Source organism: Thamnophis elegans, chromosome 2 (genome assembly GCF_009769535.1).
Source record: "Thamnophis elegans isolate rThaEle1 chromosome 2, rThaEle1.pri, whole genome shotgun sequence".
NCBI classification, from domain to species: Eukaryota; Metazoa; Chordata; class Lepidosauria; order Squamata; family Colubridae; genus Thamnophis; species Thamnophis elegans.
In genome coordinates, this window is record NC_045542.1 from 62,570,795 (window position 1) to 62,675,918 (window position 105,124).

At 39.9% G+C, this 105,124-nt stretch overlaps 3 protein-coding genes across 3 annotated transcripts in view; 1 reads left to right on the forward strand and 2 right to left on the reverse strand.

Annotated features, from left to right (window-relative positions):
* Window positions 1-2,447: 2,447 nt before the first annotated feature.
* Window positions 2,448-37,267, reverse strand: CFAP52 (cilia and flagella associated protein 52). Its single transcript, XM_032212194.1, has 14 exons — window positions 37,160-37,267; window positions 35,545-35,744; window positions 32,707-32,843; window positions 29,815-29,943; window positions 28,146-28,245; window positions 26,212-26,328; window positions 14,473-14,573; window positions 13,187-13,357; window positions 9,452-9,600; window positions 8,811-8,956; window positions 8,293-8,444; window positions 7,686-7,788; window positions 7,377-7,488; window positions 2,448-7,129 (listed from the first exon to the last, which is right to left on the reverse strand). Exons 1-14 carry the CDS (start codon window positions 37,254-37,256, stop codon window positions 6,948-6,950), a joined length of 1,896 nt encoding a protein of 631 aa, XP_032068085.1. The 5' UTR covers window positions 37,257-37,267; the 3' UTR covers window positions 2,448-6,947.
* Window positions 37,268-55,034: 17,767 nt separating this feature from the next.
* Window positions 55,035-84,316, reverse strand: LOC116523931 (TBC1 domain family member 24-like). The gene is made up of 7 exons (XM_032239024.1): window positions 84,277-84,316; window positions 71,066-72,098; window positions 68,941-69,099; window positions 63,291-63,354; window positions 61,364-61,456; window positions 58,045-58,309; window positions 55,035-55,180 (listed from the first exon to the last, which is right to left on the reverse strand). The coding sequence occupies exons 1-7, from the start codon at window positions 84,314-84,316 to the stop codon at window positions 55,035-55,037; spliced, it is 1,800 nt and encodes a 599-aa protein (XP_032094915.1).
* Window positions 84,317-95,359: 11,043 nt separating this feature from the next.
* STX8 (syntaxin 8) overlaps window positions 95,360-105,124 on the forward strand; it is a 72,143-nt gene continuing 62,378 nt past the window's right edge. The window contains exons 1-4 of the mRNA XM_032212320.1: window positions 95,360-95,467; window positions 98,996-99,095; window positions 101,415-101,509; window positions 102,347-102,457. Of these exons, the coding sequence (XP_032068211.1) occupies window positions 95,451-95,467; window positions 98,996-99,095; window positions 101,415-101,509; window positions 102,347-102,457 (323 nt within the window). The 5' untranslated portion in view covers window positions 95,360-95,450. The remainder of the gene's footprint in view (window positions 95,468-98,995; window positions 99,096-101,414; window positions 101,510-102,346; window positions 102,458-105,124) is intronic.

The window sequence follows — 105,124 nt, forward strand, 5'->3', positions numbered from 1 at the left end:
TCCGGAAGCCTTGCCTGGCACGTTACAGGCTGAATAGAGCTTCTGAGGGGTGGATCCACCTTTCAGAAGCTCCATTGTAGCTTGCAAGTGATGAGTGAGGCCTCTGGAGGCCTGAACATAGCTTCCAAGGGGTTGATCTGCCCCTCAGAAGCTCCATTTTGGCTGGCAACAATGTCGCAGAGCCTCTGCAGTTGTTCCTAAAGGTGAACAACGGCTGTGCTGCTGAAAAATTCATAGTTTCAGGACTTGTTTATCAACATTAGGGGGAGCTTATCACACAACTTTGAACATTCACTAAGGGAAGTCTCATAACCCAGGATTACCTGTATTTCTACTGGGATTGCCAATGAAGCAAAGCAGCTCTGCATGTGTGTAAATATGGAACCGACTTAGGAAAGTTTCCTCAAGTGTAGCTGCTTCTGTGGTTTAAGAATTTACTGCCATGTATTTGCTATGCAGTTGTGAAGCACCCTTTCAAATGCAGTGCATAATATTAGTACATACTTTGCATATATAACACTCCAGATTCAATACCCAGAAAGAATAGCAAAACTCATTCATAATTCAGGGAGCCAATCAGTTCCAACAATAGGGGAGCAGATGGCCATAGTCATGATCTAATGTAATAGCTTCCTACAAACTACCTGCCTTTCATTTATATTTCAGCCATATCTTCTCCCAATTCTCATGTGTATGTCTAGTGCATGTTTGCCCATGGCACAACTCAACGAACTTAACAAAAGTTAGTAACAATAGTTTTTGTTTTAAAAAAAGTTGCAACTGCAATATTTTATTTATAGTGATTATGAATCTTAAAACTCGTTTTAATCATATTTCCCACCAAAAAATGCAAAAAAGAAAAAAGAAAAATCAAAATACCAAAACATTGGAAATTTACTAATAATATAACTATGGGGCTGGCAATCCATATACTATATGATCCAGGGGTTACTCAGTCTAGTTGTAATAATTAGACTATTTGTTCTTTTGCCGATACTGTATCTGAGCATCTTCACTAGAAGACAAATGGATAAATCTTGTCGTATAAATAACATATATGAGTATCAAAATACTGTATATCTTTTCTATTTTTATGCCTCTTTCTAATGTTCCAAAGAATGTTCTTGGTAAACTATTATGCAGCTCACTAGAATTATTATATAATTCAAATATATGCAAATATGTGACTTTTGAAAAGAGATCAAATTTCATTAACGTTTTTTCCTTTTAATTCTTTGTTTTAATATGAATTGTTGTTTGCTTCCAGAATATAAAATATACTTTGAAGTTAGAGTATTTTTATCAAATATCATCTCTCATTTAGTCTTGGGTCTTTAACCTATTGTATGTATGGTCTATTTTGTTATTAGAAATGCTTTAGGCATATGCAGTAATAGAAACCATTTTCAGGTCAGTTTTTAAGTACCTAATTGAAGGTCATTTTGTCCTTCTCATACAATTTATACAAGTATTATTTTACACTACAATCCTTTTTGCAACATGCAAGGCCATCGGAAATGAAGGAAACTACTGCTTTGGTTGGCTTTTAAATGGAGAATAGATCTATCCAAGACCGCAATAAACTATATACAACATTAGTAGGTATCAGTAGTGGAATCATAAGCAAGGGAGGAATATTATCTTTTAGTCTCAGCATGTAATATTCCTAGGTATATCCAGCTAGCACTGTTGTCAAAAGATTGGTACATCAAATGAAACTTTGAACTGATCCATTGGGCTTTGCTTATGTTCTGAGAATTGTGGTTCTTAGTGCATAAATAATAGTTTTCTATCTGAAGGAAGCCTTAAATTTTTATGGAGGAAGAGAAAATCTCTTTAGAGGAAGAAGCAGTGGTAGAAAATAAAATAAAACAAAAATATTGGGGGAAAGTGATATTAACACCAGGCAGTAAACTATTCTGATCAAATACTTTTATCTTTGTGGAATAAAATACAAATGTTAATGTAATTTAATGAACAACTTCCAAAATGACTGAGACAAAAAAGTGTATTTTTAATGTTCTGGATAGTGATACAAACCAGCCAGCAGCTTAAAGCACCCAGCTTTCTATTTTGACACTTTCCTTTTTTTGCCTGTGGGCAAAAAGCTCTGTCCATAGGGGTTAGACCTCATCAGGCAGTATAGCGGACATAGTGAATCATTCTTGTCTTTCCTAGAGATTCCTATCAGATGCATATTAATATCTATGTCTACATTCCTAAGATACAGAATTTTCATTAATATCTCAAAATCAGCAGAAACATTTTCATTAATACCCAGGTTAAAACAATGGAAATAATGCAGATATTCTTCAAGTTCTTTTCGAAGATTCCGAGTAATATATTTTAAAAATATAAGACAATATAAGTGGCGATTTGTAGTCAAGCATGATTTTTATAAGTATAATCTTTTTTGTCATTTTACTTAAATACAACATTGGTTTTGACGGACATTTAAAAATAAATTGTCATTCCATTTTTCCTTCACAAAACATCTAGCATCATAACCTCTATAAATCTTTTGTCATTTGCTTTTTTTCTTTTAGCTATGTATTTATGGATAGCAGAACTGGACCTTCTCACAAAGGGTTAAGTGATATAGTCTGAGGCTTCTTTGGAATATGGAGCAGGGTTTAAGGTTTTTGGTGGGGGTTATTTTTTCCCACATATGCAATCAGTGAAAGTTAACATTTGCTTCCTGCTCATCTCAGCCCACTAAATTGCCCATTTACTGTTTCTGACTTTGAAGTTAAAGATGACGTTCAGCATAAAACAACCGGACCACTTTCTTGATTTTGATGAATCGCCACTAATTATGGTATCCCATACATGACCTATCAAGCCATACAGGAAGGTTGAAGACTCCCTTCCCAATTCCTTTGTAGTGTCTGACACAATTCCTCTATCTGCTTAGAATATACCAGAGATGCTCTCTCTCTGTTACTATGTCTGTCTGTAAATTTTAAATAGTCAACCTTGAACATTAGAACAAGTTGATCTGTATTGCAGAAGCTGAGTTTTAGTGAACATGTTTTGTTCTTTTCTTCCACCCTTATTTTAAGTATCATTTTGATTACTGATTTATGAAAGATCCTTTCACATCTCTTAGCAGCATCTCAAATTTCTAATTTAGCAGGGATACACTGAATAGGTCTCATCCACAGGGTTCTTTTACAACAGGTGCAATCCAGCTTCATTCTAATCAGTCCCAGTAGCTTTCTTGATAATCCACCATATGAGCAGAGTATCCCACTTCATTATACAGGTGAGCCAAGTATAACAGGATTAACCTGTGTCTTTGTTCAAGCCAGGAATGGGGGAAGGAAGGGAACTTAGGGTATATTAATCAATTATGTCTGGAAGAGTACTCTTAAAATCACATTCTCTGCAGCTATGTGCAAATGGAATTTACATTTATCACATTCTTAAGAGAGTTGTTGGCCCAAAGGCAGCAACAGCAGAACTTGCAGCAGCCTGCTAATAATTCAGACCCATATCTGAACAGAGAGGAATCGCCTGAATCGAAGCAAATACTGTACTTGCAGGACTCTCTCTCCTTCCTCTTAAAGCTTTCTGAGGTGGTTAAATTATATACAATAAAGGAGGCTATTTAGTAATTCCCTTTAAAAATGGCTTTGATAGAAGTAGGAATGGTAGAGAGAGACAGGCAAGCACTGTTTTTGTCAATTCACCAAACTGCCATGGACAGGCTCCACTGATTTTTCAACATGAAAGGTCAGCTGCTTGCACAGTTACTCTCTCTGCTGTGGTAACATATGCATTATGTTTAGGGTGATTTTCTTTGCCTGTGATGAATATGGATGGGACCCAGCTGTTCAGCTCTACAGAGCATGCATTTTCTAGCGTAGTTCTGTGCTCACCCCTTCAGAAGCAAGGAGCTAGAATCCATATATGAGGTGCTGCCCTATAATGCACAGATGAAAAAACACAGGGAATACCAATTCAATGGGATGGATTTGCCCTAGTAGCTCTTCCCCCAACTCATTGAGCTTCCCCAAATGCCATTATATGACATTATAGCTCTGCCTTCATTGTAGACAATAATCCTGCAGCTAGATGTATCCTAGTCAATTCATCCCATGCTGCCTGCACTGTTAATGCCATGGGGGAGCCCAAGGCTGACCAACGCATTATGAGAAAAAGACTAATAGTTTTCTTTAACAGCAAGCTGTTATTGTCATTTCTTTCCTGTTAGAATTCATGTGTTTTCAGGGGTTGGAACATGAACAGTTTGTGTATAAATGCCAAGCATTCATCAGAATAACATCAACTGAACATATTCTGGAGATGGCAAGAATTTGAAAAAGCCAAATGGCAGATTGGCGTTTTCCTAAAGATGTCAGTAAGTAAAATTAATGTTATATGACACAGTGGATTTAAAGTTGTGGAAATTATATCAAGATCCAAATTGGAGGGTTTTCCCCACATGGACTAAAAAAGTGTTTGGCTGCCCTCTAGTGGATGCCTTGGCTGGTATTAGAAACAGCATGGCTGGTGCTCCTCCCTCCACATTTTCATGCTTTCAAGGTTCCATCCTGCTATTTGGTTAACACAAGGAAAACTTGTTGAACTGCATACTCTCCTAGTCAAAAATATAATGGGCATCTGAAGAGGCAACAGATGCTTTTTGTCACCTGATCAATTTCATCATCTGATTTTCACAGCCCATTCCCCCCAGCCCTTTAAATCACATTTTAAATCTTCTAGAATATAAAATTGGGCTCTTATAGGGTAATAACTTTTGCACCTAGGCTACCTCTGGGCAGCCCACTTTACCACACAGATAGTTGAAAATTAATCCCAAATTAGTTAGAAAGAACATAAACTGAAAGTTATTTATATTCCCTCCCAATCAAGCCAATCCCATTTCCCTGAAATATAATGACAGGGAGGGGAAAGGATTACAAAGATATTCCTTGATAAAAGAAGGCAGAGCCAAATCTAAGGGCTTTGGGATTTGTATACACATGTAGCAACTGAGCAAATGCAGCTGCCACTGGAATTTTGCTTGACTTGATCAGAGATGATCTGAAAAGTGCAGCTGCCAACTTGCCACAGGACTAGGTGTTTTCATCAAACTATGAAACTCGAATGCATAAAACTTATCCTCTGACCTTTAAGCAGAAATATAAATTAACTAACTAAGATAGCATTAATACTTTGTAGGGACATTCACGTTTAATTAATATTTTTGCCCCTGAGGCACAGCATCAGAATAACTGACCAATGCATGCTGGGAACTCATCTGTAAAGTCACCACACAAATAAAGGTGGTTGTAAGGAAAATCACACCCTTTATGAAATTTGCCATTCAAGCAGACTGCTTATGACTCTGAATGAAGAAGTTTCTATCCGCAAGCCATTAAAATTATAGGAAAACCTCACTAAATTGCAGAATTTCTTATCGCACTTCAGTGAGAGTTTAAACCTTCTTTTAAATGGCAAAGTAGCCCATCAAAAGAAGGAGGTTAGCTTTCTTTCCCTTGACATCAACTGTCAGGATGTCAAGAAGACTGTCAAGATGTTGAGAAGAGGAAGTCAAAAATGTCTAGATGTCAAGAAGAGGATTCAAACGTGCTCACCTATATCCCCACATCTTTCTTAGAAGACTTTAGTGCCTTGCCTAAGGCCTAGATCATTTTTCATATGATGAAAAATAAAAGTGCTTCCTCCCTCCTGATGGTCATTAATCCATCCATTATATCAATGATCCAAGAGTTGCAGAAGGCAGAATAAAACATATCAAGGCAAACACCGGCTTATGTCTGTAAAGAACTTATTTTAGAACACTGCCTTCGGAATCAAGAGAAAGTTTTCAGGGACATCTTTTGTTTTAAAGAAACTACATAACAACTGATTCTTATACTTTAAGTGGGATCAGAATGATTAACTTGCAACTCCCCCTCTATGGCATTTAATGGGTGTGGTAGATTATCCAGAAGAACTCTTCAGAAACATCCTACTGTATGTCATATAGATGCTCCTTTGTAACTGGAAATGGCACAGCAAGCAGGCAAAGTATTATATGTAAAAATGACAGGTTCATAGTCTTTCACCCCATGTAAAATAGCAAGACCTTTCAGAGCTTTGCTTATTTAATTATACCACCGAAGACAAAACCTTTGAATTAGTTAAGCTTAAATCATATTTGTAGGCAAATTTAACCACCTCATAGAGAGTATTTGGCAGTTAACTGAGGAAATGTCAAAAATTTTCCCCATAAGGGCATGTTGCTATTTGTTTCCAGCACTTCGTCTTGCAATGTTTCCCAGTATTCTTTCTATTTTGAGTGGGAGAATGAAATAACAATTGAACAGGTGTATCCTGCTACTTTATTCCTATTTATTGGAGATGAGGGAAAATACAGAATAGGGATTCACCTGGGGAAAGAATTGTATAATACAATACAGGCAGTGCATGCAAGAGGCTGGTTGTAGGGTCTGTAAAAGACTCCTGACTGAACTACAACTGGAGGAACTGAAGACCTAACTCACTATAAGGATTTTTTAAATATTCCTCTCTGGACAGAAACCGCTTGGATTCACAATCATTGAAGCTCTGAATCAGTATATATTCAAACCTGCTCCAAATGTAAAGTTTTTATGGTCTTTTGCCTTTTTAATGAAAGAGATTTAAGGATGCTTACACAATAGATTTGTACAACTTCTAATTCACTGTGAAGGAGGGAGCATGACAATATATATTAACTAACATTTCAGACATCATAGATTACAAACATAGTACAAATATACCAAAATGCCATATAATTAAATAATTGAAACCAATAAAAACAATGGTAATAATAAACAGGTGCCTTTTTCAGACTAATTCACTTCTGAACTAATGACGACTTTTAAAAAACAATACCAAGTTGAACAATTATTTAAAGGCCACCTTAAAAAACCCCAATAGAAGTAGCAAATGTTTTAAGGATTACAAATGTAAGGATATTTCCAACGAAGGATAGCACCGTCAGCACTCACACTCACAACTAATTTATTGTTAGGACAGATCTTCAGGCGGGTGATGCTGCCGCTATGACCAATCCCAACAGAAAGCACTTCACCTTCATTATAATCCCACACTTTTACTAGATGGTCATCACCTCCTGTGGTATAAAGAAGAGAGAAGACTATGTAAAACTGTCACCACTCTGCTTAGTGGCAGGCATAGAACTATAGTTAGCAGCAAGATACGGTAGAGAAAGTTTCAGTTTTGGTCTCCTATCAGCCAATGGTGTTTCCTTTGGATGGTCTCCATTCCATGTTCTATTTGCTGTGAGAAGGAGAGACTCTATCAGTAGGGGGAGAAATAAAATATATTCAAAATGATTTTAAAAAAACCCAAAAACTTACCAGTCACAAAATACAATCCATCCGTTGTAATATCCATTCCGTTAATAGAACCAGAAAGGGAGCCCTCTAATTCTCTAATTGGTGCTCCATCAAACACTTCCCAGTAACCAATCTAGAATCCAGAATAAAAATGAATAAAGGAAGGTCATGCAACACTACTTTTCTACCGTTATGAATTACAGTAAATGGTGTCATGCAACTAGGTGTGATTTATTGTTATGTATTCAAATTTATTATAGCCACCCAACTTGGATTGCAGCAGTATACAAAATGAATGAATGAATGAATCCTTTAGTCTCATGTTCTTACCTTTCTATCTGTGCCACTTGTGATAAGCTGATGTTCATCAGGGTGATAGCATACACATTTGAATAAAGTATTGGCCAATATCATCTGCCTTCTCATGAAGTGGCTAGGGGGGAAAAATCAGCTTCTGAAATTACATTTAACTAAATACCCTGGCCTTAGGAGCTGCTCTACTATTTTTCCCTCAGCCCAAGAGAAAAAATCCCCAAACAACTCCTAATATAAAAATGACTAATCTAGAAGCCAAATAGAGTTAGCCTTCATTAGTATTTGAATGGGGAGGACCCTTTGGAGAGCCACAGCTGTCCCCTAATATAAGAAGTTGAACAAATATTTAGGAACACAGCAAAAACATGCTGCTTCTCTATCTGCATGGAAACATTCAGGAATCAATTTTAACCCAAAGCAACTTTGTATTTACTACTGATCTGTGATAAAGGAAATAATCAAGTTTCTAAATTTCTAATACATATGAAAGCATAAGGACTGTCTGTTTTTGTCACACCATATAAGTCTGGCCTCTGTCTATGATCCAATTATCCATTCTATGGAAAAGGAATTTAACTCAGTAGTATAACTGAGCCAGACTTCTATGCAAAAGTGATCTTACACAAGATCCCAGATAATGCATGTCCCATCAGTGCTGGCTGTGACACACTCCTGATTATTCTTCTTTATCTTGATGCAAGAAATAGCAGATATGTGTTCTTTCATTACTTCTTCTAGCTTGCGTGTTTCCTTCCCAACTTCCCATACTCTCACCTAATAGAAACATTATTTAGCATTCATAGCCAAAATGAAATTGAAGGATCTTGTAATTCATAGATTTTGATATTTGTGGATTATAACTTGTGGTACATAAATATAAATCAATTATTGTCATAACATTAATATATATCTCTCACCCCCTTTTAACAAAAATGCTATACTTGGTTTTTATTCATGTGACCAACCCATTGCTGTTTTTTAATTGTAGCGGAAATATGAAACATAGAAATATGTTTAATAATAGTCCCTACCCAGGTTGTATCTAGCATGGCTGAATTATCATTTAATATTATATTCAAAGCAGAAAGACATACATGTTGATGAAGTCTGCAAGGCTCATCATGTTTGGGGATTCTTTACCTGACCCTCACCACCTCCACTGATTATTCTTTTGCAGTCACTTGTGGTAGCCACAGCTGTCACACCCATACTATGAGCATGCTCGATCACGTATATCAACCGCCCAGTTTCTGGGGTGAAGGCACGGATTTTTCCATCATTCCAAGCTAACACAAAATAAAAGGAGTTTACTCAGAGCAATATCTCTCTTCTTTTTCTCCTTCCTAAAGTAAGATCTCTGTATCTCAGTGGTCAGTAGAGCTGATTGTTCAATCTCAAGAGCAGGTAACTTGAAGAACCTACTCCTTTTAAGAAAAATATGTAGATGACGGATAAAGCATATTTTATCTCTTATCATAGGGTGAGCCTCAGCAATTTCTATTTAAGTGAACAAGGCTGCATAGTATAAGCCAGCAGGAATTAAGCAGTTCATGATGCCAAATTATAAAATTGAGAATTACAGTTCAATTTAGTAGTTCATCCCTATCCTGCAACCTTACCTTCTCCTAATGCAGCCAAACTATTTTGCAGTACTCTAAGAACTTAGCAAATGCTGGATTGGCCTTAATAATTTTCTTTAGCGACAGAATGACTACTTAAAACAGAAGAATTCATGATTGATACAATCCTTCAATAAGCCAGACATTCTAAAATGTTTTCACCTGAAATGATGCTTTTGCCATCCCGCATGAAATCTATGGCATGACAAGTCATGTTGGGGACAGTAATCCGTAGCAGCTCCTTATTTTCAGGTGTATACCATACACGGATATCATTCTTGGAACATGTGGCAAACAAGTCAGATGTACCACTATAGGGTGAAAATAATAAAACAGATCTGACTATTGCTGCTTTTACACTTAGCAATTTACTATTGAATCTCAATAACTAAATTACAACAGACCAAAATTACAACTAACTGTTATAACAGAGCCACTGGATTTTTACCTGATTTTTACCCAGAATTTTTGAAACTTCAAGAAACTTGAAAGGTTTGATTCTAGCTAAAATATGAGTTTCAAAATCATACATAAAGCAATTGAGAACTGTATATTAGCTACTTTAAAACTGCTTTAATTTGAAGAATGAAATCTGGTTCCTTTTAGCATATTAAAAACCAAAGAATACTCTCATAATTTAGAAATTAATAACAAGGCAAATGTCACAAATTTTGATCCTTACCCCTGGAAGGCAAAGGATACGGTACTGTTTGCTTTTTGAAGTTGTCCTGATCAGGAAACAGCTAGAACTGTACTTTAATGAGTTAGAATACAATAATGTTGCAAATTAAACACACATTTCTCCTTCCTCTTATTCCATAGGAAGCCAGTGAGAAGCCAGTCTGAGTCTCTGCCTAATACTTTCTCTTGTCCAGGATTCAAGGCACCCTTCTGCATATTTTCTGAATAGTTTCACCCATGTCACTTCAGGGCTCCCTCCAGGAAATGCAGCAGTAACGACCGGTGAGGTTTATGCCTGGTGAGGCACTGACAAAGTGGTGGGTTTCAAATTTTTTTAGACTTCCACAGACAGGCATGCTCAGTTCCCAATTTAAAGCAACAGCATTTGTTTTTCTCCTTTGCAAAAGAAGTTTCCTTCTTTCTTTTTCTTCTTCCTTCCCCTCCTTCCTCTCACTCTCCCTCCCTCCCCCTCTCTCAAACACACACACACACAGAAGTTGGATTGGACTATCTCTCCTACCCCCTTCCCTCTCTCACTCACTCTCTCTCAAACAAACAAAACACACACAGAGACAAAGTTGGATTGGAGGGAGAGCACCAGTGAGAGCACTTTCCCCCTGCCCCGGAAGGATCCAGCCCAGCTTCACTGATTACAGGTTTGAAAAGGCAACGTGGCTCTGCCTGCAATCAAACTACACTTGGGGAGGGAGAGCACAAGTGAGCCAGAGTCCTTCCCTCCAGCCTTTGCCCAAAGCCCCACACCAGGAGGATAAAGTTTGAATTCCTCCCCCTCCCTCCAACCCACACATATCTTTTCCAGCTGCTTCAAAGAGGACTTTTGATCCTTACCCCTGGAAGGCAAAGGGGTAAGAAGCCCCACCCAAATGAGTGTCCTCTACTATGAGGCAGGAGAACTGTGTGCCTCACCTATGTCAGGAATTTTTAGGCTTTTAACCCTTGTTTAACTCTGCTCGAGTAATCATAAAACACTTAAAGTCAGACTAGATGAGGCACACAATTCTCCTGCCTCATAGTAGAGGGAGCTTTTTTAGAGGCTTTTTTAAACAGTTAAGCAGAGTCATCCACGGTGAGGCAGCAACTAGTTCAGCCTGACCTCAGCTCTCGCCTTTTTCCTTTTACATTTGTTTTCTTTTCATGATGACAGGGGTGAGGCTGTGCCTCCCCTGCCTCACCTGACTGTACGTCACTGAAATGCAGTAGTATCTGCCTTTACTGAAATACAGCTTTGAAGTTGGTTGCAGAACAGACAATCCCTTTGAAGTTGGTTCAAAGACAATCCCTCTAATTCTAATAAGTTCATGGACTGAAAGCCTCTTTCAGTTTCAGTATTACTAGGAAATCCAGGTTTGAAGGCACAGTAATTCTTTCTTCATCACAGTTATCTGATCGATCTTCCTAACTCCTTTTAGTTTAATAAATGTTTTCAATCTTAGCTTTGAATCAAGCAGCCTTCATTGGTATATAGTATATACCAATTCATACATTCATACTTACCGTGCCATTCACTTTTGGTCTGGGGCCCATCCCAGAACCGAGATTTCCAGTCTAATGAAGGATTTCCCCTCCCTTCCATCCAGTGGGAGAAAATACTTCATTTGGCAGTAGGGACAGAGTCAAAATCCTGAAGAGTGGGGAAAGTGGAGGGGAAATCCTTTGCTAGGCTGCAGAAACAAACCCTCCCTGGGCCTTCCCTATTCTCCAAGGCATACCCTGCTCTTTACCTGGGACTCCATCTTCTTAACAACCCAGGAGATCACTTAATGACACCTATGGAAGTGCTGGGATTGCAGTTGTTGAGTGAAGTGGCCACATGGGTGTCTTGCTTAATGATCACTTCACCAAATGACTTGAGATTCTAGTCCTAATTGTGGCCATAAGTTGATGACTACTTGTATCAATAAATAAATGACAGCCAATGGAGCAGATTTCAGCTATTTGTGAGCTTTTTTTTTTTTTTTTTTGTCAACTGATCCAATCTGGCTCAAGAATGATTTAATCAAGATGATTTAATCAATGGCAAGCAGAACTTATCTATAAAATAGTGCAGTTCTACCTGTTCTACCTTATTTATTTATTTATTTATTTACTTATTTACTTACTTACTTATTTATTTACTTATTTATTTACTTATTTATTTACTTATTTATTTACTTATTTATTTATTTGCAATTTCTATAGCCACCAAACTCCACCAAGGACTCTGGGCGGCTTACAATTCTAAAAATATATAACAATTAAAACAAATCAGAAACATTAAAACAATAAAAGCATCCACATAATAAGTAAGTCCAAACTACAGCTGTAAGAATCATCCACATCCTTTTTTAAAAAATTAGGAAATTTAATATTTTGATCTAAATGATAATTTGGAAAGATACATCCCAAATTATTTTGGGGAACATGCCAGACAAAAAAAAATATTGACACATAATTGTGAATAGAATCTATAATCGTGTGAAGTATATGTCAAATTTTACATAAAGTAAGAAAACAGAAGCATACTGATGATTCAAAATGTTTGAAATCAAGAAGTAAGTAAGACAGATTTAAAGGGAGTTTTATCAAATAAGACCAGCAAAATGTGTCTTTTTTACACTCAAGTTATTTTTCCATTTCTTCATCATCCACTATATTTCTTTTTATATCACCTTACTTTTTAATAAAACATACTTAGGGTTCTGAGCTCCTACTTGATTCCACGAATATCAGGAGGGATTGGGGAGAAATCACCAATCGTATATGTGAAGACTATTTCTGGATTTTTAAGTAAATATACTTATATTTCTCCTGGGAAAATGATTTTATTTTCTTTCTTACACACATCAGTTCAAATATCATCAAAATAAATGTGGAATATTAGTTCTGAATATTTTACTGGCAGAATTTATGTGAATAGATACAAAAAGCAGAATACTGTAACCATTGAAAAAATGGAAAAACTACAAAAGCATCAGACAATATAACAAATTCTATAGTTTGCTCTGCTTCTTGCATCTTCCAAATAGCTAGAGTCTCCAAATGACTAAAGTTCACTAACTAGTTAATTCCAATTATTATTATTTATTATTTTTCTTATAAATTAGGGGAAGGATTAATTAACACATGCTTACCCTCCTAAATAGAAAACAATTACAACCACTATACAAAGTCTTTTCCATTTGAATGGGAGAGAAAAATTATTTGACTTATACTTACTATGGGAAAATTATATCATTGATAGCATCATTATGGCAAGTGGCTATGAGCTCATCCTTAAAGTCAGAATATGAGAATCGGTAAATCTGTGATTCATTTGTGCCCACAAAAAATTGGTGGCCCTGGCCTCGTGGTGTGATGGACGTAATAGCACCTTCCAACTGAACTTTTCTGTAAAACAAAATGAAAGATTTGCACAAAAGGTAAATGGGTTTCTGACAGCTCAATCTTCCTTAGCTTTAGGTTTTTTTTAATTTTCCCAACTTTTCTCCCTTCAATGATAGCGAATTTTAGCAATCTCAGTAATCCAGAAATATTTTAGCAATAGCAATAACACTTAGTCTTATATACTGCTTCATAGTGCTTTTACACACAGTGCTCTCTAAGCAGTTTACATAGTCAGCATATCCAACAATCTGGATCCTCATTTTACCGACTTCAGAAGGATGGAAGATTGAGTCAACCTTGAACCAGTCAGGAACGAACTGCTGGAAGTGGGCAGAGTTAGCTGCAATCCTGCATTCTAACCACTGCACCAAAAACGCTCTTACTTTTAAATCTAAAGGTTAGAGTATAATTATCGTGTGGATTTTTTCCTGTTTTATTAATATTATTTCATGAATTAAAAAAGAATTTTGACTTCTCAGGAAAGAACTGCTAATATTTTAAATAATCTATTCACGGAGATTGCTTTATTTATTGCACAATTAGCATCCGTGCATGTTAAATTGGTACTTCAGCGATGAATTTTTGAGCTGAAAGACATCACATTAAATTAGCAATTATAGCATGCTGTGCTCTTTGGCATATTTTTTGCCCTGCATGTCTCCAAAATTGCAGTCTTCTGTTGTTGAAGAATGTCCCAGGTACCCTGGGAATGATCAAGCTTTCCTTTCCCCCAGATAGATACATCTAAAGTATTTCATCTTAGACCCTATGGCACCCATACCTTACCGTTCCAACATCAACAAAAGCATAAAGGAAGTGGAACTAAAATGTGCTTTAGATCCCACACATCTCTGACTTGGAGCACGGAAAGAGAATGTATGTTATCCCTGAAGCTACTGTGCACAATTTCCCTAGAAGGGACTTTAAAAAAAAAATCGAGAAGAAAGCAGAATGCCATTCTTCTCTCTGTTTGTATGTCAGCATAAGCCTATCAAGGGTTTGGATAAGGTGGCTCATACACCTAGAGATCTCTCCATGGACTCGAAACAACCCGTTCTCTTCACTGTATGAACCTTGTACATAATGATATCCTCGTCCAAGAAAATTCAGAAACTCACTTGATTATTTTATATTTGGATCCTGAGCAAAGGGCTAAGATTCCAGCTCCAGTGCCAATGACCAAGTCACCCACTTTCAGCAAAAGCAAAGCTGTAACTCCCTAAGAAAAGGCAAGATGAAGACCTTATTTAGATGCTAAACAAATCACCGAATTTATATATATTGATAGCTTAATTCAATATAGTATTCCTCTTGCTCACCAAGATGGCATGTAAGCAAATGAGTTTATATTTGATCAGTAATCCTCTATCAAATCTATTGAGATCAGCTGTTTTGTTATCTTGCTATACAAATATGTCATACAAAAGATCAGTCATTCCCTAAAGCTAAGCATGTATATACTTCATGTCAAATGTTATGCATCTGTGGCTATTCTCTAAGACAAATTTAATTTAACAGTCCTGAACAGTAATCATCTTACTTAGTTACAAACTGAGGCTGAAGCACAGTGACCGAATGGATAGTCAATAAGGAGTGCATTTTCATGAGTACCAATCTAGTTTATCCTTCAGATGGATGAATAGACATATTTCTGCAATATTTATGTCACCTTCAATTATGTTCAAGCTTATGTACAGAAATCACTTAAAATAAACATTTATAAACCAAGAGTGAATAAGCACACACATAATAGCATTAAGTCATCTTACAAGGAGATAAAGATATCAAATAGAGAAAGATGTTTAGAACTTTATTTTTAATGCACTATTAACTTTTATGACACATAGATTCACACAACCTATAAAAACCTAATAAATACAATGGATTCTTTCAAATGGCAATTTTACACTAGTGGAAAGCATTTTACTTGTGCATAATGAAACATTTGCTTTTTATCAATGCCACACTCCTCCAAAGTTCTGTGGAGGGTCAGGTATCAGGAAATTTTTGAAAGCTATAATAGACAAAAGTATTAAGTATAAGTATAATCTTTATTGTCATTGTACTTAAATACAACAAAATTGGTTAACATTAACATTCTGTTTTAAGCTTTCTGATGTCACCACAATCACTATAGAATAAAACTTTCTATCAATTCATACAAATACAAAACTTAGTTCAAACAAAATAAAAATTGGAGCCAATAAATGTTTTTAGGAGAGGAAATAGTCCATAAGTGATGCTAAAATTATGGAGGCCCTATTCCCGTTTCCCATTGAATTTCCCATGGATGGCAAAAGCCCATGGAGAGAAACTACTGGGAAACCAATGTACAGCCAGGCTGAGAAAACATGTGGATTTTTAAATGTCTAGATTTCAAATTGTATGAACAGGTAAGTTTTCAATCTAGACCTGGCAAGATTGTTCTAATCAGTTGCCCCAACTAGGTCAGAAGTTTCTGGACAATTGTCCAAAAAGGAGTCCTAACTTTAACTTGCATAAAATATCTTAACAGAAGTTAGCTGTAGCCAGTCTATATCCAGAAGAGGCTGTAGCTGGCAAAAGATACTTTGCTGGATCTTCAGTACCATCTAAATTTTCGAGGGCTCACAGTTTGCAGAATTTTAAAGGGAGCATGATTGATTCAAAAGAAGTTGAACTTCAATCTCTTGAATGGCCCTCTTACCCAAATACTTCCATCTTATTTTAGCTTCGATTTAATGGCCGCAGTTCTAGCCACTGATTCAACCATTTCACTAAATTAGATGTATAAATGTGACAGAGTGCATAAAGAAAATAACAAAGGAGAGGTAAAGTTCATGGAATACTCCTGCATGTGTCCATTAGTTCTTGTAAAAATGGCTTTATTAGTCTTTCTCAAACTAGTATGCTTCAAATGTGAATTATATGTCCACCAAGCCCAAACACTTTGTCCCTACTAGCTTTAGAGTGGCGAAAATTACAAGCCAATAGAATGTAAGTTTGAACATGACTGATTTCATATTGTGACTTGCATCTCCAAACAGGCATTGCACAGGTTCTAGAAGTTTGTGAGTATTATCATTTGTCTGTGCACAATTTCAGATGTAGCATTTTTATTTGATAACATATGTACAAGTTGCAACAAGACACTAACAGCATTATCTTTTATTACCTTTTGGAAATGAATTTGTGAATCATGAAAAAAGGCAGACAATAATGACAGAAGTCCATTATAGCTATTTACATAAAGATTGTTGTCATTATATGCTTTTAAAAATAATTTCCCAAATCAGTTTAATCAATTTATCTCAGTACTTGTGTCTGAGTTGCATCCAATTATCCTTTCCAGAGCTGTCTTAGCAAATAGCACTACAATGAGCTTCCTTCCTTCCTGATGTCTTGATTTTTTTTGATAGATACTATTTTCAGCGACAGAATTCCTTCACTATCCACAAATTTAGCAAACTACATAAACCTATATCAGTAAAGCTCCATGCTTCTAGCTGAACTGAATAGCTTTCAGTTTTTTACAACTACATTTAACACTTTTACCCAGCCTATTTCATCATCATCTACTCCGTTATATTGCAAGGGACCACCTATAACGGCACTGCATCATCAATAGGATGCCTGTAAAGGATGATCTCTTTAAAATTCTGCTATGGAAATGCCCTTTTAAAATGAACAGATGTTCATGTTCATATGAGGTTACACTCATTAGGGTGGAAGTCAGCTTTTGTGCTAATTGTCTGATGAGGAATGCTCTTTTCCTTCAGCAATTATCCAGCAGCAGGATTATCTTTGAACACAAAGTTTTCTTAGGGGGATCAAGCATACTTTAGAAATCTCTAAGCTATCAACTGCCCATCCACCCTGTCTCAATTCACTGCAGCACAGGAGTCAGATGAGTTTGAAATATCTTCACAGCTTTGCCATGTAACAGGTGATAAACTAAGAAGATCTCTATTGACAGATTTTGACTACATTTCTAGATACAGCCTTAACTGCCCTAGGCACACCAATTTTAAATAACTTGGATTCAAGGTTTTTTTTTATTCCATCAAAAAGTGATCATTTTTTCCAATAAAATCTACTGCCAAAAGATTAATTTCAAGGTTGTTCTATACATCACTGCTAATAGATAGGCAGCTATATAGTCTATAATGCTGAGAATGCTCAGCAACTTATAGCAATGATGCAGTGCTTTGCTTTCTACTTTATTATGTCCCTTGTGAGTTAAATATAAAGGCTGCTGGAAGGTTTAACATTTATTTTATTATTTACCTGTTACACAAAGAAATCCTAGTTTTGATTGCAAAGGACATCTTCCAAGGCAAAATGAAACTCACTTATTTCCCTACAGGAAATATAAGCTCTGCATCCCATATTCTAATTACTTTCACTCAAGTGGTTTAACATAATGTAAACATCTCCATAAACCTCTTTTCATAGCAAACAATCATTTCCCTTCTGTGGGAATAACTAAGGTAAGTAATCAGTATTTAAAGGAGCTTTATTTTACTGATTTCAAGAAGATTTTAATGATCACAAGATTTACAGTACACTGAAAAGTAATTTAAAGGGTGTAATTTCAAGAGATGTATTACATGTCTCTACATTCTGCATTTACCCTTTGAACTAAGCTATGTTTCCTTAACCATGCTTTGTTGAATAAGGCAAAAGCTTATTATCAGTGTTTGTTTGGCCAATTCTTCATTTGTCTTTTTTTTCTTTTTAGCTGTTACTGTTTCAGAGTTCTATAAAAGCTTGACATAAAACCAGACCAGGAATAAGTCAAGAAATTATAAGTAAACCATATGTCTCTCAACACTAAGCCACAATTATACTCTATAAACCCAAAACAATCTTGATTCTATCTTCCACTAATGTAATGACAGAATCCCAATGATTTTAATAAAAGTGGATTATATTGAGTATTAGGGGTGCAAAAGAAATCCATTATGCATTTGAATGGCTTTTTTTATCTCACATGTGTTCTTTCAATAATAGAGGAAAATGTGCAGCTCACAGTCAAATGTCTATAATTTTTAGGCATTTGGAATTTATATAATGAACTCTGCCAACTCTAGAAGTGTATAGTTTGAAATAACCAATTACATTAATTCCTTAGTGATATTTCTCCATGTCTAAACCAGCAGCTGAACATTATATAATATATTCCACACCTTTACAAAAATTCACTTATTTATATCAATGTTGTGTTATGTAATACTGCATATGAGTTCATGGATTGATTTGCATCACTTTTCACACCTTCAAATCTTTTCCTGTTGCTTCTTATAAAAATTGCAGATAAAATTCAACATTCATCTCCTACCAATGGTTTTTTAGATCCACTGAAACATAATATTATCTGAGTAGAGGATAATGAATGACCACTAATTTGTCCATCTCTTTGCAGAGATCAAAACATCCATATAAGAATTATGATTGAGCAATTTCAATCATTTTTTGCATTGAAAACATAGCCTTTGGGGAAACAAAGTCACTTATTTTCCTTTCATTTGTTTCTTTCAGTGTATATTGGTGCCGTTCCTCATACTAAAAATAAGTTGGAACAGCTATGAAAATAACACGGAATAGATGAATAACAAATTTAAAAAGCCAATTTAAATTTCTCCTCATCTAGTGCTTGTTATTTTGATAGAAGGAGGGTCAGTTATACAGTAAAGCTGAAGAGTTTTTTTTAGTATTTCATTCCCTGATTTACTTCTTTAAAATAGGTCTTCTGTCTGTAATGATTTGAACTAATGTGTCTTGGGTTTTTAATTCTGTGGAAACCAGGCAAGAAACATTAAAAAATAATTTGAAAGTTGTGTGTAGAGAATTGTGTTTTCTCATGGAGCTCAGCTGTGATGTTCTGTTCTTTTTCTCTTCTATACTTCAATAAGCTATATTAATCAATCTCAAATATACATGAATTGACTCCAGAGGATACTCTGTACTATCCATGTGCTGTATATATTCATAGGTTGCATATGCTGGACTATTCAGAAAATATGTTAATGACTCACCCTATTACAAACATGTATTACAGTTGTACTTGCATCCTTAATGATTAGCTTCTAAGGTCAAGAATCATCATCTGCCTTCATAATTAAGATACTGTCCAAGGGTTAAAGTTTGTACAAATTATATAAAGATTTAACAGTAAATACAAGATCTAATCTATCATCATTAGCCAGTTGTATTAATGATGGAAATCGCAATATGAAGTTTCACGCAACAGCCTCTTACTCATCTGCTAGCTTGGATATCACCAAGACTAGTTCGCTATTTCTTCCCATTTCCCATTTTTTTATGGCAGGAGGATTCATAAGATGCATGCACAGGTAGTCCTCAACTTGTGACCATAATGGAGTCCCAAATTTATGTTGCTAAGTGATTTGTCAAGTGAGTTTTGCCCCATGTTATGACTTTTCTTGCTACATTTGTTAAATGAATCACTGCAGTTATTAACTTAGTAAAATGGTCTTTAAGTGAGTCTTGTTTCCTCATTCACTTTGCTTGCCAGAAGGTCACAAAAAGGTGATCACATGACCCCGGGATGCTGCAATTGTCATAAATGTGAGTCAGTTGTTAAGCATCCAAATATAAATCACATGACCATGGGGAAGCTGCAATGGTCATAAGTGTAAAAATGGTCATAAGTCATGTTTTTCAGTGCCATTGTAACTTTGAATGGTCACTAAGTGAACTGTTGTAAGTTGAATCTCTGAACTAATGCATATTCCTTTATCCCACAGGTGTCAAACTTGCTGGGTTACGTTGATGTCACCTGACCTATCACAACTTTTTTGGCTTCACGGAGCTGGGGTGAGTGTGGCTTGTGTATGACACATCCGGCCCATGGCTTGACAGTTTGACACTCCTGCTTTATCCATTGCTTTATACTAATGGACATTGTATGTCAATAATGGAGCACACCTGGATGCAAACAATGAGTAAAATAGCTTTTTTCATGAAAGGGCTATATATTCCATTCCATGTATGGAATTTTATTCTTCTTCTTGCATCAATTGCATTTACTTTTAATTTTCAAGCTCTGTCTTTTTCCAAGGTCAGGCTGTCTGAAGTATCCAGAACAGTGCTACAAGTCATTTATACCTTCATTACATCCTGGGCTGCTTGGGAAATTCTGAGTTTTTTTTCTAGTAGTGAGCTACTTACAATTTCTGAAATTGGAAATACATTTCTAAATTATTTTTGCTTTCTCCTTGTCTTCCAGAACATGGAAGACATTTCTGAGAATGTCTGCAGGTTAGAATAATACAAGCAAAACTGTTGTAGAACAATAACCTAAGCTTCTTTAAATAAAACTTTTAAAAGTATGACTTGTTTCCCTGCTGCATTTTTAAAATGAGGATGAAGTTACTGAAATGGGAAAATCAAGTGAAATCAGACAAGTTGCTGGCCATATCATTCCCTTGAGTATATGGTACATCACCAGGACAAAACCTTTGATTTGTATTGGCCAAAGTGGACCTGCTGGTGAGCAGGAATATCTTCATTAGGAAATGAAAACACCTCTATACAAGTTACCATATGCTCTTCTGTGGGATGAAAACAGCTTCTGTTTGAATTATGTATTCAGACAGAATTATCTTTGATTATTTGAATTGTTCCAGTGACTTAATTTTTCTTATCTCTCTGAACACACAAGACTTTCCTAGAGTGCAGGCCCCCATCTCAATTTTTGGATATTTTTTTTAAAGTTAAAAAGTGAACTACAGCGCATCTAACAAAGGATTTTATTTCTCCCTCTGAATTGTTGAAAATGAATTATGTTGCTATTATTACGTTTATAGTCTAAGGACAGAGTGAATACATAGCAGTGAGTGAAATGTCAATTAAGTAAGACTTAGGTAAGTCAGGATCCGTTTTTGATAAAGAAGCTAGATGTCAGGAAGAACAACTGAAACAACTGACAGAACAGAATACAAAATGCACAAATGGGAGACTTCCGGTTTGAGGAGGCTTGCTGGTGGGAGCTGGTTGTTACAGCTCCAGAATCCTGGTCGCGTTTACTGTCGGATGAGCAATCCATCAGCCATCTGACAACTTGTTTACCTTTTCTTTGGGCCAAGAAGATAAGGTGAGCTGATTGTGCTGGGCAACGTGCCCACTAACTCTCATAGATTGTCTCTGGGGGGGGGGGGGGGGGAGGCCAGCCGACGGCAGAATTGTCTCCGTGCCAGGAATTCCTACTGTGATTAGCAGCACAAAGCAAACCTCAAATCCTCAGAACAAAATTTGATTTATTGAAATCAAGATGAGCGGACCCTGTACATGTGAACCTTTAATTGTTTGTATTAATCCTTAGCTTCATTTTTTACAAGAATTCCTTCTGATAGCTTACTTGCTAAAGAGACATTCAAAATGGTGCCGAGCAGCTTCGTAACACTGTTTGAGCTTTGAATTTCTACGGAGTTTAAAACTTCAAAGGGAAGGAGTGATTTAATACTAAATTAGACAGTAACAGCTGCACAATCGACCAGCACAGACTTATTAATTGGTTGAAGAAGATTAAAACTTGGAATGGCTTCTAAGCAAAACCCTATTCAAAAGGTCCCCCCCCCCCGGCTTCCAAGAGCTCGCCTGCCCCTGGCACAAAACTACAGTCATTATTTCCTCCCCCCCATAGGAGAGCCATTAACTAAAGAAATTTTTCAGAAGGAATTGGCTGAAGCATTTAAAAATCATGTAGTTACGATGGAAACAAAATTTAAGGAGGAGATATCCGTTGCGCATAAAGAACTGTCTGATAACCTTGAGACCCAGGTTCAGAAGATCAGGGATGATATGTGGGGGGTTGTTAATTTGTTAACAGAATACGTCTCTGGAATTGAAGACAGATTAAAAGATCTTAATGACGCCAACACTAATTTGGTATCGAAAATCGACGTGGTGCAACAAAAAGTTGGAAATTCTGAAAAAGAAATTATTGTGTTACAGTATAGACAAATGGAACTTGCACTAAGAATAAGAGGGTTGTGTGAAAACAATCAGGAGAATTTGAAACAGATTCTTTCAGAAGCTTTCGATAGTCTGATGGGAAGGCCAGGGGGAAATTTTGATTGGCAAATTGACAAGGTTTATCGTGCTAACTCTTGGCTGGCGAGACAGAAGCAGCTTTCACTGGATATTGTGAACTACTTTACTACAAGAGACATGAGGAATATGATATTGCAAGAGTCCTATAAAACCAAGCTTCAAATTGGGGATCAGAAAGTGACGGTTCTGAAAGAGATACCACCTCAAATGTTAAGATCCAGGAAAGACTATGCCTTTTTAGTCGAAGAGCTTAAAAATCGTCAGCTACAGTTCAGATGGGAGGCACCAGTTGGGCTATCACTCATTTTTGAGGGGCAAAGATACCGTCTTAAATCAGTATGGAAAGCTCGAGATTTTTTACCATAATATCTTGAAGGCCGGACATCCCGCCCCACCTGGACCTGAGAACAAGAAGGACAAGACAGATAGCAAACTACGCAATTATCAACAAGGATGGATCATCTTTCTCTCTCAGAAGTACAAGGAGCCAAGGAACTAAGACAAAACCATGTGATTACCAGACGAATGGATCAACAATTAAAAAAACAACAGAAAATTTGTTTTCTAGGGTGAAGAAGACAAAGATATGTGCCAGAGTTTTATCAGATCATAATCCAGTTTGGATGGAGTTGGGAGGGGTGATGCAAGCAAGAAGGTCTTGGAGATTGAATGAAAATTTATTTAGATATGAGAAATATACTAATGAATGTAAAAACTTGTTAGCAGAATACTTTGTTTTTAATATGAATAAGGGTACATCTATGGAAATTGTATGAGTTGCAAGTAAAGCGTATATGAGAGGAGCTTTGATAAATTTAAATAGATTACATAGACGTAAACAAGGGGGAAAGTCAACAGAACTGGAAGATGAAATTAGGATTATGCAAAATGTTCTTTAAAAAAGGATAAAGTTTACTCCTCAGTTATTTTTGTTAGGTATAATTACTGATTGTACAGCTATAGAGATTAATTTGATTTTGCACTTAATAACTGCAGTTAGATTGTTGGTGGTGCAATACTGGAAGAAGGAAGACTTGCCTACAATTCAAGAATGAAATAAATATGGGACTAAGAAATTTCAGATAGCTTATGATTAAGATCAGGAATGCTATAAATTGTTTAAAGTTAGATTAGTAAGGAGGAGCTAAATTCAATGTAAAGATGTTATCAATTTTCTATTCTTTTTTCCAATATATTTTAGACTGTTTTTGTTAAAGATTTATACCGTGTATAGGTTCTGGGAAGTCGGGGGAGGGAAGGCTAGGGGGGTTGGGGGGAAGGGGGGGAGGGAGGGATGTATATTAGGTTTGACGAGGGATTTTAGTTTTTAATGTAATATGATTGCACGTGTATACTGTTTTCTCTTATTTTTTCTTTAAAACTAAGATATGTTAAGTATATTGATATGGAAGCATAAATACCATCAACATAGATTGGAGTTTGCTCAGAAGCAGAAATACACCAATGAGAGGAAGAGTGGAAAACAGAAGGGAGAAGAAAGATGGGAAGAGAGGGATAGGAGAGGGTAAGGGGGGGGAGATGAGGAGGATAAGGAGGAGTGGAATGTAGAGAGAGGCGAAAGAGAAAGGAAGGGGAAGTAGAGTAGGAAAGGATGATGGAGGGAAGAAAGGAGGCAGGAGAGAGGTAGAAGAAAGAGGTGTATGGAGAGCAGAAGAGCTAATAATGGGTTTTTATCTTTTTGGGCGTTGATGACAAGAGGAACTGATGTAATTACTACTTAATACAATAGGATACTGGCTATGTATAGTATACATGTGATTGTATGTTATGAAAATGGAAAATAAAAAAAGTATATTTAAAAAAATGCACAAATGGGAGAATGTTTAAGGAGATATTTAAAAGATTAAAAAAGTAAAAGTAAAAAATAATTTATAAAAAATACCCTTTAGAATCTGGATTACAATCCAGAGGTTGGGTAAAATATATTCAAAAGCAAAAAAAAAAAGGATTATGGTGACTGTAAAAAATATAAATGAATTGCCATTACCCAATATTGAGCAAGATAAAAAGAACTGTTTATAGCCAGCAAGTATGAGCTAATTGGATATGGGGCCATGAAAACCATGACAAGATTTCCCATATTGTTGCTAAGAAGAGCCATATGGTGTGGATTAAGAAAGTGTTTGTTCTGTCTCCAGTGTTATTCTTCCAGTCCAGTACATACATCTGTACTCCAAAATAATATTTGTCCTATATAGACTTCTGGTATAGATGACAGAGATAATATATTATTGGCATTGGTATGTTTTCCCTTCCCCTCCAAAATCTAAGCTTAGCCCTTGCTGCTGATTTTAACATCCAATAAAAAGTCCCACTACTTGTGGACTTTTAATGTCATATTAAGAAGTGACCATTAGCACACTGAGATATTGAATGTTAGGCTATTAGCCTTAATTAGAATAATCTGACACTATTTTCTTCCTCGTTTTCTTTTTCTCATTGAAATGTTGTGTTTTCTGTTCATGCCAGTTATGCAAAGTCCGCATTTTAACCTGGTTGATATAGTTTTTATGAGTGGTTTGGTTTCCATTTGAATGCATTTGCTAGGGATGTTTCAGCGTTATCAATGCTGATTATGTTTTTACTTTGGTGTGAACTGCTATGGTTTCAATTAGATTGCAGAAGTAGTACAAACTGGAATAAATAAATGAACAAATAAATAAATTTTGCCAACAATGGGGAGAAATTTCCCAATGGGATTGCAGCCAGTGGAAGTACATTAACTTGCAACCGTTGGAAGAAAATGACAATACATGTACTTTCTGAATTCCTTACCAGCTCAATGAATGCTTGTAAGGAAACCAAGACCAATATGAAAAATGACACAAAATCTATCCAGTTTGCTAGGTTTTTTTAATCATTTGTTCACATATGCTAATGAGCATAATACTTTACATCCCCCCTGCTGTAAATTGCTACAAGTGTTCTGCAATATCATTTTACTGGCAGATCACCTGTTCTGCATATAAAAATCTCAGCTTGGGCCCCTGGCACTTCCAATTAAAAGAAGGAAGAATAACAATGTTCGCAGCCCTTGGGCAAAATGTTATTTATTAGATTTATCCTTCATGCAAAAGCTCAAGGCAGCATACATAAGTACTTCTTCCTCCCATGGTTTCCCACAACATCCCTCAGTATATTGAACTGAGAATGTGCGAATGGGCCAAATTCACCCAATAAGCCTCTGTGGATGAGGTAAACCACAGCCTTGGTCTCCTAGCTAAATAATTTAATCACTACACCACGCTGGCCTCAAAATTATCAGAAAAATGTTGTCAGTCAGAACTGACAGTAAGGAATTAGATGGGCAAGCGATCTCCTTGAAGGTTGAAAGTAGCCCCTTGATAGCTCCAATTGTTAGTATTTCTGTTTTATTATGCAACACTATGATTGAAGGAGACTTGTTCAAACATCTCGGATTTCATCAAGAATATCCTTCTATTACAGTAAGTGGTCGAGAAGGAAAGAAAAAACAAACTGAACTTCCATTAGGTAGTTCGAAAACAGCTACATCAGAAAGTAGCTCATCCCAAGGGCTACTAACATTGTTATTCTTCCTTCTTTTACTTGGAAGCTCACTCTGTGATCCAGTAAAAAAATAGCTCATAAAAAAGAGTGATAAGCTTTGCCAATAGCTAGATGGCTACAATTTTATCAGCCTTTCCATATAACTGACCTCTGCTGAAATGTAGCTGCTGTTGTTAACTTATGATACTTACAATATTGTCTGCATGACTTTGCTCTCTTTCAGCAAAAGGTGGAAAACAGCAACCACTTACCAAGCTGTGTTTATCCTTTATTGGGCCAAAATTACTCATCAGTGTGCTTTTTGTATTGATTTTGAGGATATCACCAGTGGATGTGCCAACATAGAAGTAGCTGTCATCCTCTGCCATCTAGGGAAGTTGAGGAAATGGGTTAAAAACCATGCTTCACACTGTTCATTAGGGTGAGTTAACAGCTTTGATATTCTATAATGTAAATTCCCTGCCTTATTTATACTTGACTTACAGGAATAAAAATAGGATGTCATTGCATATAAAAAGACCTAGATACCTATATATTAACTATCTGATGTTATGTGTCTATTTCCTTGCTTTATACTTGTCTGCTGTATGCTTCACCTTCCACAAATCTTTTATTGATGATTTTTGAAAATTTACTAATCATCGTTTAAGGAAAAAGCAACCATTCATTTAAAATAAAGGTGTTCTGGATACCATTGCAGACACACACAAAATGAATAAAATTTCACAAGATTGCTTGGCCATTCTTGCTTGAAATCTCAAATCCCAGGATTTCAGATGAGAAAGCCAAACCCTTATAAAATGGGATGAGGCCACAAGATGATGGCCTTGAAAGTTTTTCTAAATAAAATTGAATTAATGTTGGGATCTCATAAGACTAGTACCAAAATCCTCACAGCATCTCACTGCCAACTTGTTTATACAATAGTACTCAAAAGCATTAAATGACAATGTAAGGATCCACATAAAGAAAAAAAGCTGGGAACTATTCATTTAATATAAGCTTGGCAATAAAAGCAATTGCAACATTGAATAAAACACAATAAAATTAAATTAAAAGGTCTACACACACACAAAGGTCATTGCTTTCACAAATACGACACTTCCAAAGTAGGGAACCATTGTAAAAGACTAGGTCCTTCTATAACTTCAAAATATAGCAAGACCCAGCAGTAGTGTTTCATTCTAATTATGATTTAACATACAGGCAGAACAAAAAGGAAAAGGCACTGGTGGCTTTGATTAGACTTTTCATAGACAAGGCGGGGGCCTCATCCAGAATAAACAAACAAACAAACAAACAAAGTTCAGGTCCTTTAAGATCACTGAAGCAAGACAGAATTAGGAAATACTTTTAGTATTTCATTGTTGAAATACTTTTACAATAGTGAGGCAAAAACAACGTTTGGCCTTGCTTCCAGCTTCCTGCACTACAGATAGGATTCTGGTTTGGAACAGACTTTACAGTATGATTTTTCCTCCTGTTAAAGATTCGGCAATGAAAAGTTTCATGTGGGTGGCCATAGGCTGTATTTTTGAGTTTGGGTCTTAGTTACACCATTTATTACTCTGTTTCTGGGAAGATGGTTCAGAACAGAGGCATAGAATTTAAATGTATCTCCTAGGATACTCCAAGCTGCTTGACTCTGCAGTTATATCTTCCATCATTTCAAAATGTATTTGTAATAATCATTTCAAAACGGAATCATGTTGGTTCAGTGGTTAGAATGCAGAATTGCAGGGTGACTCTGCCCATAGCCAGGAATTCAATCCTGGCCAGCTCAAGGTTGACTCAGCTGTCCATCCTTCCTAGGTAAATAAAATGAGGATCCAGATTGTTGAGGGCAATATGCTGACTCTGTACCCCACACAGCAAGGAATGTAAATCACTGTAGGGTTATATCGAAATCTAAGTTATATTACTATTGCTGACTCTGTTACTTTTGTTGGTTCTTATTGGTGCTATGGTTAGTTACGGCATCTCCCTCCAAAGATTTGAATTGTATCTAAGAGGGAGGTGACAGCAAATGACTTTGGATACATTTCATCCTACTGAATTAGATGTTTAAAGTCAAATGCACTTCTCCAAAACTAAGTAGATCTTCTATAAATTGTTCTTTTTTTCTTTTGTTTACTTGACTCAATTTTTACACATACTATAAATCACAGATCAGTAGATATCTTACCATGGCACAAGCAACTATTCTTTTCAGCTGCCCTGTTTGACATTCAATTGGTCGGATTTTTCTGTTGGGTAAATCCAGTTCCCATACTCGAATAGTTCCACTGAAGCCAAAGCATGTATTTCATTATTAACTCAAGATAGATTTATATCATACAAAACACTTCGCTGCAGAACTAAAAGAGGCATTTACTGTTTCTCTTCTGGACTACCAAAGTCAGTTATCCTAACTTCAAGAAAGTAGGTGACAACTTAATATATGCCAAGAGATTGTGTTGGGAGTCTAAATATTTTCTATTTCTGTGAGTGAAATAGCTTCATTACAGATTGATTAAAGCAGTTTGGAAAAGAGTGAAATATCTCCTGACTACAGCACTGGTAGTTCTCATTTAGTGACCACAATTGGGGCCAGCAACTCAGTCGTTTAGCAAAGCGGATGCTAAGTGAAACCATGATTATGTTTATAATCTTACTTCAGCTTTCCTTCATTTTACAGAATCCTGAAGGTCATAAAAGTGAGCAAGTTGAACTCATGAGGTTTTTTTTAACAAGGGGATTCACTGGACAAAAGGACGAGGAACGCGCCTCGCTTCTCCCCCCCCCCCCCCCCGCCACCCCTCGCTAAAGGGACGGTGTGGAAGGGAATCAGGCAAGCTGCCTTTACCATTGGGATGGGGTGGGCGGTGTTTTTTTGTGTGAGAAGGAACAGGCGGAAGGGGATGATCGCATTGCTGGCCTGCCATCTTTTTGTGGTCGGCTCTATTTTCGCATGGGAGGGAAGGGCGGGGGATGGAAGCATTTTGCTTCACCTGCTGCTGTTTTTGTGGCGTGCCCTCTTTTTGCCCCGCAAGCTGTACCGGTAGGTGGTACAGTGGTAATGGCGGGGACCAGTTGTGCATATGCTTAAATAGTTAGGGCGGGCTTATTTTGGGGGAAGGCTTATTATGGCATATGCTCTGAAAAGCCCGATTGGGCTTATTAGCAGGGCATGTCTTATTTTTGGGGAAATACGGTCAGTGCTACAATCATACCAACCCTCCCCTGCCCCCCACCTTCTGAAGCACTTTCCCTTCAGAACTGCATGCTCATAGAGTCCACTTAAGTGTCCTGCAGGACATTCAGAAACCTTTTTCACTGTCTAGCAATAGTAAAGAAAAAAGCATTGATATCTTTGGTTTCATATATTTTCCATTGTAGGTAGTCCTCAACTTATGACAATAATGGAGCCTGCTCATTACAGTTGTAAGTCATGATAGTCATAAAGTTGAGTAATCACATGACCAACTCAATTTTATAATCTTTCTTTCAGTGGTTGTTAAGCAAATTAGCAGTTATTAAGCAAACCCATTGTTTGCTATGGAATGTTCTTACAGAAGACCAGAAATTCTGGTTTTGGGCAAAAATGTTGTAAACCATGGTCATTAATTGTGGCCCAGTTACTGAGTGCCCAAAATGTGGTCATGTGACCCTGGGGGAAGTCCATCCACTGGAACTTTGGAACCAGATTACAAGGACCTCTTGGGAGGTGTGCATCATAACTTCAAAGAGTTGCTAAGTGACGGGTCATAAATCAAGGGCTACCTCTGAGGAACTTGGGGACAATGCAATTAACAGCAAAAGTACATATTTAAAGAAATGAATTTGATAGCCTTTCCTCAAAAACAAAGCCATACTTTCCCGCACTGATGAACATCTCATCCTTGCAGTTGGAATATACCAGTGTGGTTGGGTTACCAGCACTACGAGCAGAAGCAGGACTACCACAGATGGCTTCTTTCTTTTGGACACTCCACACCACAATGCTGTCAGAAGAGCAAGAGATTTGTTTGTCTTCAGGGAATAGTTATTTTGAACTTGATATGATTGTGCTTCGAGGAACATTTCTCCCAAATAAACACAGTTGTAGCTATATTGGGTTTAGTTACTATGCAGACATTCCTTAGTGGAATCCAATTGCCTCAGAGTTTTGCTTGCTATGGATTTATTACTTGGAATCCTGAAACATTAAGGAGGTCTAGAAGTGCTCTGTGGGGTTTTATTTTAACCCATTTTACAGTCCCACTTTTTATGAACATTTATGAAGTTTTCCAAATCAAATGAATTGCCTCACTTACCAGATAAGAGGCGAGAAAACAGACTGAACAGAAAAAGAAGAAGGGAGTAGAAAATATTGTAACACTTTGATTGCTCATTCATTTCAGGCCAATCTAATGACTTATTCATACAACATGGTAAGCCTTAATTGCTTAGTTAACAGTGTGGTGAAAGGTGGACATCTCACACTAGCTAAACTGTAGAAATAAAACAGCATTTATAGTGGGTTTCAAGAACCAATTAGTAGCTTATCATACATATCACATGAATTTTGGCTACAAAATAAATTCCCAATTTATGTGAGAAGAAAAAGAGATGGTCGAAAAGAGTACTGGGATGTGGATTTCTTTTGATTGCCATCTGTCACGCAGTTCCTCATTTAACTTTTCAAGTAGTTGAGGCAGGGAGAAAATTAGGTCTCTTCCATCCAATATAGATTGGTTGTCAATGCAATTAAATCCTTTGCAGAAAAGAAGCCAATCACAATTTCACACTGCTTCCAGTTGCCCCTGAAAAAGCAACTGGGATATCTATTCCTGGCAAACAAAAGTTGGGTACCACAAACAGGTGCAGAAGACTTCAAGGAAAAATTTATATCATCATCAACAGAGCACCCCAGGAGAACCTCTCATCTATGCTCTATAATAAAGATGGGGCTTTGTGAGGCCACATCCAATATTTGGCTGAACTGATTCGTTGATAGGCATGTAGTTGATTTAAAGTAACTGACATGTATACTGAAATACAATGCAGCATTTCCCCCAAGTTAAATCTTGTTCTTATAAATTTATTGGATGAGAATAAATCTCATCTGCCCTGTTCACTGGCATGTCATGCAGTAACAATCTTTTGTTCATAGAATTTATAACCCAGTTCAAAAATTTATATATGCCAGCCAAAAATGGAGAATATTGACAACATATTGATGTTTTTGAATAAGCACACTGCAAATAAAAAAGTACTTCCCATTATTAAATTGAAGCCAATGCAGGACATACATTTTCATTATCTCACTTCACTATATCCAAACTGAAATAATGCAATATGCTATTTATTTGCTTTTTGTTTCAAATGACATGCATCTTCTATACAGAAATACTGTTCTTGGTAATAAGCATAATGTACAAAATAAGCATCTACCAAGTCCATGTAACTCATAACCCAACAAGCCAGACATAGTGTTAACAATCTTCTCATTTTCACAGTTCAGGTTACAGAACATCTAGTATAGCACAAAATATAGCTGGTAAGTTGCATTCAGCTAAGTAAGCTTGCCTGGACAATTATATTGTGTTTAATCCTTGATGAATGATATTCTCATTTCCTCTTTCAAAAATTCACAAATTTTCCTTATGAATTGCAAACTTAGTGGGAAAGGGAGACTAGGCAAAAGATATACAGAGAAAAATAAATTATGCTTCTGAAAGTCTGCAAAAACCAGGCAAAAATCATTAAAAGATGCATCATGCTGTTCCTAAACGATGGATTCACACTTCAAACTTGCTTCCATCATTCTACAGTTACAAATCAACTATCTTGTCAATTTGCTTCAAATGATCAGATTTAATAGTGGTTTTTAAAAATCATTTCAAGTAGTTCTCACTTTATCAACCACAGTTAGAACTGGCAACTGTCACTAAGTGTTGTGGTCACCAAGTGGAAAGACTGTGCCAGACTTACAGTGTCATGTCCACATCCATTGTTAAGCAACTTACCACAGTTGTTAAAAAAAACATTACATGACCATGACTTGCTATTTCACTTGCAAATTCTCCGTTAATTTTGCTAATTGAAAGTTTGCAGATAGTGATTATATGACCAAGAGACACCATGATGGCCCTAAATGCAAGAATTGGTTGCAAAGCTGGCTTTTTAAAAACTCTCATAACGTTGAATGGTTGCTAACCAGAACAGTCAGTAAGCAAGGACTACCTGTAATCCTATTATTTTGCACATTCCCTTGGAATACGTAGGGAGAGACAGAAAGCTGCAAATGATCCTGGCAATGGAAATGTCTGCTACTGTATATGCAATAAGAAACCTACAAATGGCACAATGCCATTTTCTTTCATTTTCATATTGGGATTGCATTAAAATTGGTTTTATTTTGACCATAATGTCCTATTATCTCTGCAAAATTGCTGTTTCAAGTGCAAAGTAAGCTATATTGGCCTTCTGAAGTTTTTTTCCTCCAGAACATTTTGGAAATTGAGCATAAAATAAAATGTTTTGCATAGCTCTGCTACATTGAACTTTAGAAAAAGACATGATTTGGGAAAGATGTTAATATTATCCTCAACAAAATTTGAGGGGTGAAACTCCAAAGCAAAGGAATCATGACGGAGAGAGAGAAAAGTAACTAGATCTTACTTTCATTCAAGACAGGACAATGGTCTTCTCTATATCTGACGTCTGAATTTTGTAGAAAAAATAAGAAAAGAGAAGGCAACATACTTTTAAAGGAGTCTTACCTCCCATCATCTTGGCCTCCCAGTGAAATCAGGTAAAGATCATTTGGAGAAAATGCCAGATGTTCGATTTTACCCTTGTGAAGTGACAGTCGAGACAACATCTCCTTTTTGCTGTAGTCCCATAAAATGATATCAGCCTGGGGTAAAAATATAGATATGTAGTCTAACAGCATTACTTGGGGAAAAAACCCAAGTTTGTTACAGAAAAGCTATTTGGATCCCAAATTCCAAGTTTTTTTCCCCATATATCATTTCAGGCAGTCTTTTGAACGGTTGCAGTTTTATTGAGACAGAAAAGCTCAAATGGAAGTATAACTTAGCCAAGCATATCCCATTTCTGAGACAAATAGCAGGCTCAAAAATAATGTATTAATACAAGGCAATCGAAGGGCCTGATGTGATCTACCCACGTTATTTAATACTGCAGTACTAGCTATTCTTCTATCCAGATGGGTACACAAAAATGACAAAGCATTATTGGCTACTAAATCAAAACCTCTTAAATGATTTGCTCAACGTCATACCGATCCTATGCTATGAAGCAATTCAGAAATTAGTATTGAACTAAACCTGCCTTTCCACCTAACAGATCCATAAAAGACTTTGTTTAGAAGGCAGTAATTTCTCCTTTTCTAAACTGGAGGTGGGAGAGCAAGAGGTAAAATTCAATTTCCCGGGAAAGGTGTTCCAGAATTTGGTTAGCTATACTGTACGGAAAAAGGGCCATTCTTGCAGGTTTCATAAAACAGAATAATTTTAAGGAAAATCTCTGTTGTTGAACGTATTGTTGTATAAAGGTAAAGGTTCCCCTCACACGTATGTGCTAATTGTTCCTAAATCTATGGGGCGGTGCTCATCTCTGTTTCAAAGCCGAAGAGCCAGCGCCCTCCGAAGACATCTCCGTGGTCATGTGGCCGGCATGATTAAACGCCGAAGGTGAACAGAATACTGTTACCTCCTCCCCAAAGGCGATCCCTATTTTTCTACTTGCATTTTTTACGTGCTTTTGAACTACTAGGTTGGCAGAAGCTGGGACAAGTAATGGGAGCTTACTCTGTTACGCGGTGCTAGGGATTCGAACCGCTGAACTGCTGACCTTTCTGATCGACAAGCTCAGTGTCTTAGGCACTGAGACACTGCACCCTTTTTTTGTTGTTGTATTGTATAGCTTTACATAAAAGAGATGCTGTTTCTCAGTCAGTCAGAGCCAAGTTGCTTCAAGTTTTAAGAAGTAAAAACAATATCTTGAACTGTGTCCAGAAAGTAACTATAGATACAGACTATCTGTATCATTCTGGTGTTGTATACAAATAAACAACTGGCTGCAACATTTTGCATCAATTGGACCTTTTAGATACCCTTCAGGAATAACCATCTATCAAATACTTTATAATAATCTATTAAAAAGTAGTCCTCAACTTACAGCTAGAACCAGACTTTCCATTGCTAAGCAAGGTGGTTGTTAAGTGAGTTATACCCAATTTTAGCTTTCTTTCCCAAAGTTGTGGAATTGCTGCAATTGTTAAGTTAAATCATGGGGTTAAGTGAATCCAGTTTCCCACATTGACTTTGCCTGTTGGAAACTGGCTGGGAAGGCCACAAATGGTAATCACATGACACACACACCCCAATGCCACAACTATCATAAATATATTCCAGTGAGAAAGGACTAAAAATTTTGATCGTGTAACCATGGGGATGCTGCAAAAATCATAAGTGGGAGGACTGGTCGTAAATCACATTTTTCCAGGTCTGTTGCAACTTTGAAAAGTACTAAATGAATGATTGTAAGATAAGAACTTCCTTTAGTAATTACCTACTCAAGGCATGGATTAATTATAGGTGAATCTGACCAACCCAGGAACAATCACAGTTGTCACATTAACTGTAGCATGAAAAAATGCTTCTTCCCAGAGTTATCACTGGGCAGAAATAAGTGAAAATAAGGGAACAGCCCAATTTCAGGCCTACTTTTCAGTAAGACAAGTCAAAAAATGCTGAATTTGATGTTTTAAATCAGCCATTGGCTCTCTTCAACTGTTATGCTTTCTCTGCATTAGTTTCACTATTTGAAACTAATAACCTAGTTTATATTTAGACAATTAAAAAGTCATATCTAAAATCCAACACTAGATTGAACTTATCAGCTGATATATAGATAAAGCAGGAGGATTTTTCTGAAATATTCTGCAGGTGGTCCTTGTTTAATAACCACTTGTTCAGAACCCTTTCAAACACATGAAGGGCCTGAATGATTGGTAGTTTACAAGTGGTCCTTATAATAATGTTTGTCACAGTGTCATAATTGTCATTTCTGATTTTCTTTGCTGGCTTCCCACAAGCAAAGTCAATGGTAAAACTGGCAGGAGGATACAAATGTTGGCAACAATATGTTGTCCCTGCTTAATGACCAGCAGTGATTCGCTTAACGATGACAATCAAAAGTACCAGAATTTTCATAGCTAAGCAGCACAGTAACATGATTACACTTTATAATCACATGGTTTAGCCACAGACATGCCAACTCCAATTATCAGCTAAATGAGAACTAAGTGAACTTGTAATAGTATGAGACCTAACTTGAAGTCTAAATAGTTAATCAGAGTTGAAAGATCAGGCTTTAAAGCACAGGTGTCAAACTCACAATGTCACATTGTCATCACATGATGTATCGCAACTTTCCCTCCCTTTGCTAAACTGGCAGTGGAGGTGGCCAGCACATGACGCATCTGGAGTCGTGAGTTTGACACCCCTGCTTTAAAGGATCATATTTTTCCCCATTTAAACACTAGCATCCTTTAGGAATCAAATACATTTTTAAAGGAAGCTTTTATCCACCTTAAAGCCCATGAATGTGATCTGACCAGAAGCCACATAACTTCCACTTGGAGAAACACTGACACAGGAGACATTGTTCGTGTGGCCATGTAAAAAAGCTTGACCCGGAGTGTTTATGCTTTGAATAATTACTGTGCAACCCAGTGGATAGATAAGATGCTCTCGATCTGGATGGCAGATGAGACCAAAGGGAACATGTCCTGAAAACAAAAGAAATACAAAGATTATTATGTTACTAGAGGAAGAACATCTATATACTATTAAAACTCTGGTGACTGTAATTTTAACTGAGCAAAAGGGTGGATCAGTGGGCAAAACAATTCCAACCAAGGTACCTCAAACAGGCCAACTTACAGAATGCATCCAAAATCCGGAACCCATGATTCTTGTGGAATTGAAATTTGGCAAATTTTATAAAACATTTTATGATGTAAATATTATTATAAATTTTATGACATAATACAAAATGACTAAAAAAATTGGTGTGGTCAGCTTCTGATGTTTGACCATATTATACAGCTCGCAGAAGCAGCAAGAGATTTATTCATGCAATTCATCAAGATATTTTACTGCTTTCCATTTCTTTTATCAGTGCTCCTCCATTACTTGCTAATGCTTTCTGTTTGCTGATACTATGCTCTGATTCTAACCCATTCTGCTATATTTTATACAAACATTAGAGGATAGATAATGTTAACTTTTAAGGCAGAACTTTGTGTTCAGATCTTTTTATTCATATAGACTAGCTCAAAGTCTACTTCCTCTATGATAGAGATCTGGGAGTCAATAACATTTGGTTCTTAGCTGTTTCACATTTGTCAAAAACATTTTTACTATAAAATCAGTAGTAGTTCTCAGAAAGACTCAAGTCTTTAACCATAACAAAGTTTGCACAGGGTTGCAAAAGGAATTTGAATGAAAAGGCAGCAAGTTTAAATGACTTCTGCAGTACTATAAAGAACCCAAAATCCCAGATACACTATGTGGTTAGCAATCTACTAAGCTTAAAACTCTACAAAAGATCTGTACAAAAGGACCAACATAAATTTTCCTTTATAATTGTTATTTTTATATCACACCTTTCCTTTAACCTTCTGAAAGCAAGGTAATAACCATTAAAACAATTCATTTCTTAAGAATCAAATCACAGTGAGCATCAGAATAATCACAAGGAGGATGACCATTAATTGAAAGAGGCACTCAGATTTAACTTGTTTTGAACTATAGTCAAGGTAAACTTTACAGAACGGTTCTTTACAACCTCATATCAAATTGAAATTCTGATTTTTCAATCCTTCCTCTGCAACGGAATACAAACTACTTCATGCATAGATATTTATGTTTGATTCCGTCCATGAAGTCCTTCTCTGGTACAGCTTGAAAAAACAGTTTGGACAGCCCAGCAGTGCAACATATGAACACGGAAGAGGAAACACTTGAGCATGGGACAAAGTTATTATTATTATTTTTTTTTCGCTTTATGCCGGGCAATTACAGAGATCAACTTTCGGGGGAGTTCCTAGCGGGCAGGATGGGAGGGGGCTTTTCTCACAGCTAGGAAGTACCGTGACTTCCCTGGTTGCCATCCCGATCTTTCCCTCTTTGTCCCCGGTACCATTGAAGCCAATGATCGCCTGAAGCTGAAGGCCTTCCAACTCCTCCGCCGACTCCGCTTTCTCGTTTGGGACAGTCGTCATGTCGCCGCCGGCCATTGACACGGGCTCAGCTGTTGTATATACCGGTCGCTATGGAAACCGCGCAAGCGCGCAGGCCGCAAAGGAGGCTCGGGTCTCGGGGATGCTCTGGAAGCCGAGATGGAAGGGGCGGGGCTTTTCTCGTTTCTAGGCTACCGAAGGAGCGCAGAAGAGGTGGGAATGGGGTAGAGTTGGAGAGAGGCGTTCCTCCACTTTTCATGCTTGTTTGTAAATGAAATGAAGTAAATTACGAGATGCGCTATTTTAATAGCAGCAGTTAGACTTATATACCGCTTCATAGGGCTTTCAGCCCTCTCTAAGCGGTTTACAGAGTCAGCATATTGCCCCCAACAATCTGGGTCCTCATTTTACCCACCTCGGAAGGATGGAAGGCTGAGTCAACCTTGAGCCGGTGAGATTTGAACAGCTGAACTGCAGAACTGCAGTCAGCTGAAGGAGCCTGCAGTGCTGCATTTAACCACTGTGCCACCTTGGCTCTAAATTTTCACTGTAAAGACTGCCAAGCCCAGTCCCCAGATTCTTAGGATGGGTGGCCGATCCGCAGAAGTATTTAGAATAGAATGGAATGGAATGGCATGGCATGGCATGGCATAGAATTCTTTATTGACCAAGAGTGATTGGACACACAATGAATTTGTCTTTGGTGCATGTTATATTAGTGTACATAAAAAGACAAGATACATTCGTCAAAAATCATAATGTACAACACTTAAGGATAGTCATAGGGTACAAAAAAGCAATAAGGAAACAATATCAAAATAAATAGTAAGGATACAAGCAACAAAGTTTCCGTCATGGGACTCCCATAAATGGGAGGAGATGGGTGTTGGGAATAATGAGAAGATTAACAGTAATAGTAATGCAGCCTTAGTGAATAGTTTGACAGTGGTGACGGAATTATTACAATAATACAATAGCAGAATTGGAAGGGACCTTGGAGGTCTTCTAGTCCAACCCCCTGCCTAGGCAGGAAACTCTATACCGTTTCAGACAAAGCTATCCAACATCTTTTTAAAGGCTTCCAGTGTGGGGCATTCACAACTTCTGGAGGCAAGCTGTTCCACTGATTAATTGTTCTAACTGTCAGGAAATTTCTCCTCAGTTCTAAGTTGCTTCTCTCCTTGATTAGTCCCCACCCATTGCTTCTTGTTCTACCCTCAGGTGCCTTGGAAAATAGTTTGACTCCCTCTTCTTTGTGGCAACTCCTGAGATATTGGAACACTGCTATCATGTCTCCCCTAGTCCCTCTTTTCATTAAACTAGACATACCCAGTTCCTGCAACCGTTCTTCATATGTTTTAGTCTCCAGTCCCCTAATCATTTTTGTTGCTGTTCTCTGCATTCTTTCTAGAGTCTCCACATCTTTTCTACATTGTGGTGACCAAAACTGAATGCAATATTCCAAGTGTGGCCTTACCAAGGCATTATAAAGTGGTATTAATACTTCACACAATTTTGATTCTATCCCTCTGTTTATGCAGCCTAGAACTGTGTTGGCTTTTTTGGCAGCTGCTGCACACTGCTGGCTCATATTTAAATGGTTGTCCACTAGGAGTCCAAGATCCCTTTCACAGTTACTACTGTTGAGCAAGGTACCACCTATACTGTACCTGTGCATTTTGTTTTTGTTGCCTAAATGTAGAACCTTACTCTTTTCACCATTAAATTTCATTTTATTAGATAGTGCCCAATGTTCACGTTTGTCAAGATCCTTCTGTATCTTAAGCCTGTCTTCTGGAGTGTTGGCTATTCCTGCCAGCTTGGTGTCATCTGCAAATTTGATGAGTTCCCCATCTATTCCCTCATCCAAATCATTGATGAAGATGGTGAAGAGTACTGGGCCCAAAACAGAGCCTAAAACAGGGGTACTCCACTGCATACTTCCCTCCATGAAGATGCAGTTCCATTGAGGACTACACGTTGAGTGCAGTTGGTCAGCCAGTTACAAATCCATCTGGTGGTGATGCTGTCTAACCCACATTCTTCTACTTTATCTAGTGGTAGGTTATGGTCTACCTTATCAAATGCCTTACTGAAGTCCAAATAAACTATATTGATGGCATTCCTCTGGTCCACTAATTTTGTCACATTATCAAAGAATGCAGTAAGATTAGTCTCGCATGATCTGTTTTTGACAAACCCATGTTGGCTTTTGGCTATTACTTTGTTTGCTTCTAGGAGTTCACAAATTCATTGCTTGATTATCTTTTCCAGAATCTTTCCTGGTATTGAGGTCAGGCTGATAGGTCTATAGTTTCCTGGATCTGTTTTTTTTCCCCTTTTACTGGCTTCCAACCTGATTTTAAATTTGTGGTACTCTGGCAGCAGTGGAGAAAGCAGCATCAGATCATGGGGAGAGAAGTTATTACATTAAGTAGGAATGTATAAGGAGAGGGAGAAAAAAGGAGCAGAAAGTTGAATAAGAATGGAAAAAGAAGAAATTGGGGGTAAGGAGGAAAACAGCAGCAAAACAGCAGTGTGGCTAATGGCTGGCTGTACGCTGATTCGGAGGCAGCCGGCAACAGAGAATGATAAATCCAGCTCAGGAGCCCAACCAAGCAGCCCAATGCTTGAAACAGACTGAACGACGACAAAAAGGGAGGCTGTTGGAGGCAGCAATCTGGTGGAACAGAATATTTTAGTAATTTCCTAGACTCCCTGCTACTCCAACCTAGGCAGTCCGGCTCAAGGGGACAGTCAGACATCCTGGCCCAGGGCTCAGCGAACTTAGAGGCAGTTTGACTACAGCAGCCCTACCCAGGGGTGAGATTCAGCAGGTTATGACAGGTTCCGGAGAACCAATGGCAGAAATTTTGAGTAGTTCGGAGAACCAGCAAATACTCTGGCTGGCCCCAGAGTGGGGTGGGAATGGAGATTTTACAATATCCTTCCCCCAGGAGTGGGGAGGGAATGGAGATTTTGCAGTATCCTTTCCCACCAAGCCACGCCCACAGAACCAGTAGTACAAAAAAATTGAATTTCACCACTGGTCCTACCCCTGCGTCCTCCAGTGCCCTCCCCAGTTCCCTGCCCCAGGTGGAGGAGTTGCAGCAGCAGAGGTACACCGAGTTAAGAGAGCTCTGTTCTCTAAAGCTGAGTGAGTGGCCACCTGAGCAGAGCAGATCAGACAGTGGAATTGAGTCAACCAGAGAGCAGGCCAAGAGAGCTGGCCAGAGTGAGATGAGCCGAAAAGACCCAAGCACCGAAAGACAGAATGGAGAAAACAACAGGAGAAAATGACAAGAGGCCAGAGCAGCGAATGATGGAAGTGAAGGCAACAAATTAAGCCTTAGGTGCCGATAGGCAAGGAGGGAAGACCCCTGTAGAGAATAAAAATAAATATAGGACACAAAACAGAAGATAAAAGATAGATAAATAGGCAAATACTGAGGATAAGAGTGGAACATTAGAAATCAAGGAAGCACAGAATTAATAAGACCAATCAAATAAATAGAGCAAATCTTAATAAGGTAGGGAGGAATTGAAGCTCAAAAACTTTTTAAAAAAAATATAGGGAAGAAAAGGATAAATAAAACTAATACAATAGTATATTATCAACTGGGAGACAATCTCTGCAGCAAGTGGGACATCAAAGAGATTCCTAACCAACCTAGCCGACAACTTTGTTATCCAACAGGTAGAGAAGAGAACTAGAGAACAGTGAAGACAATTAACCAGTGGAACTGCTTGCCTTCAGAAATCATGGGTGCTTCATCAGTGGAGATTTTTAAGAAGACAGCCACTTGTCTGAAATAGTATAGGGCCGTGATGGCAAACCTAGGGCATGCATGCCACAGGTGGCACGCAGAGCCATTTGTTAGGGCACACGAGGCGTTGCCCTGTCAGCCGTCTTTTAAGGCCGTTTTTCGCCCTCTTCCTTGAAGCCTCCAGAGCATGAAAAACCAGCCTTATGGGCAAATTGGAAGTTTGGGAACGGACTTCCAGTTTGCTCGTAGGACCATTTTTCACCCCCCAGGAATGGACTTCTGGTTGGTCCATAGCGCTGGTTTTCACCCTTCAGAGCCTTCAAGGGACTTCAGGAGGTTTCCCTGAAGGTTCCAGAGAGCAAAAATCGCCCCTATGGACAAACCAGAAGTCACCATTCCTGAACTTCTAGGTTCCCTGTAGGTCTGTTTTTCACCCTCCAGAGGCTTCAGGGAAGCTCCTGAAGCCTCCGGAGGGGGGGGGGGAAGGCTGTTTTCGCCCTCCACAGGCTCCAAGAAAGCCTCTGGAGCCTGGGGAGGGTGAAAAAACTGCGCCAAAGTGCGGGGGCGTGCTTGTTGCGCATGTATGCACACAGTGGAGGGTCGCGTGCATAACATTATGGGTGTGGCATGCCCCTGCACAACCCCACTTTGCTCCCCACTTTTGGCACAGGAGCCAAAAAATGTTAGCTATCACTGGTGTAGGGCTTCCTGCCAGAGCAGGGGGCTGGACTAGAAGACCTCCAAGGTCCCTTCCAGCTCTGTTCTCTCAGCACCCTATGTCAACCCAGCCAACAGGCTGTTTCTAGGCTTTATGCACTGTGAGAGGTCCTTGGTGTTCTCTGAGTTTGTTTGCTTTCTTGCACTACCAAAACATCATTAGTGCTAGTTTTATAGACGTGATTTAGCTGTATGTTCATTGCCCTAAATTCCATTAAGCCATAGTTTACTTCAGGGACGTGCAGTCACTAGAGGCAGGGGAGGCGTGGCCTCACCAGTCATGAGGAAAAGGAAAGAATTTTAAAGAATTTTTAAAAAATAATTAAAGCCAAGGTAGTTGCTGCCAGATTCACAGTGACTTGGAACAGTGCTTTGTGTTAACCATAGGAGGAGGCCAGAGAACTAAGGGCCTCTTTTGCATAAGGAATTTTTCGCCTTTTAAGAGTTAAGCAAGGGTTAACAAGCAAAGAATTCCTTATGCAAATGAGGCACGTATTCTCTCACCTCCTGTAGAGGGCATTTTTAGAAGCTTTTTAGAGTTCTCTGTGAGCAACTAGCTCAGTCTGACAGAGCTCTGGCTTTTCAAGAGAGGAGGGCAGGACAGGGAGAAGCAGAGTTGAAATCGTCTCTGAAACAGCTGGAAAAGGTGCATGTGGGGAGGGGGCAGGAATTCAAAAAGTTTGATCGGAAGGCAGCAGGGGAAGGGGCGGTATGGCAGAGGAGCGGCTTTCAAGCCTTTGGAAAATATATCCAATCCAACTTCTGTGTTTGTGTTTGAGAGTGAGTGAATGAGAGAGGGATCCAAGTTCTCTGTGTGCGTGTGTCTGTTTGAGAGAGGGGGAGGGAGGGAGAGAGGGAGGAAGGAGGGGGAGGGAGAAGAAAAAAATGGGAAAACTTATTTTGCAAGGGGGAAAAATGTTGTCGCTTTAAATCAGAACTGAGCATGCCTGGCTGTGGAATTCTGGGAGTTGAAGTCCACAAGTCTAAAAAGTGCCTCACCAGCCCTAAAGCTGACCGCACGTCACTGGTTTACTTACTTTTGTTTCATTGGGTAAACCAAAATTAATTGGGATTATGTTAAAATGCTGAACCAGAATCATTTAACATTAAACCAGAATCAAACCAATCACTTAGGTGTTAAGGCAGATTGTGGACCATCTGTGGTACAAAACCAGTTTGCTTCCTTATGGTTTATTGCACACATTATGTATTTTATTGGATTTAGAGGTTGCCCAATTCCCAGCAAATCTGGCAGCTTATGTTTCACAAGTGGGAAACAATAAAATGAAAGAAAAGGGAATTTACTTCTGGAAAACAAAACTAACAGGCTCTTCAGTTAGCTTGACTTCAGCCCTAAGAGCTAAGCCAGGTTTTCAAATACTTGCACAGCAGCTGACAGGAGGAAACTCTTGATCTTCCAGGATGATACTGTTTTAGAAGGCAGATGCTACAATAGAGAAATTCCTGAATCCTAATATATGGCATGGTTTAATTGAAGCATGGCCACTTGGCCCAATCATATTGGTTGCACAGAATCTGATGAAGTTAGACAATCCCTTGAATAATGTTCTCTCTAGGTGAATTGCATCCTTAACCCACTAACAATCAGTGGGACTCATAAAGCAGCAGGTACTCATAGGCATAGCATGGCACACTCATTGCAGCCCATTCCTCTATATTTTGGACCATCTGTAGCTTCTCAATGGTCTTCAAGGGCAGTTGATATAGCACACCATGCAAAGATATAAACATGGTTTACAAACCACAGCAAAACCAGAACCATTATGTATGTATGTATGTATGTATGTATGTATGTATGTATGTATGTATGGATTGATTGATTGATTGATTGTGTTATATTTATTTTCTGCCCATCTCATTTAAAATGACTGAATGGTTTACAGCATAATAAATATTAAAAGCATTCAAATTATCAGATAAAAAATGACAAAACAGGCAAAATAAAACCATTACATGATAGTGTATAGTGAATGAAATCATTATAAAATAAAATCATTATATTATCATTACATTATAGCTTAGAAGAACCACTACCCAAGCATACAGAACATATTTTGTCTTGAAATAGGGATGGTAAATCTCTGGCTTCCTCTAGAAGCTATTCTCAAAAAAAACAGCAGCTGGAACATATATCTTCCAGAAGCAGGGGTGAAATTCAGCAGGTTCTGGAGATCCGGTAGCAGAAATTTTGAGTAGTTTGGAGAACCCGCAAATGCCACCTCTGACTGGCCTCAGAGTGGGATGGGAATGGGAATTTTGCAGTATCCTTCCCCTGCCACGCCCACCAAGCCACACCCACAGAACCAGTAGTAAAAAAAAAAGAATTTCACCATTGTCCAGAAGTACTAGGTCTACAGCTTCCAAAGCTCTAATTCATTGCTGGTCTTGGTTGTTTGTCTCTAAAAGGAATTTCTGTTCCGTTGCTTCCTTTTACTGTAAGTTTCCCCACCACCCCAAAATATATCTCTATATATATATACTTAGCGTAATATTTCAAAAGCTATTCTGTGCTTTTCTAGCTGGCTAGCCATAAAACCCTTTTACATGAATTCATCATTTTTCTCAGGCTCAGGAGGTCACCTGCAGAACCTCTGGAGCAGGATTCCCCAGATCAATGCCATGCGCTCCTACCTAATGCACCTTAGGACTTTGGGGCCTGCTGCAGCTTCTGAGGCTCGCCATATTGATCAAGCTCTAAATAGACCACCTTGGTCAAGCTGCTGTTTTCTCCATATTTTTAGCAATCTTCTCAAAGGGGAAGGTCAGCATGAAATGTTCATAGGAGCTGCACGGAGTTTTATCAGAGGGTTGCTAATGGGAACTTAGAAGGTAGCAAAGCACTTTGCTGGGCTCTTAACTATACTTAACGCTCAGGAAGAAGATACCCTTGGCTTTTTTCTATTCACATGACAATAAGCACTCATATGGAAGGAATGGTTTGCCCTGAATCGCTGTATGCTGTATCTTCCCGTCTTCGCTTGCTCTCTTTTTCTTTCTCTCCTGCTTCCATTCAGCTCCCCTCCCTCCCAGCAACAATGGGAGAGAGAATCAAGTCCTCCTTTTGATTTGACTGTCCTACTTTTGGGTAAACTGCCACTTCTTGCCTTTCCTAAGGCAGGGCAGGCATCCAATTGTGCTATCTTTGTTAAATGCTGGCATATGCCTGTGCCTGTGCCCTACTTTATGAAAGCATTTGGACCTGTTCAAATGAAGGGAACATTTTTGCCTCAGGAATCTCTGCATGCTTTGAAGAATCTGAATTTCTCATCTCTTCTCTGACCAGGCCTTGGAACTATTATTAGGAGTTGATGTCTTGATCAATTGATGATTCATTCAAAGTGACATTGGAGGCTGACTGGGCAGGACTCTGTTTCCCCTGTTTAGTTCCTCTGCTTGTCAAATGAGCATAAGAAGCCTTGGTTGCTTTGTCAGAGCAAATGGTTTTGAAATGCAACAGACCCAAGGAGAGCATAATATTGTTCCTTTCATCCATGATTTGTTTGTTAGCATTGATGCTAAGGAAAGAAAGTCATAAAAGAACAGCAGTGAGTGACAGCTGACAGCAACAGGTGGTTATATTTATGACAAAATGCAAATTGTAGAGGGCCATTTGGTACATGTTTTAAGATCCACTTTGGTCTAGTGGTGAAGGCACTAGGCTAGAAAACAGGAGGTTGTGAATTCTAGTCGTTTTGACAGGAATGAAGTCAGCTGGGTGATCTTGAGCCAGTCCTTCTCTCTCAGCCCTAGAAAGGAGGCAATGGCAAATGAAATTGTGCTGAGAAAAATTGCAGGAACTTCTCCAGGCAATTGTCAGGAGTGGAGAAGGAAAAGAAGAAAGAGAAGGAGAGATAAAGTGGTAAACATTACATGGAGGGAGAGAGATTAAAAATACCTCCTCCCCCCAATTGAGGCATTGGAGATGACATTGCTTAGATTTCTTTCCTATTCAGTTGTCCCAACCTGTCTGAGCTCAGTGCTCACTGAATTAAAAGAAGATGTTGCTGTTATCAACCAGGTGTTTTAATTTAGAAACTGTTTTCTGAACATTCCAACTGTACTTTTTTTTTAAATCACTCATCAGCCAGCCTACAGAAGGGCCCAATACTGTGCATTTAGAAAGATCCATATAGTATTCATTGTCAGGACTAAGGCTATTTAGGGTTTACCCCCTATCTCTGAGTTAAGGTGCCCACCCACATCCTTGTATCATCACAAAATGGACCCGATTAAATATGTTGTCCATGTTACCAATACCTAGCCTACTTCTATTGCCTCTATTTTAAGTCACTGAATATTCTTACCGTTATCTTGTTGCTTATTGCTACAGGCATGCTAATTGGGGGTTTTCCCCCTTCTGGTTTTGCTTTCATCTCTTTTTAGTATATTGACTGCAAGAACATCAATCTTCTAGTCATTGCCAGAGGAATGGAATGGGTCTCACTTCAAGACTCTGCCCTGGCTGGAGGCAGTTGATGGGGCGGGGGGGGGGTGCTGCCAAATTGGTCTGTGGATTCCAGCTGCTGCTCCCTGCTTGCTGATCAGGTGTTTGGAAGCCAGCAGCAGCAGAAAAGTGATGGAGGAAAAAAAAGTGCCTTCAAATCAGTTTTGACTCCTGACAATTGCCCCCTGCCCTTTTCTTGGCAGCTTTTTTCAGCAGTGGGTTACCAGCCCCTCCTTCCTGGGGATGAGAAAAGTGAAAAGCCCAGAAAGCTGGTTTTGTGACCAATGCCGGAACAGAATTCCATCTCCTAGACCAGTGATGGGCAACCTTTTTGGCGTGGTGTGTCAAAAATCGGCAAAAAATCGAGCATAACTCGCGTTGTGTGTCACTTCGACAAAAACATAATTTTGCGCAATTTATAGTTTAAACTACAAAAATGTATAATTGCAATATATAATTGTATTTAATAAACTAAAAACAAATTATTTAATATACCTGCTTAGTAACTTCTTTGTTCATCAGTCGATTTCATATGTTGCCCTTGATATTATTGAACTTGTTTGGGGTGCCGTGAACCAGGGCTGTGGAGTTGGCTGCTTCCAGCTCCACGTCCTCATCAACATGCCGCTCCAGCCCGCCCCAAGAGAACTCAGATATTCTCTTAATAATTGCATCTTTATTCTGCATATCGTGAAATAGAACTGGCGCACATCTTAGGAGAGTTTCTTTAATAAATTCTCCCTCATTAAGCGCTTTTGCATGCTGAGCTATGGAGTGAGCAATGCTCAAACTTGCAGAGTTTAAATTTGTACAGCCTTTCATAAATAAACAGCGCACTGTTCCCGCGCTCCTCTCCTGCGGGTCCTCCCTCGCCGCGCTGATGACGTGTGTGCGCACGGCATGCACGCCTTACCAGCAGCCCCTGCGCTCAGAAAGGGGCGGCGGCGATACAGTAAGTGAGTGTGGGTGGGGGAGATCACACGTCCCGCTCCCCCCGTTCCTCCAGCACAGATTCTTTCATCCTCGGCGGCCGTGCAGGAGCCGAGGATGAATCGCATGAAATCCTGTGCGTGTCACCCCAAATGGCTACGCGTGTCAGCACTGACACGCGTGTCATAGGTTCGCCATCACTGTCCTAGACCAAAGTAGCTCTCAGCAGTGAAAAGGTGTGTTTGCGAATGTGTTAAAAATGATCCCTCCCAAGTATCAAATGCATTAGACATGCCATTGATTCTACCTATGTTCCTTAGGTTAGTTTGTCTTCTCCTCTTCCCAGGCTCCATTTGGATAACTGCAAACCTAAAATAATGTGAAATCATGGAATACCAGGAAAGACACCTGAGTAGATCTGGCCTTAGAGAGGAAGGAGGCAGATCCTGCCATGCTTAATCAGTGAACTAGGTCTCTGACTAACTATTAGATAGCTAGTCCCTTCTTTCAAGGGATGGGGGCATGGGTGTGTTTCTGCCAGTTCTAACCTCTTCTATAGAAGAGATTCCACAAATCTACAATGCCATTTGGAACCGGCTCAAGCTCCCTCCCCCTGCCCATCTGCACATCATCAAGATGAAGAGCGAGAGGAGGAATTCTGGGAGTTGAAGTCCACAAGTCTCAAAGCTGTTAAGTTTAAACACCCCTGGGTTTCTTTCTAAAGGGTTAGGGGTGCAAGGGACTTGTAACTTGACAACTTTAAGACTTGCATGCTTCAAATGCCAGAGTTTCTGAGCCAACATTTTGGTTGCTAAGCAAAAGCATTGTTAAGTGAGTTTCACCACATTTTACAAGTTGGCCACGCCCACCCAATCACATGACTGCTAAGCCACTCCCACTAAGTCACATGGCTGGCAATCCACTCCTACCCGTTCACATGGCCGGCAAGCCACTCCCACCCGGTCACATGGCTGGCAAGCCACTCCCACAAAGCAGACCACACCTACAGAAGAGGTTCTAAAAAAAGTTTGGATTGAAACTGACAAATATAGAGAAAATGGCAAATATGCCTCAAACATTGTAATTGTTAATATGAGGGGAAGAACAATAATTAAATACATGGTAAAATTATAGGCATTAATGTCTTTATCTTTGTTTGGACCAGTACATATAAGGATACTCAAAAGGCCAAGTTAAAACTCTCAGGCCAAAATATTCCTGACTTAAATAGTAGCAGTGTTCCCACAGCACACTTAAAACAGTCACTTAAAGATTTATTGACTGCCTTTGCATAATATGCAAAAATTAGTAATGTTCATGTTGATGTCAGTGGAAACTCAGAAAATGAGTTCATTCAATAACTAAAATATGTCCATTATGTGAGCACATTAATGGAATTTCTGCTCAGTTGTTTCACAATATAAATGATTTTTGTAATCTTTCTGCTCAAGGATGACCATGTTGAGATCATGCCCACTTCTTAGAAAATGAACAGAAATGGATGCTTTATTTGCAGTGACGTGCGGTGAGCTTTATGGCTAGTGAGGCAGCAATTTTTTTAGATTTGTGGACTTCAACTCCAGAATTCCACAGCCAGACATGCTCAGTTCCGTTTTAAAGCGACAGCATTTTCCCCCCTTGCAAAATAAGCTTTCCCATTCTTTTTCTTCTCCCTCCCACCCTTCCTCCCTTTCTCCCTCCCTCCCCCCCTCTCTCAAACAGATGCACGCACACAGAGAAGTTGGATCCCTCTCTCACTCACTTACTCTCAAACAAACACAAACACAGAAGTTGGATTGGATATATTTTCCAATGGCTTGAAAGCAGCTCCTCTGCCATACCTCCCCCATTCCCCTGCTGCCTTCCGATCTGAGCCTTTAATTGCAGGCAAAGGGTGTCTCATTTTGTTTTGCTCGGTTGAGCTTTGGGTTCTTTTTCAGTGGCAGCTTTGCCTGCTCCGGCTCCAGGGTACACAGAAGAGGGCAGGAAGCGTGTTGCGCTCTTCGGCTGGCTGGCTGGTTTGTTTGTCTGGTGGGGTGGGGGAGAAGCGGGGCTCGGCTGGGTAGTAGAGAAAGCTGTTCCTTGCCTTGAGGCTCAGATGTTGCGAGCTGGAGCCTCAGGGACCCGCTGCCACTGGGAGATCTAGGGCGCGTGCTGCTTGGAGCAAGGGAAAGCCGGTGCCTTGTGCCCCAAGCGTGGTTGGCTGCATGGTGGCCTTTCCCTCCCTTTGATGTCCCCCACCAGGACCGCTCGGATGGGCTGAAAGGGACCTCCGCCGGTGACCGCCTCCCCCAGCTCTCATCCCTCAACCAGGCGGCGGCATACTCCTCGGTTCCCTCTCTGTGCCACATGCCGTCCTCAGACTTCCAGCCTCCTTACTTCCCACCCCCATGCCGTCGCGATCTCCTCCCAGCCCAGGTCAGAGCTGCGCCGAGCCCCCCCTCCCCAGCTCAGAAATGGAGAGGGGAATCGAGGCTGTGAATAGGACCTCTTCTCCTCCTTTCTGCTGCTGCCCGCCCACCGCCGAATAATTCTTCCTCACCGAGCATGTCCGGCTGCTGTGGGGAAGACTGCTGCTATGAGATCCTCAGCCGGAGGACCAAATTTGGGGAGTGCCAGCAGGCTCACTTGGGCACTCCGTGCAGAGGCTGCTGCCATTGAGGTGCTCCTTCCATACCCTCCGAAATAACCCACCCAACGTAAGCGTGCCTTCCTCATGGCTCCTCTTGACCAACAAACAATTTCTTTTTCCACAGTCGCTCAACTTCAAACCTGCAAGGCATGATTTGCTGCTCCCAGATCAGGAGGCGGGAGAATCACGTGCCTCCTTTGCATACGGATTTTTTCACCTTTTAACCCTTGCTTACCGTATATACTCGAGTATAAGCCGAGTTTTTCAGCCCACTTTTTGGGCTGAAAAAAGCCGCCTCGGCTTATACTCGAGTCTACAACTGGATCCGGCAGTGCTGTTGCCTGTTGGAGGAGGAGGAGGCGAACCATCCTGCCATCGCCGGCCACCGCTAGCCCCGCCGCTCTTCCCGACCCCTTCCAAGCCCCACAGTCCAGCGGATGGAGCAGCGAAGCCCCGGGGCTTCGCTGCTGCTCCCCGCATTTTCTGCACGGGGATCCCTTGGAGAGGGGATTCCAGTTGCCGGGCAGAGAAGAGCTCTTCTGATGGGACAGGTGAGCTCCGAGTCGGGGCGGCTGCGGAGGCTTCTCCCGCGCCTCGGCTTTGAGGGCTCCATCTCCGCCTACTACCCGTTCCTTTTTGGGGGCAGCCGCCGAAGAGGTCGAGGAAGGAGAGGCGGGCGGGTCGTCAGCCCCCCGGCCGTGCTGCTGTTGCTGCTGTCCCCTTGCCCTGAGGGTGGTGAAGGAGATGCTCGCGTAGGCGGCGCAGAGCAGAGCCGGCCTCAGCGCTCACGCCCTCCAGGGGCTCTGCCGAGGAGCAGCACAAGTTGGGCTGAGAGGACGAGAAGACGCGGTCCAGCACGTGTTTTCGACGCCTCAAGCCGCCCCACCTGGAACCGACGACGACGCCCCCTGCTAACAAGTCCGCCTTGGCCGGCTGCTCCGCGGCGCGACTCCGCGGAAGCGACGATGAGGTGTCCGCACTGCGGCGTTCGGCTCCCGCTTTGCTGCTGCCTTTGCCTTTGCCCCCCAGCTGCAGGCTCCTCCACAGGCGGCTCTGGAAAGACGACGCCGGCTCCCCTTCGCCGGCCTTGCTGCTCCCTGTTGCTGGTGCCGCTCCGGGTTCCTCGGCTGCTGCCATTCTTTTCTCCCCGCCTCCCTCCCTTCGCCTCCGCCGCCGCCTCCGCCTTTTCCACCAACCCCGCCGCCCGTTACCGCTGCAAGTGCGGAGGCAGGAAGAGCAGCAGCGCGCGACGGCGGCGGCGGCGGCTTCAGCCCAGTCCGGCCGAAGGAAGAGGTTGCACTTGTTCGCTATCGCAGCGGGCAACCGCCTCAGGGGCTGGGCCTGGGCGGCTGGAGGGCTCCCGCTCTCGGTGCGTCGGAGGCCGCGAAGAGAGGAGCCGCGGCTCGGAGCATGGCAGGAAGCGCGGAGAGCTACCGAAGTTTCGACGCGCCTGACTTTTCCTGATTAGGAAGGAGGTCGGCTGTCTCCACCGGCCGCGCAGACTCGCTTTGTAGGGGAGGGGTGGGGCACAATAAAAAATGATTATCGGGTGGCGTTGTTAAACACTCGTCCCCCGTCCCCCCCAGCAAAAACAATAAGACCGGAGAAAGTAATATATTATAAGGCAATTGCCAGAGTTAAACTTCATCGACGTGGAAGAACAATGCTTTATGATGTAAATTCGGACTTGTATGAATTTGCAAAAGTTTCTCTTGAGTTGTTTGCCCGCTTCAGAAGGCTAGAAGAAAGAAAATTAAAGGTAAATGCAGCGTGTCTCTCAATATCACTGATCAACCCAAGGGTGCTTTTTCAGGAGGCAACTGGACTTTATTGTTTTTTTCTTTGGAGACGTTTCGTTTCTCACCATTCAGCTCTGACAGGATAGTGGGGAAGTAGGATAGTGGCAGAGCTGAAGAAGCTTCTTGGATGAAACGTCTTCCCAAAAAAACCCAAGAAAGCCCAGTTGTTGCCTGAAAAAGCACCTTTAGGACAACCGTGACCTGGATGACTGACAATCTCTACAGACCCCCGGGGCTTCGCTGCTCCGTCCGCTGGACTGTGGGGCTTGGAAGGGGGTGGGAAGAGCGGCGGGGCTGGCAGTGGCCGGCGATGGCAGGCTGGTTCGCCTCCTCCTCCTCCAACAGCACTGCCGGATATCCGCCCAACGCTGCGGGGGCGCCAGCGGGAGCTTTGGCGGCTTCACCTCAGCCGCAGCGCTGGGCAGCAAATGTGCTGGTGCTGTTGGAGGAGGAGGAGGCGGCGGCAGCAATAGCACCTGAGGACAGGACAAGAAGCAATGGAAACTTGTCAGAAGGAGACTCAAGCTGGAAATAACGAGAAATCTGACAGTAAGAACAATTAAAATCCTAGGAAAATGTCCTTTCATGAAAAATTACTTTTTCAGTTAACTCTGCCTGACATTAGTTGGGCGAACAGAAATATTAGTTGGCCAATTCTAAAAGGGAGCACCAGAAAGAACTTAAAATATTTTTTAAGAGAGCTGGGTTTTTCATTTATATTATATGTATGAACAGAATTAACACAAATTGCAGATACCAATCAAACATAAAGAAAAAAAGGATGAAATAATGCTCATTTTAAAAAACTCAGTGAAAATAAAAACAATATACCAAGAAGGTGGCATACTGGTTGTGATTTGATCTCTTCGTGGGATCCCGGGGATCCCCTATACAAGTATTTTAATATTGCAGACTTGCAGTATTATAAGTCATACTGATATTATAGAACACTTTAATTAAGCGGGTCCCTTGAATAAACATAACTTTGTTTCAAATAACACTGATTTTTTATTTTTGAAATTTACCGTAGCTGCTGCATTTCCCACCCTAGGCTTATACTCGAGTCAATAACTTTTCCAGCTTTTTGGGGTAAAATTAGGTGCCTCGGCTTATATTCGGGTCGGCTTATACTCGAGTATATACGGTAACTCTTAAAAGGTGAAAAATTCCTTATGCAAAGGAGGCCCATAGTTCTCTCACCTCCCCCTACAGTTAACACTAAGCAGACTCAAAGTCACTGTGACTTGGAGTCTAGCAGCAACTACCTTGGCCTTTTTAATTATTTTAAAAATTCTTTCCTTTTCCTCATGAGACTGGTGAGGCCCCGCCTCCCCTGCCTCCAGTGACTGCACGTCCCTGTTTATTTGGATACCATATTTTTCTTGGAGCTCTTCTCTCGACCGTATTTGATGGTTTCCTTTATCAATAGTTATGCCTGGATTGAAATCTTACAACAATGAAGACTTCACAGCCTCAGTGATGACCAGACAGACTGCATCATTGTTATATTGTAGTTCAATTTCTCCTTTTCTGAAAATGTCACCTTGGAATGTATTGATCAGTTATGTGCTCAGTAAATGGCAGAGGAAGCACAAGAACATGAACTACAATTTGAAAAATAAAAATAGACAGCAAACAAATCTTCCAGGGATAAAACAAACAAACAAATGAACAGGAAAGATTCTTGTAACTGCTGAAAGACTAAGCAATTTATTGTGGAATAAACTTTCATGGTCTAGAATTGACTTTCCCTTGGCACCATGTTCAGTTTACAATGCACAAAGTACTGTTTTATTGGATAGACTCTAAAACTTATTATATGTCATGTTCTTCAACAGTCAACATGTTCTAAACATTTACTTGAATAGTCGTGTATACACTGCTACTATATTTTGAATACCAATGATGTTTGCAAGTGTCAGATGGCAGGCATACTATGCTACTCTTTCCTTTAAATGCACATCTCTGACGACAGGAGCCATGTTTGTTCAGCAACATTTATGCATCATTGAAGATTGAAAGAAAACTGAAATATGGAATGACTGGCAGACCCAAAAGGCTAAAGACAATTTCATTTTCTTTCATCTTTAAAGCAGGTGAATTGGGCAGACAGGCTGTGCTGTTTGTGTCTCTAATGTAAAAGCATTAACTCATGAAAGGAAAATTCTATTCTTTTTAAACAGGGAATCTTTTCCTGACATTTCTTAATGTAGTACATGCCAGATGCGATGCTCAGGGGCCATGCTGATAAAAGCATGTAGTCTAAAAATAGCCCATTCAGTTGGATGTCTTAGTTCCTTTGTAAGAGGTTCTCTGGCACCTTCAAAGTATTCTGAAGTCTTGCTGTGACAATAGGGATAAGATCTTAACTCGTTGCCTTGAGTGTAAAGCACAGATTCGGGGTTGCACAGGTGTGTAGAACAAGTTCATAAAAGTTATATCTCATAATAATGCCACTGTATCTTATTTCCTAGGGTCACTTTGCGCCCAGTGCAAAAGTGAACACTTGAGGAAATATTGGAAATGTACTAATAATGTTCCCATTACTAGAATTGTACCAAAGTGCTCAAGTATCTTCAGGGTTGTCAGTGAAGGAGATAGAAACAAAATTAAAATCAACTAATTCTGCAATTATTTGCCGGTTCTTCGAACTACTCAAAATTTACTCTGTTAGTTCCAATGAGCATCAGTTGCCAAGGTACAATATAGGTAGTCCTTGACTTACAACAGTTCACTTAGTGACTGTTTGAAGTTACTGAAAAAAGTGACTTATGACCACTTTTCCCACTTACGATCGTTGCAGCATCCCCATGGTCACATGATTTACATTTGGATGCTTGAGAAATGACTCACAGTTACGATGGTTGCAGGGGTCATGTGATCACCTTTTGCAACCTTCTGACAAGCAAAGTCAATGGGGGAACCAGATTCACTTAACAACTGTGTTCCTGATTTAGCAACTGCAGTGATTCACTTAACAAATGTGGCAAGAAAAGTTGCAAAATGGGGCAAAACTCACTTAACATTTTTTTCACTTAGCAACATACATTTTGGGCTCAATTGTGATCATAAATTGAGGACTACCTGAATATCTTGGTACTGTTCTGCCAATTTGATACCTGACTTCAGCTCTTCTTTAATTCTCTCATAGGACCTTTTCTGCACATTCCACCCACATATTAACATTCTTGGATTATCTCTGGCTTTATACATTTCATCTAATGAGCAGAATAAGCAGGCATACGATCAGTGGGCATTCCATACTTTTTTTTCAAAATTAATGCTTTCAGAATTAATCCTGTCCAAGCAGAACAGTTATACGTAAATGTAAATCATCCAATATGTATTTTGTTATGCTCCAGAGATTCTGGCCAAAAAGACTGTATTAATGGGCAACTACCCAAAATATTTAAACATCTTATCCTGCTGCTTAGATGTCCATCTTTCAATCATCATCTGATGACATGCAGTGCTTTGGAGAGGCATCTTAATGAAAAATGTCCATCCTATGGAGGAAAAGGAAACTCAAGAGTTTTGAAATCCCCAAACTTCCAGTAGCTGGACCTGGAAGTTTTGTTGGCAGAGAGGTGGATTGTCAAATGTTTCACAGTGTTCTGTTCTTCCATGATTCAGATTAGCATCAACATACAGAGCCTGGCCTCCGCCTCCCCCTAAGGGAAAAAAAATCAACATGATTGGTTAAGAAATGTTTCTCACCACCTTATGGAACAGAGTTTTTAGATACTGCCCCTGGTCACTTTCCCTCTTACTTGCATCTAAACAGTTTCTGACTTGAATTGAAGATGGGTGTGTTGTTATACTAGACATGGTACAGTTTTTATATCATCATGGAAAATGATGACTTTATAGATACATGAAAAATGTCTAAAAATGGCAATTTTAGACAAATGGTATAAATTAGACTAGACATAGATAGGTATGTCTAGCCTAGTGAAAAGAAGGACTGGGGGGGGGGGGACATGATAGCATGCCTACAATATTTGAGGGACTCTTACAATGATGAGGGGGGTCAAACTATTTTCCAAAGCATCAAATGGCAAGACACGAGACAATGGTTGAAAACTAACCAGGAGAGAAGCAACCTAGAATTAAGGAGAAATTTCCTAACAGTGAGAGCAAATAACTTGCCTTCCGAAGTTGTAGGTGCTCCATCACTGAAGGCTTTCAAAAAAAAGAAAAAAAAAAAAGACTGGAGAACCATTTATCTGAAATGATATAGGGTTTCCTGCTAGAGCAAGGGATTGGGCTAGAAGACCTCCAATGTCCCTTCCAACTCTATTGTTTTATGTTCTATCTTTGCTAATATAGTCATGTATTGTGGCTATCATGAACAGTACAGTATTCTCTGGATACATGTACTGCAGAACAAGCTGATCAATGACCACCAGTACTACATCATCAATGAGCACAACATTCTTGTTTAGATCAGGCTTATTCTGCAAGGTACATAATAGTCTTTTTGTTGAATATAAGCCACCAAGGTTTATTATTCCATCCATACTAGGTAGTTGGTGTGTGTGTGTGTCTGTGTGTGTGTGTGTGTGTGCATTGTCTTCTATTTCTTACGTTTGCCTGATATCAGTGGATAACTTCTTCATGCTTTGGTTAAGGATTTCAACTAATTAAAATCCTTAACACAAAAACAACCCCTTTCCTCTTATATATCTGTAATTATCTATAGCTATTTATGTACCATCTTTCTGTGAAGAACTCGCCAACAAATAAAAATAAATAAAAATGACACACAACTTATATAATTGTCTGAAAATTGTAAAACAATGTACAAACCACAAAGCCAAGTTTTTAAAAATTGCTTGAAAATGAATTTTAAAACTCAAAAGATATAAATAGTCTTCACAATTAGGGACAGTATTCATAAAAAAATACAACTGGGCAAATTCATCAAAGCTAACTAAGTAATATTGTGAGTTAATATGACATATGAAAACAATTTAGGGGGATTGTAATATGATGAGATGCCCCTGTGAACACCAACATTTTTCAAGCCTGTTCTGCAGAGAACTGAGCCGGTTGCTCTGTAGTTAGCCAGATCCAGGGGCATTTGGAACTTTAAAAGCTAGAGCCAATTAATGAATTGAACTCATAAAATAATTGATGCTGGGCCCCGATCTCAGTGTTATATACTGGTTAGCTTCAGTTTTCACTGACACTCTAAACAATCCACTTTACAGAAAAGACTGAACTTAGTTAATTCTCACTGAATTGTGTTTCTCAACTTCTTTTCTATTTGAAAATTCAAATTGAATGTAGCTTGAGATAAACCTCTTTCATGAGGTTTATGCTGACTCTACCATAAGCAGTAATTTCATGCCACCATGTGGTGCCCAGCAAGTGTTTCACCTTCCTCTCCTTGAACTGACCAGTGTTCTCCCCATCTAGAATCATCTCCTTCTTAGCTACTCCCTTCCCACAGTTACTTTTCACAGCAAGGAAAACAGGCAGGCTGTTGAACAAGCAGCAGTGTGGCCAAGCCAGCATTTAATGAAACTTCAGGAGAGAGCAGGTAAAGCGTGGTGGCACATTGTCATTTGCCAAGAAAGAGAATCTTAAGCTCTGCAAGGTGAGACAAGGAGTAAGGTGGGAGTTCCAGCTAATAAGAAATCACCAAGCACCTAACAAAAAAATCAACGTTAGCTTGCCTGATTTCCTCTGAAGCAGGAGCCACATCAAGAGATAGGCTTTGCATTTGTGCCCCAGAGAACATTTGTATTGCTCTCATTTATAGAAAAGGTATTAATTTTCTTTCACTTCCTCTAATGCTGAATTCAGGTAGAGTCTGCTGGCAAATTTATAAGCAAAGAGTAAGATAAGAGTAGGAGAAAAAAAAGTATTTAAAATAACCAGAAGTCAGCCAAGCAACTCACAACATTAGCTATGTTTAGATTTTGAGACAGACATGCTGGTTCAACACTAGATGAAGGGGAGTAGGTGGAAGCAAGAGCTAGGAACTAGAAGGAAGAAACAAGGCCAAGCATGTGCGATGTTGTGGAGGAGTGAGAAAAGTAGTCAAGAGCAAATGCACAGAGGAGACAGGTGGATTTGAAAGTGACAGATTAAGGAAGAAAGAAAAGAGAAAATGGGAGGCGGGAGAAAACATAGCAATACTCCTGGAACAAAGGATTTTATTGCAAGTCCCACTTGTTAGTATGTTAAGATGATGATGATGATGATGATGATGATGATGATGATGATGATGATGATGGTCATGATGGTCATGATGATGATGATGATGGGTTGCATATGAATGTTTCTCTTTCATCTGCTTTGGTAGGAAAACCCTTGCCAAAAGTTCATCATGACCTTTTACTATATTGACCTTCTCCTTTATGTCCTTTTCCTACCCCAAAATATTTGTAGGTTTTGCCAGCTCAGCTGTGGTTGAATTTATATGCTAAATAAGCAGCACCAAAATTTGATCTGGGGATTGAGATACCAGAAATGTGTATAGTGGTTAGCTCTACAGATTATCCACGATGTTTATTTGCATAATTACCTATGACGATGCCTTCCTGGCTTCCAGACATAAACATGGAGGCTGTTTTGGAAGGCAAGTTGAAGTGTCTAATTGCCAGGAAGGGAGAGAGACGGTATTTAATTGTTTCTAACTTTGGTACAGTGAGATGATTTGAGCTGGTTGTTCTGTGCCTCTCCAAAGAAAAGGGAGATGGAGAACGCTGGCGTTGGGGACAAGGTAGAGCTTTCGCTTGTTCTGGCTTCTTGATGAAAACCCATTCATACCGCTCCATTTTAGGATGTACCTTTTAAGAAAAGACAATATCAGTCAGGGATATTTTAGAATTCACCACCCAGAATAAATAGGCATTTCTTTTCCCTCTGTGGATCCAGAGTTTTGGTGTAGCCTGGTGTAGGAAGTTATCACCCAGCTCTCTCCCAGAAAAATGAAATATCCTAGGAAATATTGAAAAGGCAGAATATTTCTCTGGATGTGAAAAGAAAGAAACATGTTTTAAAAGACAGAATAGCTGCCTGCCCATCCCCACTTTGTCAATGGGCCATTAAGAAGGCCAAACTAGTCTACTTTACATAATAAAGGCTTCTCCACTTCAGCTCCAGGGAGATGGGATTAAAGCATGATAATATTGGGCCCAACTGACCACATGGCATCTGAGAACTCAACCAAACCTGGATTCAAAACACAGCCTAGAGAGTTGCCACTGCATGGCCCCGTGGGAGTCTGACAACCAACCAGAATACATTTCTTACACAGGAACAGGAAACAGAGAGGTGGGACTGAACAGGTTATAAAAAGCCTCCCTCAGCCCTTCTCTTCTTCACCACCAACATTGAAGCATGTGATCACCTTTTCTGATCAGGGCTCAAGCCATGTGGTCCTGACCACCAATAAACCATCTTTCCAAGCAGCCTCCATGTCTCCAGTGTCTTTTTCCTCATTTGGAGCTGAACCCAGAAGAACATTTCTTTCATCACTGGGAAGGAGGGTTAAAACAGCCTTATCTTCTCCTTAATTAGAGAAGATTTCTTGAGTCAAAACTGAAACCCAACAAGGGTACGATAGCTAAAAAGAAATCAAACCCCAAAGACATCAGTAAAGTGGGAAAGAGAAACCTCTAAGACAAAGCAGTGATCTTCAAGCTAAAGAAAACTACAATTCTCGGCCCTGCAAGATCAGCTAAGAGACAGAGAAGGACAGAAGGCTGATCAGTGTCTATCAACTCAAGCATGACTACAAACCAGTTTCAGAAAGACTAAGAGCTGGGGGAGAGAAAAGCCCATAACAAAATCTATGGAGGGGTTTTACATGCAAAGGACTTGGGCTGGCTACAAGAGCTGAAGACAGGGGAAAAAGAAAATGTTTAAACTAATAGTTAAGACAAAGGAGACATAGTGTTACAAACATAGAAGTGGGGACATTGAGGTAGAACTTAGAGATAAAGAGTGTATAAATTAGGACAAAATCATCCCATTACTATAAAATTATAGTATTGGGAAGCCTGTAGATTCAGAAATGTGGGAAACTAGAAGCAAGCATACAATTAGCATTAAGGTTACAAGTAAGGAATAGGAGTATAATTTTGAATAATAAAACAGTTTTTGTAGAGAAAAAACAAAAACAAATTCAGTCTATCTGCTTATGATCTGTACCAGATTAAGAAAAACTCTAACAGATATCCTAACTGTGACTATTCGGTACATTTGGCAAGGACTCTGCGGGGATAGGAAGCTCTAAAGCAGAGATACACAGGCTGCAAGTCCCTGATGTTACACATCAACTTGTTGATGGCATGCTATGGCATGATTTGGAATTATCAAATATATAAAGTAACCCATTTTATTTTATCCAAAAATTCCAGCCGTCACTGTCACATCCCCTATTGACCTTGCTGCTGAAAACACCATTCAAAAATATTGTTCTCAGATTTTGTTAAGCTCTGGCCACTTCACACACCAGATTTTGGTTAAGATCTTGACATCAGCAAATGGTTAGTGAGACGTAGGCAGAAAGTGGCTCTTTAGGTAAAGTGAAGGGGACCTTTTCCCAGAAAGAAGAGAGCAAGATCAGACCCCCCCCAAATGACTCAATTACAATGAAAAATGAAGTTACAATTTTAGTTTATATTTAAATTTTGGCTTAAGCTGGTTAAACTGGAAAAGTTGGAACATTAGTAGTGTTAGGAATATAATTCTAGCGGTTGGGTTGGCAATATATAAATCATATAGCAATGCTGTACCTGTTTCTTTAAATCATACTGTAAAATGTGATTGGCTGCTGTTTTCCTAAATCAGCCATAAGAGGGAGCCAGAATGACTGTTAGCTCTCTGTTTATTAGATGCTGGGCTGATCTGATCTGAGTGTTTTGGAAGCTGGCTGTTAGAAAGCGCCGTGAGCTATTGTAAGCTTTGCAACTGCTAGCAAACTTTGAGTACTGAACTGATTATATGATACTGGACTATGTTATTTGGATTATCCCTTAACTGAAAGACGTTGATGACTGACTGTCTTAACCGTGTATGACTTGGACTGTTGATGGACTCTGATACCTCTATTTCCACAAAAGTAAAGCCTATTCAAACCGCAGTGTCTCTGTATGCTGGTTTGTGTGTTCTCCAACACAACTCTCACAACGCTTCTCTGAACGTACTTGCTCTCCCAACGGGGAGCTTACCTAACAAGTATGTTGTGAGAAGGAAGAATTATCAGGTATTATGATTCAGGAGAATCAACTAGATTAGCAGTTAGTGGAATGGGCCTGGCAATCTCTATGTTTGTAGGGAAAAATACATAACATGTACCGTGGTGCACTTCACTGGAAGTGACTGTAGAAAAACATCCAATGAAGTAATATTGGGGGGAGGGCTTACATCTTTTGGGAAGGCATTCAGGGACATAGTTTTATTTTGGAACAATGCAACAGTTTTCATTCCTTGTAGGATTCATGTGAAGCCCCCAAATACATATGAGCTCTATTTTCTAATTTTCATCATACCTTAGGTTGGAGGGTTATACTGAGGGTTAGATTTGGATCAGACTGACCAATGCATAAAAGAAACTGAAAGAAATTACTTATAAACCAATATATTCTCCTCCATGGAGCCCTGGTGGGCAGTGGTTAGAATGCAGTATTGCAGACAAACTCTGCCTGCAGCCTGGAGTTTGATCCTGATAGGGCTTGAGGTTGACTCAGCCTTCCATCCTTCTGTGATCAACAAAATCAGGACCCAGACTGTTTGGGGCTATATGCTGACTGTATAAACAACTGAGAGTGCGGTGAAGCACTATGGGGCAGTGTACAAGTCTACATGTTATTGCTATAGAAATAAATTAAACTTACTGTAAAAATAAAGCATTCTCCTGTTCCAAAGAAACTTGTTCCTCCCCGTTTTTTTCTTTCCTTCCAGTCAGAGGAAAGAAATGCTCCACATACCTAAATGGGAGTAAGATGTGAACAACTGCATAAGGTTTTCTGATAATCAGAAAGACTTAAGGAAATGAAAGATTACAGAAGACCACTTAAAATCTTATTGTATTCAAAACATCCAGTGAAAAGATGGTGTTACCAAGCAATGTGAAGATGTAGTTTAAAAACATGTGATTATCATCTTCCATTTACTTTATGAGGGCACCCTGGAGCAGAACATTAGGGACGGGTCTACAGTATCCCCTTTTGATGTATACAGGTTTAGGGGAGCAGTTTTGAGTAAGATAATCCACTGAAATTTTAAGCCTCATAAGTAATTTGTGCTTCTAGTGTGACTAACATAGTAAAAGAATACATACAATTCTAGGTAACAAAGGCTAAAAAGCAATCAGTAAAATACATAATCAAAGGTTAGAAATACTCAAGTAATTCAAGATAGAAGCACAAAATAACACTGGAGATGAAAATTCTCACAAACCAAAATCAGATCTTTCTCTGGCATCCAAGAGGATGAAAGTGGAGGTTCGTTCTCCAAACTTGTGGGTTAATTTCCAAATGTTTCATTATCAGGCTGGGTAACATCTGCGGAGATGAAGACTCTCACTTGATGTGACCCATATTGGACTCACCACAAGTCATTCAATCCACAGAAGGATTGAATCAAGTTCATGTGATGTACTAATACAATTCTATAAAGCCTTAGTAAGACCACGCATAGAATGCTGCATCCAGTTTTGGTCACCACACTATAAAAAAGATGTTGAGATTCTAGAAAGCCCAGACAAGAAACAATGGATGAAACCCTCACCTGATGTGACCTCCCCATCCCAAGACCTACTGATCACATGAAGTTTTTAAAAATAGAAAAACACCGACACTGACATCCCCTAAATTCCACGGAATATGTTATCTAGCCTGGCAATGAAACATTTAGAAACCAATCCAGAAGCTTAGCGAAAGAACCTCCACCCTCATCCTATACCCGAGTTATAGATATTCGCCACCATGGCAATCTAAGAGGATATCAGACAATGCTTACTAGAAAGACTATTCAGAGATGTGGCTCTTTATCTGAAACACTCTATTCTTAATAGCCAAGCATGATCTTCATCCTTTAAATTTAGGACTGGGAAGCAACTTAAAACCTGTCCAGGTGTTAGTGCTTCTAAGTGTGCATTTGAGACTGAGATGTACACCTCTCCCTATAAAGCTGTGAGCAAAAAGAAATGTGTGTCATATAAGAATTGCCTGCAATTTCCTATTGATCACTTGGCGTTCACAGTTGGTGGCAAACTTGGCAAAACAACCCTTGGAATGCTTTCCCTTCCTCCTCATTGGGCAGGAAATAGATATTCAATATAGAAATTATTACCTTTGAAAATGTCTCTGATAGGAACATATTCATTCATTTGTTTGTATTGATTAAATCCCCCTCCCCACATTTTTTGTTTTGACAACCAATATGTTTTATTTTTGGAACAACAATAAACAGTTCTATGTGAAAACTTTCTGGTTGTTTTATAAAGCCCCCTATCTTTTCTTCAGTCCTTGTCTTTTCACCAACCTCCATTCGGCTCTCAGAAATCTACTTACCTCCATCGTCAGCATTATTTGAAAATCCTGATGTAATAAGATTTAACACGCAGACTTTTGAGAGAGTTGGGCATCATTTTTTAGATAGAAGTAAATGAATGCATGCTAATATTTTAAGCACAGAATTTTGTTTTTAGCCCGTAATACACTTGCTGCATATGGCTTTGAATGGGTTCTGTTTTATTCCACAGATGGAAGATCACACTACCTCAGAGTTTTTTGAGATATTCAGAACTAAATCACTTACTTCTCCCAGTGTGTTTTTTAACAACAGTAAAGTTGGCTCATAGCCTTCACAGCAGGAATAAAACCTGTAGGTAGCAAAAGAAATGGGATGAAATGAGTCCCCTGCTAGTGGCTGGGAAAGCAATTCCTTGATGGCATTGAGATGGAGATGGCTTGAACAGTGGAGCATGTTATCCTTAGTACTTTATTAATAAGCCTGGAGCAAGAAAGATGGAAACCAGACAGACTCTGAAATAAAAGTTATCAAATTACCTCACTTGTTTTACATTGTCACAGGAACATGCACTTATGGAATGTTTATTCAGTAGAACAAATTCCATTTTTATGCAGATAATTTTCTGCTGTAAATCTTCCATAACCATTAGGAATGGGTGATGAAGATGATGGAAATTGCAGCGATTGCTAAATTAACTTCTTTGATCAGAGAAAAAAAAACAATACTTACATTTAAGGCTGATTGAAAACTCCTTAAAGACTTTTTGTATGAATAGGGAGGGGGGGAATCTTATGACCTGTGATTTTGATGATTAGGGGGAAAAACCTTGACAATAGAAAAATGTGAGCTTTTTTTGTAATCACTGAACAAGAGATAATTTTCTAATTTTATTTTTATTTGCTGCAAAGGATATCAGAAGCTTCTTCCTATTTCTTTTTACCTTTTGTTTCTGCACCTCCCTCCCTCCCTCTTTATTTGTGTAAAACTCTTAATAACAATGTTTTTCTATATATTTTCTAAATATGCCATTGTACTGTTTTTAAACTCCTTGTGGGACTGTCAGAGCAATGATTTAAAGGATCTGGAGAAAGGGAAATATGCAAGAACCTTAGACAAAGAGGCTAGGACATTATTTAAGTCCTGGGAAACAAGATAATATTTGGAAGTGGCTCAGGCAGATATCTCCCTAATTCACAGGAAAACCGCGCCGTCAAAACCGTGGCAACGAATGAGCGCTGAAGCGCGCCGACAGAAGCGCGCTGTAACATAACCCTAAAAATAACCCTAAACCTAACCCTAAACCTAACCCTAAACCTAACCCTAAACCTTACCTTAACTTAAATTGCGCTTCTGTCGGTGCGCTGTTGTCGGCACGCTTTTGACATCGCGGTTTTAGTGCCACGGTTTTGTTGGCGCGCTTTTGACGTTCGTGCTTATGTCGTGCCACGTAAGAAAGAGGGTAGGTGCAGAATACTCAGATTTACAAGATTCTGCTATTATAGCCAATCTCAACAAAGTATAGTTCTAGTCTTCCTATGGAGCTGGTTTTCTAGTCCTGTCTATCCCAGAGGTTGACCCTGAAAGACACTAAATTGAATGTGAAGGTGCTGAGATATTGGGAAGCAATGCTGATCCTTTCATTTATCTTAAAGCCTTATTAATACTAGAGCTAAGCACTCCTTTTTCTTCATTTCTGTCTCCTTTTTTAGGATAGCAGCAGAGTTCCTGCCTCTTCCCCTGCACACCTCCTACAGCATCTTCTGCTCTTGAATAAAGCCTCATGATGCTTTATATGCATTTTAGTGATCACAACTGGGTTCAGCAAGTCAGTTGTTAAATGAAGGTATCACTTAAATGGAACTGTGACTGTTCTTATGATGTTACTTAAGCTTTCTTTGCCTTACAGGTCTGCATGGTTATACTTGTGAGGACTGGTCATAACTAGCAATAGCACTTAGACTTATACACTGATTCACAGTGCTTTACAACCCTCTCTAAGCAGTTTACAGAGTCAGCATATTGTCCCCAACAATCTGGGTCCTCATTTTACCCACCTCGGAAGGGTGGAAGACTGAGTCAACCTTTAGCCTGGTAAGATTTGAACTACCAAATTGCAGTCAGCTGGCAGTCAGCAGAAGTAGCCTGTAGTACTGCATTCTAACCACTGCACCATCGTGATGTTACTTTTTCATCACAAACATAACTGCAAATGAGGATTATCTGTATAAAACCTTCTTTCCCCTTTTGGATTTCCATAGAAGTTTGTTTGAGCGCCTATTGTTTTTTGTGTTTGACATCACTATCTAAAATGCCTTGAGGAATAGCAGCTGGTAATGACTGCTAACATGTCATTGTTTTGTTAAATCCATAAAGGAAAAGCCAAAACATTCTTTCAGTCCCACCAATATTCCTTTCTTTATTTAAAACTTTTAAGTGGTTACCCAATTCAACCAAGGTGATTATGAGCAACTTCAAAAAAAAAAAGCAACAAAATATTGCAAAAAGAATTCAAAATCGCATTACATATATCTATAGTATAAACAATAATGAGATAATTTTGTTCCATGTTGTATAATAACTGCAAAGCAGACATTTTGAAGCTATAATTTCTGCTCAGTGAAGCAGGCAATTGCTCACATAAAACCTGAATGCATCATAATCTCTAAGGCAAGTGCAAGATCCTGACACAGATTCCTGTGTTTGGCATCAGACAGTTTAATTGTAGTTGTAAAAAGACTGATACTTTCGACGTAGGTGCACCTTGGCTGTTAGATGCTCCGAGCTGTAATGTTCACACTATTAAGGATGTCTAGTCACATTCATCTTTTGAGAGGGTATGAGGTTTTCACACCTGTCCCAATATATCCTAAAGCTGTTTTTATTTACAATTGGTTATTGACGTACTTTCCTAAATGTACAGGGATTTCTAAATAATTCCCTTCTATTTTGAAAATACTTACAGGAAAATACTTACAGGAAAATGGCTAGAATACAACCCCCCCCCCAAAAAAAAATGATTAAATGGCTAGTTGGTTATATGAACTATAGAGAAGAGGAGCCTGGCATAGGGGCAGTCCAAAATATTCATCACATATATATGGGTCTTCTAACATTATCAGGCCTTCAGCCATCTCCAAAGCACTGCTAAGGTCAATTCATTCAATGGCTTCTGCCCTCTTTCCAGCAGGCTCCTTTCTGAATGGCAGAATAAGAGGTAGGCCAATGTAAAACAGCACCATTTCACTCTATGGAGCCATCCTCTATCATGATCTCTGGAATGATTTGTTTCAAGTCAGTGGTTTCTTATGAAGAAGCAAGAGTTTTTGCCTTGATATCAGCAATCAAGAGCAGTCAGGGTGAGCTACTTCACTCTGGTGGAGATTCACTTTTGCAGAAGATTGCTGAACATCGGGAAAGAGGCTATTTCCTCATGGCTTGTCAGGTCCAATATATGCCTAAAAGTGAGGAGCTGCTTTGTGGAGTTTGGGATTTCTTTAGTTAAATTTCTTGAAGTATTACTTCATAAGAATCTAAGCATAGGAAAGGTCCCTCCTATCTGGCTAAAGAAAGAAATTTATTCTACAAGCTCTGAGGAGAGATCCGTTCCAAAAGCTCCTTCCTGCCCTTATCTGACATTGCTATTTCCTGAGTATTTCAATTTGAAACTAATCATAGCAAGAATATGCTGGTTTAAGAAGTGTGGCCTTGATTTGATTCTTCTATTCGTCTTTTCTTTTTCTCTCCTGCTTAGAGAGATCTGTTCTAGATCTGAAAAGTGAAATTAGAGGCTATTTTGATTTTACTAAGCTTATGTATGCCATTCTGGGCAGGGGTGGGCTTCAAAATTTTTAGCAAGGGGTTCCCTGCCTGGTTGCTGTGTGGCCGTGGCCATGGTGGGCGTGGCCTAGTCAGCCTCCTGTACCATTTTTGCCCCCTCCAGGTTCCAGAGGTTTTCCTCAAGTCTCCAGGAGGGCGAAAATAGCCTGCCAAGGCTCCGGCAGGCCCGTTTTTCGCCCTCCCCGAGGCTCTGTGTGCATTCTGTACTTACCTGTATCCAAAATGGGCTGCATGGGGACTCCTGGGAGGGATGGGACCGGGTGGGCGGGGCCAGCCAGGAGTGGGATTTGGGGGTTCTCCGAACTGCACAGAATTTTACCTAGAGGTTCTCCCGAACCCCTGCAAAACCCCAGCAGTCCACCCTGATTCTGGGAAACTTTATAGTCGGAGAAAAGTAAAACTGTTAAATAAATAGGTTCTGAAGAACGCCTAATACCTGAAGATCTGGTTATGATAAATCTTAGTATTACTTGTTTTCCAAAAAAAATACCTCACAACCCCCTCCTTCTCGTGTGTCTTCTCATGTTATATTTTTTAAACTTGAAAATTCCAAAGTGCATGAATTTTTAAAGATCCTACCCCTTCATTTTCTCTGGTGTGTCCCCCCGCCGCTATTTGTCCTCAATATGTGCTGATTAGGATCATTCAAAAGAAAGCAATGAGATACTGATTTCAGTGGCAGCTTTCTAATTGCATCTTCTGCCAAAGGGTACATTTCCAGAGAAATTTACCTATGCTACTGTCTGAGCACTCTACTTGGAAATTGCTTCTGATGAGCAAATATCCAAATTAGGAATTTCTTGGAGGTTTCATCGCCCACACTAAGCCCATAAGAGTCTATTATTTGTTTAGTGAACAGAGATGGGATAGGCACTAAGGCTCTGCAGCACTTTGGATGCTATCTTTGTAAAATGATTTGGAACTCAGGGGAGTGTGGATACAGTGCCTCCCCGCAAAACCTTTAATCACCACAAGATTATTGGGGTTGGGTGGACAATATTCTAAAATGCTCCAGACGAATATTGTATTCATGCACCTGCATGCTCTGAAGCACTTTTTGAAGGTTGTGCTGTGGTGGCGCACTGGTTAGAGTCCAGTACTAAAGGCTACTTCTGCTGACTGCTGGCTGGCTGCAATTTAGCAGTTCAAATCTCACCAGGCTTAAGGTTGATTCAGCCTTCCATCCTTCTGAGGTGGGTAAAATGAGGTTTCAGATTGTTGGAGGCAATATGCTGACTCTGTAAACCACTTAGAGAGGGCTGTAAAGTACTGTGAAGTGGTAAGGGCTATTGCTATTGATCCTGAAGCACTAAGCAGCCTTAATAAGCATGCTTAGAGGTCCAACAGACTACCCTAGGAACTCCCAAGTATAATGAATTAGTCACCTTGGCATCCTTTTCTATGCTTTTGTACCTAAAAGATTGGATTGAGATACCTTCCCAATTTCCAGTTTTTCAGCTATGCCAGAATCCAAGATGTTTCCAAGAAAAGATGAAGAACTCTCAAATACTTGTGTCAGCAGCAAAAGAGGGTGGCCTTTAAGTATTACAGGATCCTTAGCCCTCATTTGAGCTTAAGGAAGGTGCATAAACCATAGTTCTTATTCTGAATGTTTGCTCAGTCTTTAATATATATTTTTTGTAGTAAGCTTCCCAAGTGCTTTGTTTTGTGAAGGTCTAGAAATGCCGTGCCCATTCATTGTGAACACTGTACTCGTCCTTAGGTAATTATTTGGAATTCTCAGCTATGCCAAAATCAATTGTAGTGTCAGTATAAGCACTTAAATGGACTGTATGAATAAACATTGTTTAAGGCAACTTTTTTTAAAAGCACATCAGTATACTGACCACATTAGAATACTAAACTAAGCTTTAATATAGCTTCTTTGATGTTGGCAACTTGGAACGTAGAGATTTTATAATCTTTGTAAGGCCAAAGCTATCACTTTGTAAAAATACGATGCTCTTGTTTCTAATGTTCTATTCAGTTTCTTCTCCTAATTCTTTAATTGGTCTAAACTTTTATAGCTCAGTTCACTTTATTATGTGCCTTAATAAGTGTCATATTTTGGTTAATACTTTGAAAATATGGCCCTTACCTTTGCAAACTGTATCCGTTTTCAGAAGTTGAGAATAAAAGAACAGGTGGGTATAAAGAAAATCGTTCTGGGATCCAGGACCACACAATGCGCATTTCTTGAGCTTTAACAATGGTGGAACTAAAATTATGTGCATTCACAATGAGGTGGAATGGTTGTCTGTGCAGTGGGAAAAGAAATGAGAGGCTCTAATCAAACTATAATTCCAAAGAGATTGACTTTTAGGATAGAGAGGGCATTCTTTGCAAACAATTATCAAGCAGGAACAGCTGCTGATTATATTACATCCTGGAATTGCAATAGTACAGGACACACAATGGACATAAACTCTGGGACATATTTTAGAGCAAGGATCATCATGTGATCTGCTGGTACTCAGCTTTCCTTATTCTTTTTACATTTACATCTACATATTCCTTCAGGATAGAATTTTATACTTTGGGTGAAGCATAAGATATCCTTTGCTCTTCAAATTAGAATTGTCTTAAAAAGACAGTTGCTCACTATTTAATATTTATGAAGCTGCTCAGTCATCCAGGTTATGGTTATCCCAAAGATGCTTTTTCAAAAGGCAACTGGACTTTTCAAAGAAAAAACAAAGAAAGATTATTTTAACACGGAGACATATATCCTACACATGTATAAACTAGACAACCTTCTTTAGACAATATATTGTTCCCAGCTCTGAAACTAAGTTTACTTTACTTTACAGAACTTAGTATTTTTAGGTTTCAGGATTTGATGCTGAATCTGATATTAGACGTGATTTTAAGCTTGGCATATCTTGACAATATTACTAATAGAAATGTCCATTTCATTTATCAAACTCAAAAAAGGAAACAGCAACCTAAAAGGCATATGGAGTCCTCTATAATGTGGTGCCTTCTCCAACTTTTTCAGGCCACTTGCCCATTAATGGCATGCTGGCAGCCATACTCCAAAATGGGAACAAGACCAGGAGAAAAGTGGGGCAGGACAAGAACAAGCTCATCAATTAAGTAGAATTTATTGCACTCATAAACCAATATTCAAAATAAAACATATTAGAAATAAAATCAGAAAACAGGCTAAGAATGTTATTATTGATGATTGGTTCATAAATGGGTACTCAGAGTGTGGCTAGTTTTAGCTTAGACGGAATTTTTAAATATCATTCTGCCAGTTATTAACTAAATACAGTTAGGTTGATAATTCAATTGCAACTACTGGAGAGATTCTGGAAGCAACATTCAAGCTTTGTGTGGGGCAGATCCTGAAGCCTTGGGGTCTGACTTTGATATTCTATATGTTCTTTTGGGAAAATATCTGCTGTCAGTAATGGGCTTTGGAAGACCATGTTTTATCATTGAAGAGCCGTGGTGGCACAGTGGTTAGAGTACAGTACTGCAGGCTACTTCTGCTGATCACTGGCTGCCAGCAGTTTGGCAGATCGAATCTCACCAGGCTCAAGGTTGACTCAGCCTTCCATCTTTCCGAAGTGGTAAAATGAAGACCCTGATTGTTGGGGGCAATATGCTAACTCTGTAAACCACTTAGAGAGGGCTGTAAATATCTACTCTATGAAGCGTTATATAAATCTAAGTGCTAGTGCTATTCAGACTGAGCAATGAAGTTTGGCTAAAACAAAATCCTACTCTTAAGTTCTAATATATCTCAGAGAAATATAAAGCACAGCAAGGCTTAAACTATACAGTAAATGGTAGATCCCAATGGTAGATTGTTAAAACACATGAAATTTAAACCAATTTGCTTTCAGGGCTATTATTAATGTATCCTTATGCTTATTTCTACACTTTTTTCAAAGCTGGTATAAATCTAACATGGATCAAATTTGTTTATTATATATATATTTTTAAAAAGGTGCATGCATACTTGACCAGTACTATCTACTGGCAGGATTATCCAATATATATTATGAGCTCAGACAGATTATGGTAGTTGTGGTCTAGAATCTCTCTGTGGGTGAAGGCATATTTTACTGTGATTGATAGGATGGGCAGAAAATACTCTGCATGGGTTATTCTAATTAGGTAGGTTCTGCAGTCATTTGAGTTGTATTGTCTAGCATCTTGTAACTGGAAATGTTATGACATGCCCCAAAATATAGTAAACAAAGTTCTTATACCTGTGATGCACCATAGTTACTCCTTTATGCACCAGAGCCTTCCGGTTAGCCATTTGAAGAAGCCAGATTTCTTTGCGGGAAAAAAGCCGGATGCCAAATGCTTTCTCTAAAAGCTTGTCAGCCGCCAAGTATTCCTGAATGTCCCACAGGAAAGCCTGCAAGCTTCCCTTGATGTCAACTACCTCTTGTCCTTTTGAGGTCATAAAGAGACGGTATTGCTTCAGCAGTGCCAGAGCAATGCGGTAAAGGACTTTTTGCCCCTCCAAGAGATACACATCAAAGATGCGAATGACATAATTAAAGGGAAGATCATCAAAGAGCCACACCAACCACTCAGAGTACACCTCAAAAATGTCTGACGAGCTTGCTATCAGTTGATGGGCTGCTGGGCAGTGCTTATTGGCTAAGTCCCTTAAGGTCATACAGGAGGCCTCATGAGCCAGGAAGGACTGGTCTATGTAGGTGGTGTGGGGAGCCTTGGAGTAGAGGAGTCGGCAAGTAATCTCAAAGCATTGGGCCTCATCTTGGCTGTAATGGAGCAGCAGAGCAGTCACAGCTGGGAGCAAAGGACAGTATGTAATCTCAGGGTAGAGACTGGAAATGCAGATAAGTATTTTCTTCAAAGCCGTTATCCCTTCTGGAGTGAGGCAGTATTCGGGCATGATGCTTCCTGACAGGAATTCAGGCAAGGGATCGAAACTTTCACTCTGGTTTCCAAATAACTTGCTGGCCACATCTCGGTAGACGAAGGCATCAGGAGTCATTAGGCGGCATGGTATATCTTGGATAATGTGCTGGTAAGCCTTGGCTCTCAGGGTATGGCTTCCAGCCCAACATCCTTCCCTTGCTAGCTTCTTCATCTCTTTCCTAGACTTGCCAAGGAACTGTTCGTAAGAGTCCTGATGATCATTCAGTTTGGGGATTTTGCTCTGATCCACAAATACACTGCAGCCTAGGTAGGAAGCTAAATTACTATCCCATGTCCCAGCCTTGGCAATGATTTGCACAGGTTCTTTAATTGGATTAACTGTCTCTGTAGAATAAAGACATTATGTTCAGTGCAATTTATCTAATATTTGACAACTTGCTTAATGCTGCTTGACAAGTATGGGGGGGGGACCAGCATTGTTGTTTTTCTCCAACTTTTGAACAAGTAGCACTTAAACTGATAAACAGCAATTTACCATTTGTTCTTAAGCTTCCATTTCATTCAATAGGTAGTCGGTCTTATCAATGTTAGAAATTGAAGGGGAGGGCAATGGAAGATTTACACTGCGGTAGGGTTAAATACTAAATACGATGGAATAATTTTTTAAAAAGGAATTTATTTATCTAATGAATAATCATTATATATTTCTAAAAATAGCTATAAAAGAGTATTTTGTTATCCTGATATGGCATCCGTCAACATAGTAAATACCTGTGTATTCACTAGATTCTCAAGATGCTTCAGAAGATGAAGCTTTCCATGCACAAACATTTTAGATTACAGTGAAACAGTTCACTGTAACATAGCTCTGGACTGTTCGGAGCACTGCAGACATTCAGGCACTACAAGGACAGGCACAAGCACAAGTTCCTGAGAGAGAATGAAGACCACAGGAGGTAGGAAATTATTTTATAGCTATATTATCTAGTCGGAAACAATTAGTGCTATTAGGACTGCACGTAACTCAAAGTTTTCCCACTTTGGAAGTCCTTGTATCTTTTTGCATCAGTCCCTTGTCCCTCCCATTTCTTCTTCCTCTTTCTCCCTGCCTACTCCCTCAGATGCTCTCTAGAGAAACGGTGGTGCTATAACTTCACTCTGAAGTGCCCAAATTCTTTTAAAAGTCAAAGAAAAAAAAGCGCCATGGAATATTGTTTTCTTTGAGTTATGGGAAAAGAACAAAGTGTGGTAGGTACAGAGAAGGAGAAAAAAGATGAGACAGTGTCAGCAGAAAGAAAGGGGAAGAAGGGAGAGGGATATCTGGGAATGGAACATCTAAGAAAATCTGTAATCTCCTGCATATGTTGCCAGATCCTTTAAGTAACATTGGCAAGGGGCTTAAACTCATTCTGAATTTGAAATCAGGATTTCCTGGGAAGTGCTCTACATGGGGCTTCCCTTGAAGATCACCAGGAAGCCAACACTGGTCCAGAATATATCAGTGTGAATAGGACTAGGCTCCTCCAAGTTTGCCCATGCTATACTTCTGAAGTGTGATCCACCCTGGCTGCCAGACACCTTCTGGGTGAAATTCAAGATATTGGTTATCACCTTTAAAGTGCTACATGGCATGAGATCAAGTTATTTGTGGAACTGCTTCTTCCTGGGAGTATTGCTTGTTGTACCAGAGTGGATAGGGTAGATATGTTGTACTATGTCCTTTCTCTAAAATGTTGCCATGTGTTCCTTTTCTGTGACTACCCCATTATGGAATAACTTCTACTGCAATAGCTCCCACCATTTTAGCCTTCCAGAAGGCTGTCAAGCTCAAGACCAGACACTGGGGTGGAGATTGGCATGGTTGTTGAATGGTTTTATGTTGCTATGGTTTTTATGTAGTTTTCAGTAGTTTTATTATTGTTGTAAGCTATCCAGAGTTGCCTTTAAAGATGCGTGACAATACAAATCTTTAAAGTAAACAAATAGTTAAATAAAATCCTCTCTTTAATGTACAGCAAATAGCAATGGGAATGGACTGTTCCCATAAAAGAATCAACCACCACAGTGACATTTTTGGAGAAACTATGCAGACATGGTTACAACAACCTGTAAAAATATTCTTCAGATCTAAGAAAGAAGCAAAATATTAGGAAGAGTCTCAGACTGGCTCCCTGGGGTATAGACGGAAGGGAGGGAAAATGCAGTCAGGCTTTGAGGATTCTGTTGCTGCAGCCAATCTCAATAAACATGGATTTTTGGAGTTGTTTTCCTGATCTGGCCTATCTCAAAAGCTGACCCTGATAATGTGATGTCCAAGTTCCAGAGACAGGCTTCATAAAAGATATTTGAAGCATTGGGGAAATCAAGCAAGCCAGGCTAATCTTTTTCATTTTTCCTAGGAACGCTCAGGATCTGGGAGCAGCCAGGCAGGCAGGCAGATGATGATCCTGTCTTGAGCCAAGATATACGATGTCCTCTACTCTGAATGTGGGACAAAATATCCAAAAGTAACTGTTGAGTCCTTGAGATAGAGTTTGGGGCTCCTTGCAATAGAAATATCAGATGGAAATTCGACTAAACCTTATAAATATAATGAACATAGGTAGTGTTGATCACATTAGTTTTCATCTCTAAGTAACCTTACTTTTTGATTTGTTGGGGGGGGAGGAAATTTGGTATTATAGGATAGGAGATGTGCAAATCTATGGTTTTCTATTTCAGCTTTTCAAATAGTCTTGGATTTCTTTAGTTTTTAAGACCCAATCTCCCTTTCTCAGAATATACAGGAACAATGGCTGTCTTTTATGGCGCAGTAAACATTTTATTTTATGTTTAATTAGATCGCACAGATTGGGTCTCCTCCAGATTCCATCTGCCAGCCAATGTCAGCTGGCGACTCCCCGGGGGAGGGCCTTCTCTGTTGCAGCTCTGGCCCTCTGGAACGAGCTCCCTGTTGAGATCCAGATCCTTACTACCCTCCCGGCCTTCCGCAAAGCCACCAAGTCCTGGCTGTTCCAGCAGGCTGGGGGGAGCTGAGAAGCATCTACCTCCACAGAAATTGTGAATGTTGGTTTTGTTTTTAATATGTTGTCTTTGTCTCATTCCCCCCTTTCCCTTGTCTTTTGTGAGCCACCCGGAGTCCTCCGGGAGTGGGCGGCATACAAGACAAATAAATAATAAATAAATAAATATGTCATGGAATATTTTTTTTCAGTCTCTTATTATTAAAAATGGGGCCATAGGTCTACTCAATGTGGTTGAAAATGGGCCATTTTGTACTTTATCTTGATTTTCTTGAAGTACTGCTAGAACACAACCACTGTATCCACCATCAGGGGCATATACAATAGATGTGCTTGCCCTTTGCACTATTTTTGGAAGTATGTTGTCCTCAGGGCCGCCGAGGGGATTATTAAATGCTGGAACAAGACTAATATGGGCCTCCTCACCTACACAGGGACACCTAAATCAATAATGTCATAACTGTACTGCAGGGAGGCTTACTAGGCCCAAAACGGGGCATGGGGGGCATACCCTCCTGCACCCCATTTTGGAAATTTTAAAGGGGAAATGAAGGGGATTTGTTTTAAAGTTCCCCTTCATGCCCCCCCCCCTTTGAGCTCCATGGGCCTAGGAACAATGTACTGGTTGCACCCCCCCCTTCTCCTCAGGCCTGGTTGCCCCTCAAATGTATATTGTTTCATGTCAGTCTCTAATATTGGATACGTGACCTGATAGATATGGAAAGGAAAATACAATATACCCAAAACAGTACATGTTGTTTGTAATAATCGGGTAACACTAATTCTTTCCATCCGTAAAAGAAGTTGAAAATACAGTTGGCAAGAGATACTGCACACTACTTAAAGGTGAAACTAAAAGTGTGTGAATGCAATATTAGTTTGAATTGCAAAGCCCTGGAACTGGCATTCTTTTTTGTAAACAAGGGCTTAGTCTTGTTACTTTCCATTTGCTAAGAGTTCAGAACTGTTTTCCCAGAGTTCTTCATAAAATCTACCCATGAAGTGATGCAAATGTTTAGCATTCAGTTAACACCTGTGCTTTAGCAATTTATAGCATTGTTACATTACTGTTGTACTGCAGAGGAGGAAAATTACCAAAATAGAAATGCCAGTACAGAGCTATTAGTGTCAGCTATACAAACACAGTGCCTGGGTTGGGATGGTGGTGGTGAGGAAAGGTTCGGGGGGTGGGGGGTAGAAATTTTAGAATTTTAGAATTTTATTAGAATTTGTAGGCCGCCCTTTTCCCTGAGGGGACTCAGGGCGGCTCACACAAAAACTGGGAAGGGGGGGAATACAGACAGTAGGACAACATGTAATAAAATAGCAAACAACATACATTCATCATTCGGGAGGGGCAACTATCCTATCCCCAGGCCTGACGGGCGAGCCAGTTCTTCAAGGCTATGCGGAAGGCCTGGACGGTGGAGAGGGTGCGAATCTCCACGGGGAGCTCGTTCCAAAGGGTCGGGGCTACTGCTGAAAAGGCCCTCCTCCTTGTAGTTGCCAGCCGACACTGGCTGGCCGATGGAATGCGGAGGAGGCCTAATCTATGGGATCTTATCGGTCGCAGGGATGTAATTGGCAGAAGGCGGTCTCTCAAGTATCCAGATCCACTGCCATGTAGGGCTTTATGGGTGATTAATAGCACCTTGAAGCGCATCCGGAGATCAACAGGTAGCCAGCGCAGCTCGCGGAGGATAGGTGTAATGCGGGTGAATCGGGGTGCACCCGCAATCACTCGCGCGGCTGCATTCTGCACTAGCTGAAGTCGCCGGATGCTCTTCAAGGGCAGCCCCATGTAGAGCACATTGCAGTATTCCAGCCTAGAGGTCACAAGGGCCCGAGTGACTGTTGTGAGAGCCTCCCGATTCAGGTAGGGTCGCAACTGGCGCACCAGGCGAACCTGGGCGAACGCCCCCCTGGTCACAGCCGTTAAGTGGTGGTCAAATGACAGCTGTGGATCCAGGAGGACTCCCAAGTTGCGAACCCTCTCTGAGGGGTATAAAATTTGACCCCCCAGCCTGAGTGGTGGAACAGTAGCCAAATCTTTGGGAGGGAAACACAACAGCCACTCGGTCTTTTCTGGGTTGAGCACAAGCTTGTTAACCCTCATCCAGTCCATGACGGCCTCAAGGCCCCGGCACATCACGTCCACCGCTTCATTGAGTTGGCACGGGGCGGACAGATACAATTGAGTATCGTCCGCATATTGATGGTATCTAATCCCGTGCCTGCGGATGATCTCTCCCAGCGGTTTCATGTAGATGTTGAATAGTAGGGGGGATAAGACCGAACCCTGAGGCACCCCATAATTTAGGGGCCTAGGGGACGATCTCTGCCCCCCCACTAACACCGACTGCGACCTGTCCGAGAGGTAGGAGGAGAACCACCGTAGCACGGTGCCTCCCACTCCCACCTCCCGCAGTCGTCGCAGAAGGATACCATGGTCGATGGTATCGAAAGCCGCTGAGAGGTCAAGGAGGACCAGGATGGAGGAACGTCCTTCATCTCTGGCTCTCCAGAGATCATCCATCAATGCGACCAAAGCGGTTTCTGTGCTGTAACCGGGCCTGAAGCCTGACTGGAAGGGGTCTAGGTAGTTTGCTTCCTCCAAGGACCGTTGGAGCTGGAAGGCCACCACCTTCTCAACAACCTTCCCCAGAAATGGAAGGTTGGAGACTGGACGATAGCTATTAAGAACAGCTGGATCCAAGGATGGTTTCTTCAGGAGGGGTCTCACCACCGCCGCTTTCAGTGTGGCGGGGAAGTTCCCCTCCCGAAGGGAGGCGGTTACAACCGCCTGGATCCAGCCTCGTGTCACCTCACTGCAGTTAGTAACCAGCCATGAGGGACACGGATCCAGGACGCAGGTGGAGGTACTTACAGCTCTCATGGCCTTGTCCACATCTCCGGGGGTAACGTCCTGAAACTCAACCCAGAGCTGTTCTACTTGGTCCCCTTGCGCCTCGGCTGGAACTGCAGGGGTGGAGTCCAAGTCCGACTGAAACCGAGCAATTTTGTCCGCTAAGAATTGGGCATATTCTTCAGCTCTGCCCTGCAAGGGTTCCCCCGCCTCCCTTTTGTTCAGTAGGGAGCGGGTTATCCTAAACAGGGCGGCTGGACGGGACTCAGCGGATGCTACCAGGGTGGCTATATGCGATCTTTTTGCTGCCCTAAGTGCCCTGGTGTATTCCCTGGTGCAGGCGGTTACCATTGCCCGGTTCGGTTCGGACTTATCGGACCTCCAACGGTGCTCTAGGCATCTCCTCCGGCGCTTCATCTCCCGGAGTTCCTCGGTAAACCAAGGGGGTCTCCGGGATCCGCCGCCTCGGAGGAGCCGCAGTGGCGCAATCCGGTCGAGGGCCTCCGACGCTGCCGAGTGCCACGCAGCAGCCAGAGTCTCCACCGGACTGTGGGCGAAAGTGTCAGGAATAACCCCAAGCTCTGTCTGGAACCTTGACGGCTCCATAAGACGCCTGGGGCGGAACCACCTGGTCGGTTCCTCCTCCCTACAGTGGGGGTTTGGCCTCCGGAAGTCGAGCCTCAGTAGGTAATGGTCTGACCACGACAGGGGTATGATGTCACTCCCCCTCAGACCAAGATCACAAATCCACTGCTCCGAGAGAAATACGAGGTCAAGCATGTGTCCCGCTGAATGGGTTGGGCCCCGAATTACTTGGGTCAAGCCCATGGCTGTCATGGAAGCCATGAACTCCTGCGCCCCATCAGAGTTTTCGCCGAGCGACGGCAAATTAAAGTCCCCCAGGACCATCAACCTAGGGAACTCAATTGCCAGCTCGGCTACCGACTCGAGGAGCGAGGGGAGGGCTGCTGCAACGCTGTTGGGAGGCAGGTACGTTAGCAGCAGACCCACTTGACCCTTGAGGTCCAACTTTAACAGCAAAGACTCACACCCGACAATCTCCGGAGCAGGGACCCTACGAGGAGCTAACGACTCTCGGATAACAGCGGCCACACCCCCACCCCTTCCCTGGGCTCTCGGCTGATGCAGCACCTGAAATCCTTCTGGGCACAGCTCTACAAGGGGGACTCCTCCCTCTGGGCCCAGCCAGGTTTCAGTAATACATGCCAGGTCTGCCCTCTCGTCTAAAATTAAGTCCCGGACGAGAGGAGCTTTATGTACAACAGACCTGGCATTTAGCGACAACAGCCTGAGACCAGGGTCCTGACTACTTGCACCATCTGGTCTTGGAGTGGGACTCCTAGGGCCGGAAGGAGGGATCTCTGTAATGTAGCGAACCCTCCTTCCCCGGTAATGGCCTGCCCTAAAGTCCCCGCCGTATCTGCCCCTCCCTGTTACGACCGCAATACCCCGACCCTCTCCCGTGTCTCTGGTCCCCTCAACCACCCCCGTGGCCTCCGCAACTCCCGGCAGGTCCTCCGAATCACGCATACTCATACACTCCCCCAAGCAGTCCCCACGTAGGTTCGGGGGGTGGGGGGTGGGGGGGTAGAAAGAGGAAAAGATGAGCAAATAATTATTTGTTCGGGATTGATAACTTTGTAGTGAATGTATAGGACTTGTTGATGAACCTATTATGGTGGTTGTGCATAACTGTCAACTGCTGCCAGTGTTCCTGATAGCTGGGGATCTATTTTGAATCCTGTAAAGTAATATCCATCAGCTTTCATGAAAATAACATCGTCCAGCTGGTGGAGAAAGCAGAGTGTCAGATTAGAATCACGGAAAAAAAGAAAGAAAGAAATCAGAAAACTATGACTTGGCTGAAAGCAAAACTTCTTGCAGTGTAGAGGAGTAGAATGCGCATATTTGAAATTAGATATTTATAATGAAAGCAATCATTATAAGATAATCATCTGAATCTTCCAGATGATTTTTACATTTGATTCTCACTTGCTACTCTTCATTTTCAACACTCAGCCAGAGCAGCTGACATCCGTGAATGCCTTCTATTTCTGTGGTTTCTCTGCAGCACAACTTAATAATGCAAGAATGTTATAACATGTGTTAACAGAATGCTAAGCGTTAGCAAGATGAATCTACAGTTATTATTAAAAATTCTGGGGAAACAGTTTTTGAACTTGATTAATTCCAATCTTCAGTGCCAATACCACTCATGCAGGGTGGGGGGGAGAACTAAACTCTAATCCAAGAAAATGGAAAGCAATGGATTTTAGAAAAGCAGCAGAGGAGGGCAAGGAAACCAAAAGAGCAAGGAAGCAGACTTGGGGGTATTGACTATCTATATAGAAGTTCTTAAGAACAAACAGCTACTACACGGGATAGAAAAATACCTTATCCAGAACTCTGGGACACAGCAGATTGGAGAGTGTGTCATCATCCTTGGGGTTTGTGTGTGTGTGTGTGTGTGTCTGTAAATTGTACCAGCAAAAAAACACCTGCCATTTATCTGATCATCCAAATCTTTTGAAAGACTAAACCAAACATCCCTGCATTAAAGCAAACAAAAAGGCTTGATAGTATATGCTGGTGGCAGGTTCAGCTCCTCAGTTATCATTGTGCTCCCCCTGGAGGAAAACCTGGCCATTGTTAGAAAGCTGTGACTACTTTAAAAATCTAGGCTACCAGGATAAGCATATGAGCACCTTGGAGTCTGCACTGACTCCTGGAAATTACCTGGATAAGTCCCTGAAGTTTTCTTGTTGATGGGATAAGAACCACAATTTATTCATTTGCTCAAAAAACATTACATGCTGCAATTTCTGCATTTCTGTGTATTGGATCTGTTTATTCTAACCGTGCTAAGTTAGCTGTCTGACACTAAATATGCAATAAACTCCAGAAAGAGAGACCAGGTCAGGAATGAATAATTGCTGAGTTCTTTACTTTGCAAAGTTCTTTGTGACCCCATTTGGCTGACAAACCTTGTATGTTGTGAAATATGTTGGAAAGGAAAGTTTTTGGCATTGCCTCCTGTATAACCTATGTGTGTCTAACATCTCTCATAAATAAAAAAGAATCTCTCATAAATAAAAAATAAAATAAAATCTCTCGGAATATTCAGTCACATTAATTAGTTTAGCACAGCAAAACCAACATGCGCACCTCCGGGCATTGTAGAAGTTCACTTTCCATTAACCCTTACAATAATATTGGCCATGGTGCCTGGATCTCCTGGGAATGCTGCTCCAGGAATATTTAGAAGGCTATACAAATGCATTCTCATGTATAACTAGAGGCAGTATTCAGCAGGTTCTGACCAGTTCTGGAGAACCGGTAGCGGACATTTTGAATAGTTTGTAGAACTGGGAAATACCACCTCTGACTGGCCCTGCCCCCATCTAGTCTCTGCCTCCAGAGCCCCAGCTGATCAAGAGGGAGTGGGGAGGGAATGGAGATTTTACAGTATCCTTTCCCTGCCACGTCCACCAAGCCACGCCCACAGAACTGGTAGTAAAATTTTTTGAATCCCACCACTGTGTACAACCTTTCATGGATTACAGTCCACTTCTTCAAAAGCCCAAAACTTTGTTATGAAATGTATTAGGATGGATTTTGGGTTGGCTAAAAAGACTCCATCTCTATAATTTTTAAATAAAAGGGTTCTTTTTATAGGGATAACAGTTGAGTTACAAAAGAACAATGCCTTGTTCTGACCATGAGCAATTTATAACTATTGTTGTATTTCATTGGTTAAGAAGAAATAAAGACTGGGAAGAGATAACTTTTGTTCAACCAAACAAGAAGGAATGAGAGGGACTGGTATTTATCAAGCAAAAAGATTGTCTGCTTTAGAAGGAAGAAAAGGAGAGTTAATTTTGAGTGCCACTATGCTTAAACTTCTATTGCATTTGACCCCATTTCGCTCAGGACAACAAAAATAAGAGCTTCCTCTCTGCTGCTTGAAAACAAGATTTCTCCTCATTCAAATGTGTCTGCAACATTCATTGTTGTTTGTAACTTATGATTAATGGTTGTAACTAAGATTTATGACCTATGACTCGTCACTTGTTGTTTATATGTATACTGTGAACTTATGCACCGGAGAATCTTATTCCTATTCCTATTCCTATTCCTATTCCTATTCCTATTCTGTTCTGTTCTGTTCTGTTCTGTTCTATTGAATAGACTGGCTGCCACACTTTGCCTCTTCCTGTTCCATTTGATTCAACCCAGGTTTGGGGAAAAACATTCAGATTCTATATTACTAGTCTACTACACTAGCAGGATTTGCTGGTACAACATGGCTTGTTATAGGGTTTGCTGTAAGTACCAAAGCTTTTAGGCTCTATAGAAAATAGATATTAGCTGCATGATTTCTATGAGTTTGCCATAATACTAAATAGACTTGGGATCTCTGGAGAATGAAGACAAAGTGGGGAAGCTTAGACTGGATTGAATACTTTGAGAATGGTTGATAAGATTAATCCTGGGAACTTTCCTATTATATTGAGCCTGCATATATGTTGAACTCAGTGGTCAGAAAGATTGGATATAAAGTGAAATAATAATAATAATCTCATCTCAAGGAACACCAACAAATTCTAGTAAGGGAAAATGGGCCTCAGCTAAGCTGCTACTGAAGCTTGATCCCACTTGGAAGTGGGCCACTTCCATATAATAACATGACGAATGGTGAATAAACATTAGGAAGAAGAAACATTTAATTCTAAAAATACCCGCAACAATATACAGGTACTGTTCAACTTTGGATCACAATTGAGTCCAAAATTTCTGTTGCTAAGCAAGAAAATTGTTAAGTGAATTTTGCCACATTTTTGACCTTTCTTGTTAAGTGAATCACTGCAGTTGTTAAGATAGTAACATGGTCCTTAAGTGAATCTGGTTTCTCCATTGACTTTGCTTGATAGAAGGTCACAAAAGATGATTACATGACCCCAGCACACTGTAACGGTCAAATATATTAGTCAATTGCCAAGAATATGAATGTTGATCATGTGACCAGGGGATGATGCAACAGTTGTAAGTGTGAAAAACAGTCCTAAGACATTTTTTTCAATGCCATTGTAACATCCATCAGTCACTAAATGAACTCTTTTAAGTCAAGGACTACCTGTACAATATAGTGAATTAACTCTGATCATTCACCAGTGATGTGCCTGAGGTTAAACATTGAAAGTTAGTGGAGATTGTATTCAAAACAATATCAGTATGTAATGCCAAGTATCATTCTGATTTTGAAACCCATAGATAATTGACCATACTTTTTTTTACTTCTAAAAGTTATCATAGGTGTAAAGAAAGACCGGGATAAATATATCCTCCCCCCCCCCCCCCCCAATTTAGATTTACTGTTCATGCTGCCCCAAGCATGGTAATTATTTTTTTTGCTTATGGCAAGTTTAAAAGGCATGAATATTATGTGGCTCATTTCATCAGAATTCAGTGATAGAGAAACAATGTATTGTAGCCTAGGATATTAATCCCAGTGTATGATAATCATTACTGGAATTAGTTACATCTTTCTTCTTCCAACTAGCTATAGATATATCCATCATCAACATTATTTCTCAAACATTTGATTAAACTAGGTGTGTCCAATCTTTGGGCTTGTCTGGGCCTCACTGAGTGAAGAAGAACTGTTTTGGGCCACATATAAAATATATAATATAAATATATATAAATGACACTTTCTTTATTTTTTACAGATTTATTACAATTTTATAGGACCACTATCTATCCAGGGTTGCATGCAGCCCATGGACTGCGGGTTGGACATGCCTGGTTTAAACTCGTTCTGAAACCCTGCTTTATAGTTCTCATTTGTCAGTATAAGGTTATAATGTTTAAAAAATGCTGAGTTTTTTGCTTTATAATAGCAATAGCACTTAGACTGATACACTGCTTCACAGTGCTTTACTGCACTCTCTAAGCTGTTTAGAGCCAGCATATTGCCCTCAACAATCTGAGTCCTCATTTTACTAATCTAGGAAGGATGGAAAGCTGAGAAGTCAGCAGAATTAGCCAGCAATACTGCATTCTAACCACTGTGTCACCATGGCTCTTACGATTGGGGCTATTCCACACATTGTTGATGCTTTACTTGCATACAAAAGAAAGTATTGCTAAATAGACTGCAAGCATGCAAATGTATGTATTTTCCAGGAAGCTAGCATTGTCCTTCAAGTCACAGACTTTTCTAAAATTGCAAAACATTCTGGGGTGCTCCATTCTTAGCAGAATATTTGCGAGAAACATGTCACATCTTGACTACAGCTTCCTACCATCTAAGCAGGTATACCAGAGGTACAACTGTTGGCCCAGCAGCTCTTAAAAAATAGATAAAATCTGAGTTTCCCTCAGCCAATGCAAAACAAAAAACAAAAATCCAACAACAACCTGCAGTAAGCAGAAACCAATGGGTCATTTCTTTTAATTTCTTGCCATGCAATAGTTTATTCTAAGTGAATAGACTGCCAGTCAAGCTCTCAAGCCACTCTTTGACAACTCAGTACAGACATGTAGGTTCTGAATGAACCTCCCCCCCTTCCCCTCTCCTTCCTCACTTGATTCTGCTAGGTTGCTTTAATAGTTGCTCCTAATATTTGACCATTTAAGTTGCCTTCTTTACCTTGTGCGATGGCCAAGTTGCTGTCCTTTAGGATATCCATCCTGGAATTTGTGTGTTTTTTCCAAAAGTGAAATTCATTAAGGTCCCCTCAGTGGGACTGATATACTTCAGCCCAATCTGTATCATCTCTCATCCTTGCTTGAAGGATCTGCGCAAAACTCTGCTGCTGTGCTTAATTTATTGAGCCTGAGCCTCCTTCACAGGTAATTCTTATTTGGTGTAAACAGTGGTAAAATGTTCCTTCCACGACTCACTTGTCTTTGTTTACTGTATGCCTCTCTGACAGGCAGGATCTACATAAGCAAGATAGTGATCAGAGTATCAACAGGCCCATTAAAAAAATACCATTTACTTTTCGAAGGGTAAACTGTATCTTCCTGACTTCCCTTGCAACATCAGCCCCCCCCCCCCAAAAAAAAGAAAGAAAAAGAAATTCCTTGTGTATCCGAAGAGCAAAACATGGTACATGGAAGAAGGAGCAGTGGGGGTGGGGTCCCTTTAGGAGGCTTTTAATTTTTGCCCTTCTGATGATTAAATGTCCTTGAACTGATGGAACATAAACACAGAAGTTGGCTTTCAAACTGCTTCTTACTGGTTCCTTTGTTTCTGCTGGACGACAAAAATAGAATCAGGCGAACAATAAATTTTACATTTCTAAATAAGTGGCTATGAGATTTAGTGTCTATGAAAACAAAGGTGCTATGAATGTATGTCAGGGCTTGTCTGGGAAGGGCTTTGGATTAATCGGTCACATATTTAAAGTGTAATGTTGAGTAGACATACAATATTTCAGCCTTCATCAATAAGCACATGGATTTAATTTGTAGCATTAGTTATATCAGAAAACAAGCACTAAAATGACATCGGCATTAGATGGGAATGCAAAGGCAACTTAATGTCACTTTAATTCATTATATCATTGTTCCCCCCTTCAGTTTCAGTTGCCAAAGGTCCTTCTAAGTCCTGGAAAACTACATTCAATTTCAGTGCCTCTTTCTCAGTAAAGGTCTTTAAAGTGAACTTTGAGGAGATGATCATTGAGCCCGGGCTTCAAAGAAAGGCTCAAGTTTGGACCTCAGCTCACTGGATTTTTTTAAAATATTGAAATTAGGTCTTCATTCTTCTTTTGATACCATTTTTTAGTTACAGATAGGAACCTTAAAAACTAGAAATTTCCAGGACCTCTCTAGATTTCTAAGTGTGTTTGTATTTGCATAATGAAATTGGAAAATTCCTCTCCATAGCATAATAATCCTTTGCATTGAGTTTGATTCCTCATAACCTTGTGGACATACAGTCTCCCCAGACATTTTCAGTTCTTTGGCCAATTGATTGCTGCCTGTTGCATTTGGACATCATAAAACTGTTGCCATTTATTTATATATATATATATATATATATATATATATATATATATATATATATATATATATATATATATATATATATATATATATATATATAAAAGCATAAGTTAGCCTAATTCAAACTTGATCTAGTCCAAACATATTTTCTGACAGGGTTTAAGATAACTTACCATGGCCAGCTTGGTGCAGCTAGCTCCCTACCACTAGTTCACTGCCGGACAACTCCATGCAGCTAGTTTACTACCAGGAGAACTTTCCATGACTGGTTGCAGGGACAGGCAGGCAGATAGCTGAGTGAGTGGATGGGCAGAGCACAGAGTAGAGATGGCAGCGTTCCCATTTTCACAAACTCTGCCCATTCCTACCACACTGTGTTTTGGGGCAAAGAGGCTGGGGATGCCAGTGGAAGCAATGGTGGTCAGTAGAAAGGTGGCAGTGGCCGGAGGCATCTCATTTTCACACACCACTGTTGGTGTCCCTGGCCTCTTTGGTTCAGAGCTTGCTGTGGCGGCAGCAGCAGCAGCAGCAGCAGCAGCAGCAGCGAATATGAAAATGAGACATCCTAGCTGCTGCCTTCCTCCCTCCTGCCCGTCTTGACTACCACCGCCCGTCACTGCAATCCTCTTCAGCCCAGAGCTCAGCACAGTAGTGCGCCAGCAGCAGAGGCTGTGAATAGGGCTGTTGCCACCTCCCCACCACCCACTCCACTCATTGCCACTGCCACCACTGTCCCCAGCCTATTTGGCCTTGAGGTGGTGGTGTGAAAATGAGAAACTGCAGCTGCAGTGCATTCTGCCTACACACTCACTTGCCGGTCTGCTTGATTCTCCCTCTTGCTACCCATAACAATTTGTCCCTGTAGCAATTTATTCCTGTGGAGTTGTCCTGTGGCAACTTAGTGGCGATGAGTTGCCAGAGGTGAGTTGGTGGTAGCGAACTGGTTGTGATGGTGGTGAGGTGGCCATGCCAAGTTGGCTTCAGCAAGTTGTCCCATTCTGTTCTGACAATGGTCAACCAAGAAATCACAAGAAGAAATTAAAAGCAATATTATCTTTCTAGTTCCCTGAAACTGTTACTGAGCAGTGCATGACCATTATATCTTGAGCTAATATATACTGTAGCTAATTATGACTAGTACTCATTAACAGTTTTAATCTCTACAAACTTTTTAATCCTCCTTTAAAGTTATCCAAAACCATCACTATATTTTCAATGGGAAAATTGCACAATTCAGCTATGCTCCAAGTGAAGTAGTATTCCTTTGTGATTGTTGTGATTTTTCCCGCTATTCAATTCTAAATAATGATACTAGCTTTTTAAAATTAAGGTTACTGTATACTGGCTGCAAAAATTTAGATGATGAATAGATGGCAGCAAAGACTGAGTTTTCTGTAAATTTGCTCATGATCCCAAACTAGAATTTCTGTACAGGCAAGTTGCAAATATTTTTTTGTTTCTTTCTCATCTCTCCCCCTTTGTTTTGGTTGCATATTCTAAACATGCAGCAATTGGGAGGATTGTTTCCAATATTCCCCTAGATGAATTGGAGTAGGCCAACTGGAGATGTATAAAAGGAACTAATTAAAGAGCCGTGAGCAAAGGATCATTCTTTCATGAGATCTTAATGGGGAGGAAATTAAAAATGCAAAAAGCCCCATTCCCTCCAGATGAGCAACATAGTTGAATATAATGAATGTTTCATGATTACTTCATGTCAGATGTGTACTGTAAAGGGGAGAACTGAGCTCAGCATCTTTTAAATCCCATTTGCTAAAGAGTTCAGAACAGTGCAGAGAGAACAAGAAATTACATGGCACAATGGGTTGCAGCCAATCCTGTTCCTGGCCAGAGATGGCTGCTACCTTCTCATTTAACCAAAATTCTACCAAGCTCAAATGGCTTTTGATATAAAAGGAATCAATAGACTATACTCCTGAGAGTTTAAAAAAAATACTTGAACCAAATTTAGGGAAGCGTTTAGATTAAGTTGGGGATTTTCAGGTAATAATTGATGTTCCTGGCACCACATTCGTTTTGAACCATTGTATTATACCATATCAGTAACGGCTTGGCTGTGCAGAGGACATCAGGTTAGGCACAGTTCATGAGTGGTGAGAAACAAATATGAATCACATCATTTCATCAAAATTCAGTGGTTGGTAGTAAACATGGTATGGCTCATATATTATGTCATTCATTGTTTGAATTGGCTACACCTTTATTTTTCCAACCATCTACACACATAACCATGATCTGTATTAGGGGTGAAGTTTTGTTCTCCGAGCTTGTGGATTGGTTTCTGAACATTCGTTACCAGCCTGATAATGAAACATTCAGAAAAACAATCCACAAGCTCGGAGAATGAACCTCCACCAGAGATGGGTTGCTGCTGATGTTACCCCCGGTTTGCTTCGTGCATGCTTGCACATTCGCATTTGCCTGTAAATTGTTCTGCGCATGCACAGAACATTATAAAATGACTAAAAAACATGCCGGCAACGGCATGGGCGACCGACCAAACAGTTCGGGGGCGTGGCCAGCCTGCCATCCCTACTGGTTCGGCAACCCAGTCCCAATTTCCACTACCAGTTCAGTTACAAGACAAATTGACTGACCTAGATTTCACTGATAACATTGCTTTACTTGCAAACATTAAGACACAGCTGATAGACATGACACTAGCAATTGGGGCACAAGCAAGTAAAATGGGATTAAAAATTAGTGAAGACAAGACCAAGCTAATGCAATTCGGCAATGTTCAAGACAGCACCCAGGTAACATTAGGAGGACAGGCCTTAAAATTTGTGGAATAATTCAACTATTTTGTTAGTATCATGGATACAGATGGGGAAACAGAAGCAGATGTGAAATGCTGAGTGTGCTCAGTATGGACTAGGTCTACTATAAACACAGCAACCAAGATCAGATTATTTAATGCCATTGTCATACTCCCTGCCATCTATGCCAGTGAGACCTGGAAATCTACAAGAATTATTCACATGATCAATGCCTTCCAACAATGTTGCTTGAAAAGGATTCTTCATATCTCGTATTGGAACCATGTCACAAACAAGGAAATTCTACAAAGAAGTAATTCCCAAAGAAACTCTGAAATAGTGACAGAATGTAGAATGCATTTTGCTGGATATGTGCTCCACGTGAGTAAGCAACGTCCAGAAAAGACTGCAATCAATTGTATACCACCATGTAGTCAAGAAAAAGAGAAAACCAAAGAAATCCTGGTGCCAAAACATTTCAGGAAGACCTGAAAAACATCTCTCTTAAATGGAGGGATGCGGGCATGTACCTGCACACCGAGAACTGTGGAGTATGCTGTGACCCAATGTACTTAGCACAGGATGTGAATATTTCTTTAGAATCTTTCTGAAATTATAAAATCCTTTACTATTCTTATATATCAGTACAATACTACTGTAAGGTAAAAAAGGCAAAGGGGCTTAGGGTTTTTTTTTGGATTGGGGATATTCCACATATTATGTTAATACTTTGCCTGCATCCCCCCCAAAATATTTATTGAGAAACACCCTAAAAGCATCCCTAGCAACACGTAATGGAGTAGCTCCTGTTACTTGTCCCAGCTTCTGCCAACCTAGCAATTCAAAAGCACGTAAAAATGCAAATAGAAATATAGGAACCACCTTTGGTGGGAAGGTAACAGCGTTTTGTGCACCTTTGGCATTTAGTCATGTCGACCACATGACCACGGAGACGTCTTTGGACAGCGCTGGCTCCGTGGCTTTGAAACGGAGATGAGCACCACCCCCTAGAGTTGGAAACGATTAGCACATATGTGCGAGGGGAACCTTTACCTTTACCCTGAAAGCATACAGTAAAAATGTGTTATGATGTAACATATCCATTCATTGCCCACCCTAGTCTCATCTCTCTCTGGGTGTATTGTCTGAGGAAGGTAACAATTCTGTCATCATCTTTGAATTGTCTTTTCCAATATTACAGGAGATGTTAGCGTGAGGACTTTGAGAGCTGCAACTCTTGTCTTCCTTACAACTTCCTACTACCTATGCAGTATAGGCACAGTTAACAAATGTCTCTTTCCATATCAACTCTTTAAAGCCAACCCAACAAACTGTATTCAAGAGAATCTCTAAGTTTTCTTGCCATAGCGCTGCTGAGACAGATATTTTCCAGAATAATTATTTTGGTGATGACATCTTGTTTTCTGACTGGCTCCTACATTTAAGTCTTTCCAGTACCAAATAAATACATTTAAATTTTCCCTGACAATTAAAGATAGGATAGTCCTTGTGTACGTTCTATTTTTACGCCACATTATTTTTCACCTATTCTGCTGGTTCTATCTTTCTTTAGAAATGTAGCTTTGACATTATTTATTGTTCTGAATATAAACAATATGGTAGTGTTTGTGTCTTTATTTATCTGTATGCAACCCTGTGTATCAACCCTGTCTGAACAAAAAATCTAGTTTTTTTAGAATCTTAAAGACAAATATTTAATTTACTGCTTCTCAATTTGTGAAGGACATTTTCCTGAGAAGCTGTCAGGAATCCTGCAGTCAGAATGTACAGTATGAATTTCAGAGTGGAAAGAAAGATAAATTGTTCAATTTGCCATTGAAAGCACACTTCCTTTAAAGAAAACTACTTGTTTTCTTATTACTTTTAAGGACCAGGAAACTAAATTATATCTTTTTAATAATAATTTTATTAAATTGTAATTTAAGAATAAAAAAGAATATAAATGGTAAAAAAGAATAAAAGAAAAATAGAAGTACAGAAATGAAAAAGTAAATAGAAAAGACCAAATAAAAAGAATATAGTAAAGGGAACGAAAAGAAAAAGATAAATAAATTATTTCCCCTTCACTACAAGACAATTTTAGTAATTTATCACTTTCTCTTAAAATACAAGAAACAATTTCTTCTTCCCATATCCCAACTCTTATCTATATCTTATCTATAAACTAAACCTTTTAACCTCATCATTTCAGTTCTGCTTGGCAAAAGTCTGTTAAGGGTTACCAGAGATAATAACATATTTATTTTAATCTTAATCAAATAAATCACCTTTATTTTCCTTCCTTTTAACAATCATCATCTTAATTTCCTTCAAATAATATATTAGAACTTGATTTCTATCCATTTTTTAATCTCTTTTCACAAAATTATTTCAAGCTTTAGCAAGCCTCTTTTGTAAATGCAAGATAAGAAAATTATCCAGGTCACCACAATACAATGTGTGATTGATCCTGGGGGAAAAGGGGAAGAAATGCTGCCTAGGAAACAGTCAGAGAAAAGACTTGGGAACCCACGGCGGTTCAACATACAGAGAAAAGAAATAGTTAGGAAACCACCCTAAGCAGTTAAAAGTAGCAGGAAGTTTGTTGTACCTTCAGACCTGCAAGATTTTGTTAATGTAGCCTTATTATAAAATAGAATTAGTTTTGCTAGTTATACGTCCAGTCTGAGTTACTTGGAAGGGCTGACAGTAACTCACTTGGTTAGTTATTTGTATATCCCTTTTAATTATTAAAACATCAGCCATTTATTTTTTATGCACAGTGTAGCATCTCTTTCCCTATCATTCTCGTAACCCGTCATTTCTAAATCCACTTTCGCATCAGTCTAAGTCTGTCAGCCCACCCAGGGAAACGAGACAGGAAACAAGATTAGATGAGCTAATTCTACTTTATTGTAAGAGCACATTGACTTGCAAGTAGCACTGTGACTTTGAAGCCAAACTATTCTCTCAATGGTTATTAATGTCTGCTTTCAAGAACAATTTACTTCCAGACTTTTGTGCTACCTTTTTGACATGTTCAAGAAGTCAGATTGCTGAAGTAGGTGAAAGAGTCTTTAACAGAAATATTATTAGAGGACATGCCTAACACTATCCATTTAAGTCGGGAGTATCAAACTTTCAAAGGTTTCATTGAAGGCTGCATCAGGGTTGTTTGATCTCTGGGGGCAGGGTGGGCATGGCTGGTGTGGGCATGGTCAGCTCAACGTCACTTGTTGAGGCTTTGTTAACAGCAAAGGACTGGCATATGGTGCCTCTGACAGCAAAAATGGAGATTGGGAAGGTCGTGTGCGGTCTTCCCAGGCTGTTTTCAGCTCTGATGGCCTCCTGCAGTCCTCTGACAGCAAAAATGGAGCTAGGGGAGTTCGCACACGGTCCACCTAGGCTATGTTTTCAGCCACAATGGCTTCACCGAGTTCTGTTATAGGTGGCAGAGGGCTGCAGGAGGCCCATTACAGCCAAAACGGGAGCCTGGGAATGCCACATAATAATAATATGTGGCCTCCGCAGGCTCCGTTTGCACTGGTAGAGTGCTGGAGGAGGTCATGGCTGAAAATGGAGCCTGGGAGTGTTGCATTCAGCCTTCCCAACCTGTTTTTGCTGGCAGAGGCACTGCGGGCTGGTCCTTCGCTGTTTCCAATGTGGGCCCATGGGCCAGATCTAACTACCCTGTGGCCTGGATTCAGCCCATGGGCCTTGAATTTGACACCCTGATTTAAGATATTAAGCTTTGACCTTCCCCAATAAATTTTCTGACCACCATTGATTGGGTTTAGAATGTGTGGCACTCTGAATAGTATATTAATAGATTTATTGTTTGGAAAGACATAGCTGTATTCCTTATTTTTTAACTTCTGCATTGGAAAGACCCCTGGTAAGCATTGTTTTAAGCAAGAAAATGTACCTTTGAATATACCAAGCAAGTGAAGACAACAGAACATTCTTATCCTTTGTAACCCTTCCCCCATTCCCCAAAAAATTTTGGGTCGTACCATCATGGTTCTAGATAATTGTGCCCAGATATTTTCATTTTACATAGCAAGTCAACCTGCTTGGTGGTTTTGCCTTTTTATAATCCCCTTTTATAGAAAGAGATAGAAAGTATAAACAATAAAACCTGGGATGAACTTGCTTGCCCATCTTTTGGACTCTCTGCCAAGAATATGTTTAGGATGAAAGTCTTTAGAACAAAACACCTGAGGATGGCTTGATGATATATCTGGTCAATAGCTGGGAATCCAGATAAGTGCTCCTTTATTAACAATATTTTTATTAGAATATTATTTGCAGCTATTGTTCCGCCACCTCCTTTGCAGATTACTAGTAGATTAGGAAGCTAGTATTGTCTTTTTTATCTTACCTGTTTTGAATAGGAGTATGATAAGAGGCAAACAATAATATGGTTCAGAAAATTTGCTAAGTTTCCTCAGCTTGCTAGACAATCCTTTCTATATAGCTATCTTATAAGTAACTAGGAAAAAAAGGGTATCTCCTCACCAATCTTCTGGATGCCAATATAATAGAGAAAGCAAAGATCTATGGTCCTGCAGTGTTATCCAAAGCTCCCTCTCTCCCTGGAGCTGCTTTGCAACTGGGAAGATTCAGAGCTGGCAGAAATCTGACTCCCTGCACGGAGCACCAACTTGTCTCTGCATCAAAGTGGTATCTATTTATCTATCGTATTTTTCGGAGTATAAGACTGACTTTTTTTCCTCAAAAAAGAGGCTGAAAATCTGAGTACGTCTTATACATCTAATACAACATTTTTTGCCTCCCAAAGCCTCACGCCTTCACCAAAATGTCGTGCATAGCTTGTAGGAGGCTTTCAGAGAGCTCCTAGGAGCTGGAGAAGGTAGAAATGAGCAAAAAAGGGTTGTTTTTTGTTCAATTTTGCCCCCCACCCCAGCTCCCAGAAGCACTCTATAAGCCTCCATAAGGCTATGCATGCAATTTTCTTGACAAAAAATGGACCCGTTTCTGCTCATTTTTGACCCCTCCACCCCCCAGGGGCATTCTGCAAGCCCCCCAAAGGCTATTCATGCCTTTTTTTTAAAAAATGGGCCTATTTTCACATAAAACGGGCCATTTTTGGGAGGTTTGCAGAGTGCAAAAACTCCCCCCCCCTTTCGGAAAGCTCTTTAGTTAGAGTGATTGGTGAGAATTAGATTGATCAAGTGCTGTGCCACCAGAAACAAAGTCTTAGGTGCTGCAGATTGTCAGTGATTTCCTTCTTCAGCACATGGATAAATACATCTGGCAACATCTACCTACCTACCTACCCTCTCTCTCTCCCTACCTACCGCATTTCTCACTCTCTCTCTGTCTCTATCCCTCTTATCTACCTACCTATTCTCTCTCCCTAACTACCTACTGTATTTGTCTCTCCCCCTCTACCTACGTACCTACCTACCTACCCTCTCTTTCTACCTATTGTATTTCTCTCTCTCTCTCTCTCTCTCCCTACCTACTGTATTTCTCTCTCCTCTCTCTCTCTATCCCTCTACCTACCTATCCACCTACCTTTTTAAAAATTTGCCTCTTCAAAACCTTGGTGCGTCTTATACTCCAGTACATCTTATACTCTGAAAAATATGGTATTCACATAGAACATGCTTTCGAACTGCTAGGTAGGCAGAAACTGAGGCATGTGATGGGAGCTCAATCTAGCACAGTGCTAGGACTTCAACCGATGCAGAGCTCATCTTCAGCATCATTAAGTTACTGTGCCTCTAATGGGATGCCATTCATTTCTGAGGACAAAGCAATAACAGAAACTGTGCTTTATTATTATAACTTCAATTGTCTGGGATTGCTAAGTATTGTACCAATATTCTTTATGACTGAATTAAAGCACTTGGGTCAATGTAAGGTGGAGACAAGCCATGCATTCATTTCAGTGGGACTCAACCAGTCATTGTTTTCATAGCTCCTCTGGTTTCTTATGGGTTTTCATATCCATGGCTCCATTTAATGCCTGTAATGAGTATTAAGTTTTAGTAATATCCTTTCCTTTTCACCAATCTCATGGTTCAGACTTGGCCCCTACAAAGCCATAGGGAAGATTTAGGGGAAAAAAGTGTTCAATCCAGTGGTGGGTTCTGGATCCCGTTGCAAACGGTAGGGTGCAACAGGGCCGGGTGTCCACATGAATGCACGCAGCACAGGTGCACAGCATACACCTGCGTACTTAACGCCCGCGATGCCTCTGCAATGTTCCAGCTGCTCAGCGGAGCATCGCACAAGTGCTGTACGCTCTGCATGCATGTGGAAGCGCTAAAAAGCTCAAATACAGGTAAGGAGTGTGGGAAGGCAGGCGGGCCCTCCGGAGCACCTTAACGGAATGGTTCCTGCTCCCAGCAGGCACCAGTAAGCTGGTCGTATCCCACCACTAGTTGAATCTTAAGAGAGCAATGCTCTTGGTTTTTTTTTTAATGGGCAGTTCAGCTAGCCACTGAATGTTTCATTTCTCCCATGATTCTGATCCAAAATTTAACTTCCAGGAAGATAAAAACTACTTTTTTGAAATTTTGAAAGCCAATGATTTGTTAAGGTACAAACTTTAAGTAGTACCTTAGCAGGAATATGAAACATGGCTCCAAATTAGACACATTCTCATAAGTCCTGAATTTACAAACGTTTTTACAAACGTTGAATTTACAAATGTTTGTGAGCAACACAAACTCCACCTTTTGGGATTCCACATGAAAAAATGCAAACAGGAAATGTCTCCTTAAATCAGGGGTCCCCGTCCAGGATGCAGATTACGATTACGCAATTTTAGAGACTAGATTCCTAACCCAGAGCCTCGAAAGTCTGAATGTCCACGGGTTTGTTTTTTTTATTTGCAACTCTGTCCAGTTCCATCTGGAAGACGCCATCGCCAATCATCCGAGAGGCGCGCTGTCACAAATTGAGCCTCGGCACGCCTCGTAGTCAGGTGATCGGAGCCGGAAGAATTCACGGCCGAACAGATAGACTTCGGGGAAGCCTCCGGTTGCCGGGCGCCGCGATGGCTGCGGAGCCTTGGTGAGTGACGGAAGGCGCGGAGAGTCATTTGGACTGGTGGCGAATCCCAGCAGGCACATTAAACAAAGTCGGAGAGACAAACAGCTCGAGGCTGAGGGCAGCTCATGGAGGATGGCACCCCCACCTCTCGCTGCTCCGCCTCTTCGGCATTGCGCATGCTCCCTGACTCTCCCTTTGCCGCTGAAAGTGCCTGGCGAGCGGGGCGGGCAGATAAAGTGCACACTTTTCCCGGAAAGCGGGGCTCTCAATCTTTGCAACTTTAAGAGGGATGGACTCCAACTCCCAGAACTCCCAGCCAGTAGAAGTGCGTCCCTTTAAAAGAGGACGAGGTCGAACAACATTGCTATAAAACAGGAGTCCCCTTCCATCCTCCACCTCCCTATTCTGCTCTTCTCCTTTGGTTTAAAACATGGGAGAATTTCTGCAGGCAGGGAAATTATATCTCCTGTATCATTTTGGTGTAGTAGCGGGAGAGAAGAGCTGCTTAGTGTCTATGGAGATTCTCAGTCATTCAGATCATGGTTATCCCAAAGGTGCTTTTTTCAAGAGGCAACTTGGACTTTCTGGTTTTTCTTTGGAGACATTTCGCTGCTCATCCAAGAAGCTTCTTCGCGTTACTTCCTGAGTCAGAGCTGAAGAAGTTTCTTCGATGAGAAGCGAAACATCTTCAAAGAAAAACCAGAAAGTCCAGTTGCCTCTTGAAAAAAGCACCTTTGGGAAGATCTGCATAAATGCAAAGTTTTCCAGCCAGGGATTTCAATGATGTAGAATTTTTACAGTTGGGCACTTTCCCTAAAACTATAGGTATCCCTTTGGCAAGTTTGGTGTAACTGCTCGGTACACACTTGTCTTTGCTGATTGGTTTTGAAAACAAAGTGGGGTCAAGCCTTTGGATGAGTGACCATCAGGAAACCCCAAAAATGTAGGCTAGAATGAATGCTTACCAAAAAAGAAGAAGAAATTAAACATTCTCACTTTGAGGACAAAAATTGGGTGTGGTAGCATGTTTTTAGACTAATGGTTTTTGTTAAATTCTATATATGTTTATGCCTTTTATAAAAATGGCTAGTTTAAAAGGGTACAGCTAGACTAGCGATATCACCAGTCACACAATTTTCTTCCTGCAATATCTGTTTTAGAATGAAATTGTGTATGGACCGTTTTCTGTGATACATTAGGATATGATGAAATCATTTAAGCATCTAAAATATGTCTGATCTATGTTATGTTTGAATTAGAATCTTCAACATTTATTTTCTATAACATACTCTTTTTTAGTATAGGTAGTCCTCACCTTACAGCAATTCATCTAGTGACCGTTCAAAGTTACCACATCAGTGGAAAAAAAAATGACATGCTTTACATTTGGATGCTGGACAACTTACTCACATGATGGTTGCAGTGTCCTGGAGTCATGTGATTGACAAGCAAAGTCAATGAGGAAACCAGAGTCACTTAACGACCGTCTTACTAATTTAAAATCTACAGTGATTCGCTTAACAAATGTAGAGAGAACAGTTGTAAAATGGGTCAAACTCACTTAACAAATTTCTCATTTAGCAACATAAATTTTGCGCTCAATTGTGGTTGTAAGTTGAGGACTATCTGTACTTTCAACCTATGCAGATTTGAAATTGAAATTTTGAAGATCTTGAAAAAAATCTTTTATGATGTTTTGGCCATTTTTCACAAAACATATTTCTAAACTATAGATTGTATAAAGTAACCCAGCTGGTCTATTTAAAGCTCTAGTTTCTAAGTTAATATAACATACAGAATTACAGTGTTCAATGATGTATTCTGTAAACCATATTATGGTGCAACGTGATTATTAATCTTCCAGACTTTGGGAAATGTTAAGGGAACAGATATGTCAAAAGTAGATTTATTTAGGGCAGTGATGGCAAACCTTTTTGTAAACGAGTGCCAAAATTGTGCATGTGCACACGATAGCGCACATGTGCATGTCCCACAACCACAATGCAATGCACCCCACCCACCTGTGCATGCACGCGTGACCCCCTGCACATACAAACACCCGCCCTGTGCATGTGAGCACAAACACCCTCCCCTGCGTGTTTCCAAACTTCTGGTTGGCCCATTGGGCCCGTTTTTTGTCCTCCCCAGGCTCCGGAGGCTTTCTTGAAGCCTGGGTCGGGCAAAAACGGCCTCCCCCAGCCTCGCAGAGGCCCTCTGGAAGCCAGAAACGGATCGTTTCCAAACTTCCGGTTGGCCCATTGGGCCCATTTTTCACCCTCCCCAGGCTTCGGAGGCTTTCCTAAAGTCTGGGGAGGGCAAAAACGGCCTCCCCTGGCCCTCTGGAAGGCTGAAAATCAACTGGCCAGCACATGCATGTGCGTTAGAGCTGACAGGTTGTGTGCTAACAGACATGGCTCCGCATGCCACCTGTGGCACACGTGCCATAGGTTCGCTATCACAGATTTAGGGCGACATGGTCATCAATATGCCTTATGAAACAATCCACAATAAGAATCTCATGCCTGTTATCAAGCATGGAGTTCATAATATCATGGTTAAGAGTTGCTGTCTCATCACTTGGATGTTGCTGCTGAAAAAAAAATACTTTGTTTCATATCAGATAATTCTACAGGGTATATCAGGCAATTTAACATGAAATTTAAGCATGAATGGTCGTGAATCAAGGCAGAGACAACAACCCCCTCCCCCATACAGATAGTTTGCAAAATAATGGATGATGAACAATAAATTAAATTGTTTGGAATGGCCACATTAAAGTCCAGGATTATTCAAATGTGGGTAGAATGTAAAAGAGAAGTTCATACAAGAAAACCTGATTACTAAATTCGTATGCTGCCATCTCACTGTGAATAAACCCTGTGAAGAGAAAAAATTCAAAAAGATTCACCATGGAGGAATATGCCAAAATTCCTACAGGAGAAAGAGATGACTAATTACAGGAAGTGTTTTATTGCAATTATTTCCATGAAAGGTGATATGGTGGCTTAGTAAATTAAAGGAAGACATCACTTTTTCATTCTGGGACCTCCTAGGGTGGTCTTAATAGGATGGAGGGAATGGAAGACCAGTTCATCCTTCATAGCTTTGGGCATACCTGCCATACTTATATCAATGTATAATGCCACACAATGGGCATATGTGTATTAGGACAGTCACATGTATGAACAATTACTTTACATTAGGACAATTATCTTAGGAACAGTTTTTATATAGACAGTAGTAGCCTTGGCAATCCTCCATTATAGATGTTTTAAAAGTAAATTCATATGTTAACAATATAAATCAAACTTCTCATTCTGTACTCATTTGGCAGGATACACACACACACACAAACTTTCCTGGAGTTCACAATGGTTGAAATCTTTAATTTTAGTAGATTATTTGCTACAATGGCTGCTTGGAATGAAGGTCTAAACAGGAAGGAATGGAAGAAAGCTTCTTTTGAGGAAACGGAAGCATGTAATAAAAGCTGTCCTAGGAATAAGGAGATTTTATTGTTGTTTAATATTGTCACTGTTTTTTTTAAAGGTTGTTGTTGTACGATTCTGCTTGCCATATTGCACAAGAGATCGCTGAAAAAATTCAAGAACGTAACAGATACCAGAGGAATGGTGAAAGTGCCACTAAGGTATTGCCTGCCTCAAAGCAGCCCATCTTCTTGGCTTTAGATTTTGCTATAATTTTGAGTATCAACATTAAGTAAATGCATTGTGATTGCAATATATTCTTTGTGATTGATGTTAGAGCTCCCTTTCTGTGGTAAAATCTTCCCATGACAAGTTTCCAAAAGGATGTTCATTACAGTTCCTATGTCCGTATGCAGCAAAGATTACACAAGGAAATCATGAACTTGGAACCTTAAAGAAACTGACTTTTTAAAAAAAATGTTGACCCTGTTAACTACTTCTAACAATGAGTGCAATAAGTATTAAAAATGCTCTTTCTAAAATGTTTCAGGAATATTTATGAACTGTTGATATTATAGCTTTATAGCCAAAAAAAAATCCACATTTTTTTGCAGGACAACATTTGGGAAGTGAATCTTCACTATTAACCTTGAAACAGTCCTACACATCTAATTAATAATAATAATAATAATAATAATAATAATAATAATAATAATAATGAACATTAATTTCTGATTGTTAAAGCAGAATCCAGATTCATACAGAAAAGCATACAGTCTATTTCTATTTCACATTTAAGCTTTTGTGAAAAATCATTGCTTTAGGAAATAAGTGTGTAGCAATCTTTAGATCCCAACTCTAGATTTCTAGATACCACTTTTAAAAGTATATGTAAAGATCTAATACTTTCAGGATAATTTGATGATTTCTTGATCATCTCCTTTCCTCCATTGGGACTACAACATTCTGACTGGGTTTACTTTTATAAAAAAGGAATGTGCAATTAGAGCAAGTACTAGTGTGGTTGCGTATGTCTACAGTCAGGATCAACAAATGTTTTGCACAGCTGACAAATGAGTTTGTCATAGACTTGGAGGTACTGCCTCAGTGTGATTAGAGAGCCAGAATTTGAATCCAGTATAAACAGACCTGAAACCATGACTATATATATTGCCATAACAGTTCATGTTATGTGTTGATATTGAGAAATGCTCAGATCAGTCATGCTTTTTAGTAAAAATGCCCTTCCGCTCTATTAACCAAGCAGGGTAAATGTCAATAGTATATTGTTTTTCCTGAGATTTTGCCACTTCTGTTTAAAAAAATAATTTGGAAAAAATGGAATTGAAATTAAAAGACAAAGAAGGGAGATAGCAAAATACATGTGCTTTTCTACCACTTGTTCCCTCTTTTCCTACTCTTTTGGTTGACTGATGACTACCTTTCTATGGAAATGTGAAAAATAACCCCTCACAACTGAACACATTATAATGAAAACATTAAAAAAGGAACCGGGTTTACATAACATATCAGTTTAAAATATGGTTGTCTAGTTTGTATTGTATGAAGCCAACAATCCTGTAGTTGAAATTGCTCTTGTATTGAGTGGTTTCTGCTTTTTAGAAGAATGTGGGCTCTGTTTCCCTTTTAACTTCTAGCTGCTCTGTCATAATATACAAATTTGCTTTCATAAGCAAACTTATTTGGACAAAAATCCAAGTAAGCATGTTTAGTGTAGACTGATAATGAGTCTGCCATAGCCCCTTTTAGATAAATGTGGCCAAAACAGGACTGTTGTTTTGCATGTCAAGAGACTGGAGGGCCATGGGAGTGCTGATTCACAATGAGTTATAGCCTGGGAAAGGTCTTGTGAGTGGATGGCATTGCTTCATTATCTTAGATTATAGTGACATGAGATTCTAGTAATTCCTGGACATTAACTGTGTTAACTGTCAGTCTTTATCATCTTTGTGCAATTTGCTGCCCTTTGACTCTCAGCGGATCTCAGCAAGGAAGCTGCTCTGCTACATTCAGAACCCTGACCTAGAATGAAGTAACTGAAAGATGTTTTAGAAGCAGTTTCCCCCTCAATGCACAAGGCATCATAGGTGAGGACTAGCCCTCATCTAATCTTGCTGTATTCCTGAGAAGATCAATTTCTGTAGTTAAGCTTTCTTCATTCTGTGAAGAAAACTTTAGAGACTTTTTTAAAAACTCTCTTGAGAATTTTCGGCTTATTGCTAGTCCTTAAAATAATATTTTGGACTTTTCCAAATCCACAGAGCATAGTTGTCATTTTCATGTGGGTATTACACACACAATCATTGTCACAGAAAAGGAAAAGCTGTATCAAAGTTAAAAATCAGGAACAGCTGAAGAACATGAGATACAGTAGCATACAGACAGTGTAGTTTAATATTAGATGTCCCGATAATTTTATAAATAATTTGATTTGTATTCCTTATTCTTTCCTTTGGATATTATTCTGTCTTGAAACAGATAAGCCTCACTGTGTTTTATCTTTCTCTCTCCCCCTCTAGGTCAGTGTTGCAGTCAGGCCTTTATTGCAAAATCTTGAAGAAAAAACCAATCGTTTGAAAGACCTGTTGTTTCACTCTGTATCAACACGTCAGATGTATCCATGTAAACAGTTGTAACTGGGAGGTTAATATAACAATTATGATTCATTTTATTTTGGAAAACACCTAGCTGATTTACACATGTGCTTTTAAAAAACCCTCAATTTGGGGAAAACCCAAATGTAGAAAGTATTTTGACCTTTTATCTTTATTTGATTTATTTTTCATTTCCTGTTCAGATCTTCTTTTGAAAATACATGCAGAGTTGCACTCCAAAGTATATCAATTTTTATGCTAACATTTTAATAATGTGAAATGGATATCCTAAGCTTTTGCAAAACTTAAGGTGCTATTTTGCCTCTGTGAATCCCAAATTCAAAAATGGTTCTGCCCAATTTGGGTAGATTCTGAGGGCTGCAAAAACAATGTTGGCACTTTTATAATCCTGCAATCCTTCCTGATATACATGGAGTGTAATTGCATGATATATTGACATCCTCTTTGGTAATAGTGTGTGTGAATCAGAAATTCTGCAAAGAATTTCATGGCATCTGCTATCATGGTTTATTTTTTAAATACGTGTGTTCATTTTATAATCTGTCCTAAGTACTGGATTGACAATGGACTTCTTTCACCTTTACAGCCCTTTTCTGTGTGCATATTATTTTATGGTTCTTATTTTATAAGTGTCATAAAAGTATCACACTTTATAAAAACAGAATTACTATTGCAAAAGAGATGTCTTGTGATGTTTGTCAGAAGCTTAGATTTTACTTGAGTTTCCTTAGTCAGGATATAATACTCTGTTTGCTAATAGATGAGTACATGTGTGCCATTCTTTAGCTATTTTATTCATTTTTATCCAACAATGATCCTTAATCCAGTTCTTGCAGAACCCATATAGAAGCGGAAAGACGGCAAATTTTAGTAGATGAACTTTTCACAGCACACAGAAAACTCCAAGCATCTTTCCAAAATGAAAATGCAGAACCTGATGTAATAAGGTATAGTATGGCACATGAGCAGCAAATTCAGTGGCATAATCTTGAAAACATCTCTGAAGAACCTGTGTTCCTCTGCTTAATTTACAGGAATTTTAAGTGCATTCAGATGATATGAGAGGACTGATTTGATGTTTGTCTGATTGAAGCAGATAGCTGCTTCCTTCTGTACCAAACATTCTTCATTGTTGACTACTAACATGGTGATGGCACTATCTCTATTTTTAACAGTTAGGAAGACAAAGACTAGAAGAGTAATCTGTTCAGGAAATTAGGTCTACAAGTAGTCCACACTTAATGACATTTGGGACCAGAATCTCATTGAGGAAGCAAGATATGACATGGCTGTTTTGCTCAACAACTGTAATCAGGGCAGTTGCCCTTGCAGTCATTAAGGTATCTCACCAATTATGGAGTGGAGGGGACCCCAATTAAAATGCATGGGAGTGCCTCAGGGAAGTGGGGGAACACTTTGGAGGTTCAGTGTAGGCCATGCATGAAATAGCCACACATATCCACGAAGGGCTGTATACTCATGAATTCTCCCACAGTGCACATAGAACGACTGTTCAGGTAAGTCTGTCTCCACAGTGCACAAAGCAGCTGTCTGGTGGAAAGTTCCAAATACCCATTAGTCTCTATGGCACTGTGCAATGCACCTCCTCCCAACCAACAAACACATGGGAAGCCCCGTCCCAGCCACCTGTGTTGCCCTGCATTCGGCAGCTGATCTTCAGTGTCTTTACTGCTTATGAGATGCACGTAGCCTGACCCTTTATAAAAAAGAAGAAACAAAATTCTAAAGGCAGCTGCTCAGCTTCAGTCTCCTAAAATGCCTCTTTTTGCTGGGCATTTAAGGGCAGAGATGGAGGGGAGTTGCAGCTCCCTTGCAGTTGATTGTAAGTGAAGGCAGGCTACCAAATTTTTATCATGGGACTGTAAGGGCATTGCAACGGTGTAGTTACAACAAATTTCAGGAGGAGAACTCTCTGTTACAATTTGATCAGGAAAATAAGTGCAAGAATTGAGTTTTATACTGATAATATAGTATTGCAATACTTGATCACTATATTTTACTCTTCAGCTTATTATTACTAGCCACAATTGCATTCCTAGTACAGAATGCTTTACAGAGTGCTAAATTGCAAAAAAGACAGTGTTGGGATTTTGATCAGCTATCCTGTTTTCTAAAAGCTTGAAATTATTCACAGATATATAGTATGCACAGATATATAGTAATACTATACGCTAAATTTAAGCCATTTTAAGTAGAGAAACTGTCTTTGTCTTTGTTGCGGAGAGAAGTACTGTGGGGGATTATGTCATTAATTATTCTGTGGCCTTGATAACTAGTACAACATCTTGTCAATTCTTCTGACTTTCATTCTGATTGTTTCCTTGTTGTTTGTTTGTTGCCCACTCTAATGACATCAGGTATTGAATCTATGCATATGAAACACTTGCTTGAGGTGGAAAAAAACCATTTGTGCAGTGTTAAACATCAGCTCTGATGAATTGCCAGTAGAGGGAGCATACCACTTTTGAGCAAATCATTCTACACCATAAACGATCCATCTTTATGAATATTTATTCTTTCCAAAAATATTCTATGTATCATGTTTTTTTTTTCCTTTTGAGTAAGCAGTGTTATGCAGAAAAGGAGTAAGCAATAGAAGACCAGACAAATCAAACATATGATAGGGGGGGGAGGGGGGAGGAAAGAACTAAAACTGGTTTATCCCAATACCATCCTATCCTTGAAAACTATCTTGTTCCATGGCATTCTGCTATCACTTCCAACATTCCCTTTTATTCTTTAAACTTGTCACCGTTTTTTTAAAGATCTCATAAATTACATTCAACCACAACCCTCTTCTCCTTCATTTCAATCCATTATTCTTTCTTCACATATTTGTTTTACAATTCCAACTTTCCTCAGTCACCATATATGACCAAATCCTTTCAGATTATTTTTTGCCATAAGGGCCATTCATTTATATGATTATGGACTAAATATCACTGTATTTAGTCCATATTCATATAGCACTCACACATCAAATTATATTTTCTATTTTACACATAAAAGTCCAAGAATTGCCTCTAAACAAGTGCAGGGACATACATCAAAAAATTAAATAACTAAATAAATGCATGAGCAAGCAAGCATTTTTAGTATCCTGTTGCCACTACATTTTATATTCTGACATACCCAACTTCCACTTGTATATCAAATGGGCAAAAGTATGCTTTTATACACAAATTTTGCTTCTTTCAACAAGTATTCCTTCCTTGAAACGGACCACATATTGCCCACTATGTTTTTATCAGTATTTGTATATATATGTTTTAAATTTCTTCACCCACTTTCCCATTAAGGACCTGTTGTACCAAAGTAGACAAATTAATACACTTACTTTAGTTTTTGCCATTTATATTTAACATAAGTTCCCTTCCCCACCAAACACAACTGCCTTTCTCTTTGCTACATTGATTTTAAAACTAATGTTCTTCATTGCATCATACAGACAATTTAATATTTTCTACAAATTATTTTAGTTTGCAGCTAGCAACATTGCATCATTTGCATTCAAAAGTACACATGTACACATCCACTATACCTGTTATAAGTATATGGTAATATTCCAAACATAAGTATTCCTAACATATTTA

Coding starts and splice junctions, on each gene's coding strand:
- CFAP52 (XM_032212194.1), bottom strand. CDS start 37,256: ATGGCCGGCGGCGACATGACGACTGTCCCAAACGAGAAAGCGGAGTCG. Junction 8,445..8,810: donor GTGGAGGTGGTGAGGGTCAG/GTAAAGAATCCC, acceptor TGTTTCTATTAG/GTGAGAGTATGGGAAGTTGG. Junction 7,489..7,685: donor CAAGTGGCACAGATAGAAAG/GTAAGAACATGA, acceptor TCTGGATTCTAG/ATTGGTTACTGGGAAGTGTT.
- LOC116523931 (XM_032239024.1), bottom strand. CDS start 84,316: ATGGATATCCTAAAGGACAGCAACTTGGCCATCGCACAAG. Junction 72,099..84,276: donor CAACTTGGCCATCGCACAAG/GTAAAGAAGGCA, acceptor TTTATTCTACAG/AGACAGTTAATCCAATTAAA. Junction 69,100..71,065: donor GTAACTATGGTGCATCACAG/GTATAAGAACTT, acceptor CCCACTGCACAG/ACAACCATTCCACCTCATTG.